This window comes from Dermacentor andersoni, chromosome 3, assembly GCF_023375885.2.
Source record: "Dermacentor andersoni chromosome 3, qqDerAnde1_hic_scaffold, whole genome shotgun sequence".
NCBI classification, from domain to species: domain Eukaryota; kingdom Metazoa; phylum Arthropoda; class Arachnida; order Ixodida; family Ixodidae; genus Dermacentor; species Dermacentor andersoni.
Genome location: NC_092816.1, coordinates 197,718,880 through 197,860,242, shown reverse-complemented (window position 1 = coordinate 197,860,242; position 141,363 = coordinate 197,718,880). Strand labels below are relative to the sequence as shown.

Sequence of the window (141,363 nt, the reverse complement as noted above, 5' to 3'; positions counted from 1 at the left end):
GCAACTCCAATTTTGTTTCTTCTATACTCATAGAACCTAAACACTGCGCTGTCGTGACAGCATTTGCCTAGCCCATTGCCACATTTCGCGACAAAAGCAATGATCACCCAGAGTTGCCTGTCCTAATATTACTCCAAGAATTCTTTAAACAGTTCATTTTTTAAGCCCGAAGCATGTCATGCCCAACTAGAACATTAACGAGGCAATAAGCTACTAGAAGTAGCGAAAAAATCGACAGTCTTCTGAAGTCAGCTTGATTTGCAGCTCCTAAAATTGGGTATTATTGAATTGGGGCACGGAAAGAATAGCTTGAATAAACATATGACTCATCAGAAAGTTGTAGTGGTGTGCTGCAGGCTAAGACAGTGAAAGGAAGCCGTTTTGGCATTGGGCTACCTCTGTCCCAAAATCAGGCACCACAGCCGAGGCGATTTCACTTGGCTTTGACATCTTCAAATTCGCTTTCCCAAGCACAGAATACTCAGTCGAGATGAGCTCAATGCACATCACCCACATTGGGGATGCAAAGACGTACGGCCAAGAGGATGCCACCTTGACGAAGAAGACACCACAGACCTCAAATTAACAAATGACACCAACTATCCCAACTGCCACACGCTCCGTTAAAACCAGAAGGGCAGTACACTTACCTAGCATGGCAACTGGGGCCTTCATCCAGAGTGTCAGTGCCACTCTGCCCCAAGAGGCAGCGACCATTATCCGATACAACACTTGATGTAGGGGTGAAAATGTGCCACATTCACAAAATGAGTGTTTCAGGCTGGGACCATTTCCGGGATGCACTTGAGTCTGCAGAATGTGAAGGCGTTGAAGAATCGCTAGCAACATGCATCCTTTACACACTGAAAAGAGCGGCATGCGAACTAGAGCTTACTGGGATAACGTCGAGCCCTGACAAGCACCTGCTGTAACTTTGGGGTGAGCAAGCCAAGCTGCATACTTAAATTGTGGCTGCATGCAACAAACTCTGATCAATGTTCTGCACAAGACTGAGCAGGCAAGATGTCATGCTAAGAAACTTGCCAGAGACTAGTGCATGGACCACTGCGCGTCATTTGAACGTATAGGTCTCAGTAAGCTGTGACACACTCTCTGCTATAAGAGGATGAACAGAATACTGTAATACTATTGAAAACACGTTGCTCGATCTTCAGTGCACATCTGAGAAATTTGAGGAACAAGCTGCAGATGCTTTCCCCGACCACCTCAGTGACTGACCGTCACCTGAGTTGTACGAACCTCTATGACCACTTGCCAAGGAAGGAATGGAAAGCCTCTTTACGATGGCAGAAGCTGTTGCTGCTCTCGAGCATGTCAAAACTTAAAGCGCAAGTGGAAACGATGGAGTCATTTTGCAGATGTTGAGGAACCTTGCCAAAACAAGGAAGCAAGCACTATTGCTTTTAATCAATGAAATATGGAATATTGGATTTCCCCACAGAGTGGAAACGCTTGGTCATGATGCCACTACCGAAACCAGGAGAGAAACCTGACACCATAGCCCACCTTTGCTCAGCCTCACTCGCATTGACAGCATGTAAATTCACTGAAGGAATGTGCCTCGCAAGGCTGAACCACCATCTGGGAAAGACAAGACTATTTCCACCTGTGCCAGATTGGTTTCTGCAACAATAGCCTCTTTCTGCATCAAAGCATCGCCAATACTAGCCACTTCGGAGGAAAGATATATGGGTTCTTAGTCACAGTCGAACCAAGAAGTATGTTGAGCACAGTCTGCAATGAGGAGATACTGGTGGCCTTTCGTGAAGCCTGCCCAGGCATAAGGGTTGCCAGTGTCGCCAAAGCCTCTTATGCAACCAAATGTTTGAAATATGAAGTCACAGTAAACAGCCAAAAACTTTTACCAGGTGGAAATGCAGGTAAAACCCAGACCAGCACACTTGATTTCAGGAGTGATTCGCTGATGAGGTAAGACGGTGACTTAACAGTTGGTGATAAGGTGTATCGAATGCATGTGCAGTATCTATATGTACTGTTAGGCCAAAACAGATGAATTTTCTCCAAAGCAATATAAAAAGCTCATTTTTTTAGGATGGCACTCATGTGCTTGAGGAAAGTGCGGACTGGGTTATATAAAGCTGCATGGGCAAAATGATACACCTAGGTACACCTGTTAAGCGTAATATTTTTTCTGGGATAAATTCTTGCTCCTTGAACTCATTCGAGATCATTAACTGTAGCAACAAAGTAGTGGACCCCTACCAGAACAAAGGCATGTAGAGTGCCCATCTCAATTTTTGTGCTTACGCCAGTCTTCTTTTTTACAGCAATAGCTGCTATGGGCTAAATCCCCTGGTTGCTCTGATGTCTACTGGTGTTGTCACTGGAATTCTCAAATTTCTTGCTAGAATATTGCAAATAAAGTTCTCGTTGTACAGCGAGGATTCAAACATACGATCAAAAGTTGGCAGTCCAAAATTCTACATTTCAGCCACTCTGCTGAAGGTGCTGTCGTGGTGAATACTGATTCTGGAGAGCACGATCTAGCCAACAGGTGCCATGATTGGCTAACACCTGCTCAATGTCTGCGTACTGAATATAGAGCTGGCGTCCACGCCTTCAAGTTCTGGCACATCATCTTCCCACTTGTGAAGGCAGTCCTATGTTAAATTTGCTTCTTACATGTAATGACAGTGATTAGGCGCATCTGCTTCATTAATCTTCTTCTAGTGCTTGGCTTCTCATATTTACTGGATGGGGCTGTTGGTGTCTTGTTTTCCTCAAGCAGCACGAGACCTAGCGATGGGTAGCCCAAATATATATTTGAGAAAACCAAAACGAATTCAGCTGTAAGTAGCTGAAGGGGTGTTTTGGTGGAGACCAGTGGCCAAGTCCGGATATGAAAGAGAAGGAAGGCACAACTCCCACAAATAAATACGACTCGTATTTATTTTACTTCTTTAAAGGAGATTACCTACTTGCATTGGCAAGTGTTCCCTTCAACAAACACCTTGAAGCAAGCTTCCTGTGCATATTGACACGTGTATTTATCTTTATCGGGCGATCACGTTTCGCCGCCAAACAAATGTAATCGCACAGCGCGGGACGTGCCTGCATGTATCCGAAGTTTCTGGAAAGTTATCGATGCTTCTACCCGGCTGTCTGTTGTCGCCGAACCTTGTGTTATCTGATTTCATCGCGTGACACGAATGGTGTAGAACTTTGTGGAAGGCACGCGGGTCCGAACGATTAGTCTGGAACATTCGACGACTGCTATATAAAAGCCGACGCGTTTGACCCGCTGATCAGATTTCCGACGATCGCCGACCGTGTTCGCCGCTATCATTGTGCTATAAGTGTATCCTGTTTTTGTGGGCACAGGTTCGCCCAATAAAAGCTAGTTTTGTATTCCACCGTATTGCTGCTTTCTTCAGCGTCACTACCACGTGACATCTGGTGGAGGTGCTGGGTAGTGACGGTGAAGAAAGCATCAGACACTCGATCACCTGGTATCGGAATGAGCCTGAAAGTAGAGGGTGTTTCACAGTACACTCTACTAATATGGCTATGCTCAGAAAGGGAGAGCAATAAAATAGTGTCGGGCGATCGTGGCGCCGGCATGAAAGAAGGGTAGCACGGGTAGAGGGCACGCTCCAGTGTGTTCATGGCAATCGTTTCCGGGTGGAGTACCGCACCGCGTAGCGCTTTCGTCTTGCTCCACGTTTCTCACGGTAAGCTTTACTGCCGTTTTCCTTTGCCTGTGAGATGAATTTTAACGCGACAGCGTTATGAGCACCATGCCGCAAAATATCCGCTGTTGGCGCCCGGTGTCGACGCCGCTGTCCGTGTGATAAAAAGTGATGGCGAACCACGAAGGCTCTGCGCGTGGCGCATAGGCGTCACAGAGCTAGCTGAATTTCTCATAGTAAAATGTGTCAGCAAATTCGTATAGTTCGTCAACTTTCACACAACCTACAGACATGATAGCGTCGGATTGTAATTTCAATACACGAGAAAACATATTTCCATTGCGCGGAAACTCAAACCCTTTTCAAACCCTTTTTAGCGGCCGTTTGCGGTCTCTCTTGGGGCCAATCGGCCAATCGTACGGGAGCGCACCGGGCTGCCATGGGGCGACGGTGATCAAGTGAAACGGCGCATTGGGGCGTCCGGGTGTGTAGAGTGTGATTCGCCGAATTCGCCATTAATGAGAAAGGTGCGCTCGCTTCCTTGCGATACCATCCCGATGGCGCTCGCATCCGTGACAGCGGCGGCGCCCGCCGTGTGGTGGAAAGACAAAAAAAAAAAAGAACCAGAAAGCCCGCCTTCGTGCATAGGGTTAGGCGCCGGCGCTTGCAGGTGAGCATTACGGTTATATAAGCGGCAGTTGCCAGGAAGCGTGAGAAGCAGTCGGGGATCTTTGAATGCTATCGTGTTCCACTATTAAAGACGAAGCGTCCTTCAAGCTTTTACAGTGAAAGCTCTATGTGACTCACCTTTCGTAGCTTTTTCGGCGTCCGGCAACAGAAAGTGACTTAGCGATTTCTTACAAACCTATACGGGTGCAGTACGGCGGTGCAGATGTCAAAATGTGGAACAGATTAGAATGGTCGCTGTGAACAATAGCGTGAGGTGAAGGTTATCGCAGTATATAAGCAGGAGAGGTACCGGCGCTATATATAGCTGCGTTATCGCTGGGGCGGACACATATACTGCGTACGCTTGTACGCTTCGTACACCCGAAGAACATGCGTACGAAAAGGTCGGCAGGGAACAGCAACGAGAGTGTAAACGGCACCGGCACGAAACGACCACCGGCGAAGAACATTCCCGCGATGCTGAACGAAAGCGACAATCGCGAGCCCGGGCACCTCCGAACGAGCAACGACGCCAGACTCGCAACGCGAAAAATGACAACGATTCCATTCTGTGAAGATGGAATGACAGTGAAAGCACTTTGCTTTTCGCTTGACAGCTTTGACTGTCGTCAGCTTTCGCTGCCATACCATCTTCACAGAATTGAAAGGTTGTCATTTTTTTTGTTCGTGTTTACATTCAATATTAATCTCGATACGTTCGCCCTCTGCAGCGATTCACTAGGAACTTGAGTCATAGAATAAATGCTTGAGTTTCCGGGGCCAACCAATTTCGTGTGCAAGTATGCAAGCATGATGTCGCTATTGATGTCGAGGGTCGACCATCACGTACTTCTTGCTACGACGGGTTGTGCAAAAATGGATTGCCGCCTTCGAATGTGAAAATGTATATGAAAATAAAACTGCAAATAAAAATGGCTGTGTTTGGCTACAATTTATCTTGCTCCTTTTTTTCTTTGGCTACATTTGGACTACAATTTCTCTAGCATTGGGCTATGCCGCCTTGTCCGAAATGGCAACACTGGCGTGCTCCCGTGCATTGCATCCGCTTGTCTACACCGCGCTTTTTAACGTTTTCAACGAATTCGGTCCGAGCGCGCATCGCCTGCTCCGTGTCTTTCTGCGTTGAAGGCGCATCTTCACTTGGGTAAGTGATCGTACTTTTACCTCGCTTGAAAGCTCCGTTGCACGATTTTAGTACCATGACTAACTTGGTTTATTGTTTAACATCAATAATGCATGTCAGTTATTGTCTGGAATTTCCTTGCGGTATGTCCGATGTCACGGAGGCAACTTAATGAACTGCTCTCGTTGAGATTACATTTTGGTTGGTTTAGGATAACTCGACGCTGTTAGTACCGATTCTCCGTGTTAAAATTGTTACATCGGGAACCGATTCTCGCAGAGTCTTCGCGTAGCTTTCTCACGGTCTAAGATTGCCCACTTTTTAAGCTGGTGCTGTAATTATACAAACGCGAGCTATATCGTTTATTGACATGTATGACTTCGTTGACCTTCTGAAAACTGCATCACGACGTGAATAACATATCCGCGTTTCTCCGACTAATTGTATTGACAGGTAAGCACTTACATTCACGGTGTCCACTGCGTTATTTTTTTATTGTCACTTTGATTTTCACATAACAGAAAACTTCGCAAAACTTCTTTGCCCCGCAGGGGCCTCTGCGGCAGCAGGCGTTTGGTGCGTTGCGACACCACGTACCCGAGCACACGAGGGTTGGACCCTCCCGCGTGTAGCCGTGCGCGGCTTAGCGGTGTCCGGGGAACGGGGGATCCTGGAGGTTGAGCCGATGCCGGGTGTTCGGCAACACACACCTTTGGCCTCGGCTTCACGTAGACGGCACTCCCGGACTGACCCACCTGGGGGAAATCGGTAGTTGCCTTTTCCTGTCTCTCTCTCCCTCCAACCTTCGTCCTTTTCTCACTTTCCATCTGTCCTATCTTCTCCTGGCTTCCCTTTACTTCCAATTTTCCAGGCAGCAAGGGTTAACCTCGTGTGAATAGCCAACCTGGGTTATTTCATATTTGGTTATAGTGATGACGTACAGCTGGCGTTTGCAGGACCTGGTTTACAGCTCCTGTAGTGTCCCCTTGCAGTGCTCCACAGTGGGTGGCTGGCGTTATTGCCGAAAACTACATTTTTCTATGGCAAGTTACTTTCCTCCACTTCCTGATCGCCCTCAGAAAAGAGGGCGCAACGAAGATGTGTTCCACTTCTTTGGACGTCAAAGGCTGAACTTTCCGCGATATCATGTCATTCACTCAGAAAAATCAGATAAGCAAGTACAAATATATCCCCTTTTCTAGTTTCCAAGACCTTAACTGATGTCCTTGGTCCAGGCTACAAGGCGTCAAGGATGACAAGTGGTGATCTCCTCTTAGAGCTGCATGATAAGAAAAAAATAAGAAAAGTTGCTCAGTCTAGTGTCATTTGGGGATGTTCCATTGACAGTAACTTCGCACCGCGCTCTGAACACCACCCATGGCGTTGTCTCTGATGATGATTTGCTCCAGCTGACAGAGGCTGAGCTCCTGGAGGGCTTCAGTGAGCAGAATGTTGTCAATGTCAAGAGAATTAAGATGAGGCGAGATGGCAAAGAAATTGAAACCAAGCACCTAATACTCACCTTTGGTTCAAGTGTCCTGCCCGAGTCTATTGAGGCCGGGTACATTAAGCTCCACGTTAGGCCATACGTACCAAATCCTCTGAGATGTTTCAAATGCCAACGTTTCTGCCACAATTCGCAGAGCTGCCGAGGCCACCAAACTTGTGCGAAATGTAGTGCCCGTGACCACACCTCTGAACCTTGCGAGAACTCTCTCCACTGTGTAAACTGTGATGGGGAGCACGCCGCATACTCGCGGTCGTTCCCATCCTGGAAAAAAGAAAAAAAGAAATTGTAACAGTTAAAGTAAAAGAAAATATAAGTTTCAAGCGGGCACGCAGGCTGGTATCCTACCTGCCCAAGAACACTGTTGCCGATGTGACGCGTCAGGGGCCAGCGACACAAAGGCTTCCGGCGGCTGTCCGACCCATACCCAGTGAGGCGGCAGTGACGCCATCCGCCCCTCCCCCCCCCGCCCCCCCGCCCCGGCGGCTGCAGCTAGCGCTGCTACGTCAACCCAGCAGGAGGGGCTATCTACCTCCGTGCAGGTGGCCTCAAAGGTCTCGTCCAACGTGCCGATGCCTTCATGTCAAACAAAGCACTCGGAAGAGCGCGTGTCCAGCGCCTCGCAAGAGGCGATGGACACAACGACCAGCCAGACGGCGCCACCAGCGCCTAAGGAGCGGCGAGGTTCTCTCGACCGCTCCAAAAAAGAGAAAACTCCCGTCACGGCGCCTCGTAAGGGCCCGTGAACTAATCTTAATCTCTTAAACACACAGCACCCAATACCTTTATCAAAATGGAAACACAAATACGACAGTGGAATGTACGAGGACTACTACATAACCTCGACGAGATTAGAGAACTAATACACAAACACAGTCCCAAGTTGCTGTGTGTTCAAGAGACACATCTGAAACCCACACAGACAAACTTCTTACGTCAGTACATAACCTACCGTAAAGACCGCAACGAGGCTAACGCCTCCGGCGGTGTTGCAATTGTTGCGGATAAATCTATAGCTTGTCAGCAGATTGCCCTCCAGATGCCCCTTGAGGCCGTGTCGGTTCGGGCAATCCTTTTTACCAAACTGGTGACTGTATGCTCTTCATACATACCGCCTAATTATCACCTGAAAAAAAAACGGATTTCCATAACCAAATTAATCAGCTTCCTGACCCTTACATAATCGTGGGTGATTTTAATGCCCACAACATGATGTGGAGAGATTCGCGATGCGACGCGAGAGGTCGATTAATTGAAAATTTTCTTTTGACCTCTAGTGCCTGCCTGTTTAATAACAAGGAGCCGACGTATTACAGTGTATTACAATTATTACAACACGACGTATTACAACACATATTCAGCAATAGATCTAGCAATCGGGTCTTCTTCTCTTCTACCTCACCTAGAAATGTCCGTGGTCACTAAATTGTATGGAAGCGACCACTTCGCTGTAATTTTAAGCCTGAAAACTCTGCATGAGAACCCTCCGCATATTCCTCGATGGAAATTAGCATCGGCGGATCGCGAGAATTTTAAAGAATCATCTTATTTACCACCAGATTTTATAAATAATTTTACTATAGATGATGCCGTTGCTTATTTTGCCGCTTTTATTATTGATTCAACCGAAAAGTTTATCCCGCAGATGAGTAGTGGTTCACTAAGAAGACGTGTTCCCTGGTTGAACGAAGACTGTAGAGAGGGGCGAAAGAAACAGATCAAGGCATGGGGCGTATTGCGCAGATCACCTAAAACCGAAAATCTAATTCAGTTTAAACAAATTAAATCACTGGGAAGGCGAACATGACGTCAGGCAAAGAGAGAAAGCTGGGTGAGGTTCCTCTCCGGCATTGATTCATACACGCAGGAGGCAAAAGTGTGGAATGGCTTGAGAGAGCTACAAGGGCAACAAATCCATCCGTTGCCTCTGGCGAACGACCAAGGGGATACCTTGCAAGACCAGGCAGACTCTCTTGGCAAACACTTTGAGCCTGTGTCGAGCTCAATACACTAGGTTGAATCTTTCCTTAAATACAAAGAAATAGAAGAACTTAAGCTATTGGTACGCAAATACAGACACGACGAAGTGTATAACCGGCCATTCAGTATTGCCGAGTTGAGAGCTGCTTTGATCTCATGCGAGAGCACTTCACCTAGGCCTGACCGAGTCATGTATGACATGATCAAAAACTTGCACACTGACACACAAGTTACACTACTCACACTTTTCAACACTATTTGGGCTGTCGGATACCTTCTACACACATGGAAAGAAGCAGTTGTGGTCCCTGTTTCGAAGCAGGGGAAGGACCCATCCCTGGCGGCAAGCTATCACCCGATAGTTCTTACAAGCTGCCTGTGTAAGCTTTTTGAAAAAATGATTAATCGCAGACTCATACATTTCCTTGAACACAACAATATACTTGATCCCTATCAGTGTGGCTTCAGAGAAGGCCGGTCTACAACAGATCATCTTGTACGCATTGAAGGATGTATTCGGGATGCGTTTGTACATAAACAATTTTTCTTATCAATATTCCTTGGCATGGAGAAGGCGTATGACACAACATGGCCTTACGGTATCTTGCGAGACTTGTCAGGAATGGGCATCTGTGGAAATACGCTGAAAATAATTGACAGCTATCTGTTGAATCGTATCTTCCGCGTGAAAATCGGCAACGTATTGTCGCGACCTTTCACACAAGAAACAGGTGTAACCCAGGGAGGCGTGCTTAGTTGTAAGCTCTTTATCGTGAAAATGAACCCGCTTCGTGCTTCACTACCACCTGCCGTTCTTTATTCCGTCTACGTGGACGACATTCAAATCGGCTTCAAATTCTGTAACCTCGCAGTATGCGAGAGACAGGTGCAGCAGAGCTTGAACGAGGTTTCCAAGTTGGCCGACAAAAACGGATTTAAAATCAACCCCCACAAAAGTTCTTGTGTTCTTTTTACTAGAATGAGAGACCTGGTTCCAGATCCTTGTGTTCGACTCTGTGGACATCAAATACCTATCAACAAATAACACAAATTTCTAGGTATTATACTTTACGCCAAGCTTACTTTTATTCAGCACATTAAATATCTTAAAGAAAAATGTCTAAGGACAATGGACTTAATTAAAATTCTATCCCACACAACATGGGGTAGCGACAGGAAGTGTCTGATGAATGTTTATAAGAGCCTAATTCGATCACATTGGACTATGGTGCCATCGTATATAACTCTGCTGCTCCGAGCGCACTAAAGATCCTAGATCCTGTCCACCATCTAGGTATCCGCGTAGCCACTGACGCTTTCAGGACAAGCCCTATTGAAAGCTTATATGCGGAATCAAACGAATGGTCACTCCATCTACAGAGAACTTACATCAGCCTTACATATTTCCTGAAAATTCACTCCAATCATCAACATCCATGTTTTAGCACTGTTAACGATATGACCTGTACTACACTTTTTCATAATCGTCCGTAAGACAGCCTTTGTCGCTTCGTGTGGGGGAGCTTGGTGATGAAATGCATGTACGACTCCTCGAGCTTCACCTAATGCATCCAACCAAGTTGTTACCACCTTGGGAGTGGTAGGTCAGAGAATGTGACATATCCTTTTTAAAAGTAACAAAACACGCACCAGAGATCGAAATCCGAACGCATTTCCCAGAACTCCAGCACAAGAACTTCTGCGCAGAGTTCTACACAGGCGCTTCGAAGTCAAATGCCGGGGTTTCCAATGCTGCCGTCGGCCCATCCTTCTCAGAATCCGATGTACTACATCCGGAAACAAGTATATTTACGGCCGAGGCCTATGCATTACTGTCTGCTGTGAAGCATATAAGAAAATCAAAACTTCAAAAATCACCGATATTACAGACTCACTAAGCGTCGTGAAGGCCTTGATGTCACTCTATACACACAAAAATCCAGTACTTAATGAACTCTATTCCGTCTTGTGTTAAGCGTACATATCTAACCAGCATATCATTGTATGCTGGGTGCCTGGCCATAGGAGCATCGAGAGTAACGTTCTGGCGGACGAGATGGCCGCGTCAATCTCATCGCAAGCTGTTAACCCTACCGCTGAGGTGCCTGTCACAGATCTGAGGCCTTTCTTGCGAAGGAGGCTGTGAGACCACTGGCAACGCATGTGGGACGCGGAAACGGATAATAAGCTCCACCTGATAAAGCCACAGTTAGGCTTGGCCCTCTACTACAAAATCGCGCCGAACAGATGTCCTATTCTGTCGTCTCAGAATAGGACACAGATTTGGCACCCATAATTTTCTACTCACCGGAAGTGAGCCTCCAACCTGTGGTAAATGCGGGGAGAGGCTGACCGTACTCCACGTCCTCCTGGAGTGTCGGGAAGCCGAATCTGAGAGAAAGAGACATTTTTTCTTAGCATACCGGCAGCACGTTCCTCTTCATCCTGCAATGTTTCTCGGCCCAGAACCGCTTTTTAATACAGACTCAGTCCTAGGTTTCCTCAGAGATGTGGTCTTACATGTTATTAGTCCCACACATTCGTAGCGCTTCCTCTCTTTAGAGAATGCCGCTGCGATAGTTGTACTGTATAGCACATGCCTCCAGACCCTTGTGTTTTAAGGACTCTGGTGAGGCAGTTGTGCTGTATCTAATTCTTGCATCTTACATGTTCTGCTCATCATATCATTCTTCCGCAATGCAGTGAAAGGCTCATAGTACTCATCATTAGTCATCGCCATAATCTTATTGCACGTAGAGTTTACGCACTTTGCAGCGACTATTTTTAGGCCCCTCTAGAGCCACGTCACATCAACTTCACAGAACTCATCATTCGACCGCGAAATCAATAACACTGTCTTGGCGCTCTTTGGCGATACCTGGCCCTTGCGCCACTAAACAACACACATTCATTCATTCATTCATTCATTGCAAAACTTGTTTGGTCCGATACAGGCTGGCTGGCTGGCTAGTAACTGGACCAATTGTTCGTCATACCTACATAATTCGGCAAGCGGTTACAACAGTGACAAAAGGAAAACAAAACTAAATGTAGATATTAGAAAGCGTAAAAGGAAAACAAAAAGCAACGTGGTGCACCACACCAAAATGTGACTTCGTGCGAACGCCGTTGTTGCCCGTTGTATAATATACGCTTTGATGCATTTTTTTTAGCCCGCATGGCCTTGGAACAGCAAAAGCTTGACACCCTGCCCAATACAAGCACTCCTCCGGATCAATGCTGCCCGGTGCAGTGAGGAAAGTGTTTTAGCGAAGAATACGAACCACAGTGATATATCCTCGAGCCAGGTCGCACCATTGATGAGACTAGTTCCCAAGAGCTTGGAACACCAAAATCGAACCTGCGCAGCTCTTTAGGAGCATAGTTATTCATCCTGAAGGTGCGTCTTGAGGTATGTTATTAGCTACCGTCTAAGCTGTCACTATGTTCATGACTCCTGTCTGTCTTTTGTAAAAGCTTTCAGACATTTGCGTACGTACTATTGAAAGACATGGGAAGACTGTAAGGCATCAAAATAAAAGGCTCCTAGCAGCTATCAGTGTTCCCAATGAAACTGGAATAATGGCAATGGCCGATTACAAGATGCCCTTCGAGAACTAGAATAATGTGACCACATTAGAATCCAGGTTGAGCTACGATCCTGCTTTTCGATGTCACCTTGTAAGCAAAAGCCTTATGAATTCACTATATGAGCACGTATTTATACTTGTGCTAGGTGTAACTAAAACATTACACCTGGCACGAGTTATAAAAGTTTGGTAGGCATGTTAAAGTGACTTCAATATTCTTTTAACGAGAAGAAAGGGAACTGAGGAGCCCAATTCAGTAATCATAAGAAGCCAACAAACAGACACCAAGGACAACAGAGGGAAAATTTCTTGTACTTACTAAATGTATGAAAGAAATGATAAATTAATGGAAATGAATATGAATGAAAAAACAACTGGCTGCTGGTGGCGAACGATCCCACGTCTTCGCAATACGTGTGCAACGCTTCTACTAACCGAGCTACCGCGGGACCGTTTGCCCATGCATTCCTAGGCTATTCATGTTTTACTATTAGAACTAACCCTGGGAGTGTTAGCCAGCGCCACCACTCGCAAGCCTTGGTGGCAGATGTGGAACATCCTTTCTGCCGCAGGCGTCATGAGTATGCGATCTTTTCGGGTGAAGGCAACTGCTCAACAAACCCACACATTCTACCTGAAGGCACTGACACTTTGTGGCTTCATGTTTTATAGTTGTTATATACACAGTAGGTACAGTTATAATTTTTTATGCTATGTACATCTTGCAGTTTCTGTGCGCAAATGTTGCCACAATAATAATTTTCTTCGAATGCACAATCATCGAGTGTCATTTGCTGTTCTGCCTTACCTTTTCTGGGGCTTTCATTCCTACCTTAATGCAGCCATTGTAATAGCCACATTGTGTATGTTAGTGTTTTTAGCTTTCAATTCCTTTTGCTGACATTTTTTTAATTGTTTTTCCCGACATGACAGCTCTCTCTTACGGGGCGCTGCGACTCAAGATGCTTTACTTCGGGCATCGTACCCAGTATTTTCAGACAGCTCGGGTGGAAACTTCAGCACTCAAGGCCAGTGGCAGAAAATGAGCCTCGGACCTGCATGTCTACAGTGTCATTACAGGTAACGTTAGAGGGCTGTTGTTGTACTAAGCATACGTGCATTAATCCTTACTTCCAAAATTAATGGTGTTCGGAATGAAACAAATATTGATGGGCACATTTTAAAGGGAATATTATCACGAACCTAGTGTAGCTACAGTTAGGTGGATGGAATTTTTTATATAAAACTCCCTCCTTCTCGCAGTCCCACAGAACTGAGTTTCCACAAATTTAATTTATTCATTGCAGAACTGTTCGTATGGGACAATACTTCGGATATCAGCCAAAACAGCTGACACTCTATGTTACTTGCATTGTTGGACTAGAAGGTTTGGTGTTCCAGAAGCTATTCGAAGCTATTCCACATGGAAAATTGTGACGACCCGTGCCATTTGCCAAGCAGCAGTCACCTGGTTGAAGAATTGCACTTTGCGAGCGGGTAAGAAGTTGGCATGTTATCTTATGCTTATTGAGTTAGTTTTTATTCAGAGATTTAAACTACATTAATGGTATTGACCATGTCAGCATTGTGTAGCATGTTAACGTTTCCACAAAATTGACTGTTGGCTCTACTTAAGAATTTTGTGCATGGTATATTAATAATATATTGTCTTAGGATTCTAAACTCTACGTATGTCAACTGTCACATGTGGTCTTCAAATACCTATTGACAATGGCCAGATAACGTCCAAAGATCATATATGGATGCTGTTGCGTGCTTTACTGTGGCCATACGGAAACTTGTATACATTATGTTATATATATTTTACTTTAGACATAGTAAATTAGCGAACACCAAGTAGTGTAAGACATCAGTTATTGCAGTTGTAATTGGTGTTCAGGGCCGCTTGCCAACAAGATGCAAAGTACAAGAAAGCTATAGCAACTTAACTTCCAAGCAGCAAAAGAACGTGGAGCGGCTTTGGGTGAACCTAAATGTACATTTTAAATTATGGAGTGAATTATACCGGTCTTCTGGCATTATGCAATGCCTTCGCTATTATATTTTTGTTACCTTAATTACGGTGCTTGTTTTTGTTGTATTTGTTTTGATGCCGTTCAGTCTTATGAGGACATCCACTGAAAAGCGAGGCTTAAAACAAGCAACTATGCATCTTGAGTATTAATGGAGGTCCTAAAATATGGTAATTTCATAACTAGCATAGAATCAGTGCTTGAAAAGGGTGTGTGCATTACAGAAATATAGGGTTATAAATATACACTTGACAGCTGTCAGTGGGGAGCAGTAGATCTTTTTGGATAGTGTCATTGCTATTTTTTAATATGCTGAGATTATTTCTTAATCATGTTTATGCTAAGCATTGAAATACAGAGTTTTAATTGTTCACTTGATAGCTGTCAAAAGGAAACAGTATCTTTTTGGATAGTGTCACCGCTACTTTGTTTTTAATATGTAGAGATTATTTCTTAATCGTGTTTATGTTAAGCATTCAACTCTTATTTGCTGGTTTTACCCTAAATGAGGGCTTTTTTTCTATTTTTCTTGGACTAGCGCAAATTCCAGAAGCCACTGGGCCTGCCACCAGCTGACATGCCTTTCTTCGTCCTCCTTGGTCCTGTGCCTTAGTCGTAGGATGCGGTCGCGGAGTACGTTTTTCTAGACATGCCATTCCTAACATATATATATTCTAGTCAGTCAATACAAAGCGTGGCATGTCATTCATTACCTATATATAAATTTAGTCAATCAACGCAAGGCAAGCGGAAGTACATAATTTGCAAGAATAAGAATTTGTTTTAACATCGCATCATAGCTTAACATCGCATCAGAAGGCCGTGCAAGCGCTACTGAGCTTCTTGAGATCGACTGGCCTGTGTGAAAGGCTTAATAGTGGTTAGAGCATCGCACGTGTAATGCGAAGACTTGGGATCATTCCCCACCTGCAGCAAGTTGCTTTTTCATCCACTTTCATTGCCATTAATTTATAATTTCTTTAATTCAATTAGTAAGTACTAGTAATTTCCCCTATGTCTTCCTTGGTGCGTTTGTTGGCTTCGCATGATATGAATAATAAAAATCGGGACCCTCGTTTAACCCCCTTCTCGGTCTTAAAAAACGAGGCTCTCGAATCCAGCAACATTGGTGCCTTCAAGTAGCATGTGTGGGTTTATTGACCAGTTGCCTTGTCTGTACCATGTGTCTAGGTCTTCGAGCAGTCATAGGCCGAACACACGGCCGTTCGTCCCGCGCTCAACGACATCTTGCTGAAGGAAGCTGAAACGACCAACACGGCTGGCGTCCTAATGATCGAATATCTTCCCCTGCGGCCTAAGTCGAACGCCTGTCGGCCTCTAGTGGGCCTGTAAGGCGCGCAAGAGACTGCAGGTTTCGGCTCAGACGCAGCTACTGTCCCTTGTTTCGATCGAACCACCTCCCGTGGCGCAACGACAGAGCTCTTGCATTTCGCCCACGACTCGGTGACAAGAAAACATCCTTTATTCTATCATCGAATATGGATGACTCGGCAGCACGCGGCATTTCGCCAAGTTCGGGTGGCTCGAGCGCATTGGCGAAGCTTGATTAATCCGCAGCAGTGCTGCAAAGACGCACCTGACGGCTGAGCAGACGGTTTCACCGGTTTCACTCTTTGAACGGCATGACAGCAGCAGCTCTTCAATGTCCAGGATCTTCTTGCTGCGCTTTCTCAACGGCGGCCTTGCGAAAACAGCCAAAGCCACCCGCCAGAGCCACTTTCGGCAACTTTAAGTTTCAAGTCGGAGCGTGGCTGAGTGTAATGAAATGAAATGGCACTTGGACGCTCGCACAGCTGCCGCTATAGGGGGAAGGAGGAATACAACGGGGCAGGGAAAGACAGGTGTTCTGGCGGACGGGCGGCACAATCTCTTTCTCTCTAGCTCTTTCATATATATATATATACAGAAAGGCAGAAACCATCTTTAAACAACGCGTGCAGGTTCGTGCGCCCTCCAAGAGGACAACGGCGTGTGGGTGAAAAAGACGAATACATAATGGCACGTGCATTCGCCGCACGCACTCGCATCGTAGGTGACCGTTGTTGGGGAAAACAAGAAGAAGAAGACGAGGTGAAGCGACGCTCGAGAGAGAAAGAGAAGAAGGCATTCCTATCTCCTGTTCGGAACGCGGCAGGCACCGTTTTCATTATTTCCCGGGCACAAGTTAGCCCTTAATAAATAGTTGTGTCTGAACTCCTTCAACTGTTCGTTACAACATATATATATATATATATATATACATACAGGTTTTCCCAAATAACTTGAGTCAAGCTTTTAAAAATGAAAGGCACTCCGGACGCGAGTGGAAACGAATGCACAATGTTGGCATTGGCCTAGAGTTGCTCAGCCTATATTTTTATTTCCCCCTTAACTAACGGATTAGTCATGTTCAATTAATCAACTTCTTAAGTATTGGCTGCAGACCACCAGTGTGATACGCAAAGTTGTAGAGCACCTTGAGAAACCTCTCAATAAATTGTCTACAAGACCATATATGTCACGTAGTCCTTTTTTCCGCGTTCCAAAGAAAGCCCGCGAAATATGAAAAAAACAACAACAACAACAACACGTGATCGGACGATTGCGCACTGTTATTGTGCTCAAGCATGCGATGGATAAACAAGGTCCGCTGCAGCGAGACTGGGCCGCGACAGGGCGTTATATGTCTGGTGCAGGTATCTGAGCATGCAGCTTTTATCGTCTGACGGCGCAAATGCATGCTGCTGACCGAGCGTTGCCGAAGCGATCAAGCGTCTAAGGAGACGAAAGAGAGCAAGAACATGGCTTTATTTTTTTTATGCTTGCAATGGGCAAGAGCTGGCAGGCTGCGGACGAAGTGTAATGGGGTAGGGTGAGGAGGCGGCGTTAGGGCCGGAATTATTTTCCACTCACCTTCAATCCAAAAAGCACCCTTTGATTAAAATGCATGATCGAGCAGGTAACCATGTGCTGCATGCACATTTGGCATCTCATCAGCACAATTTCCGAAGCGTTCTCGATCACGGTAACAGGGATGGAGTTGCAGACTTGTCTTAGTTTTTCTTTTAGGTTCTCTGATGTTGTGGTTGGTGTCCGGTATACTTGATCCGCGCCGTAGCGCCAGAGAAAGAAATGGAGGGGAAGTAAATCTGGTGACCGTACAGGCCAGGTGATGGGTCCATGCCGTCCAATCCATTGCTGCAAGAATACTTCATGCAGGCATTTGCAAGCGTTGCTGCTGCTCTGCGCGGGAGCACCATCATGCTGATACCAATATCCTGGATCCTAGGCAATGGAACTTCGCAAAGCAAAATCCTCAAGCGCCCAACCAAGAATGTCATTCACGTGTCTTTCGCCTATAAGCGCGTTATCAATAAACACGGAGCCAATGATAGTGCCACCGTAAATTCCACACCACACATTAACCTATCACTGATATTGGTGATGTGTCTTCAAAACCCAGTGACGGTTTTCATCTCTCCAATAGTGAGCGTTGTGGATGTTCCCTTGGGCACTACTTGAGAAGGTAGTTCCAACGGTCCACATTATTTTGTTGACAAAGCCTGGGTCCTATTCTGTCTTGATTATACTCCAGGTTGCAAAGTCTTTTCGATTTTGCCAACCGCGGGGCTCAAACATCTGGTGCTGCTGGACGTGGTGCGGTTGAAGTTGTCTCTTCTTAGGTAATCCACACGGAAGACTTTGACACCCCAGCTTCAGCACCCACACTACGAACACTTGCATGTAGTTCTGAAGAAAACTTTGACAGAATATCTGTCTCGACGTCCTCCTTGCCCAGGATTGAAGATTTATGTCATTTCTTCGTAAAAGTCCCAGTCTGTCTTAGCGTTTCATATGCACGCATTGAGCTCGGACGCGTACCTGGATGCCAGCATTGAAATAGCTCAACTGCGCGCCTTCTATATCCACTTGACGCACCTAGAGCCAACACCATCTCCGCTCTTTCCTCATTGGATTAAGCCATATTTGCTGCTCAACCAAATATTTGGCTGGTTTCAGCCAAATAGCCTTGTTGTGGAGAACATGCAGTGATACGGGTGCTGAGGGGCACTGGATATGTTGCAGTTCGCTGGGATTGGTTCAGACGAGCTACATAAGGTACGATCTACGTCCGGTAAACTGGAACAGCCTGCATGCGCACTCTCTCAGGGACTGACGCACCGGTCACGGTGCAGAAATGTGAAGCCAGACGCGACCACCCGATACCGCGACCACAAAGCGATGCGCACGTGCGGGGTGCGAGATCAAAAAAGAATGTCTGGTAGACAGTAAGTGGGAGAAGGAGAGCAGACAAGGCCAAGGCGAAAAGAGTCATCGTCTGAAGGAGACATGCGTAATCTTCCTTGAATATAGCCAAGGTTTTTTTTTTACCATTAGTTAGTTTTGCCCCCATGTGATTCATCCGCTGTTAAACCATTAGGGACCGCTTTTTTCTTGCTATTTTGAAATAAATATAATATATTAGCTTACCTTTATACTAATAATACACATGCAAGAGTTTATTACTCTTGCCTAATTAGTTTTTGAAATATAGCCCGTGACCACATGGTCACACTGGGCCCTTACGCTACAGCAAAATACGCGAAGTTAAAAACATTTATTTCAAGCCATGAAACATCACAAAAAACATACATAGCGAATAGTCGAGCACTTATTTAGTGGGATATGGTTTAAATCAAGGAATACACATGCCGACGTGATACTTTGTGCATTGTGTGTGCACTGCGCTGTTGCAATTATCTCATGCACACCTCCACCTCTTGCCATTAGGTATGGGTGCAACAAAGCGGGCCACTTGGTCCTACCGTGTACCATTCAGGACATCACGAGTCTTTGGGATTCTGCGTTGTCCAGGTCCTCTAGGCTTATTGTCCCATCGCATCAGGTAGCTTTGTGCAATTTGCCTGCGGAATTCCACCTGCGTGACGTTGAACCCTGTGCTACGAATTAGCGCCCAAGTGTTGCTGATAGATACATTACAAAGTCAAGTGAAAATCGGCCACCAACACTTTTTGCCACGGATTGCAATCCTATAGGCACCTACATTTGCATCCATCTGGTCCGTACCTCCTATAAAACTTGTACTGAGCAACAGTGTTTGGACGGGCCACCTTGATTCGCTTCTTCCCAACACGAGATTACCTGTCTGTCGATGACATTGGCTCTACGCCGTGAATGGCACTTACGATCGTTACTACAGAATTGTCCATCCAGCAGACAGCAATTATCCCATTATCGCTCAGCACGGGATCTTCGTGCCCGCGAGGTTGGCGCTTGACGAATTCTGGTCAAGCGATAGGGCACTCTTTGGGAACACGGTTCTGCTTCACTGTGCCCGTGCCTTCGTAGCCCTGTGCCTTGAGATGCCTGAGTAGCTTCATGCTTGTGAATAAATTATCAAAATAGAAAGAGAAAGGAAGGTCGTGCGTCTCTGCTTCGAGTTCCTCCACCATATGAAAAAGTGGCGCCGCTTCCCTTCCGAAGTCCTTTTCATATTTTTCTGATGTTCCGGGATTCCCTGCCTGCCTTGATACACTTTGAAGTTTACAAGGTATCTGTTCTTGGCATTTAGGCACCATACTTTATACCTGAAGCGGATAGGCTTTCTGCGTTTCTGCGCCGGCTCGTAGCTGCCACCTGCTAGATTGTCAATGAGCCCACCTGAGTCTTCATCGGCCGAGTCTTCACCCGAATAGGTGCTAGCCTCTGGCGGCTCGATATAAATCATTGACACGTCGTCATCTTCCTCTACGACTATCTTCGCTATTTCTTCCAACATCAAGCTATTCAGAGAATAAAATAAGGAATAACCACTGCAGGAACGCGCCAGCAGACATGCAAGAGATGAGAATGCAGTTAAAAAAATAAAAAGTTAGTTAGCCTAAAGGCCCAGCGTGACCATATGGCAACGCGCAAGATAACACGTTCGTTCATGAATAAATCAAACATTAATCTTTCACAAATGCTCATCGACGGTCACATATTTAAAGAGCAATACGGAGGTAAGGATATCTGACTATTGCTTAAGCAAGTAGTGAAAAAAAAAACACACCTACCCCTTGGAGCGATACATGGCAACGCTACTCACAGAGCAACACTTATTCCCGCCTTTGCGAGGGGCTCCTACAAAACGACTGACAGCTGCTGCCACTTAGTATCCATAAAGAGAAGTCTGTCAAACGACACGTCAAAGGCGATTTTGGTGCCGTTTTGTTAATCCTAATTAGTTGAAAGCCACTGTGCAGACTAACGTGACCATATGGTTACGCTGGTCTTTAATGGGTTTTAATCAAGCCCTAAGGTTTAAATTTGTAGCATCATCGTTCAATTCGAAAACTATAACAAGATCATTTCTGTACAAAGGCAAAATTGTAGCAGCCATCATCGCCTTCCATCATTCCCACGCGCTTCGCCCTTTGCTTCTTTCGAGCATAATTAAAATGCTGGCTTCGTCTTTTCTTTTTTGTGGCCTTAGACGCTTTATCACTTCGGCAACGCTCGGCCAGCAGCATGCATTTGCACCGTCATGCGATAAGAGCCGAATGCCCAGATACATGCACCAGTCATAACGCCCTGTGGCGGGCCAGTCTCGCTGCAGCCGACTTTGTTCATCCCAACGTTGGTTCATCCATCGCACGCTTGAGAGCAGCACAATAACAGGGCGCAAGCGCCCTGTCATGTGGTAGTTATTATATTTCGCGGACTTTATTTGGAACGTGGAAAAAAGGACCACGTGAAATATATCGAGCTGAAAACAATTTATTGAGAGGTTTCTGAAGGTGCTCTACAACTTTGCGTGTCACACTTGGAGTCTGCAGCCAATACTTAAAAAAGTTGATTATTTAAACATAACTAATCCTTTAGTTCAGGGGAAAATAAAAAAAAAAAGATAAGCCTGAGTAACTGTAGGCCACTGCCAACATTATGCATTCGATCGGTTCAACTTGCGTCCGGAGTACCTTTCATTTTTGAAACATTGGATCAAGTTATGTGGGAAAACCTGCATATATATGGTGAAAATTTGCCGAGATTAAACTACCGAGTGATAAAATAGCAGGAACCTGTGCTGCAGCTGATCTCACGTGGGACCATATAAACGCTGTTTAAAATTTATTCACGGGCGAAATATGCAGATAGCTCTGCACGTGTTCTGTGTGTAGACTATATTAACCATTTGACTGGCAAGATACGAAAAACCTGGCCTTGAATTTTTGTTCCTTTATTCCGTCTTCACGATGCACAAATACATTTTAAATGAAATATTTGAACGTTTCTAGAAAAAATAAGCGAGATGCATTACGTGAACAATATTGCTGAGCTGTAAATTAAATGTAAGTGCGTGTGTAGTCTAAGACGGGAGTTTTGTATCATGATTATGAAAGCGAGCAGCGTAACGTTTGTTACAGTTATACTAATGATGAAAAAGAAGAGAAAAGGTATTCGCGCTCATAAAACACAGAAGCACATTTCATTGAGAACATTTCAAACAGGCCCCTCTGTGCCAAAGATAACAGTGGTCTCTGCGCTAAATAAAGGCGGGAGGGAAACTGAAGGATTACGTTCCTGGCCGCAGCTGGGCCACCTGACACATCTTTTTCAGGCAATTCATTTAGGCCTGTTAAGGCATTATTGTTTGTAAAATTTTGCTTTGTTCCATGGCAGGGAGTTCTTTAACATAGAGGTGCTTTTCACCTTTGTCTTGCTCCATGCCTAGTCGTCAGTAACGGCGATCAAATAGAATACTTTAGTCTTCGGTGTCGTCTAAGAAGTTGTAGTTTGGTTAGCCTACGGTAATGAATATTAAGCATTGGAGTGGAACTGCCAACATATCAACCAAATGACATTTTTCTTGCCTGCTTAGTATTTCTAGTGTTTTGACGACGTGTGCAGACCATGCTGTACCGTCCGTGGCTAGGCGCTGCATTTACGAACTCATATGCTTTCCTTATGGAATGGCCGACATCCCCACGTGCGATACATGCATGCAGCAGCAATGAGACGCTCGCACACATTATCTGCGTCTGCCGGCAACATAGTGCCCGGAGAGACGTGATGTGCAGGGTGCTGGACCAATTGGACAATCGTCCACTATCAGAACTAAAAGCTTTTGGACAGTGCTCCCAAAGAATATCCGCGCTGAAGGCCTTACTAGGGTTACTAAGGTTCCCGTGGTCTACGGGGCTTCACGATAGACCACCGCCCCCTACCGCTCCATGGTGTACGCGGTTTGTTCCTGCTTGTCTCTACCTCTTTCTCCCGCTTCAACTCTCTTTCTCTTTTTATCCCTCTTAACCCTTGCCCCCGTGCAGGGTAGCCAGCCGGAACTACCTCTGGTTAACCTCCCTGTCTTTCTGTGCATTTCTCTCTCTCTCTTGACGTTTTAGGGTCTACGTTTTTATCAGCTGCGGTATCGCTATTTGAATTCAGCTCTGAGTGCCTCGGTACGAGTGGAATTTTCGCGCCATGCCTCGATGCTCTATCGCTATAGCGTATAATAGCACTTTCTAGGTAGATACAACATTATCGGAGTTACTAGAAGCTCACAGACCCACATTTTCATTGCAATGCATGTCCAAACCAATGCTGCCCACACCATTTTTCTCATTTCGAACAACACATCACTTGAAATGCGCGATTGGCGAACTCTGTTTCACGTGAATACTCACGAGTACTCACTAGTAAAGTTCTGCCTGCGATTCATAAAGGCCAGTGGTAGAAGCACGTATGGCGCACAGCAAGAAAAGCAAGCCTCAAACCTTTACTGTCAGCTCCACAACTTTCTTGAGTGTTATCGCGCATCGGCTACAGGATATCTAATAGTAAAAATACTTTGACAAGTTTAATGTGTGTTCTTTAGGTGCACTTCTGTGCAGATAAAAATAAGAGCTTGTTCAGTAAAGAAAACAATTTTCTCAGCGGCAAGAATTTGACTACCAAGTGCGCTAAGAATTACGAAGCATGCGGATTTTCCTCTCCGAACGTGTGGTTGTGTTCACTCACTATTTTTGTGAAGGCCAATCTCGAGCAGGTGCCTGTATAAGGGGAAATGTAAAAGCATAGGTTAATATTTAGCTTTGTCTTGTCTTTGCAGAAGTTTTCGTTAGGTAAACAATATTGTTCTGCTGATAGTTAAAGAGTTAGCGTGATCGCCACTAAGAAATATAGAAACACACGTGCGTAAAACGCTGCAGCAACCGAACAGACGTTGCGCAGATACTGGTGCGAGCTCCAAAAAGCCCATATTGAATCACCAAAGCTGCGATGACGACCGATAGGATTTTAATGCAAGTGCGAAAGAGCACGCATCTCAATACTGTCTTTTAGTGTTTGTTTTGCTGTGCCGAAACGACCCTTTCTAAGAGGGGGATTATGCTACTCGTGGGTTGTTTTAATTGGTTCTAGTGGTCTCTGTCCCGGCCCTGGCAGTGTTATTGTGTTATCGCTTGGGCTCGCGCTCCAGACACGCTTGCTGTATCGGGAATTTCGGCACGGCTGTCGCAACCTAAGTACGCGAGGGCTGTAATGCAGACTTGTTGGCATGTCTTCTTGGAAAATGAGTGTAGGACATATAGACGCGGCCAATAGAAAGCACAGGAACACAAAACGCCGTGCCTGTGTGTGAAATCCACGTGCCTACGTGCCTTCTATTGTCCGCGTCTGCATGCGCTACACAAGTATCGCAGAGCCACTTGAGTAGTGCGACATACCCGTCTAATCAGACTGTTCATGAGCGTCGCTTATACTGGAATCCATTATCGTATCTATGTGAGCGCCGCCGACAGCAGTGCATTGTCGTGTGGTTCGTCTGGAGACAGTGGACGTACTCGGAGATTGTCATTCACTCCGACGACTGCTAACTGTGCTCGCCGCTATCCGTTTGTCAAGTATTGCTTTAGTTCCTGGGCCCAACTTCGCCCTCCTACTACAAAAAAGAGGTAAATCTTTTATTTAGCCTCTCCTCTGTCCAGTGCAACGCCACTACCTCGTGAAAATATCGTCGTCCCCAGCTTATGTTGTCTTCATTGCGCGACGAAAGCCTCCCCCAGCGATCTTGCGCCAGATGACGCCATCTTATACCGGATAATTTCCTAATTTCATCACAACACCTAATTCCCTGCCAGTCTAGAGTGCGTTTCTGTTCTCTTGGCACCCGTTCTATAACTCCAACAGGCCACTATTCACCTAGAAAATTTCACCTAGAATATCGGCTACCCTCGTTTGCTCTTTAATCCAAACTGCTGTATTCCTGTCTCTTAAGGTTACACCTGTTTCGTTCAGTCGCTGTTCGCGCGGTTCTTAACTTCTTCACAAACTTCTTTGCTCCAAGTTTCTATTTAAGATGTGAGTACCGCTGGAATATAATGATTGTTCACTTTGCAAGGATACCGGCAAGGCTGCCGGTCATGAATATGTAATGCTGTCCGTATGCACTCCGACCTATTTTTATTTTTCTGTAGATCTTCTTCTCATGGTCTGCGTCCCTAGGTGAGTAATTAACTTAGATAAATGTACACTTGCACATACTTTAGAGGCTAACTACCAATTATCGATTCTCGTCCTATCGACAAGTGTTGTTGAACTGCGAACATAGCGTTCGGCGTTTCTAAAGGCATATTGAAGTATCGGCTTAAACTTGGCTCTCAGAGCCAGAAATTGTGATGTTACCAGCACGAATCAACGACGCTACATATAGGCCAAAACACATCTATGGAAGAGCTTGCTCACTCAGTTCTCCAAGTCCTTTCGTTCGAACGTGTTGTAAGAGGTGTGTGGTCGATATATTAATTCTAGTTTACATGAGGGAGATATAAAAAAATATGGCCAATGACTAGCGAACCATGTACATATTTATTTATTTATTTATTTATTTATTTACAGATACTGCCAGCCCTACAGAGGGCTATAGCAGCAGTGGAATACGAACATTTACAAATCAAGCATTTTGTACATGGAAAATTGTACATTGAAACCCAAAAAGGACAATAGATTAATATTACTAACAGAAGAGGTAACAGCATTAACCGCTGAAGATAACATAGATGCAAAGTAAAGTATATTACTTACAAACAGGGATATATTCAATGTGTTTTTTGAAGAAATGAGTTGATGAGGATGAAACGGCTTCTTCCGACAGGGAGTTCCATTCTTTGATAGCTCTTGGAAAAAAGCTATACTTGAAACAATCGGTATGAATAACAGGGGGACGAATAAACGTTGAATGACGATGTCTAGTGGATTCACCAGAAAGAATTTCAAAAAAGTCTGTATACCTAATATGAACATGATGATGAATTATTAGGTAAAGATATTTAAGTCTTTCATATTCCTTTCTAGCCTGTAATGTCAGTAGGTCTGCCTGTACACAAAGTTGAGAAGGTGAGTCCGTCTGCCGATATTTATTGAATATGAATCTGACTGCCAAACGCTGCATTCTTTCGATGTTTGATATATTTATAGCAGTGTGAGGGTCCCAGACAACCTTAGCATATTAAATATAGGTCTAATTAATGTTTTATAATCGGGACGTTTTGTTTCTTGAGTTGCGAATGGTAAATTACGCCTCAGACACCAGGGCGACTTGTTCGCCTTGGCCCACACAATCTATATGCTGGTTCCAGCGAAGATCACTTGTGAAAATCACGCCAAGATTCTTATGCTGCTCAAATCTTATAAGTTAATGGTTATTAATAAAATAAGAGTACTTTAAGTAATTTAACTTTCTAGAGACTGTCATAACTACAGTTTTTAACTGGCTTAGCACTATTTGCCATTCATCACACCATTTCTTTATCTTCTGTAAATTTTCGTGTAATTTATCCTGGTCTCCTACTGTATCAATTTTATTGTACAAAATCCAGTCATCTACAAAGAGCCTGATGGAAACGTCTATTTCATTCGGGAGGTCATTTATAAATAAGAGGAATAAAAGGGGGCAAAAACACTGCCTTTGGGAACTCCCGACTTAACACATGCAATCTGAGACCTTGTAACCCTAATTTCGACATACTGCTCGCGAGAAAGAAAATGGGATGAGAACCATTGTGTAATAGAAGCATTTTTGAACATAACATAAATTTTTCCTTATAGTTTACGGTGGGGCACTTTATCAAATGCCTTCGCAAAGTCCATCAAGATCATATCCGTCTGTCCCCGAGAGTTAATAGTTTCTCAAAGATCATGGGCTAATTCGATGAGCTGAGATGTTGTGGATAAGCCTTGACGAAAGCCATGTTGGTGGATAGATAAAAAGTTATATTAATTAGTATAATTTAACAGATGTTTAGAGATAACATGTTCGAGCATCTTTGAAGAGGTACTAGTAATTGATAAAGGGCGATAATTTGCTAAATTGTCAGCACCGCCACTATTGAGGATAGGAATCACGTTAGCTTGCTTCCATACCTTTGGTAAAAAACCGCTATGAAGTGAAGACAGAAAAATTAATGCAAGATATTTAGAATTACAATCGGCGTATCGATAAAAAAACTAGTTAGGGTTGGCATCGAGTCTCCCAGCGATGTTCAAATGAAGCAAAAGGTTGAGCACACCTTGTTCAGAAATTTCAACGTCAGCAATAGGCGGCCTGTCAGGTGGAGTTTCAATACTCGGCATAATACCGTTATCTTTTGTGAACACAGATGCAAAATAATCATTGAAACTCTCGGAAGAAGGGTGCTCCTTAGATTGTGTCGTTGAGCGAGCATTCGATGAAGGAATAATATATCTCCAAAATTTACCCGGAGCTTCTTTTGGAAATTTAGGGATTGTCATGCCAAAGAACCTTTGCTTGTATTATTTAACAAATATCTTAAGATTCTTTCCAAGACATCGAATGGTGGAAAGAGCCTGAGTGCTAGGATTCTTATAATTCTTACGTTTTAGTTTTAATTGTATCTTTAAGTGTATTATTTCTTTAGTTATCCAAGGGCTTCTATTGCTAGTTTTCTTTATACGCTTAGGTATATACAGCTTTATAGAAGACACGACCAAATTAGCAAAGTACTCCTAGTGACAATCAGGAGTGATTATGTATATAAAGTTCAGAGAATCTCTCATAAGAGTCCTCTAAGAGTTATAAGAGTCCTCATCAGCTCTAGCGAAGTTTAACTCGAAATTTTTGCGGGGATGGTTGACAGTGCTGGCGGAAAGGCTCAAAGACAGCATTACAAGTTCATGGTCCGAGATACCATCACTAGTCTCACAGTAGATTATTAAATGAAACAGGTGATTAGACACGAAAACAAGGTCAAGGATAGACGAAGAACGAGCACTGATTCTAGTATAGTCTGTCATTACTTGGTTTAAACCAAAACCAAAACAAGATCAAGAAGCTCATTGCAATTCGAAATTTCTGTATCTACACGAGAGTAAGCATTCCACTTTATTACAGGTAGTGAAATCACCCAAAAATATAATGTTATCTCCTTGTTGTATATTGCACTCTATAAAGTGCCGCAGACAAGAAAGAACAAGGACTGGTGAATTTGGTGGCCTATATATAGCGCCCATGCGGACGGAACGATTCTTAAAAATTATCTTAATCCAAGCTGCCTCAATATCAACGGGGACAGGAAGTATTAAAAAGTCAATATCATCGCGAATCATTACCGCAACTCCCCCCCCTCTACCATCCCGGTCTTTCCATACCATTACATAAGACTTGGGAGTTACCTCGCTATCTAATATATCTTTATGAAGCCATGTCTTAGTAATCATTGGAATATCCGGATCATGCTCTAAAATCATAGCTTCGATATCCTCGACATTATTTAGTATGCTTCTTGCATTCACATTCAATATCCTGTAGGAATCTCTTTCCAAAATTCAAGCGTAGTCATCTCGAGGGCGTGCTTATTGACACTCATAGCGCTCTTTAGTGATTTCATTCCACGCATAAAGGACATTGTTGACTTTGATTTTGTCATACAGAAGTTTAACCTTTGCTCCCTTTTACCTTTCCTCCTGTGCAGAAACCCATATACATTTACGTACCTCAACAAGCCTTTTCGAATAATACTCACTGATGCTTATATTCGTACCTTCAAGCATAGAGCAATGACGCAAAATTTTAGATTTGTCTCTGAAATCAGGTACCCTCAGGATGATGAGTCGGTCTCTACCTTCAATCTTTTTACCTTGGCGATGGATTCTTTCAATTGAATTTATTTTCAGCTTCCAAATGCCGTTAAACACATCACCGTTCACCTTTTTCAAAAAAAACATCATCACTTTCCCGTCCGTATTCTCCAGTTCCTCTTATTATCAAGTTATTTCACCTGGGCCTGTTTTCATGTTCATCAACCTTTCGGTTGAGAACGTCTAAATTCCGGTCCTGTACATGCAGACAGACCTCAACTTTAGATACTCTGCTGTTCACAATATCGAATTCCTTCAAACTTTCTTCTATGGAAGAAAGCCTCGTATTCATTTTAACCAACTTTGCTTCAGAAGAGGCCTGTTTTTCCTGAATTTCAGAAAGTTTACCCAAGATCACTTTCAGCGTATCAAGAAGTTCCTTGATCATTTCCGTGTTAGTAGGCCCAGGATATTTTTCAACATCCCCTAATAACGACAACAACATCCCTGCCAAAGAGAAACATTCGCCGATACAGCTCACAATAGTAAGTGGACACGGCAGCACGACCAGACAAAGGTAATCGCTAGGAAAAACATATTTGTTATCACTAACCATCATGTACAAAGGCACGTGAGCCAACATTGTCACGGCCATGCCGCCGAGTCCACTGAAGGCCGTCACTTCCGCAGCTTCTTTTATGCCCAAGAATCCGGTATGCCGATATCTTCTTAGTGACGTCAGGGTGCCCGAGGTGGGTGCGCGGTAGACAGTATCCACGTGCAGATTAAACCATGGCTTGCCAGAAACGGCACTTGCATTGTGAAGACAGCCTTGATCGACGATGGACGAAGGCAACATCAGCGGCGCTTTCGCGGAACGGTGCATTCCATCCGCCCGTCCCACAGATCCGCCACCAATGAAGCAGAACCCCTGCACAATCTGTACGTACGGTCAAATGGGAAGTAAGTACAGTACAGCCCGCTACAGATACAGCGTTCATGGACTCCGACAAGATGGTGGAAAGAAGTAGAGATACTTACAGTTATGCATGAGACATTGCATAGTCGAAGAAAGCAGGATTAACCCACTCGAATGCTTTAGATTCACTTCTCTGTGTTTGCTCGTAGGCAAAGAGGTCTCAGGTGAAAGACAGCAGTGTAAGAACAGCAGTAGCTTGATAAAGTCTGACTACTTCCTTGAGAAAGAATCTTAAGCGAGTAGATAAAAGCAGAGAGAAGCTGATATATCGTATTTGATATTATTACTCGAGACAACAAATTTCTATCTCCGGGTAAGAAATGAGGTTTCGGAACAGGAATGATGTTGCCTTTTTTTAAAAGACGGTGGTGTGACAACTTCAGCGACAACAGCAACATTTACAATGCCGTCAAATGTTCCCCGAGTATGCCATGAAAGTAAGGCCCAGACGCTGGTCCTTCGAGCAGACAGTACTGCGGGAATCTCATTTATGATTTCTGGACCGTAAAGTAAATTCACAGGGAGATCTTGGGGTGTGACAAACACACCGAATAGCACACAGGATGTGATTATTTCGATCCTGGGCGTTAAACACGGCTCGGGTAACGACAAAAATGAACTTAATATTTCTTGCGAATGATTACTGAGTTATGCGAACACTCGAACCCCTTGATAAAATAACCTGCTACGCCAAACTCGAACAATCCCATCGTGAATGGTCATCGTTAACTGTCTGAACTGCGTCTGTGTCCATTCTCATTAGCTCTGGATGGACTTACTTCCTTCTAAAATATTGTGGTAACCAAGGCACTGAGTTCCAAGAAATCCATTCAGGAAAAGAAAGCTACAACGTTCCCCGCATAATCATTATATTGCCGTGCATTTTTGCATTAGCCCTTGCCAGTGTTCGTTTCCACCGGATGTTTAGTGTTACCCAGCTGGTTGCTCGGTGCAGGACAAGTCTAGAGTATGAAAAATGTATTGAGCGTTGCCGTCAAATTTATAGTCAAGAAGCATGTCTAATTGAATTGGGCGCGCTTCAGAAACTGTTGTACAATGTCGAATGCATGCGAAAACCTACGATTACACTTACAGCTACGGTCAGACTGCCATAAAATGCAGGCGCACTTGACCGGTGAGATTAGATTCGGCGACCAACGACTGCGCTCGCCGCTGTCACTGATAAAATTGAGTATTGCATGTCTTTCTACGCACAAGTTCACCCAGTAGAGATTATTTATTGACACACTTGTCAGTGTTTCTGTAGTCCTTCGTAGTCACTGGAACGTGGCATTTGTTGGAGGTACTTCATTACGCACAGCACACTACCTAATTAGGCTCAACAATGCAACTAGGCACAGCAACACAACTAGGCGACATAATCATTATTCGATGCAGGAGTGCGTCGAATTCCTATCACTATAGGCTTCTACAGGCTTCATAAGTATTCCAATGTCTACTCTTTCTAGATAAATTAACACTGAGATCTTAACTACAGTCACCAGGAACTGTAAATTGTTTTGCTTCTCGAGTGTCAAATTTGCCATTTTCCTGGTGGCACAACCCTACACCTTTATTCGCTGCTGGCACCTGCAGCTTCCACACACCGAAGCTTCCAAGATGCTTAACGTCTTTCCCAAACAACAAATGAAAGGAACCTAACATATGAGTAAGGCATCAAGTGCAAGGTTAGAGACACTCGCTGTAATGCATGAGGCTAATTGAAAACAAGCATTACGGTTTATTTAAAACTTGTCAAGCTGTAAACCAGTAACTAAGGGCTGAAATTGAACTTTGCAGAAGTTGTGTATAATGAAGCGGACATGCGAAAATGAGCGCATTCGGTAAAACGTCATCAAAAAAAGTTCACTCTAATTCAACGAATAGAACATGAAATCTATGCAGGACAGTGTACCCTTCATCATAAAAAATAGCACTAACAACAAGCAAACATGCTACGCTTTGAACAGTTAGAATATTTGGCTAAAATGTTTTAAATCTTCTGAATATGTCTAAAAATATTTGTCAGAGGGAACAGTAAAACTCCCATTCAACATGATAGGGACATGCTACACCTTCAGTAGCTTAAAATACCTGTCGCTACCACTCAAGACAGCCCATCCTATTCTCATCATACAAAGCACAAACACTTTGCAAGCGTGTTACACTTAACAGCTGGGATCTTCGACAGATTCTGTCAGCTGGAAGGAGTTACCATACAACTTAACAGGAATATGTGGGAGGTTACTAGTAATATTTGAAGTGTCTGTCTGGGGATTACCATAGGCTCTCATACAATTTACTTGGACTATTAGGAACATATTGTGACTATATGAAAAGCTCTGTCCCAGAGAATAGTAATGTTCGCACAGAACTTAACCTGGCATTTTACGCCTTTATTAGCATAAAGTACTGGTGTGCCCTTCTCATAACATGCGCAGGGATGCTGCTTGTTGGCACAATCTCGTGCGTTATACTGCACTTTCCACCAAATTCAGGTTCTTAAAGCTCTGTCACTTACAGCTTGTCTCGTCAAAAAAGTAACTGGTCACATGTAATTGCTTGCTGAAAAAAATGTAATTGAACTACAGTGAGCGTTACCGAGTAAGCAAAGCAATCGTTACATGAGAATATAACCGGGAAATGTAACTCATTGCGAATAATTAGCTATAATTCATCACGAGTAATTCTGAACTTATCAGTGAAATTCGCGCATTGCAGATGACTATCACAGAAAGAGGAACAGGCAAGCAGGCTGTTTTTGGTGACACACAGAAATCTCCACATTGTAGTTCGTATAACTCAAAAAGAACCCGCCGCACTAGAAGGTAACGCGGAGGAGACAACGCCTGCAGTCTTTTCAGTGCATGCGCGGTGCTCCTTCAATTGTTCCTGCCCCTCGCGAAGCTCCAGATGACTTGCAATCTCCAACCAACTATAACAAGAAGGCACAATGTGCTCTAACCTATCGACTTGGTTCGTACAGTATGCATTCAGACATTTTCAGCAAAGACGTATGAGCAATTTTTTATTCCTTAGGGAAATGAACCGCACTCGCCGAGATATAACGACGCGTAATTTCCGTCAAGAGGTTAGCTAGCACTCACTCGACTCAGGAGCTGCTGGTCGGCATATGATAATATGCTAGGTTCTTGGATACAGAGGCATGGAGGGTAATATGCTTGACGACAAAATTTCCAACACTACTGCAGCTGCCCCTAGCTGCGGCAGTAGTAATGTTCTTGCTTAAAGAAAAAAAAAAAAAACATGCGAAGCCACTGACAACGATTGCGGCACGCTGAAACAATAAGCTTTACGCCATTAAGCCACAGTAACGATTTTGATCATGAGACATGCGCAGTTAAGGCCACGCTAGAAGAGGAGACGCGCGCTCCCCTGAAGAACGCCTATGGAAAAAGAGCAACGGAAACTGCGCCGTCATGCCTACATTATTCGCGCGCGAACACTTATACGAATGAGAAAATACTGACCCAAGTAATTGACTTTATCCTGTGACCGTGTTTTATCGCCTAACAAATGCTGAATGTTATCGCTCAGCTCAAGGCGCGCTTTTCTGTATTGGAAGTTTCTTTGTTATCGATGGTTGCAGCTGTTGTATAAGTTTTCGCCGAGTCTTGTGTAATCAGATTGTGTGCACAACGCGAATAGCGCGGTACATTCTAGAACTTACACGGGTACCAGCGATTACGCTGGAACGTTCAGGGAGTCATAGGTATGAGTAGGGCAACGTGTCTGAACCCCAAATAAGATTTCGAGGATCGCCAACTGTGCTCGCCGGCATTGTGGTGCTCTGAGTGTGACTTCTCTTTCTTGCCACAGGTTCGCCCAATTAAGACTTAGTTTCGCGTTTCACTTTCTTGCTACTGTGTTCATCTTCATTACAACGCAACAATACGCCATTAGCATAGCAACGTAGAATGGACGGCAACTTTCTGTGGCAGCGCGCCAAATCTACGGAGCCATAGCTGCGTCTGTAGACAAAGCACGGAGCTTACATAAAAACTTCTAGAGTGGCAGTCCCAGCTGCTGCGTTGGGGAGTGAGTGAAACCGGCGGCGGCCATATTGCTACAGGCAAAAGTACGCGGCTCCAGCATAGCCGGCCGTGGTATTCGCGCGGCGCTCCATGTGTTTACAGTTTACACCGCGGCGCTGCTATCTCGATCCGCGTAGGGTGTCTCGATGCGCGCGCCCTGAGAGGAGCACGCGCATCGAGGCACCCTAGATCCGTGTAGTGTCCCTGCACAACGCCAGTATGTTCCTGCTATGCAGTGAAACCACTCCTCGAGCGCGTAGGAGGCAAATGCCGCGCGGTGTTCCATTCGCTTTTTTGCCTGCTGGTCACGAGCTACATGCGCCAATTCGCAAACGCCGAGCGAGGGTCACTTTTTAATGTAGTCTACGCTTAAACCATTGGCGTAGCCGGAATGGGGCAGGGTTGCGACCTCCAAAAATTTTCTTCTTATGTATATATGTATATGTATATATATGTATATATGTATATGTATATGTATATACACACATATCCATACACACGCACGAACGTACATATAGAGAGTAGGACCTCCCTCGATCCCCCGAAATAAAATCCTGACTATGACCTTCGCCCGAACAGCTCAAAAGATCCCGTGCAAACGCGCTCTACTTTGCGACGAAAAGCGGTGCAATGTTTTCCAGCATTCGTATGAAGTTTTCTCACCAAGGCCGGAAGATATGTTTTAAAGGCTGTTTAAAGAAAACTTCCCCCACGTAAGGTGGATAATTATGTGAGCGCATTTTGGCTGCCGAAACCAGCTGAATAATGATTGTTGCCAAGAGAACTATGACTATTGTGCCTGCAGTTATGTCATCATCATCATCATCATCATCAGCCTAGTTACGCCCACTGCAGGGCAAAGGCCTCTCCCATACTTCTCCAACTACCCCGGTCATGTACTAATTGTGGCCATGTTGTCCCTGCAAACGTCTTAATGTCATCTGCCCACCTAACTCTCTGCCGCCCCCTGCTACGCTTCCCTTCTCTTGGAATCCAGTCCGTAGCTCTTAGTGACCATCGGTTATCTTCCCTCCTCATTATATGTCCGGCCCATGCCCATTTCTTTTTCTTGATTTCAACTAAGATGTCGTTTACCCGCGTTTGTTGCCTCACCCAATCTGCTCTTTTCTTATCCCTTAACGTTACACCCATCATTCTTCTTTCCATAGCTCGTTGCGTCGTTCTCAATTTCAGCAGAACCCTTTTCGTAAGCCTCCAGGTTTCTGCCCCATATGTGAGTACTGGTAACACACAGCTCTTGTACACTTTCCTTTTGAGGGATAGTGGCAACCTACTGTCAGGGACCGTTAAAGTGCGTCATTTATTACTAACCATCGTTCACAGCAGCTAGACGTTTTCGATATATGCGGTGCCGACACGTAGATTTAAACGCATTTCATACTTTCACATGCGCACATTGCAAGCGAAGGCCATTTTTACGATTCATCAATACCGCTGACTTAGTAGCTGCTTCGTAGAAGCAAATCTTCACGTGGAAAACGATCAAAGACGGACGAGCGTCTAGATGAAATTTATTTCGTACAAGGAAATGGATGACCATTGGATGCATGCCGGCAGAAGGGCAAGATTGCTGGTTCTTAGAGCCTTGAAGGGAAGATTTCAAAGCAACTGGAAAGGCAAAAAGCTATTAAGAGTAACAACAAGTTATTTTTATTGCACTAATCATGTCAAGATGGCAAACTTGCAAAGTAATTAGTCACATATTGCAAACTGTAGTATGACACATTTTACTTGATGTTTTCATGCTACTCGGGTCAATTTGCTATAACACAGCACTTATTAAACATACAGGAATATTTCACACTGCTTGCGTCGACTAAGGCCGATCCAACGAGCAAGATATTGCGGGCGATAAATGCTGAAGCAATCACAGCTGCCTCGTAAGCGGGAGCACGCGAACTTCTCGCTTACTAGAAACCAACAAACACTAGCACATCAATCAACGTTACATGAAAAATCAGAACGCCAACAAAAAATAAAAACAACGACAGGAGGGAAAAACCAGGGTGCAGCGGGCAAATTGTATCCGCTAGTACTTACTCTGTTTTGAAAACACTGTTCTAGAGCAGCATAGTCACATCAGTCGTACAAGCAAGACAGCGAATTGGGCTAGTTGGTAAGTTAACATTCTTGGCGTATATGTGCATCGCGACACAGACGTGTCGTTTTTGTCCGGCGTCTGTGTCGCGCTTCACATATGGGCCAAAAATCGTACAAGTGAAGAACCTTTCATGTCACCCGTACGCATCTCAGCGTTAACAGGGGTGTTACTCGAGATAAAGGTTGCTTTAGTGTAAAGAAGGCAAAACTCACCTCTGTAAACAAGGCGAACGCACCTCGCATATTCTGGTCCCTTTCGGAGCCGGCCGGTCTCGGCTGATACGCAGTAACCATACCGGTCGCCGGTGCACGTCTGCCCGTCCGCGCGGCACAGCGTAAAAAGCTTTGCCACGTTCCGTGCAGTTTGTGTAGTTTGGTGCGTTACAACCCGTCATACTGGAATGCAAGTGTCAATATGGTGTGTTTCGTATCACTTCACCAAGGTCCTTGATTTAATATCGTCGAATAACGTACCTATGGGGCTCTTGCATTGCCCAGGGGGCGCTGCGAAAATGTTGCTAAAAAGCGCCCTCTGTCCTGAACTGGGTAGTACCAAACTCGGTTGTCTGCTTCGGAAAGCACGTTAACAAGATGGACCCGCCACTTTCACTTTTGTTGTACCACGGCTTGCAGCGAATATCGGGCGCTGAAGATTTTCTCAGTGGTGGCACGCTGCGTAAAGGCAATAAATTATGCAACGCCGAATACGTGTACGCCGTTCAAGAAACAAGCGGCGAAGTTTTAGCGCGGTGTCAATCGCAAGTGAAGCGAGTAGCGTAGGAAGTTGGACTTCAGGGAAGGTTTGTACGCTGCTAGATTCAGGCACACAAACGCGAGGGAATGCTTACTATAAATGAATTCACAGCTGCGATATGCAGACATCATGTGTACGGAACTGCTCGAGCGCACGATCGTACGCGCCGCGACGGCAGCGGTCTTTCGACATGCCGCGAAACGGCGGGCCTCCTGCAATCTTTGTTGACTGCATGCCGCTAGACAAGTAGTTATGCCTGCACTTTAGTAGCGGCCATCTGTCCCTTTAGCAACTGATAAATAGCTGATGCAACGTATATGAGCTCGCAGTAACGTACGTGCGAATTGCGCTGCAGCGCGAGCTCGTGCGCTGCTCGTTTGATGTAGCTTTTAATGACAGCGCTCGGACATCGATGTGCTGCAATCAATAATACCTTGCTGCGCTGCCTCAACGTACTGTCTTGAGGTCAAGGATGAGCACATTTAATTCTCTAACCTGGGCGGCTCGTAGGGGGATAGTGAATTGTCACCGAATCAGCCCGACCATTTGTGGTCATTTGCACACAACTGATCGCTTCACCCCTTCGCACCAGTCGAATTGTTAATTGTCGCTGTGGCCGGGTCTCGAATCGTGAATCACCAGCCATGCCTGCTGCTATGTCGGTCTGTCGTCGGGACTGTAGATGCAAAAGACCGAATTTTAGGACGCACATAATCAATCAAGCTTAAAGAGAGGCGAAGCAGTCAGCATGGCACGAAGTTTCGCTTACCAAGCGCAACGAACTGCAGCTATCAGCGCGCCCGACGCTCCGCTTCGTGAGGCCTTCAAGGAAAACGGTAGACTCATATGTTGGGATTCAGGCCTTCTTGTTCGTGGCATCCCACGACGCGGAATTAACGACGTTGACGCCTTTTCGAGGCTGAGCTTGGTCTCTCCGGATCGGCGTCGCCGATTCCTTCTACTTCTAGCCCTACGTCTCACGGAGAGTCCGTTTTCGTTAACCTATAGGCTGCGACTAGCTCTCAGCGTGGTCGGCGTGGTCTGTGAGAAGTGACGAGCCTTTTTCGCACTCGCAACAGGGCAGAAAAAAGTGCGAATCGACGCAAAACTCGGGATAGAAACGTGTTTCGCCGCATCCAGGGCTCAATACTACCCAGGCTAGTACTACTCAGATAACGTTTCGCGCGCCGCCACCAGGCGCCGCTACTATACCTCAAACTCCAGCGCAAGACGCCCATGCGCCGAAGTCGGTGAATGAAACGCACTCACGACGGTCCGCTGATTGCAATGTCGATGGAACTGACGGAAACGACGAGTCGGCATCGCGCCCGTAAAGTTGGGTTTGCAGCGGCGCAGTTGAACATTTGACGTCATTTTGTGTCACCTGATAGCTCTCGGCGAATAGCGATGCGAGCGGCGCCGGAAGAGTTGTGCAGAACTCTGCTCCTAGCGAGAGCACAAAACGGAGCACTAGCTCCACGTAGGCTCCGCGCGCGGAGTCAGGCCTCTCTCACGCGGGGTCGGGCCCTGCGTGAGAGTGAGGGCGAAGTTTGGTGTCATTCGGGGTACTCTCGCCGTGAGCGCGCGGAGCTTACGCGGATATAATGCGGATGTAGTTTCTTTGGTATTTATGTATTCCTAGTAAAAAATCGGGCCCCTTGGTTAACCCCCTTTCTTCTCGTTTATTACATAACGAGGTCAGCATGTGTGGGTTTATTAGACAGCTTTAGTTACACGTGCGCAGAGACTTCACGCACTCAAACGTGAAAGCTCTACGTACGTACCATACGCGCCCTGCCCCTGAAGCGCTTTTAGCTACACGTACGCGACGTATGCGACGCATGCTAAAAGCGACCATGTGTCGCCATGTATCGCCAGGTATAAACACTGCTGTAGCCATTGACATCCAAGACAAATCAAAGCCAAGCCAGTCGAGTTGGATTGGCACGCAAAACACGTAAAAGTGTGTTCTTGTGCCGATCGGAGCTTAGCAATGCCTAGAAGTGCTTTACCGCATGTTGTCCTCGAAGGGGTTGCACTCCCTTATGTCTCGCAACAGATCCAAGTCGCTTTTAGAAAAACGAAGGCGCGGAGCTACCTTGTCGGCGTGTTTGGCTGCCATCTTGCAATGATGCTCTCGCTTGTTCGAGATCTCGCGAGACCGCCGCGCGGAGCTCTCTACGTGCGCAAGGAACGCACGCAAACTTTTGAGTCTCATGTACATCCGTGAGACGCACGCAAACCCTTTGCGTTCTGCGCAGGCGCACTGCTCACACGTAAGAGCCCTTACGTACGTGAAAGTAAAACTGTCTATTTTGACCGGTTTCCTTCACCCAAAAAGATGACGTTCTTGTGACGCCTGCGGCAGAAAAGTTGTTCCATATCCGCCGCCAAGGTCTGTGAGTGGCGACACTGGCTAACACTCCCAGGGTCCTACAAGGAAACATAAATACCCAAGAAAGTGGACGGGGAAACGGCGCCGCGGTAGCTCAATTGGTAGAGCATCGCACACAAAATGCGAAGGTTGTGGGATCGTTCCCCACTTGTGGCAAGTTGTTTTTTCATCCACTTTTATTTGCAATAATTTATGGTTTCTTTATTTCATTTGTTAAGCACAAGTAATTTCTCTTATGTTGTCCTTGGGGTCAGTGTCTGTTGGCTTCTTATATTACAGCAACTGCAGAGGTAATAAACGTGACTTCATGAGTACGGTGTGTCAATACATATCTAAAATGCTAATCGCATTACCATCGACAATCAGTGAGGCGAGTTCTACAGTTGTTTTAAAAGCGAAGCTTTTCTTTGGAAACCTCGGGTGCTATTCTCGACACGCATGGCGGCTGCACGGCCGCCATTATCCGCCATATTTACTCTCTGATTGGCTGTGGAGAGCTCACGCGCCTTAAAATTTGTGCCGGGAAACGGAAGTTTTGCGAAATGTCATTTTGCGTTTTCATCAAGATGACGAAACGTGACGTGGAGCTGCAAATTTTAGGGACTAATACATTTTTTTGGTCCTTGGCAGATATATTGTGATGTTAGCGCTTCAAAAAGAATGTGAGCGGTAGCGTGCAGAAGCCAGTGCAATGCATCTGCAATTGCGCGAATATGTGGTGGCGATCCAACATATGCGCCATGCCAGCTTGCTGATTGGCTGAAGGAATATCTCATGAGGAGCGTCACAGGAAGGGCTGTTTCGTAAACGTCATTTTGACGATGCGTGACGTTGCGCTGGGCCGCCATTGCTGAGATTTTCCGCCATAATTTTTGCTGCGACGAGCCGCGCGAATTATGCTAATGGGAAGACATATGCAATGGCAGCCGAGAGGAATGCGTATCGCCACATTTTCCCCGTCGTTTGGCACCACGAAAATCTTTTGTTCATAACGCGTGCTCATAGTATTAGCATCGCTCTCGGGTGGTGTTGGCATTTGTGTTTCGGGCCATCACTTTTTAAAAAAACGCGTTTATACGAAATAATATTGGTTGAACATAGCAAGCTTTCGGCAATGTTGTCCACTTTTCACTGCTGCATTTGTATTGTAATCAAGATTAATGCCTTTTCGTACAATCAAAAGTTATGACAACGGCCTCTTTCTAATTTATAAAAAGAAATGTACGCAAGGCGGCGCCTTGGAGTTTCCTCCCTCGGTGCGAGTAACCAGCGAAATGAACAAGAGATGGCAGCGCCGGCGCTTGCGTCGCTCTAGTGGATATCTCTGGCGCGCGCAACGCTATCGGTGATATTCGGCCGTTTCTCAGCCAGCCGAGTCGGGCTGAGTCACTTGCGTTTCACGAGATAGCGATAACGTAGCCTAGAACGTGCGCGCATCACCACTGGTAGGTCGCGTATGTTGTCTCAAGCAAGAAAACAAGCGCGTTGGCGCCAACATGCGATGACTCATTCCATTTTCCGGGGACACGCATCCTAGCTATTGAAGCAGACGATGGCTTGTACGCAGCAGACGACGGAAGCGAGAGGCGTTTTTGACGGAATAATCATACGCTTTGAGATAGCTGCTTTATTTTTACTGCAGAGGAAAACTGTTTTGATTTACCTAGAACCTTACGTTCAGTGCCTTCATTTCAATTTCTTAGGCGAAACGTCAAGTTGGCGTCACGTTACGTAAGCAAAACGGGGCCACCCGCGCCATTTTGTTTGCGTCGCGCCTACGTCATGCATCGAAGAAAATGGTGGAATGTCCAGAATAGCGCCCCTCGTTGGGTTTTCGCGACGTGGTGCTGCGTAGCTGTTGCCTAGCCGAACAGTCCAACCAGTCACAGCGGAGGACGTGCATGACATTGCAATCGCTGGGTTAGTTTACTACCACCAGATGACGCTCGGATCCGCGGCGGCGGTGGCCGTGCAGAGGAAAGAAAAAAAAAAGAACCAGAAAAGCTGAAACTCGTGTTTCAACGTTATATGCAGCGGAGGACGCGCGCGACGTCACCAACGCTGGGTTTCTTGTACCACCACCAGATTGCGCTCGCCGCCGCGAAGGCGAGCGCCTACGAAAAAAAAAAGAAACATACCGGAGCCTTAGGTAAAATATACCAGAGGAAATATTCACAAATAGATGAGGCATGTGTATGGTGCAGCGATAATCCGGAGACCACTCAGCGTATCCTAATGGAATGCGAAGGGATTCACCCAGTGAGACCTGCAGGTAACGTACACCACCCGGAAGCAGATAGATCTGAAATGGAAGGAAGCAACAACCGGTCAGTAATCGAGATAAGCGTGAGACTGCAGAAGAGTACGCATTTGGGCTGGTTGGTTCGTGATCACAAGCAATAAAAACAGCGCTAAACGACAGGACGAGTGAAGGGACACAGACAACAGCGCTGACTAACAACAAAAGCGTCTTTGTTCTTTCAGTCAGCATATATATGCTCCTCCGCTATCTCAAACCACAGAATCAACAGAATTGGGCGTGCGCAGGGGGATTGCAATTAATGCGATAGGAAGGCAATCTCCTTCGGAAGGAGAGAAATAGAGGGAAGGCTTACACATGCTTCGCCGCTAACGTGAATGTGGAAAGCTTCGGAAATAAGGCGTGCGCGGTCATCGCGGTATTTTGACAGGTAGGTCACATCTTCGAAACATGGCTTGCAGCCGCATTCAGTGCAATGCAGTGACAACTGACGATCTTTTGCTCGTTTTTGAAATTTCTTTGACTGCTCGCGCATGCGGTCATTGATGCACCGCCCCATTTGGCCGATATAGAAACGGTTGCATGAAAGGGGAATCTTATAAACCACATGGTTACAACAGTCACCAACAAACCTCTGTCTGTGCTGCTTTTTACAACTTTTTTGTTGTTCTTGGTTACCCGATTGACTTGATGGCACAGGCTACCTAACTTATTTTTGGCAGTGAACAGCAACCTGACGCCTGCCCTGCTGACAACCTTTCTGAGATTGTGCGCAACCTGGTGCACATATGGTATAACCGCAACCATTTGCCGTGAGCGATTCTCAGATTGAGCAGCTGCCGACTGTTTTCCTTTAAGGTTCGTTGCGAGGCTTTCAGTGATGCTGGTCAAAAGCGGTACCGGGAAACCTGCGAGCTTCAGCCTGGCTACTTGCTTTTCGAAGCTTACATCCACTTGGTGGTCACAAGACCGGATGAGGGCCGCCTTCATGCAGGATCTTGCTATAACGCGCTTGACTATTTTTGAGTGCGCGTATGCGTATGTTGGGGTTGCGCTCCTCGGTCTCATAAGAGCCTTCTCCCATTTTCGTACGAACGGGAATTCACAGCACGAAGGGGAATTCACTAGCCGCTGCTGCCGCTCTTCATCACGACAGCATTCTGACAGCGAGTGTCCGCGGTCATCGAGTGAGATGTATTCGTGTTTGCCTGTGATTCCTAACGTAGCTAAGACGCAAATGCTTGCATCAGTTTGTGCAGCTGAGGAAACTACTAACTTTGCTTCGTATAGCTGTCTAACAATTTGCTATCGCAAACAATACTTCGCATTCCGGGCGAAACTGCGGCTTTTTGCAACTTTTGAGCTTGAGTAACGCGCTAACGCAGCTGCAATTGTGCTTTGCGCTCTCTGCAGGTGTAGAGGTCAACGGGATTTCCTTCCTGAAGCCTTTCGTGAAGCTGCTCCACGCCAAGTACAGTGCGCGTCCTTGACACCGCGCAACGCGATAGCGCACGACAGGTCTCGAGTCCTACTGCCGCCAACACCGCTTTGAACGGAAGGGAGCTCATTGTCAGCGCCTGCCTAGTTGTGCCGTTCTCCAGAGTGTCGGCACTGGTGTGTTTTGTATCAGACATGCCATTAACAAACTGAGCAGACAGCAACGAGAGCGCAGCGACATGGGCATGGCAGAAGGACTGGCGTCGTCGCCGCCGACTCGGCATGACGACAATCGGTGAGTGAGACTGAGCACGCATAAGAAGTTGTAGGAGCAGCGACAGCACAAAAAAGACCTTAGGCCATTGATAGCGACGTCCACGTCGTCCATAAAACGGATCAGGCGAAGGTGCGATTTGCAATGAGGACAGGGCTGCATCGCAGAGCTTTATGAAAGACGGCGGACTAAGCTGCAAAATGGTTAGGTGATCACATTGGTAGATATTGACGTGAATACCTGAGGACAGTGGAGAAAACTTCTTATCCGCTCTTGCCGCGTTTTTTGGCGCTGCCCTCAAGTAATTACACCAAGCTTCTTGAACTTGGAATCTAGCAGAAAATAACTTGAGCCTTGAGTAGCTACTAAGCTATATAGGCAGTCACAGACTATAAATCATAAACAATGTTCTAGTTCTTCGTATTCCAGTATTCCTGTTGATCAACCTCTGCAACGTTATTCGCCTCTGAGACGTTACGTAGATAAAGAAATATACTAGAACTAAAGAAAACTAAACGTCTCTTGTCCCTTCGCGGGCTTCTGCGTGTCAAAAGGATCCGGGAGAACCCTTTCTATATGCTGTATGGCGACTAGCGCTAATCCACCTAAATTTGACCGAGTGTCACTGCAGAAGCTTTGATAAGAGGAGCGTGTAAAGCCCCTTGTTTTTCCTTTCCCCATGCGCCGCATCGTGATTTATAATAGACGGCATTAGTGAAAAACGTATTCTATCTGGTGCACACGCCAGTGGTCTGCTCGCCTCGCTGAAACTGCTCGCCTACTATAATGCTGCTGTTGAGGTGACTATACGCAGCCTATTCTCCCCACTGCCTACAGCCCCGGCACACCACGTCGCCACTCGCCGCTCCCTCAATTAGCGATCCGACAAGAACTTTGAGCAACCACTGTCCGGCGTTGCAGGGAAGTTGCGTCGTCTTTGCCTCGCTGAGACATGTGCAACATAGAGTCGTTATGAATGAAGGCTCGTACTAGCAAGGGTCACAGTGCACGCGACAATGTGCGCGATAATGTGCACTCACATTGCATGTGCTACACGTGTAAATTCACTCCACGGAAGAATAGTATTGTGTGCTACTGCGAGACTCTATTGCAAGTGATTGAGAACGAAATAATTTCTGCAAGCGCAGTATTCGGCTTGCTGTAAGTACGACTACTTGGCTGTTACGACGGCGAGAGTGCTATTTTCGTGTTTCGCGCAGTCGTATTTGCGTCCATATTTCTCGGAATGCTAATACGAACTTCAGATATAGTCTCAAAGGTCGTAACAGCATCGTCTCTATTTGAGGTCAAACGGAAATTAAGCATGAAACGGGAATGAAACCAACTGGTTTGCCTCTTTCCACGTAACAATTGACGTGTCACGTTTCAGACAATGCAGCATCGCTGGTACCCACCGGCCTTTCGGGGTTGTCCTGGTGACGGGCTCGAGCGGACTGCTGGGTCATCACGTGGTGCGTGAGCTGCAGAGTCACCCTGGCGTGCAAGAAGTGCGCCTCTTCGACAGCAGACCGTTCGAAAACGGAATGGGTAACGTGTCACTGTCATAACAAATTGCTTTGAAAATAACATTGCCATCCTTTAAGTGTAGGAGGCTAGGTCACAAGAACAGACGAAAAACGAGAAGAGAGAGGGTTAACCGAGGGGCCCGATTTTTATTAGTCATATCATAAGAAGCCAACAAACACTGACACCAAGGACAACATAGGGGAAATTATTTGTGCTTTATAAATGAAATAAAGAAACGATAAATTATTGGAAATTAAAGTGGATGAAAAAACAACTTGCCGCAGGTGGGAACCGAACCCACAACCTTCGCATTTCGCGTTGTTTTTTCATCCACTTTAACTTCCAATTTCTTTATTTCATTTATAAAGCACAAGTAATTTCCCCTATGTTGTCCTTGGTGTCAGTGTTTGTTGGCTTCTTATGATATGACTAATAAAAATCGGGCCCCTCGGTTAACCCCCTCTCTTCTCGTTTATTACATAACGAGGGCCTCGAATTCGGCTACATTGATGCCTTCAGGTAGCATATGTGGGTTTATTGACCAGTTGCCTTCACCCAAAATGATCACGTTCTCGTGACGCCTGCGGCAAAAAGGACGTTCCACGTCCGCCGCCAAGGTCTGTGAGTGCTGGCGCTGGCTAACACTCCCAGGGTTCTACAAGGACACATAAATACCCAAGAAAGTGGATGGGGAAACAGCACCGCGGTAGCTCAATTGGTAGAGCATCGCACGCGAAATGCGAAGGTTGTGGGTTCGGTTCCCACCTGCGGCAAGTTGTTTTTTCATCCACTTTAATCTCCAATAATTTATCGTTTCTTTATTTCATTTATAAAGCACAAGTAATTTCCCCTATGTTGTCCTTGGTGTCAGTGTTAGTTGGCTTCTTATGATAAGAACAGACAAAGGCATTCAAGCAGAAAGGCAAGCGGTTCGGACCGTCAACATTTTCCATTTGTTGCGCAGAGTCTCTGGCCTTGTTCTCTTGCCACATCACTATCTTCCTTCCTACCATGTACGCGTACTGATAGCAAAGTACAGCTAGCTATTGTGCTGGAGCGGATAGCCTTTTCCAGAAACATCCATATAAATCAATTTTGTGTCCACAGAACTCACACACAATGAGAAGCTGAGAAGCATTACTTCATGGTTATATTTGGCTTGTTTGCCCGGCAGTATCGGTCGGAAGACCGACGTTTTTCAAGGAATAAAGCAAAAAGGGATACGTATCTGACAAAGTACGTGTCACCCTTCTCCACTCAGGCTTCTGCTCTTGTTGTGAATGGGAACAAAGAGAGTACTATTTTATCCACAAATTTAGAACAATCACGCACGACATGCATGAACATATGGAAAACGAGTCCTTTCGTAGTCCATAAGACAGAGTATTAAGTAATAACTCAATCACCGCATATGCGAATAGAATACGTAGGTGATGATGAAAGAATGCCCACCACCCCATTGGGGGAGCGGACCCACCCGTTCACATTACTGTACCTTGTTTTTTTTTTTCAACCTTATTTCGCCACATTATTGTTATTATATCAAAGTTTTCTTTCTTTTTTTCTAAATTGCTTTTCCTGGCGTATTTCTTGTTTTTGTCTATTTCTTTTATGCCACGATCAGTTCTTAGTACTCCTCCGAACTCACTCTGCCCTCTGCCTCTTTTTTTTCTGTTTTTCTATTGTTCTATTCTAATCTTTTATTATTTTTACTGATACAAAATGAAGATTGCATTTCTTATTACTATTCTTTTACTCATTTTACTTTTTTGGCAATGCTTTTGCTCGATAAGGACACCGAGAAATGGCTTGCGTGTTCGCCAACCATGTAAAAGTACGCTAGTTCATTATCTGGCGCCTGTCACCCATTGACCACTCGACCCCCGTCCAGAGGAATGCGTCGAATAGCTGAACACTACGAATGATGATGTAAGCGACCCCAGGAATTCACCATGAATAATTCCGTTAAAACGATCATGCTCTTCAGTTCCCGGAGTTTTTGTTGTTGCACATTCTACTCAATTTGATCAGGACACACACAAAAAAATAAGTGGCTTGCCTGTTCATCTTCCATGTAAAAGTACGCGCAATGAATTCCTTTTCTGACGCCTCTCGTCTCCTGACCCGACCCCCGTTCTGCGGAATGAGTCAAATAACTGAAAACTATCAATGATAAGGTAAGTAACTCCAGGAAAACACCCCGAATAACCCCGTTACCAACGAGTAAGCTCTTTAGACCTCGGTTATTTGGTTGTTGCACATTCTAGTCAACCTGATCAGGACGCCAAAACTGGCTTGCGTGTTCGCCTACCATGTAAAAGTACGCTAACTAATTCATTATCTGATGCCTCTCACACCCTGACCACTCCACCCGCGTCCAGACGAATGCGTCAAATAGCTGAAAACTATCAATGATGAGGTAAGTGACTCCGGGTAAGCACCCCGAATAATCCTGTTACCAACGAGTAAGCTCTTTAGTCCTCGAATTTTTTGTTGTCGTACATTCTATTCAATTTAATCAAGACACCAAAACATGGCTAGCGTGTTCGTATACTACGTAAAAGCACGCGTAAGAATTCATTATCTGACGCCTCTCACGCCCTGACCACTCGACCTCCGTCCTGCGGAATTAGTCAAATATGTAAACACTACAAATGATGAGGTAATTGACGCCAGGAATGCACCGTGAGTAACCTCATTACCAGCGAGTAAGCTCTTTATTCCTTGGATATTTTTCTCTTTTTCTTTTGCACATTCTACACAATCTAATCAGGACACCAAAAATGGCTTACGTGTTCGTATACCATGTAACAACACGCATAACGGGGACCATGTCAACGACCTGTACACTGCTAATGATGAGGGTAGTGACGAATGCACCATGACTCACCCCGTTCCCTACGGGTAATCTCTTAGGGCCTCGGCTATGTCCCGCAGGCCTCTTACATTTTTTCTGTCTTCATTTCTCTCTCGCTCTCTCTCTCTCTGTCTCTTGTTTTTTTGGTTCCTTTTGCGTGTTGTTCTTTTTCTGCATGGCTGTTGCGAGAATTTACTGTGTCCATTGAAAAAGGTTGGTCCAACAACCGAAATTGTTGGGTAAATAAGCCAGAGATAACCGCGGAGCTATGCCCATTGAAACATCCTGTTCTCTCTCTCTCTCTCTCTCTCTCTCTCTATATATATATATATATATATATATATATATATATATATATGTGTGTGTGTGTGTGTGTGTGTGTGTGTGTGTGTGTGTGTGTGTGTGTGTGTGTGTACGTTTTATTGATATGTTGATGTTCCCAGATTAATTCAACGAGCCTCACGTTGCTGAAGTTTTGGAAAAACAGCAGGAAGTTTGTTAGCCGCCGCTTTAGCTCAGCGGATATGGTGCTGCGCTGCTAATCGCACACGAGGTTGTGGGATCAAAACCCGGCCGCGGTGGCCGCATTAGACGGTGTCGAAATCCAAAAACGCCCTTGCCCCATGTCTTGGTGGTGCGTTAGGTTGTCAGAATTAATCCGCAGTCTCCCTCTGCGGCGCGCCTCATAATCCAATTAGACGAGAGATAGGGAAAGCAAACATAACGGACTGGAAAGCGTTCAGAGAAGCATGTGGTGATACAATAAAAAGCATCGAATCTATAACAGACTGGGGGAACATGCTCAAAGAAACACAACGCAAATTCACCAAAGAAATTGAGCGTACGCCGCAGACGCCGGACGTGGACTCTAGACTTCTCATACTATGGGAAGCCAGAAGGCGGCTCACAAAAAGGTGGAAAAGACAGAAATACAACACAAAGCTCAAGCTAAAGATCGCGGAAATCACGAAAAAGGCAGAAGAGTACGCGGCGCAGCTAGCGAAGCAAAATTGGCAACAATTTAGTGACTCTCTAAACGGAATCTTGAGCACTGCAAAAACATGGCGCATACTCAAGGCACTCCTAGATCCGGCAAAATCAAAGACCGAAAACAACAGTCATATACCGACTGGTGCACCAGTACGAGGGAACAGACTCGGAACTATTGGACAAAGTACGCAAAAAGTGCTACGGCGACGGCGACCCAGCAGCCTACACAGAGCGCTACAAAGGAGAAGGAAATGGAAGGTTGGATAGACCCATCACCCGGGAAGAGGTGTACGCGGCGATAAGAAGCGCAACAAAGAACACAGCCGCAGGTGCGGACAAGATCAAAAACGCGCTCATCCGCAACCTCGGAGACTAGCTAGTCGCAAAGCTAACCGAATACCTCAATGGACACTGGCAAGCGGGAACAGTACCAGAAGAATGGAAACACGCGGAAGTCATCATGATCCCGAAACCGGGCAAGAAACTTCAAGTGGAAAACCTCGGACCAATCTCCGTTACATCATGCCTAGGCAAGATCTATGAGAGAGTGGTTATGAGGAGGCTACAAAATCATATGGAAGAAAACGAGCTGTACCCCCACAGCATGTTTGGTTTCAGAGCCAGGCTCTCGACCGAAGATGTACTCCTGCAAATCAGAGAAGAGGTACTGAGCAATATCCCGCTCAATGGAGAGCACATCATCATGGCACTGGACGTCAAAGGCGCCTTTGACAACGCAAGCCACGAAGCCATCCTGACAGGACTAGACAACCTAAATTGCGGCATGAAAATACACAGCTACGTCAAGGCATTTTTGTCCAACAGAACAGCAACAATCGGCCTGGGCGAGCTGAGATCCGAAAAGTTCAACACCCCAAACAAAGGCACACCGCAGGGATCGGTCATCTCACCCATCCTGTTCAATGTTGCCATGATTGGACTGGCCCAACAACTAGACCAAATCGACGGCGTACGCCACGCCATGTACGCCGACGATATCACTAAAGGCTCACTCAGGGAAAAGGAAGAAATATTACAAGAAGCTGCGACATGCATAGAGGAATCCACGCTGAGGACGTTGTTGAAGGGAAGGACTGCTTCTCATCGAGAACGAGGAATATGGGTTTATTTACAGTATCTACATCAGAATGTTGCAGTTCATCAGTCTAGCATGACTGCGAGAGAAAGTGCCCTGAGCTGCCGCACAACAGCGGTTTATAAACACTCGGTCCTCCCTCGATCCCAAGGTGAGGGAAACGGCCGACCACTCATCGTAAGCGAGTCGCCTCTCTGCGGGACGGCTTACACACACTCACACACACAATTCCTTGCGCGAGGTTCACGCTCCCCAACCGAGGCCAGACGGACTTCGTAGAACTCGGGGCTTGTGTCAGGCTGACCCCCGCAGCGCGACCGGGTGCCCATTGTCTTGCGTCTTGGACGGCGCGTGGGAAGGGGTGTTGAACTACGTTCGCTCGGGGACTCCCTCGTTCACAGCAGACCAGGTTAGCGGTGGCGGGTTCAGGCACAAAGACTGCTTCGTCGCACTCATCTTGGCTCCAGCGACGGAGACCTGAGGACGCGCGTATTGTTCTTCACACACAGTCGACTTAGTGACGCCGTGGCTAGAGGTTTGCGGTGGCGTTCCAGGAAAGTTGCCGCCGCTGTCGCAACAGGCTGGCAAAACTTGCACTTCAGCTAGCCGTCCTTAACAGCGCCTCCATGGACCGTGAAATCTCGACCGTCCAGCGCTGACAACCGCTGGGCAGGAAGAGAAGGGCTGGTGGCCAGGGGGTGATGGCTTGGCTCGCAGAGACCACTTGTGTAATCATGTCACTGCCCCAAAACATCCAACAAGGATAGGGCACTGCAAAACGAACCCCACAACACGGCTCTGCGCCGAGATGACGTACCTTGAATCTCACTTTAGACCCGCTAGGCTTCAAAGAAAACATAAGTGCAGAAACAAAAAATGCTGCATTTTGCTATGCCAATTCTTGAAGCAATTTCGCGCTGACAAATTCAGCAATCACGGAGGAAATCCTGTTAAATGAGAGGGGATCTTCTTGCCTTAACAAAATTAACAATAATAACTCTAATAGTTAGGCGGGACCCTTAAACGCAGAATTCAAATTAGCCTGCTCAAACGATCCGCATTGCTATGCAACTTTCCCTTCTTATATCTAACGGAGAAGTTGTACTCTTGGAGAGTGAGACTCCATTGGAGCAAGCGGCCATTTTAGTGTGACGTTTGATTGAGCCACGTCAGAGGACAGTGGTCGGTCTCGAAGATGAACCTCGCTCCGTACAAGTAAGACGACAACTTCTGGGCAGCCCAAACTAAACAAGCACATTCCTTCTTTGAAGCGCTGTAGGCTTCCTCTCTTACATTTAGTTTACGGCTGGCATAGAGGATAGGATGCTCCTCGTTACCGTCGCCGACCTGACTAAGTACCTCGCCCATACCATGTCGCTTGCGCCGCATTGAACTATGAATTCCTTTGTGTAGTTTGGCGCGCGAAGCACAGGACGAGAAACCAATAGCGTTTTCAAACTTTGGAAAGCGTTCTCTTTGTCCTTATCCCAGTGTACGTTACTCGGTGCTCCCTTACGGAGGGCGTCCGTTAATGGACCTACCATTTGCGAGTAATTCGGAATGTACCGTTGATAGTACCCCACAAGTCCGAAAAATGAACGAAGGTCTGTTTTCGTGCGCAGCTGAGAAAATTCTCCAATCGCAGCTATTTTCAGCTCGGCCAGCCGTCTCGTGCCCTGGCCGACAACATGGCCCAGATAAGTAACCTGTGAACAACCAAATCTACACTTTTCCGCTTTCATCGTTAAGCCGGCTTCCCTCAACCGTGAGAACACCTGTTTGAGGTGCGATACGTGTTGTTCCCAGCTGTCCATAAAAATTGCTACGTCATCCAGATATGGCAAGGCGAACTCCTGAAAGTCTTTTAGGACAATATCCATTAACTTATAAGAGCTAAACGGCGCGTTCTTCAGCCCGAAGCTGAGTGCGAGAGGGCGAAAAGTGCCTACAGGTAAGATGAATGTGGCATAGCGGCTGGCACTTTCTGAAAGTGGAACTTGCCAGTACCCCTGCACGAGATATATAGTTGAAATGTATTAAGCAGCGGTAACTCGTTCAATTCATTCCTCAATGCTGGTTATCGGGTAGAGCTTATCCCTAGTGATTGCATTTAACTTCCTGTAGTCAGCACACGGACGAGGGTCCTTGTTAGGGATTTCTACCAGTATTAGCGGTGACGTGCAGTCACTCTCAGCGGTCTCAGTAGCTCCCAACTGTAGCATGCGCTGTATGTCTGCCTCCATAATTTCTCTCTGTCTTGGAGACACTCTGTAAGGCTTTGATCTTACGGGTTCGGTCGATGTCAGCTCTATTTCATGCGTCATTAGTTCGGTTCTACCTGGCCGATCGCTGAATCTGTCGAGATACTCCCCTAAAACCCCTTTTAGCTCATTTAGCTGCTCGGGTCTAAGAGCGTGCGAGCTTAACGAATGTTTTACTACTTCTTCTAGGCCGATTTCAGAGTTGGAGGTCGCACTATACTCCTTAAACTTGGTACTAGTGCGATCCTACTCTTTGATGGTATAGTTAACGACTCCGCTCCGCTCTACATACGGCTTCATCAAATTGCAGTGATATATCCTCACCTCCTTCCTGCGACCGGGCATTTTCAGAGCATAGTTAGTATCTGAAAGTTTGTGCAACACTTTAACGGGCCCGTCCGAGTAAACTTCAAGCTTGTTCTTTCTTGAAGGTTTGAGGATCATTACCTGGTCTCTGGCGTTAAACGTACGAAGCCTCGCATTCTTGTCATAATAGAATTTGGCGTTCTTTTGCGCTACTCCCATGTTCTTTTCGACTAGTTCTTGGGTTGTGCTTAGCCGTTCCAGAATATTTAGCACGTATTCGAGCACTGTAGGACTCTCTCCTCTTTCTTCCGACATCTCTCTTAGCATTCTCAGTGGAGAACGGAGTGTCCTCCCATACACTAGTTCTGCAGGCGAGAACCCTGTAGCCTCATGTGGAACTGTTCGCAAAGCAAACAAAGTTGCCGGCAGACAGTTCTTCCAGTCCTCCTTGTGCTCGTAACAGAGCGCACGCGAAACTCGCTGAAGCACTGAATGCCACCTCTCTACACTGTTTGACTGAGGGTGATAGACGGAACTGTGTATTAACCTTACCCCGCACTTTTGCAAGAATGTGGAAGTCAGTGCGCTGGTGAATACTGACCCTTGATCCGCCTGAATTTCGGCTGGAAACCCAACTCGTGCAAACACTGTCAAAAGCGCGTCTACTACTTCGGTGGAGCTGAGCTCTTTCAGAGGGATTGCTTCTGGAAACTGTAGCCGGACACAGCATGGTGAACATGTACCTGTAACTCGATTTTGTTTTTGGTAGAGGCCCTACCGTGTCTATCGCAAGTCGTCTGAAAGGTTATGTTATTAAGGGCACTACATTTAGTGGAGCTTTCCATGTCTCTCCTGGTTTACCCGAGCGCTGGCAGGCGTCGCATGATCTTACAAGATTTTCTACGTCTTTGAAACAGCCAGGCCAATAGTATTCCATAAGCAATCTTTCCTTTGATTTGTTTATGCCTAGGTGGCCGGACCACCCATTTCCATGACAGAGACTCAAAAGGTCCTCGCTGAACTAAGTAGGTATGACTAACTGATCTAAAATCCTACCCTTTCGATCTCTGTTGTGCCGAATAAAATCCCTGGATAATTTGAAAGTAGCGACACTCTTTGAACTCTGCCGCCGCCGCGCGACCTCCTCGCCTCCTCCTCGCCTCCTCCTCGCCCCTTGCGCGTTCCCCCCGCGGTAACCAGTTTTGCCCCATTTTTCTGCACGACGATTGGTCTCCCTGCCGTTGCCATGGTAAACGCGCGGATCTTGAGTTTTGCTTGTGTTTTTATTTTTCGCTCGCGCCATTTTCCTCCTGAGCACGGCTGGCTCGGCGCTTTAGCTCGGCGTAGCAAACGTTGTACGCCGTGTTTCCTGCTCTATGTGCTGGCGCTATGCCGGGCTGTTGCGCATATAACTGCCACAAGAAGCCTGAAGATGGTTATGCCATTTTTATGATACCACAAGGAAAGCGTGACGGTTTGCGCAGGAAGCAGTGGCTGCATGACATTGGCCGAAAGAACTTTGTTCCGACAAAGAACAGCGTTGTTTGGGAGCTGAGGCGTCTTTCTTATAGCTCGTAGCAAAGCATCTAGTAATAGTGCATTCTTTTTCATTCTTCCGGCCTGCTCACCAGCGTTTTTGTTGCGGTTCTCAGTATACTTAATATTCCCCTCGCACGTCGCTAACTGTTGTTATTCAGTCGGAAGTGCAGCTTTATAGATTCTGCTTTGCGCCCTGAAAAAATTAGTGGCAAGTACACCCGTGTTATTGCAGGTGATGAGCGTTATAGCTAGTCAACATTGAGTATTTGTTAAGTTTTAAGGCGAAAGCCTTTAGATCTCTATGTTTCAAGGTCGCGTTGTAAACTGGAAGTATCACGTGACCCAAGGGAGGCCAGAGGTGACCGAAATCATGTCCACCCTTGTATAAGAGAATGATTACCCAAGTTAATAAATGAATCATTAGTGATTGACATAAGGTGGATTAGGGAGGATTAATGTTGATTCATCATCATCATCATCATCAGCCTAGTTACGCCCACTGCAGGGCAAAGGCCTCTCCCATACTTCTCCAACTGCCCCGGTCATGTACTAATTGTGGCCATGTTGTCCCTGCAAACGTCTTAATGTCATCTGCCCACCTAACTTTCTGCCGCCCCCTGCTACGCTTCCCTTCCCTTGGAATCCAGTCCGTAGCTCTTAGTGACCATCGGTTATCTTCCCTCCTCATTACATGTCCGGCCCATGCCCATTTCTTTTTCTTGATTTCAACTAAGATGTCGTTTACCCGCGTTTGTTGCCTCACCCAATCTGCTCTTTTCTTATCCCTTAGCGTTACACCCATCCTTCTTCTTTCCATAGCTCGTTGCGTCGTCCTCAATTTCAGCAGAACCCTTTTCGTAAGCCTCCAGGTTTCTGCCCCATATGTGAGTACTGGTAACACACAGCTGTTGTACACTTTCCTTTTGAGGGATAGTGGCAACCTATTGTTCATGATTTGAGAATGCCTGCCAAACGCACCCCAACCCATTCTTATTCTTCTGGTTATTTCAGTCACATGATCCGGATCCGTGGTCACTACCTGCCCTAAGTAGATGTATTCCCTTACCACTTCCAGTGTTTCGCTACCTATCGTAAACTGCTGTTCTCTTCCGAGACTGTTAAACAGTACTTTAGTTTTCTGCAGATTAATTTTCAGACCCACCCTTCTGCTTTGCCTCTCCAGGTCAGTGAGCATGCATTGCAATTGGTCTCCTGAGTTACTAAGCAAGGCAATATCATCAGCGAATCGCAAGTTGCTAAGGTATTCTCCATCAACTTTTATCCCCAATTCTTCCCACTCCAGGCCTCTGAATACCTCCTGTAAACATGCTGTGAATAGCATTGGAGATATCGTATCTCCCTGTCTGACGCCTTTCTTTATAGGGATTTTGTTGCTTTCTTTGTGGATGACTACGGTGGCTGTGGAGCCGCTATAGATATATTCCAGTATTTTTACATATGGCTCATCTACACCCTGATTTCGTAATGCCTCCATGACTGCTGAGGTTTCGACTGAATCAAACGCTTTCTCGTAATCAATGAAAGCTATATATAAGGGTTGGTTATATTCTGCACATTTCTCTATCACTTGATTGATAGTGTGAATGTGGCCTATTGTTGAGTAGCCTTTACGGAATCCTGCCTGGTCCTTTGGTTGACAGAAGTCTAAGGTGTTCCTGATCCTATTTGCGATTACCTTAGTAAATACTTTGTAGGCAACGGACAGTAAGCTGATCGGTCTATAATTTTTCAAGTCTTTGGCGTCCCCTTTCTTATGGATTAGGATTATGTTAGCGTTCTTCCAAGATTCCGGTACGCTCGAGGTTATGAGGCATTGCGTATACAGGGTGGCCAGTTTCTCTAGAACAATCTGACCACCATCCTTCAACAAATCTGCTGTTACCTGATCCTCCCCAGCTGCCTTCCCCCTTTGCATAGCTCCTAAGGCTTTCTTTACTTCTTCTGGCGTTACCTGTGGGATTTCGAATTCCTCTAGGCTATTTTCTCTTCCACTATCGTCGTGGGTGCCACTGGTACTGTATAAATCTCTATGGAACTCCTCAGCCACTTGAACTATCTCATCCATATTAGTAACGATATTGCCGGCTTTGTCTCTTAACGCACACATCTGATTCTTGCCTATTCCTAGTTTCTTCTTCACTGTTTTTAGGCTTCCTCCGTTCCTGAGAGCCTGTTCAATTCTATCCATATTATAGTTCCTGATGTCCGCTGTCTTACGCTTGTTGATTATCTTAGAAAGTTCTGCCAGTTCTATTCTAGCTGTAGGATTAGAGGCTTTCATACATTGGCGTTCCTTGATCTGATCTTTCGTCTCCTGCGATAGCTTACTTGTTTCCTGTCTAACGGCGTTACCACCGACTTCTATTGCGCACTCTTTAATGATGCCCATGAGGTTGTCGTTCATTGCTTCAACACTAAGGTCCTCTTCCTGAGTTAAAGCCGAATACCTGTTCTGTAGTTTGATCCGGAATTCCTCTAGTTTCCCTCTTACCGCTAACTCACTGATTGGCTTCTTGTGTACCAGTTTCTTTCGTTCCCTCCTCAAGTCTAGGCTAATTCGAGTTCTTACCATCCTGTGGTCACTGCAGCGTACCTTGCCGAGCACGTCTACATCTTGAATGATGCCAGGGTTCGCGCAGAGTATGAAGTCGATTTCATTTCTAGTCTCACCATTCGGGCTCCTCCACGTCCACTTTCGGCTAACCCGCTTGCGGAAAAAGGTATTCATTATCCGCATATTATTCTGTTCTGCAAACTCTACTAATAATTCTCCTCTGCTATTCCTAGAGCCCATGCCATATTCCCCCACTGACTTGTCTCCAGCCTGCTTCTTGCCTACCCTGGCATTGAAGTCGCCCATCAGTATAGTGTATTTTGTTTTGACTTTACTCATCGCCGATTCTACGTCTTCATAAAAGCTTTCGACTTCCTGGTCATCATGACTAGATGTAGGAGCGTAGACCTGTACAACCTTCATTTTGTACCTCTTATTAAGTTTCACAACAAGACATGCCACCCTCTCGTTAATGCTATAGAATTCCTGTATGTTACCAGCTATTTCCTTATTAATCAGGAATCCGACTCCTAGTTCTCGTCTCTCCGCTAAGCCCCGGTAACACAGTACATGCCCGCTTTTTAGCACTGTATATGCTTCTTTTGTCCTCCTAACCTCACTGAGCCCTATTATATCCCATTTACTACCCTCTAATTCCTCCAATAACACTGCTAGACTCGCCTCACTAGATAGCGTTCTAACGTTAAACGTTGCCAGGTTCAGATTCCAATGGCGGCCTGTCCGGAGCCAGGTATTCTTAGCACCCTCTGCAGCGTCACAGATCTGACCGCCGCCGTGGTCAGTTGCTTCGCGGCTGCTGGGGACTGAGGGCCGGGGTTCGGTTGTTGTATTCATATAGGAGGTTGTGGCCAAGTACTGCACCAGGGTGGCCAATCCTGCTCTGGTGAGAGAGTGCGTTACCGGTTCTGCTCACCGGGATCAGGCCGCACTCCAGGCCTGTTTGTGCGATTTTCTCAACACACGGTTTTTTTTTTGTATTTTCCGGTGGAGAATAGCGCGGCACCGGAATTTGAATCACGGTCCTCTTGCACTGGAGACGGATACTCTACCGTCCCCGTAGGAGTTAAATTAAAAATTAATTTATGGGGTTGTACGTGACAAAACCACTTTCTGATTATGCACGCCGTAGTGGAGGACTCCGAAAATTTCGACCACCTGGGATTCTTTAACGTGCACCTAATTCTAAGTACACGGGTGTTTTCGCATTTCGCCCCCATCGAAATGCGGCCGCCGTGGTCGGGGTCCGATCCCGCGACCTCGTGCTCAGCAGTCTAACACCATAACCACTGAGCAACCACGGCGGGTCCCGCAGGAGTTGTACGCCTCATTTAACCTACAGTGGTGCCCTATTTGGTCAGTCAAGGTGGACCAATCTGAGCTCGGTTATACCGCACGGGTGGCACTCGGCTAGAGAACCTGGTATTTATGACCTGCACATGTGAGGCCATACATATTTGAAGATATATATCTTTCTTTTTTTTATTTTAGGAGGGTTCCCGTACAGTGATAAAATAAAGGAAAAGACATTAAAAGAAAGAAAAAAAGAAAGAAAGAGGGGCGAAAGAAAAAGGAACATAACAGGTGATTTGAACTCGTGACCCTTCGATGTTGCCCGGAAAGATAGCTCAGTCGGTTGGTTCGTCAGGCCCCAGGCTACTTTCAAGCGCCACAGCTCCTGCTCCGAGCCTCACACATACGTGGAAAGAGACTCATGTTGGAAGACTCAGAGTTGGAAGGCATACTTTCTAGGAAAAATGGCCGCTCGAGGAGAAGACCGAACTCGAGCGGCTTTAGAGGCTAGGAAAACTGTCTTAAAATATTTAGACTTGAGGGAAAGCTTCGTTAACAAACTATAATATGGCAATCAGCACTCGAATACGACGAGAGAAATTACTGAGACGTGGAAAAATTCCCTTGAAAAAAAAAAGAAATCTGGTTTGCGAGACAGATGCTTGTATGTATTGAACCTCTTAAAAGATGAGGGGGGGAAATATGCGCTCACCGAGAGGGCATCGTCAGCACGAGACATCCACAAGGCACCTTACAGAGATGTGGAGAGCTTCGCGGCCGGAACGAAGCCTCCCTTCTCCGCCGGCCAAGAGGGGGAAACGCGCTTTCCGATCGCTCAAGGTTGCGCGGACAAAGCATAACTCTAGCGTCTAGGAAAAGCTTAACCAGGTGCGATGGCGGCACGCATAGCGTGGGAAGCTAGCCGCCAGAATAACTATACCAAGGACTGCTGCTGATGAGGGCGAAATACCTTCGTGTAATTATAATAACCCTAATAGGACTACTTTCGAAAAAAAAAGGAAACGGCCCAGAGGGCTATACTACGAGAGCTATGACTGATAGTTTTCTATATATATATATATTCATCTCATCTATGGGATCGCATGCGCGCGCTGTTGCTTTGTCTCTGCGTGTAGTATAGTTAAGAGAGCCAGTTTAAGGGCGGAGAAGAAGAAAGAAAAGAAAAGCAACAACTGCAGCGCCGTGGTTTTAAAGCGCACCCGTGGTAGAGAAACGGAATGCGATATAAGCGTGCGTAGCCATGATACGCACACGACAAACTGCCTTAAAATAGACTTGAGGGAAAGCTTCGGTAACAAACGATAGCACAGCAATCAGCACTCGAATATAATTATAACCCTAATACTAATTGTAAATATTCATCTCATCTATGGGATCTAATGCGCGCGCTGTTGCTTTGTTCTGTGTGTAGTAGTTAAGAGAGCCAGTTTAAGGGCGGAGAAGAAGGGAGGGAAGGAAAGTCTCTGAAGCAAAATTACAGCGCCGTGGTTTTAAAGCGCATCCCGTGGTAGAGAAACGGAAGGCGATATAAGCGTGCGTGGCCATGATACGCACACGACAAACTGCCTTAAAATATTTAGACTTGAGGGAAAGCTTCGTTAGCAAACGATAGCACGGCAATGAGCACTCGAATATAATTATAACCCTAATAATAATTGTAAATATTCATCTCATCTATGGGATCTAATGCGCGCGCTGTTGCTTTGCCTCTGCGTGTAGTAGTTGAGAGCGCCAGTTTAAGGGCGGAGAAGTGGGAAGGAAAGGATAGTCTCTGAAGCAAACTTGCAGCGTCGTGGTTTTAAAGCGCAACCGTGGTAGAGAAACGGAAGGCGATATAAGCGTGCGTGGTCATGACACGCACACGACAAACTGCCTTAAAATATTTAGACTTGAGGGAAAGCTTCGTTAGCAAACGATAGCACGGCAATCAGCACTCGAATATAATTATAACCCTAATAATAATTGTAAATATTCATCTCATCTATGGGATCTAATGCGCGCGCTGTTGCTTTGTCTCTGCGTGTAGTAGTTGAGAGAGCCAGTTTAAGGGCGGTGAAGTGGGAAGGAAAGGATAGTCTCTGAAGCAAACTTGCAGCGTCGTGGTTTTAAAGCGCAACCGTGGTAGAGAAACGGAAGGCGATATAAGCGTGCGTGGCCATGATACGCACACGACAAACTGCCTTAAAATATTTAGACTTGAGGGAAAGCTTCGTTAACAAACTATAACATGGCAATCAGCACTCGAATACGACGAGAGAAATGACTGAGACGTGGAAAAATTCCCTTGAAAAAAAAAATCTGGTTTGCGAGACAGATGCTTGTATGTATTGAACCTCTTAAAAGATGAGGGGGGGAAATATGCGCTCACCGAGACGGCATCGTCAGCACGAGACATCCACAAGGCACCTTACAGAGATGTGGAGAGCTTCGCGGCCGGAACGAAGCCTCCCTTCTCCTAGCGTGTATTAAAGAAGGTTAAGGTGGATTAGAGTGCCCTAAGAAGGATTAAGATGCATGAATAAAGATTAAGGTGGGTGGGGGAGGATTAAGGCGGATTATGGTGGATGAAGGTGAAGGGTCGATGAAAGGGTATTAAGACCGATTAGGGTGGATTAGGGTGCATGAACTAGGATTAGGGCGGATTAAGGTGGATAGAGTAAGATTAAGGCCAATTAACGTGGATTAAGGTGAATTAGGGTTGCTAAAGGTGGACTAACACCGATTAGGGTGGATCAGGTACCATGGAGCTGGATTAGGGTGTATTAAGGTAGATTGGGACTATTAAGTAGGATTAAGTTGGATTAAGGTGGATGAATAAGGATTAAGGTGGATGACGGAGGATTAAGGCGGATTATAATGGATTAGGGCTGATAAAGGTTGATTAAGGCCGTATATGGTAGGCTAAGGTGCATTAGGGGCGATGTAGGTTGATTAGGTTGTATTAAGGTGGATTGGGAGTATTAAGCTGGATTAAGGTGGATGAAGGAGCATTAAGGGGAATTAGGGTGGACTAATATGAATAAGGGTTGATTGAGTATTAAGACCGATTAGTCTACCATAATCCTCCTAATGCACATTAATCCACTGAATCCACATTCATCAACCTTAATCCTCCTTCATTCACTTTAATCCACCATAATCCACGAGCGTCCTCATTAATGCCCCCTAATCCACCTTCATCGACAATAATCTACTCTAACCCTCCTTAATGCACTTTAATCCTCCTTAATCAACCCTACTGCTTCCTCATTCACTTTAATCCACCCTAATCTACTATAATCGTCCTTAATTCCCCTTAATCCACATTCATCTACCTTAGTCCACCCTAGTCCTCCTTAATCCACCCTTATCCTCCTTCATTCACTTTAGCCCACCATAATCCTCCTTCATGCACCTTAATCCTTCTTAATCCACCTCATCCTTCTTCATGCACTTTAATCCGCCCTAATCCACTATAATCGTCCTTAATGCACCTCAACGCACCTTCATCCACCCTAATCCAGCTTCATCGAACTTAATCCAACCTTGTCCTCCTTTATGCACCTTAATCCACTTTCATCAACTTTAATACACCTTAACCCTCCTTAATACACCCGAATTCATCTTAATCCAATCCTAATCAATCATTACTTTGCTAATCATTAATCATGACCTATGCGCGGCTGCACATGCCTTGGTTCGCTTCCCGCCTTCCTTCGGTCACGTGATATTTTCTGTAGCCCACAACGGGACCTTGAAACAGAGGTCTAAGGCTTTCGCTTAATAAGCCACACACAAAGGGATGTGTCACAAGCAATACTACATCAGACGCACTAAGTAAAGCATCTGATCATGTGGCAGAAAAATTGTCTGGAGTATAGAACTCGCCCCAAAGCTCCCTTTACATCGTTGTACCCCGTTCATACGGCTTTAAGAAAAAACCAACCTCCTCATAAACGTTGCCTCCAGCATTACCGTTGCTGTTATTAGCATTTCTAAAAATTTTCAACTCCAGTGGGGCGCGCAACTGGCCCAAAATAACACGCCTCCATAGAATCTTGCGGCCCGTCCCCGGGAGCCCAGGAGGAAAAGTGCGTCGTGCGCAGCCGGCGGGCGAGGATAATCGAGGAGGAAAGCGCCGTGAGGAGGAGAGTGTCGCTACTTTCAAATTATCAAGGGGTTTTAGTGCCGATACAACAATCCTCCTCTCTCATGTATCGTCACGTTACGCCTAGCAGTGCCTTCTTTAGCTGTGTGATGTAATTTAGCTAAGCTGTCATCATTCTTTTGCTCGGCTGCCAGTGACTCTCTGTCCACACTAAAAGCTGATCAAAGTTCCTTGAGACCGGTGATAATAACGACCCTGTCTCGCTTGCGATTGCGTCCGCTTGCTCTTCCTGCAGGCTTGAACTTTGACACTCTAGTGATACGCTCTCATTGAGCTGGTCAGCTGGCAGGATCTCCTCAACTGTTTTTATGTCCCTCGGGCCTAGCTCGGATTCGGGTATTGAAGTTATCCCTTTTTCTGCTTCCACTGGAGCAGCTTGTGCATTTTCAGCCGAAAGCGACGCGATTTTACGAGCTTGGCCTCGGGTCAATGCTGTAGTATGCCCTCTTGCAGTTTAAGCCTTTTTCCCGCAGTAACCGATTTGAGCCATTCGAAAAAATGTAAGGGTACTGTAGTGACAAAAATTTGGAAACTGCAGCCTCGGCCACTAGCTCCCCGAATGGTCCACTGATTTTGACTTTAGCCATGGGCAGGCACACGCTGTGTTCTTCTAAAACCTGTTTGATCCATGCTACTTCTCCGTTGAAATCATCTACCGTCACGTAAGACGGATGGACAATGTCCATCGTGGCGGCACTGTCTCTTACACTCGGCATGGTTTGCCATTAACTTGTAGATCGTGAAGATATTTGCTTAAAAGTTCCATATTCTCGTCTTTTTCGTCCACGTAGGAGAAAACTACGCTAGGCATTCCGCAGTTCCCAGCGATATGTCCCAGTTTGTGGCACTTATAGCAGGGGATTGGTCTAAATGTTTAGAATTTTCTTTTCTGCTCTTTTTGTACAGTTTCGCCGTTAGGTTTCTCCTCGCTCTTTCCTGCGGGCTTTTCCTCCACGTCTAGAGGCTCCAGTCATCTAGTCTGCGAATCCTTTTTGAACGGAAATGGTTTCCGCGGTCCATTTCGGCCGTCCCAATTTCCGTCCTCGGTGTTCAACTTTCTACGCGTTGCGTACTCTTCGGCTAATTCAGCCGCCCTTGCCACAGTGTTTACATTTCCTTTGTCTTGCGCCCACAGTTTCACAGCTTGGGGGATGCTTTTGTGAAACTGCTCCAGACACATGCATTCAATGACCATGTCTCTGCCGTCGTACGCTTCCACGCTTTTCAGCCACTCGACTAGGTTGGCCTTTAAGCCGCATGCAAACTCCGGATATCCCTCGCTATCTTTCTTGCCTGTGCTCCTAAACCTTTGCCGAAAAGCTTCGGCTGAAAGGCGGTATTTCTTCAGGAGACTAACCTTAACTTTTGCATAATCATATGCATCCTGTGCACTCAGTCTGGCGATTACTTCCGCTGCCTCACACGGCAACATAGACAACAACCGTTGTGGCCATGTACTCGGACCGAAGTTCATCTTCTCGCAAGTCCTTTCAATATTGCTTAGGAACAAGCCTATGTCGGTCCCGACCTGAAATGGCTTTAATAGCCTGTCCAAGGGGTATGATTCTGCCTCACTTGATCGTCCCAGAGCCCCTTCACTTCCTTGAGACAACTCCAAACGTTTGCTTTCAAGTTCAAGTTGCATTTTTCTTAACTCGCGATCTTTATCGCGTTCCTCTCTCTCTTGTTCTTCTCTCTGTCCCGTTTCTCTCTTTTTTTTCAGAAGTTCCAACCCCATTTCAATTTCTTCCTCACTGGCCTGTTCGGATATTAGCTGCAATAATTCCGGTTTTAGCATTTCCTCGCGTAAATCTCGGCCCAGTTCCTCACCAACAATCAACAATTCGTCTCTCACTAGTGTTCTTAACTCCATGATTGCTGCTTTACTGCCATGGTCCTGCTCGCTAAATCTACCTAGGAAAACCGAACCTAGCTAACAATCAACAATCTAGCTTCCCTACAGTTCTAAACAGAACAACCACAAAATGAAGCCCAGAGAGTCAAAGCAAGAACCAAGCACTCACCGCAGACACAGCACCACGTCGCAAAGTCCATCTCACCGCTGTCTGCCAGTTGTTAGGATTGGGGTCGGGCATGAATTAGAAGGTAGCTGGCCCATGCCGTCATCCAACTTATCCACGCTGAGGACGTTGTTGAAGGGAAGGACTGCTTCTCATCGAGAACGAGGAATATGGGTTTATTTAGAGTATCTACATCAGGATGTTGCAGTTCATCAGTCTAGCACGACTGCGAGAGAAAGTGCCCTGAGCCGCCGCACAACAGCGGTTTATAAACATTCGGTCCTCCCTCGATCCCAAGGTGAGGGAAACGTTCGACCAGGCACCGTAGACGAGCCGCCTCTCTGCGGGAGGGACACACACACACTTCCGCACAGGTTCACGGTCCCCACCGACGTCAGACGGTCTTCGCAGAACTCGGGGCTTGTGTCAGGAAAGGTGCCTTTTATTCTCCGAGCTGACCCCCGCAGCGCGGCCGGGTGCCCATTGTCTTGCGTCTTGGACGGCGCGTGGGAAGGGGTCTTGAACTACGTTCGCTCGGGGACTCCCTCGTTCACAGCAGACCAGGTTGGCGGTGGCGGGTTCAGGCACAAAGACTGCTTCGTCGCACTCATCTTGGCTCCAGCGACGGAGACCTGAGGACGCGCGTATTGTTCTTCACACACAGTCGACTTAGTGACGCCGTGGCTAGCGGTTTGCGGTGGCGTTCCAGGAAAGTTGCCGCCGCTGTCGCAACAGGCTGGCAAAACTTGAACTTCGGCTAGCCGTCCTTAACAGCGCCTCCATGGACCGTGAAATCTCGACCGTCCAGCGCTGACAACCGCTGGGCAGGAAGAGAAGGGCTGGTGGCCAGGGGGTGATGGCTTGGCTCGCAGCGACCACTTGTGTAATCATGTCACTGCCCCAAAACACCCAACAAGGATAGGGTACTGCAAAACGAACCCCACAACACGGCTCTGCGCCGAGATGACGTACCTTGAATCTCACTTTAGACCCGCTAGGCTTCAAAGAAAACATAAGTGCAGAAACAAAAAATGCTGCATTTCGCTATGCCAATTTTTGAAGCAATTTCGCGCTGACAAATTCAGCAATCATGGAGGGAATCCTGTTAAATGAGAGGGAATCTTTTTGGCTTAACAAAATTAACCATAATAACCCTAATATGTAGGCGGGACCCTTAAACGCAGAATTCAAATTAGCCTGCTCAAACGATCCGCATTGCTATGCAACTTTACCTTCTTATATCTAACGGAGAAGTTGTACTCTTGGAGAGTGAGACTCCATCGGAGCAAGCGGCCATTTTTGTGTGACGTTTGATTGAGCCACGTCAGAGGACAGTGGTCGGTCTCGAAGATGAACCTCGCTCCGTACAAGTAAGACGACAACTTCTGGGCAGCCCAAACTAAACAAGCACATTCCTTCTTTGAAGCGCTGTAGGCTTCCTCTCTTACATTTAGTTTACGGCTGGCATAGAGGATAGGATGCTCCTCGTTATCGTCGCCGACCTGACTAAGTACCACGCCCATACCATGTCGCTTGCGTCGCATTGAACTATGAATTCGTTTGTGTAGTTTGGCGCGCGAAGCACAGGACGAGAAACCAATAGCGTTTTCAAACTCTGGAAAGCGTTCTCTTTGTCCTTATCCCCGTGTACGTTACTCGGTGCTCCCTTACGGAGGGCGTCCGTTAATGGACCTACCATTTGCGAGTAATTCGGAATGTACCGTTGATAGTACCCCACAAGTCCCAAAAATGAACGAAGGTCTGTTTTCGTGCGCAGCTGAGAAAATTCTCCAATCGCAGCTATTTTCAGCTCGGCCAGCCAGCCGGCCACCGTATTGTTCTTCACACACCTTCGACTTAGTGACGCAGTCTCTAGAGGTTTGCGGTGGCGTGCCAAGAAAGTTGTCGCCGCTGTCGCAACTGGCTGGCAAACCTTGCACTTCAGCTGGCCGTTCTTAACAACCGTAACATTATATATATATATATATATATATATATATATATATATATATATATATATATATATATATATATATATATATATATATATATTTATATATATATATATATATTAGCATATGTGCGCACTCATAGTGACGTAAGCCTGTAGAAATTTAGCTGCACAATGGCAAGGATACTAAACGTCAAATCTTAGTGGGGCCTCACTTCCCGCATATCCCAAGAAAGATAGCTCTGCATCTGACAAAGCTAAGGAATGCTTACTTAGGGCTCTTGTATCACTGCACTTTCTATAATCAAATTGGCCTGGTCACCACGTGCGCGTCTTCCGATTGCTGTTGTGTTATTCAAGAGTGGTAGTGCAAGCACATTTAGAACAGCGTAGTGCCAAAAAACACCATCCCTGCTCTTCTGAGCCTTTTGATTATGCCCTTGAACACTCACATTCTGACACCGACCAGTTTGCCCCACACACTTATGGCCACATAAGGGGGGTGGACGTTATGCACAACTTTATTAATGCAGTCGATGAACGAGTTCGTATGTTTGACATTGCAAATTTGTTGACAAACGCCTGCAAAGAGCGAGGGCCTCCTTAAAGTCCTTTTGGTAAATGGATGATCTGTGCTTCAACCACGGGTGATGGGTATATGTCACTGAAGGCAGGGGAGCAAAGTCGTTGCTTGGCCGGTGATGCTCACACATAAGTCTTCTGTAATATATTGTCGCGTGGTGGTGACGTTAGCAACACAGTAGCAATACTGTGAAAGGCAAAACTAGATTTTATTGGGCGAACCTGTGCCCACAAAACAGGCTACACTTATAGCACAACGAAAGCGGCGAACACAGTTGGCGATCGTCGATAAATCTGATCAGCGGGTCAAGCGCGTCGGCTTTTAAAGAACAGTCGTCGAATGTTCCAGACTAATCGTTCGGACCCGCGTGCCTTCCACAAAGTTCTACACCATTCGCGTCAGGTGATGAAATCAGATAACATAAGGTTCGGCGACAACAGACAGCGGATAGAAGCATCGATAACTTTCCAGGAACTTCGGATACATGCAGGCGCGTCCCACGCTGTGCGATTACATTTGTTAGGCGGCGAAGCGTGGTCGCCCGATAAAGATAAGTACACGTGTCAATACCCCCCTCTTAAAAAAGCATCGACCCGATGCTGTAAACAAACGAAAGTAATAAAAAAAAAGCACTCGTAGCAAAGAAAACAACAAAAATAAGGAAGTTCGTGAGCGTCCGTAAAAGGGTTTAAGGCGCACCACGTGGACCACTTCAGATCGTGCGCGGCGCCGCTGTGAATGCGAAATGCCGTCTGGCACGACCTCATAGTCCAGAGCGCCAATACGTCGGCTGACCTTGTAGGGTCCGAAATAGCGTCGCAGTAGCTTCTCACTGAGTCCTCGTCGGCGTATCAGGGTCCATACCGTCGTCGGAGGTTGTAGTGTCGGCTGTCGGTCCTCTGCTGGTTCTTGATTCGCAGGCGGGCGAGCTGTCGGGCTTCTTCGGCGCGCTGGAGATAGATAGCGACGTCAAGATTGTCCTCGTTAGTGACGTGCGGCAGCATGGCGTCGAGCGTCGTCGTCGGGTTCCTGCCGTAGACCAGCTTAAATGGCGTGATCTGTGTTGTTTCTTGCACCGCCGTGTTATAAGCGAAGGTTACATACGGCAGGACCGCGTCCCACGTCTTGTGCTCAACGTCGACGTACATCGCTAGCATGTCGGCGAGGGTCTTGTTCAGGCGCTCCGTGAGACCATTCGTTTGCGAATGGTAGGCAGTTGACCTCCTGTGGCTTGTCTGGCTATATTGCAGAATGGCTTGGGTGAGCTGTGCTGTAAAAGCCGTTCCTCTGTCGGTGATGAGGACTTCTGGGGCACCATGTCGCAGCAGGATGTTCTCGACGAAAAATTTCGCCACTTCGGCTGCGCTGCCTTTTGGTAGAGCTTTAGTTTCAGCGAAGCGGGTGAAATAGTCCGTCGCCACGACGATCCACTTATGCCCGGATGTTGACGTCGGAAACGGACCCAACAAATCCATCCCAATCTGCTCGAATGGTCGACGAGGAGGTTCGATCGGCTGTAGTAACCCTGCTGGCCTTGTCGGTGGTGTCTTGCGTCGTTGACAGTCTCGGCATGTCTTGACGTAACGGGCGACGTCGGCGGTCAGACGCGGCCAGTAATACCTTTCCTGTATCCTCGACAGCGTCCGGGAGAATCCGAGGTGCCCATCGGTTGGATCGTCGTGTAAGGCGTGCAGTACTTCTGGACGCAGCGCCGACGGAACAACAAGAAGGTAGTTGGCGCGGACTGGTGAGAAGTTTTTCTTCACGAGTAGGTTGTTTTGAAGCGTGAACGAAGATAATCCACGCTTAAATGCCCTAGGGACAACGTCGGTGTTCCCTTCCAAATATTCTACAAGGTCTTTTAGCTCCGGGTCTGCTCGTTGGTCTTTAGTGAAGTCTTCCGCTTTTATTATTCCAAGGAAGGCGTCATCGTCCTCGTCGTCTTGCGGCGGGGGATCAATGGGGGCGCGTGATAAGCAGTCGGCGTCAGAGTGTTTTCTCGCGGACTTGTATATTACCGGGACGTCATATTCTTGCAGTCTGAGGCTTCACCGCGCCAGCCGTCCTGAAGGGTCCTTTAAGTTAGCTAGCCAACACAACGCGTGATGGTCGCTGACCACTTTGAATGGCCTGCCGTATAGGTAAGGGCGAAATTTCGCTGTAGCCCAAACGATGGCGAGGCATTCCTTTTCCGTTGTAGAATAATTGCCTTCCGCTTTTGACAACGACCGGCTAGCGCAAACTATCACGTGTTCATGTCCATCTTTTCTCTGGACTAGGACGGCACCGAGGCCTAGGCTACTGGCGTCAGTGTGGATTTCGGTATCGGCGTGCTCGTCGAAGTGCGCAAGTACGGGCGGCGACTGCACGCGTCGCTTGAGCTCTTGAAATGCGTCGGCCTGCGCCGTTTCCCACTTGAACTCGACGTCACATTTGGTTAGCTGTGTCAGCGGCTCACCGATGCTTGAAAAGTGACAAATCGCTTGTAGCAAGAAATCTACGCACTGCCTTCTTGTCGGTGGGCTGCGGGAACTTTGCGATGGCAGCTGTCTTCTGCGGGTCGGGGCGGACTCCAGACTTGCTGATGACGTGGCCTAGGAACAGAAGCTCATCGTAGGCGAAGCGGCACTTTTCTGGCTTCAAAGTGAGCCCTGATGACTTGATGGCCTCGAGTACTATTGCAAGCCGCCTATGGTGATCGTCGAAAATTCCGGTGAAGACAACGACGTCATCCAAGTAGACGAGACAGGTCTGCCACTTCAATCCTGCTAAAACCGTGTCCATCACGCGCTGGAACGTTGCAGGCGCCGAGCACAGTCCAAATGGCATAACCTTGAACTCGTAGAGGCCGTCTGGGGTGATGAAGGCGGTCTTTTCCCGATCTTTTTTGTCAACTTCTATTTGCCAACAGCCAGACTTGAGGTCCATCGACAAGAAGTATTTAGCGTTGCAGAGCCGATCCAATGCGTCGTCTATCCGTGGGAGGGGGTATACGTCCTTCTTCGTGATCTTGTTCTGACGACGATAATCGACGCAGAAACGTAGGGTTCCGTCCTTTTTCTTTACCAGGACAACAGGGGATGCCCACAGGCTTTTCGACGGCTGGATGATGTCGCTGCGCAGCATTTCGTCCACTTGTTCTCTTATAGCTGCACGTTCTCGCGGCGAAACTCAGTAAGGGCTCTGGCGGAGTGGCCGAGCGCACTCCTCGGTGATGATGCGATGCTTGGCGACTGGTGTTTGTCGAATCCTCGATGACGGCGAAAAGCAGCCACTATATCGTCGGAGCAGACTTCTCAGCTGCTGTTGTTTAATCACGGGGAGACTTGGATTAATGTCGTAGTCTGGTTTGGGAACCATCGTCGTCGGGGTAGATGCGGCGGAATCCGAGAGGACAAACGCATTACTGGTTTCCAGAGTTTCCTCGATGTACGCGATTGTCGTGCCCTTGTTGATGTGCTTGAACTCCTGGCTGAAGTTTGTCAGCAACACTTCAGTTTTCCCTCCATGCAGTCGAGCGATCCCTCTTGCGACGCAAATTTCGCGGTCTAGCAGTAGACGTTGGTCGCCTTCGATGATGCCTTCTACGTCAGCGGGTGTTTCGGTGCCGACCGAAATAACAATGCTGGAGCGAGGCGGGATGCTCAATTGATCTTCGAGCACACTCAAGGCGTGGTGACTATGAGGGCTCTCCGGCAGTATCACTTTATCTTCCGACAGCATTATTGACTTCTACTTCAGGTCGATGATTGGGCCGTGTTGGTTCAGGAAGTCCATACCGAGAATGACGTCTCGTGAACACTGTTAGAGGATAACGAAGGTGGCAGGGTAAGTCCGGTCATGAATGCTTATTCTTGCCGTGCAGATTCCAGTCGGCGTGATGAGGTGTCCTCCAGCCGTCCGAATTTAAGGGCCTTCCCATGCGGTCTTAACTTTCTTCAACTGGGCGGCGATGTGTCCACTCATTACGGAGTAATCGGCCCCTGTGTCGACTAAGGCACTGAGTGCGTGGCCGTCGATAAGCACATCGAGGTCGGTGGTTCTTTGTCTGGCGTTGCAGTTGGGTCTTGGCGTCGGATCACGGCTGCGTCGTGTTGAACTGAAGCTTGAACGTCGCGTCGTCAAGTCGTCTTTCGTCGGTGTAGTCTTGGCTTCCTGACTTCGTCGGGACGTGTCGTCATCGCTTCTGGCTGGGGTTGCGATGATTGTGATTGTACCTCGGGAACTCCGAGCGGTCGCTGGACTTCTTCTTTAACAACTTCGGCGATTGAGGCCACTTGAGGTTGCGATGAAGGGAAGATCTTCTGAAGCTCCTCTCGTACGACTGCCCGGATGGTCTCGCGCAGGTCGTCGGTGGCCACTGATTGAACGCCGGCGTAGCTTGTTGGCTTAGTGCGTTGGTCGAATTGCCGGTCCCGTAATTCCAGTGTCTTCTCAATGTTCGTCGCCTCACGAAGAAACTCGTCGACAGTTTTGGGTGGGCTTCTTACCATTCCGACGAAAAGTTCCTCCTTTACACCACGCATCAGTAGGCGGACTTTCTTCTCCTCTGACATTTCGGGGTCGGCGTGGCGGAACAGACGGGTAATTTCCTCAGTGAAGATCGCGATCGTCTCATTCGGCAACTGCGCTCTGGTCTCCAGTAGAGCTTGGGCTCGCTCTTTTCGCACGACGCTTGTAAATGTTTGCAGGAAGCCGCTTCGGAACAGATCCCACGTCGTCAAGGTGGCTTCTCGATTCTCCAACCACGTCTTGGGGGCGTCCTCCAATGCGAAATAGACATGACGCAGTTTGTCGTCGCTGTTCCAGCTGTTAAATGCGGCGACCCTCTCATACGTCTCGAGCCAGGTTTCCGGGTCCACGAATGTTGAACCACGGAACGTCGGAGGCTCCCTGGGCTGCTGCAGCCCGATGGGGGACGCTGGGGCTGCCATTGGGGTTTCCTTGGCCACAATTTTCTTGGTCTTCTCAGGTAGAAGTCTGTGGTCCGGGGGCAGCTGTTGAAGACGGCGGCTTGCTCGATGTTCCGGGACGGCGCTGGTGTTGTCTTTGCGGTCCGGGCTTGGATTACGGCTTGTCGGGCGCGTCCGGTACATGAACGTAAAGCACCTCCACCAGATGTCACGTGGTGGTGTAGCAATACTGTGAAAGGCAAAACTAGATTTTATTGGGCGAACCTGTGCCCACAAAACAGGCTACACTTATAGCACAATGAAAGCGGCGAACACAGTCGGCGATCATCGATAAATCTGATCAGCGAGTCAAGCGCGTCGGCTTTTAAAGAACGGTCGTCGAATGTTCCAGACTAATCGTTCGGACCCGCGTCCCTTCCACAAAGTTCTACACCATTCGCGTCAGGTGATGAAATCAGATAACATAAGGTTCGGCGACAACAGACAGCGGATAGAAGCATCGATAACTTTCCAGAAACTTCGGATACATGCAGGCGTGTCCAACGCTGTGCGATTACATTTGTTAGGCGGCGAAGCGTGGTCGCCCGATAAAGATAAGTATTTACACGTGTCAATATCGTCACTTCTGGAAGAGCGCTAGAGCTACGATTGGGAAGCACTGCTGTGGAAGGGAACGCAGATCACGCACGGCCTTTCATATGTGATCAAGTGGCTTTTATAGTTCTAGTGACTGATAAAGCATTGTCCGGAGTTGGAATGCTATTATATTGATGCGTGATTGGATCTTTCTTTTTTACATTTAACTGGTTGTTCTAAAGTCTTGGATTGTCTGTGTGCTTGTATTGTTGTTCCACACGGCAGAGAAGCACTTTAAGTTGCTCCAACACGGTGTTCAAGTCCGGTACCTGGACAAACACATGCCACCATGCTATATTGGTGTCGCCTACTGCACACTTGACTGCTACCTCAAATCCAGAGGAATCGAACAAACATCTTTCCCTCCATATTTAAAAGTATTTCCCTCAAGCCGATGGACGGTGTTCTGTGATAAGAGCTGGGCATCGCTTTGACGATGCGCTGTTGGCCCTTTACGTGTAAATCTTGTGGGCGCTGCAACGTCTGATCACGTGGTGACACGTTAATTGCTTGCTTCAACTGCCTCCGTGTTGTATGGGTGTCTGCGGTGCCGGCGCGACTTAACAAACCTCTGTTTCGGGAGATATCGTACGCGGTGACTGGGTGGATGACACGAAAGTTTGGCCACAGTTTCAGAGAACAAACTGCGCCACAATCAGGGCCAATATATGTAAAAATGCGATCCCTCTCGAAAGTCACCATTACCGGTAAATAATTTCACATATTTGGAGTGTGTGTGGGAGACAAAAGTTAAATCACAACAGTCACCGTAATATGTCCCATACGTAGGAACGTCGGGCCGCCGTCATTCAAAAGTAAAGAATCTCGGTTGCATGCGAAAGATCCTAATGTTCGTTTTCCTGCACTTACCGTTCTCTTCAATATGCCATATCTTTAATATTAATGTCTCTATCTACCTGTGAAGTCAGACACATTGTGAAATATCTTTTATTGTTTTCAAATGAAACTTACCTTAAGGAATTATACGAATGCCTACAAGCGTAAATGTAATTTTTCTTTGATTTTGAGGTAACGCAATGAATGTGATTATACAGCAAGACTGGCTGGCGAACGTCTTGCGAAATGTGTTGTAAGCTTTACTAGGAGGCACCAGCAGCTGAAGAAAGTTCTGTAAGCTGTAAGTTCAAGCACAAATGAGTTACTTTCACAATTATGGGAACGTAGAAACAAGGGTAATTGACTTAAGATGTACGTGAACTGCAAACTATTCGCACTCGCCAAAGTCATAAGTTTACATCTCCAGCCCATCTAGTCGGTGACGTACGCTAAGTCCAAATATGAAAGCGCTAGCACTGACAGGAATTTTGCTGGATACATATTGTTGCAATACGCGTTTGTCGTAATGGCTATAGAAAAATAAGTAAAACATCATTTCTCGTTTTCCACATTGAGGTTTTAGGAAAGTGCCGCAAAATCACACGACTGAGGATTTTATGACTGCTATCTGGTCCTGACTTGTTCACTCCTGGATCTCCATGTGCAGGGCACCCGATCACCAAGACTATGAAACACGTGGTGGCGAATGTGTGTGACAAACAAGCCGTGCGGGAAGCCATGAAGGGCGTCGACGCGGTGATCCACTGTGCGTCACTAATTCCTACCACTCTCATCGAGGACGCAGTGGCGATGGAAAGAGTCAACGTGCAGGGTAGGAGTATTCGCTGTGACAAAGAGCGTGATTTAGGTCATTTACTATTAGATATCTATAGGAAAGGTGTGAGCAGCTGACATCATACACACCTACGCAAAATGTCTGCTCAAAAGGGTAGTGGTGTGTGGTCATGCGGTTGTGTGCATTTCACTGAAGTTAGCAGTGGAACCCCCAAAGAGGAGTTTGTGTTAGCAGGTGCTCCGTGGGTTGCGACACCAAGGACCCAAGCACATGGAGGTTGTACCCTCTCGCGTGTAGCCACGTGTGGCTTACCCGTGTCCATGGCAAAGTGGATCCTGGAGGCTGAGCCCATGCCGGGTGTTTGGACCTATATGGCCGCTCGGCTGCTGTAAAACACCTATTTGGCTTTCATTGCATGCAAACGGCACCTTCCGGCTGACTACACCAACGACAAAGCGGACGGTCGCCCTTTCCTATCTTGTCTCCTACCTTTCATCTTCCTGTCCTCCTTCTACAATCTCTCCTGTCTGCTCCATGTTTCACCATTTTCTTTATCTTCCTGGGCGGCCTGAGTTAACCTGGTGTGTGCTACCAACCTTGGTTATAACATAGATTGACAGATGTACTTGTTTATCGGGTGACCACGTTTCACCGTCTAACAAATGTTATCTCTCAGAGCAGGGCGCGCCTGCATGTATTGGAAGCTTCTAGAATTTTATCGATGGATCTATCTGCTGTCTCTTATAACAGAAACTTGTGTCATCTGATTGCACGTATGTGTGACGCGAATCCGCCTCTTGCGACGCCGAACTGGCATGCGTATCGCCTTAGCGGCTGAAGACCGAAGCTGTTTGGCAGGCGCACGGCCGGACTCGACTCTCTCCTCAGTATGAGTTGAATCCGGCCGTGGCAGGCGCTGCACTTGTCAGAGGAATAGGGCGCCAGCTCTTCCTCTTAGACTCTTAAAGACCGGCACATATCCGTGCCTTGCCGTTCTACACGAAGTTTACTCCGACGTATATCGTGACGATGCCTGCCCGTCCTACGGGCAGACCTCCACTCTAGCATAGATGCCCTGGGTGTGCGGGTCGAGATACTCCAAGTTCAGCAAGGAGGAGTGGGATTCGCTTCTGTGTAGCCCAGCTCTAGACAAACAAATCTTGGCTGTCCAGTTCACCCGTCCTCGCCGGACATTCAGTAAAGTTCTTTCACTCACTTGTGAGCCTTGCCATTCTCACTGCCGCGCGCACGGAACGCCTTTCGAACATTATTGCCATTGAAATTTGGCACGATGCCAATGTCGTGTGTCGCTTGCGGCTGCACCTCCCGTGACCATCCCAGCAGGGCAATGCGATGTTTCCGATTTCCGTCGGTAAACACGATCGACAGCACCGTGAAGCCGGGATTAGGGCTGTGAAGCGGCAAGGTGCGCAAGGGCGTCCATGGCAGCCGTCAGCAGCATCTAGACTGTGCCGGAAGCACTTTGTGACAGGTGTGTATTGGCATATGCAGTTTACCTCTCTGTTTTTGTCATTACTGACTCATACGAATAATCTCGCAAACGTATGTTTGAGCTAGCGAAACAAGCGATCTCTGAGTTCGGGCGACCTGGTTGAGTGAAACACGAAGTGTTTCTTTTTATCGCCGCTACGCGCCCGCCTCTAGAACGCCATCATTTCGCAACTTCACACCGTGCACACTTGCAGCTTTATAAACGCTCAACGAATGCTCGTGATGTCGGTGTAGTTATCTGTCGGATAAAAGCGCGCCTGAACGGCTGGGCTTACGTGAGAAACGGTGCGCATTGGGGAAGCAGCTGATGGCGCTAGTTAGCAATCGTTCCTAGTTGCCGTTTCGTTATTCTTGTCGGCACTAAGTAAAGTAATATTTATTTGCAGAAAGCTTTTATGTTTGATTAGCAAATCGGGATGTAGTACGGTATGTACTATAGGGCACATTTTCCCGTGCGGCGTTTTCTGGAGTCGAGTGGTGCGTCTGTGTCCGGCGCCTTCGCTGTCACTCAGACATCTGTACTTCATACCGACGCGGTTTGTGTACATGGACCAGTTGAAAAAAAAAAGGACGAGGTCGACTGCTGTGTTCGTACCGCGGCGCGTTCTAAGAGGAAGGCAGGCACCCCACAAACAGGAGGTGTAACCGATTTCGGACATTCTGATAATATTTTTCCCATTTTTGTAGATGTACATGCACTTTGTGTGGGTAAATAACGTATGCAAATTGGCATTCTGATGGCCATTCTGTTGGCCTGTGTATGTATGTATGGCTAGCACTATGGCTCACCATAAAGCAAGGCATGCAGTGGTTGAAACGTGATATTCGCCCTAAGAACTACACCTCATGCCGTATTCGAGTCATGTGGTTTTGTGCGTACTCATACTGTTTTATTACTTATTCAATTTACGCCACAGGTGCAGTGGCTTCAGGTCAAGGAGGAGCTTGTAAAGCGTTGCCGAAGCTCTTAACGCTGAAGAAACCTCCGGGTATAAAGCATTCACCAACAGGCTCCATGGCTAGCTGACGATGACAAAATATGACGGCGCGTACACGTTGTTTCGGTCTTGTCTCACACGCTGCTTCTTTGGTCGCGAGTCTCGTGTGGGGCGGCTGTCGCGGTGCGCAGCGGCTCCTGCCAAATTGTTTCTCGTGGCCACCACACGATGGCGCCACAATGCAGCGCTAAAGGACTCGATGGGAACCAAAGGTCAGTGGATCGCCTCGCATTGGGCGCTCACGGGAAGACTACAAATGAAGCTGTGCAGGGTGATATGGGCTGCACTAGTTTTGAAGTGAGGGAAGCTCGCAGTAAAATTGAGTATGAAGAACGACTGAGGAATATGGAAGAAAGTAAATGGGCTGGGAGAGTGTTGAGGTATCTGTACAGGAAAAACATTGATTCACAGTGGAGGAAGAGAACTAGGAAGCTTACCAGCAAGTATGCGGCCTGTAGGGTGGGCAACTCAGCAACAAAGAACGTCAAGCGGAAAGTCAGAGAGGCCGAAATAAACTCATGGGTGGCGGCAATGGAAAAGAAACCTGCCATGAATAATTACTTAAGAGGAAAAAACGAAATCAGGAAAGAAGCAATTTATGATAACTCAAAGGGAAGCTTATTACTTTTCGAAGCGAGATCAGGATGCCTTAGAACACGCTCCTATAAAGCGAGATAAGAAGAAAGAAGAAGCATGTGCTTGCTGCGGTAAAGCTAGGGAAACTATGGAGCATATTTTATTAGAATGTGAAGACGTCTACCCAGCGGTCGACTTAGGCACCACTGGCCTCCTTGAAGCCCTTGGATTCAGCAAGAGCAGTGGAAAAGGAAACATGTCCGCAATAGGGATTAGTAAGAAGCGATTGGAGGATTGGTGGATGAAAAGTAGGGAAACGACAAAAAAAAAATGGAGACGTACAAAAGCACAGTCCACAACAGGGGATCAGAAAATTTGGTTGTTGTGAGTTCATCGCATTTTTTTCGTTTTTTATAGTTTAACCTAGGTAACACATTAGGCAGTATAATAGCGAGAGTTTGGTGGCGCAACCCACCGCCCCGTTCCAAAGGGGACGCTCATAACATCCACCCACATCCATCCATACAAAGGTGGATTGCGTAGAACTTTCCTTAAGGGCGTTTTTCGCTGGTCGATTCCGAGCAGGAGTTCTTGCTCCGTGGCAACGAATCTGAATTTTACTGGTCGATCTGGAGCGGGTTCGCGCTTTCTGCTGGTCGTTTCGGATCAACTCGCTCCGCGCCGGATCGCTCTCACTTGCTCCGCCACCGAGGCGCGGATTCTGACGGAATAGCTCACGTCATTTCCGTCTACAAGCGAAATCGGTACCCTCTCGGTACGCAAAACTGCGCACAACATTGTGTTGCTTCGCAAAATGGCCGCGTTCTGTGCTGCTGTAGAGCTCGCGTTCAGAGATGAGAGCTCGGACGACAGCGATTACTAGGTGACGCAGGTGCTGTACGAAGCCTTCAATGCACGTTGTCCATGCACAATCCTTACGGGCGCGACATGGAAATGACGGACTCTGAGACTGCCGCGGCCAAATTACGCACGGGGAACGGCGACTTCGGTTGCCGTGGAAACAACGTACAGAGCGGAAGTCGGACATGGTTTCCGGAACCGGTTTGTGTGACGTGTACAGAGACTTCTTGTGTGATCCCCCGCGGAGCGTTCTTGCGCTCCGCTGGCCGAATCGGATTTGTGAAACTCGAGCACTCGCTCGAAGACTTCGGCGGCCGCTCCAGATCGACCAATGAAAAACGCCATAAGACACGCGGGCACCAGCGATTACTCTGGAACATTCGATGACTCAAGTATAAAAGCCGACGCTTTTGACACACTGATCAGATTTTCGACGACCACTGGCTGTGTTAGCCGCTGTTGTCGTTCTTTGAGTGTAGCCTGTTTTTGAGGGCACAGGTTCGCCCCGTAAAAAGTCAGTTTCATCACTCACAGTTTTTCGGCTTTCTTCACCGTCACTACTACGTGACAATATGGCTATAGTGACAATGTGCAGCAAGAATGGTAGGGCTTGCTTCGCCACATACCCTGTCGTGTCCCCTCGTTGGGCTGGGTGATTTGTGACTGGTATCGTCGCCGAATATAATGGAGATCTTTCATAGCCTTCCAAACCCTTCTCAATGGATCGTCTCTCAGAAAGGGGGCGCACCGACGCTACCTTAAAATTATTTGTAAAGAACATAGGGACGTCCCGAAATTCTATGTAATTCATAGCGAGAAAGCCGGCAAGTAAGCCACAATTATTTCACTCTTCCTTTTGTTGAAGTGCCTCATAGAGACCATTGGAAGTGGCTATAAAGCCGCCAAAGTGATCAGTGGAAATCTATTACTTGAGTATTGAGACAAAGCGTAGTACGACAAGCCAACGAACCCAGTGGCATATGGTAATATTGCTATCACCATAAATGCACGCCGAGCCATGAATACTACAAGAAACGTAATTTCAGAGGATGGCCTGATTTAAGCGATGAGGACCTCCTGGATGGATGAATGGACGAAATTGTAATCAATGTACAAAGGACCGAGATTAGACACTAACCTTTGACAATGCCTGATAATTTCGGAACAAGGTATATCAAGATCAGAGTACACCCATACATGCCAAACCAGCAACGCTGTTTCAAGTACCAGAGGTTTGGCCTTGCTGCCCACAGCTACCGAAGGCGGCTTACGTGCGCGAAGTGCTGAGCCAAAAATCTCTCTGCTGACGAATTTGATTCTGCGGCCCATTGCGTGCATTGGGTTGGTGGCCACCCAGATATTGTGGAATCCAGATCTTGTGGAACCCCTGGTCCACAAGATCTTGTGATCTTGTGGACCAGGGAGGAGAAGGAATAATTGCTATCAAAGTGAAAGAGAACATAACATTCAGAGGGGCACGCCAACGTCTTTCTCCATCATTTGCACAAGACTGATCCTTCGCCAAACTGGTGCATCGGGGGCCAGCATCACGACGGCCGTGGATGGTCGCCCACTTCACGCGCGGCACCGCAAGTTTGTCCTGATTTCCCTGCACTTCGCTATACCAGCGGCTAAGGCGAGCCCATCTATTTCCGGGCTGATGGGCTCCAAGGTCTCGTCTTGCGAGGCGAGGCGCTCAAGGAAAACACCGCCCGCAAGAGACGATAGACAAAACGCCCAGCCAGACCCAGAACCGAGAGCCGAAGGAGCGGCGCTATTAACGCGGCTGTTCCAAAAAACAAAATCGACGTGCTTTTCTGGTTTGATATACACAGCACAATTTTATTTTCAATATACGGACACACGAATAATACAATGGAGTGTCAAAGGTATCCTCCGCAACTTCGACGATCTTTAAAAACTCCTCCGTCAATTCTACCCAGAGGTGCTGTGTGTGCAGAAAGTCCATTTAAAAGCTAAGCATTCAAACATTCTCCGCCAGTAACTTATTAGTTGCAATGACCGCGACGAGGCTACCGCGTCGTCTGGCGGTGTTGTAACATCATCATCATCATCAGCCTAGTTACGCCCACTGCAGGGCAAAGGCCTCTCCCATACTTCTCCAACTACCCCGGTCATGTACTAATTGTGGCCATGTTGTCCCTGCAAACGTCTTAATGTCATCCGCCCACCTAACTTTCTGCCGCCCCCTACTACGCTTTCCTTCCCTTGGAATCCAGTCCGTAACCCTTAATGACCATCGGTTATCTTCCCTCCTCATTACATGTCCGGCCCATGCCCATTTCTTTTTCTTGATTTCAACTAAGATGTCATTTACCCGCGTTTGTTCCCTCACCCAATCTGCTCTTTTCTTATCCCTTAACGTTACACCTATCATTCTTCTTTCCATGGCTCGTTGCGTCGTCCTCAATTTCAGCAGAACCCTTTTCGTAAGCCTCCAGGTTTCTGCCCCGTAGGTGAGTACTGGTAAGACACAGCTGTTATACACTTTCCTCTTGAGGGATAGTGTCAACCTGCTGTTCATGATTTGAGAATGCCTGCCAAACGCACCCCAGCCCATTCTTATTCTTCTGGTTATTTCAGTCTCATGATCCGGATCCGTGGTCACTACCTACCCTAAGTAGATGTATTCCCTTACCACTTCCAGTGCCTCGCTACCTATCGTAAACTGCTGTTCTCTTCCGAGACTGTTAAACATTACTTTAGTTTTCTGTAGATTAATTTTCAGACCCACCCTTCTGCTTTGCCTCTCCAGGTCAGTGAGCATGCATTGCAATTGGTCTCCTGAGTTACTAATCAAGGCAATATCATCAGCGAATCGCAAGTTGCTAAGGTATTCTCCATCAACTTTTATCCCCAATTCTTCCCACTCCAGGTCTCTGAATACCTCCTGTAAACATGCTGTGAGTAGCATTGGAGATATCGTATCTCCCTGTCTGACGCCTTTCTTTATTGGGATTTTGTTGCTTTCTTTGTGGAGGATTACGGTGGCTGTGGAACCGCTATAGATAGCTTCCAGTATCTTTACACATGGTTCATCTACACCCTGATTCCGCAGTGCCTCCATGACTGCTGAGGTTTCGACTGAATCAAATGCTTTTTCGTAATCAATGAAGGCTATATATAAGGGTTGGTTATATTCCGCACATTTCTCTATCACCTGATTGATAGTGTGAATACGGTCTATTGTTGAGTAGCCTTTACGGAATCCTGCCTGGTCCTTTGGTTGACAGAAGTCTAAGGTATTCCTGATTCTATTTGCGATTACCTTAGTAAATACTTTGTAGGCAACGGACAGTAAGCTGATCGGTCTATAATTTTTCAAGTCTTTGGCGTCCCCTTTCTTATGGATTAGGATTATGTTAGCGTTCTTCCAAGATTCCGGTATGTTCGAGGTCATGAGGCATTGTGTATATAGGGCGGCCAACCTTTCTAGGACAGTGTTACCACCATCCTTCAACAAATCTGCTGTTACCTGATCCTCCCCAGCTGCCTTCCCCCTTTGCATAGCTCCCAAGGCGTTCTTTACCTCGTCCGGTGTTACTTGTGGGATTTCAAGTTCCTCTAGACTATTCTCTCGCACCTTATCGTCGTGGGTGTTACTGGTACTGTATAAATCTCTATAAAACTCTTAAGCCACTTGAACTATCTCATCCATATTAGTAACGATATTGCCGGCTTTGTCTCTTAACGCACACATCTGATTCCTGCCTATTCCTAGTTTCTTCTTTACTGCTTTTAGGCTTCCTCCGTTCCTGAGAGCCTGTTCAATTCTATCCATATTATAGTTCCTTATGTCCGCTGTCTTACGCTTGTTGATTAACTTAGAAAGTTCTGCCAGTTCTATTCTAGCTGTAGGGTTAGAGGCTTTCATACATTGGCGTTTCTTGATCAGATCTTTCGTCTCCTGCGATAGCTTACTGGTTTCCTGTTTAACGGCGTTACCACCGTCTTCTATTGCGCACTCCTTAATGATGATGCCCATAAGATTGTCGTTCATTGCTTCAACACTATGGTCCTCTTCCTGGGTTAAAGCCGAATACCTGTTCTGTAGCTTGATCCGGAATTCATCTAGTTTCCCTCTTACCGCTAACTCATTGATTGGTTTCTTATGTACCAGTTTCTTCCGTTCCCTGCTCAAGGCAAGGTTAATTCGAGTTCTTACCATCCTATGGTCACTGCAGCGCACCTTGCCGAGCACGTCTACATCTTGTATGATGCCAGGGTTCGCGCAGAGTATAAAGTCGATTTCATTTCTAGTCTCACCATTCGGGCTCCTCCACGTCCACTTTCGGCTAACCCGCTTGCGGAAAAGGGTATTCATTATCCGCATATTATTCTTTTCTGCAAACTCTACTAATAACTCTCCTCTGCTATTCCTAGAGCCTATGCCATATTCCCCCACTGACTTGTCTCCGGCCTGCTTCTTGCCTACCCTGGCATTGAAATCGCCCATCAGTATTCTGTATTTTGTTTTGACTTTACCCATCGCCGATTCCACGTCTTCATAGAAGCTTTCGACTTCCTGGTCATCATGACTAGATGTAGGGGCGTAGACCTGTACAACCTTCATTTTGTACCTCTTATTAAGTTTCACAACAAGACATGCCACCCTCTCGTTGATGCTATAGAATTCCTGTATGTTACCAGCTATATTCTTATTAATCCGGAATCCGACTCCTAGTTCTCGTCTCTCTGCTAAGCCCCGGTAACACAAGACGTGCCCGCTTTTTAGCACTGTATATGCTTCTTTTGGCCTCCTAACTTCACTGAGCCCTATTATATCCCTTTTACTGCCCTCTAATTCCTCCAATAGCACTGCTAGACTCGCCTCACTAGATAACGTTCTAGCGTTAAACGTTGCCAGGTTCATATTCCAATGGCGGCCTGTCCGGAGCCAGGCATTCTTAGCACCCTCTGCAGCGTCGCAGGTCTGACCGCCGCCGTGGTCAGTTGCTTCGCAGCTGCTGGGGACTGAGGGCCGGGGTTTGATTGTTGTGTTCATATAGGAGGTTGTGGCCAAGTACTGCACCAGGGTGGCCAATCCTGCTCTGGTGAGAGAGTGCGTTACCGGTTCTGGTCACCGGGATCAGGCCGCACTCCAGGCCTGTTTGTGCAATTTTCTCTACACACGGCTTTTTTTTTCTGGTATTTTCCGGTGAAGAATTGTGCGGCCCGGGATTTGAATCACGGTCCTCTTGCACGGGAGGCGGATACTGTACCGTCCCCGCAGGAGTTAAATTTAAAAATAAATTGTGGGATTTTACGTGACAGAACCACTTTCTGATTATGAGGCACGCCGTAGTGGAGGACTCCGGAAATTTCGACCACCTGGGGTTCTTTAACGTGCACCTAAATCTAAGTACACGGGTGTTTTCGCATTTCGCCCCCATCGAAATGCGGCCTCCGTGGCCGGGATCCGATCCCGCGACCTCGTGCTCAGCAGTCTAACACCATAGGCACTGAGTAACCACGGCGGGTCCCGCAGGAGTTGTACGCCTCATTTAACCTACAGTGGTGCCCTATTTGGTCAGTCAAGGTGGACCAATCTGAGCTCGGTTATACCGCACGGGTGGCACTCGGCTAGAGAACCTGGTATTAATGACCTGCACATGTGAGGACATACATATTTGAAGATATATATCTTTCTTTTTTTTATTTTAGGAGGGTTCCCGTACAGTGATAAAATAATGGAAAAGACATGAAAAGAAAGAAAAAAAGAAAAAGAAGGGGCAAAAAAAAAGGAACATAACAGGTGATTTGAACTCGTGACCCTTCGATGTTGCCCGGAAAGATAGCTCAGTCGGTTGGTTCGTCAGGCCCCAGGCTACTTTCAAGCGCCACAGCTCCTGCTCCGAGCCTCACACTTACGTGGAAAGGGACTCATGTTGTCCGCGATAGTCGGTGTACTTCTTGGGCATACTTTCTTGGAAAAATGGCTGCCCGAGGAGAAGAGCGAACTCGAGTGGCTTTAGAGACAAGGAAAACTGCCCTAAAATATTTAGACTTGAGGGAAAGCTTCGTTAACAAACTATAACACGGCACTCAGCACTCGAATACGACGAGATAAATTATTGAGACGTGGAAAATTTCCGTGAAATAAATATGGTTTGCGAGACAAATGCTTGTAAGTATTGAACCTCTTAAAAGATGAGGGGAAATTTGCGCTCACCGAGAGGGCATCGTCCGTACGAGACCACCACCAGGCACCTTACTGAGACATGGAGAGCTTTGCGGCCGGAACAAAGCCTCCCGTCCCCGCCGGCCAAGGGGGGGAAACGCGCTTTCCTATCGCTCAAGGTTGCGCGGGCATTGTATAACTCTAGCGTCTAGGAGAAGCTTAACCAGGTGCGATGGCGGCACGCATAGCGTGGGAAGCTAGCCGCCAGAATAACAATCTCAAGGACTGCTGCTGACGAGGGCGGAATACCTTCGTGTAAGTATAATAACCCTAATAGGACTAGTGTTGTAGTGTTGGAATAGTGTTGTAACAATACTTCATAAATGTATTGCATGCCGGCGCCTAGAACTTCCATGCAGTTGCAGTTCAAGCTGTACTGTTAAATAAACTTGTAAGAATATGCACACTCTACATTACCCCTAATTATCAGCTCAATATACAAGAATTTCTAGCCCTCATACATGAAATGCCTTAACGTATGTGGTTGTTGGAGATTCAAATGCACACAGCACTGCGTGAGAGGACTTCCACTGAAATGTAGGGGCGTAATAACGGAAAATTTTATTTTTCCTACAGTGGCATGTCTGATAAATAGTAAAGAGTCAACATTTTACAACATTGCGCAAAGAACATACTTATCCATAAATTTTGGACATGTCATCTCAGACACTTATGCACTATCTGTAGTGGAACCTGGTTGAAATTCCTATGGCAGGGACCACTTTGCCAGTGCACTTAACAAAAAAAAAAAAAAAAAACACCATATATGCCTGCCGCAGGCTCCTCGGTGCACTTTCGAGTCAAGCGAATGGTTTCAAAAAGACCGCCACGAAATATGGTGTTCAACTCGTCTTTTCAGCTAAAAACTCGTTAAACAAGATTTGCAATCGCGTCAATAGACCGAAGCAGGCGTCCAAGGCCATTTGCCACATCAAACACACGAGGCAGCTCGTGGCATACTCGGTGGGAGCGGTGTACGTTGTTCAACTTTCGTGCGGCAATAAGTACCTTGGGCAGACGAGACGCTGCCTTAACATGTACCTTAGGGAGCACCAAGGTACGAGGTGCAATCAGGAATTCAACAGGAAATAGCCTGCAAAAGGCTGTTGGTCTGCGCCCGTACAACCCACTACTTCTTGTACTTCGTCCAGGTTGCGCTGCCCACTACGGAGCCGCAACAGATCGATATCATGCAATGACTTGTTTCTTTCTTAAGTTCTTGCAAAGAATGATAAACAGGCGCTTCATTTATTCTTTAGAAAGGAATAACTTATTAGATCATTACCAGGGTGGTTATAGGTGAAGTAGGTGCGCAACAGACCACCTTGTCCGTATTGAATTCTCTGAGTACGTCGTTACTACCTACAGGATTTTACTCTGCGTACGTAGGCGAGCAGCAGTTTTGTTTTCAATCTTACAACTTCATCATTTGCGAGAGGCAGGTTCAGCTTGATTTGAGCCAAGTGTCAAAATGGGTAAATGAGAATGGATTTAAGCTGATTTCGTATAAAAGCTCCTGCGTTACGTCACAAGAAAAAGAGACCTTGTCCCAGGTCATAATGTAACGCTCTGTGCACGGCAGTTATCTCCCAATACAGAGCACAAATCTTTAGGCGTCATAATAAACTCGAAACTAACTTTCATTACGCACACAAACCACTTCAAACAGATACTTCTACAAACAATTAACCTTCTCAAAAATGTATCGCACACATGGGACAGTAATAGGAAATCTGTAATAAACCTGCACAAGAGCTTCATACGTACACGTATGGACTATGGTGCTGTAGTGTGTCAGTCTGCTACACCGGGTGCCTTTAAGGTGCTTGTCCCTGTTCACCGCCAAGGCACCCAGCTAGCCATGCCTGCCTTCAGTACAAGTTCGATAGGGAGCCTCCACGCAGAGCCGAATGAGTGGTTTCTGCACCTGCCGAGATCCTATTTCACTTCTTTATGCTTTCTGAAGGCATACAGGAATTCTGCACATCCTCTATATTCAGTCATAAACGATACCTCAAGTGCCTTGCTTTTTCAAAACCGACTTTCAGCACAGAACCCTTCTTACTGCGCTTGAGGTAACTAGGTGAAGAAATGTGTCTCCTACTTCTCGAATATAGTCTACTGGCTCCAGCGAAATTGTCACCGCCTGACCGTAGCAGCTCTTGGAATATGACACGTAGCTTGGTAAAGTACTAAGCGAGCTCCTGTGAAGCACATTCGAAAATAGTTTCGACTATGCCGGTTCTATGAAAGTTCGATTGTGGGCATCGTATAAGACAGTAACGAACCACATCAACGATTGGCATGCTGCGAGCATAATCGCGGCAGAGAAGCGCCGATCTTTAAGACTACTCTTAGAATTTTTACATATTCGAACGACTAGAAACACAATTCACCTGACACGGAGTAATCTCCCCGAGATCTACGTGAGTACCCTGCACCACCTGAGATAAATAATCGGCCCCTCATGCGCTCATTTTTATTGTGAGCGAGAAACCTATAGTTGTTTCGAAACGTCGTTTTATGTTTCATTTCTCTCCCCTGACGCCTGACGCCAACTCTCGCCTGAAGAGTTTTCATCGAACTTTGGATTATTCCTGCGGGAGATTTCAAGCCTTTAATTCGTAAAAAGTCGGGAGCTACTGAATATGTTTCCAGGATCCCTATGCTTATATTAAGCTACGCCTAATAAAACACTTTATACCTGTTAACTGATCTTGTATTACATGTTATCAGCCCAATAAATTCATAGCGCACCCTCTCTCCAGATTGTCCTGCTGTGAGAGTATCGTTTTGTATTTGATTGGGAAGAATTGGGGATAAAAGTTAATGGAGAATACCTTAGTAACTTGCGATTCGCTGATGATATTGCCTTGCTTCAGGGGACTCAGGGGACCAGTTGCAATGCATGCTCACTGACCTGGAGAGGCAAAGCAGAAGAGTGGGTCTAAAAATTAATCCGCAGAAAACTAAAGTAATGTCTAGCAGTCTCGGAAGAAAACAGCAATTTACAATAGGTAGCGAGGCACTGGAAGTGGTAAGGGAATACATCTACTTAGGGCAGGTAGTGACGGCAGATCCGTATCATGAGACGGAAGTAATCAGAAGAATAAGAATAGGCTGGGGTGCGTTTGGCAGGCATTCTCAGATGATGAACAGCAGGTTGCCATTATCCCTCAAGAGAAAAGTGTATAATAGCTGTGTCTTACCAGTACTCACCTACGGGGCAGAAACCTGGAGGCTTACGAAAAGGGTTCTACTCAAATTGAGGACGACGCAACGAGCTATGGAAAGAAGAATGATGGGTGTACCGTTAAGGGATAAGAAAAGAGCAGATTGGATGAGGGAACAAACGCGAGTTAATGACATCTTAGTTGAAATCAAGAAAAAGAAATGGGCATGGGCAGGACATGTAATGAGGAGGAAAGATAACCGATTGTCATTAAGGGTTACGGACTGGATTCCAAGGAAAAAGAAGCGTAGCAGGGGGCGGCAGAAAGTTAGGTGGGCGGATGAGTTTAAGAAGTTTGCAGGGAAGACATGGCCACAATTAGTACATGACCGGGGTTGTTGGAGAAGTATGGGAGAGGCCTTGGCCCTGCAGTGGGCGTAACCAGGCTGATGATGATGATGGACTATTTAGTTCGGCATGACTTTCGCAAAGGGAAGCGCAGAAGCGTTGCTGAAAAAGGAGACGTGCACAGGAAAGGCGGTCTTTCCTGTCCACGTCTCCTTTTTTGGCAAGGCCACTGCGCTCCCCTTTGCAAATGTCTTGTTCGGCACGTTGCGAACGGAGCGAAGTGTTGCAAAACAAATATACACTCAAGCACAGCGATAGCGGCGAGCAGAATCGGCGATCGCCGGAAGTCTGATTTGCGGATCAAGCGCGTCGGCTTTTATACATGCCTTGCCGAAGGTTCCAGAGTAATCGCTTGTGCCCGCGTGGCTTCCAGAATGCATTACGCAACTAGCGTTACCCGCCGTGGTTGCTCAGTGGCTATGGTGTTGGGCTGCTGAGCACGAGGTCGCGGGACCGAATCCCGGCCACGGCGGCCGCATTTCGATGGGGGCGAAATGCGAAAACACCTGTGTACTTAGATTTAGGTGCACGTTAAAGAACCCCAGCTGGTCGAAATTTCCGGAGTGCTCCACTACGGCGTGCCTCATAATCAGAAAGTAGTTTTGGCATGCAAAACCCCATAAGCATTTGGCCTGGCTAATTGATGGTTTTGGCAAGTTTGTTGGCACTATTGCAGTCACTATTCTCTTTTTTTTTCTCTCGCTCTCAGGCATTGCAGACCGGAGAGTAATTGTTAATTTTAGAATTTTAGCTAAAGGTTAGTTAAAGCACTCGGGGCATCATCATCATGTGCTTTGCATGACAGCAACAGAGAGACACTTGGCTGGCGAAAAAGAAGATCGTTTAAGGTGAGCCAGGATATTGTGTACAAGTGTGAAAACATCAGAAATCGCTCCAGAAAGCTGTTTGCAGTTGTCAGAGACTGGGTAAATAACTCAGAGCTCAAGTTTGTATGGTATAGAAACGGCAAAGTACTGGTCCCCAGGCCGTACGGTGATACGGCGGTTGTGATAAAGTGCGAGCAGGACCTTAAAAGCCACAATTCATAAACAATACCTTTTAGCTAGCCATTGGTTGTTTTCTGACAGCATGGTGCGCTTAGGCTACGTTGCTAAGGATGAATGGTTTGATTCTCTGCGCACAGGGAGAAAGGGATCAAATTGCTTGCGCATGAATGTACAGTCCGTAAACAATAAAATAGAAGAATTGGAAAGCATTTTTGATGATGTAAATGCATGCTGTAATGCCATGATGTTAAGCGTAACCTGGTACAATAATGATGTTGATATTTTGAGCTTCCTAAAAAGAAAACATTTTATTTCAATGGGTCAGGCTAACGTGGAGGAAGTGTGTCATTATTGATAGATGACTCTATGTCAGGTGGCCAGTTACCTGAATTTCCCTGCATTTGTATGACTGAAATCTTATGTGTTGATACCCATAGAATTCTTCTTGCTGTGTGCTGTCGTCCACCAGAAGGCACTATGATCATTTTGAACTTTCTTGGATCTTTTTCTCACTATGGTGAGCGAGAGGAGGCAAAGTGTTCTCATTGGTGGAGACTTCAACATCAATATTAGCCTGCAAAAGGCTATCAAAATGAGTTTTGAAGGAGTATTTGCTTCTGAAGAATGTGCTAATGCTATAGAATCAGTGACTAGAATTATTCAACATCTGAGACTATTCTTCACCTTTTTTCCGGACAAAGTATGACCTGTCATGTACTACAAGTTTTGTTTTAAGTAGTCCAATAGGTCATCATATGCCCATTTGTTTGTTTGTTAGCATCAGATGCCCGACTCGTGATTTAAAAGGAAAACAGGTATCACTTTCCAATCAATGACTCAACGTTCTTTAGAAATGTTCAACTCGGAACTTAAGCAGGTGTGCTGGAACAAAGTTTTTCTTGAAGCTTATGCTGAGGTAGCTTATAACGACTTAGAGAAATGCGTTGCAATATATAGAAATCAATTCGTTTCTCCAGAAACCATGTGCCACAAGAGCATTAGAAACCGTGGCTATCTAAACAATCATTAAGAAAAATTAAAAACCGAGAAAGGCTGTTTACCAGGCTCATCGAGATAAGATAACCTGTACACTAGATAGAATTTAAGGTTTTCCGTAATAAATTGTCAGAAGAATTAAACAGAACAAAGAAGTCATTCTATTTCAGCAAGTTCTATTCTGTGTAGGAGACAGTCATAAACTATGGAAGAAGATAAATGGGGCTATTGCTGGGTGGAAAGAAACCCCTGAGCAAATAGAAAAAAATTGCATAGATTGACATGTAAAAACTGGACAAGACATGGCAAATGCGTTTAATGTTTATGTCGTGCACAGAGGCCTTATGCAGTTATCAGAGCCACTGGAAAGTCCTTAGCCGTACAACCAAAACGCAATTTTGTCGCAGCCATTCAACAATGCAGAGATTTGTTAAATATTCCACGACCTTCGTAACACCTCCAGTTATGGCGCTAATGACTTCCACATACTTCCAATCAAGCATGTCATTCATGATAAAGCTCCTATTTTAGTCTATATTTACAATTTGCGTATTTCCACAGCAACATTTCCTTCTCGAATGAAGATTGCAGGGGCTGTCGCACTGCATAAGAAGGGCAATAAATGCACATTCGAAATTACCGACTGATTTCTATTCTCCCAATACTTTCCGAACGTTTATAAAAACTTCTTTCGAAAGAGTTGTCCTCGCTTACTTCGAAATGCCAACTCCCTTCAAAGGCTAAGTACGGTTTTAAAAAAAAAATCTGTCAATGGAGCTCGCGCTTCTTCACCGAAAAGACTTCATCCTCCGTAACTTTCCATTGAAACTTTTGTCCATTGGCCTATGTAGACTTTACCCAGACTTCCGATTTTATTAATCACGACGCATTATTTGAATATGTTGAAAGACACGGTATAAGAGGCTTCCCACTAGAATTTTTAAAGTCCTACCTCACAAGCAGTCAACAGTTTGTGTAAATACAAAAACTAAGGCTATAGATTTCACTAGATCTAGTAACACGAGGCTTACCCATTATTCTATGAACAGCATTAGTATTGCACATGCACACACAATGTTATACTTGGGAATTCATTTATCTTCAAACGTTTCCTGGAATCATCACATCGAAGCGATTACTAGCAGCGGCTACGTTAGGCTACGTTAGGCGTAAGCTTTACTCAGCAAATAAGTCCCCTAAATTATTAGCCTATGTGACACTGGTTCGTTCGAAAATGGAGGACGCGTCTTTTATTTGGAATTCGCGTCAGTCGTACCTCATAAATAAGCTCGAGTCAGTCCAAAACAAAGCAGCCCGCTTCATCACGAAAAATTACTCACGAACATCTAGCATCACTAACATTAACATATCTCTAAATCTCCCCTCGCTAGAAAATTGAAGGCTGATAGGACTTCTTTCCGATTTTCATAAGCTATATCACTGCGGGTCGTCTTTCAGCGCATGCCACATCAGGCCCGCCATCGTATCTTCCCGCACCTTGATCATCCCTTTAAAGTGCAGCCCGTTCTTGAACACAAACTTGTTGAGTCACTCGCCCCTCTTTCTCGCGAATTATCACTGGAATATGTTACCAAATGAAATTGTATCAGCTCTAAGCCATGATGATTTCCTAACAAAACTAAAACACTATTTTAACATACTAATGTAGTATGCTCTTGCTCATTCGTTATAGGCATCACTGTGTTATTGTGCTCTTTTTTCTTATTTTACTTTTCGTTCCTCACCATATTTTGATGTTCCTTGCGCAAATGGTGTTGTTCTAGGTTAGCACAGAGTTCCTTGTACTGAATAAAATGTTTTCTCGTTGTGCTTTTCATTGTTTCATGCTGTATCTGCTAACATGTTTACCTTTTTAGGAAGAATTTTCCTTATATGGAGTGACCAAGCTACGCTGACTTTGTGTAACACTCATTTTATTTCTATAGGTATCGTCAACGTTTAGGATGTGTCGCTGCATTGCTCTTACTGTTTTTTTCCTGTTTTCCCGCTTGTGTTTTTTTTATTTTAGCATGCATTATCTGTTTAGGTGCGTATACTGTATCTATCACTAATTTATTGTAACACCCCTATGTAATGCCCATATGGGCCTTTAGGGTACCTGAATAAAAAGAAACTAAAGTCACATTTGGAGGAAATAGTTTCAGACGTCCCTCAAGGGAGCATACTCGGCCCGTTGCTGTTCAACCTCTACGTCAATAATGTTGCACATATCCACGAAGAGGCAAAGTTCATTGTGTACGCTGACGACCTTAGCATATTTATATCCCCTGTCTTTCCCAACAAGTTAGTTCACCAAGCAAATGTATTTCTTCGAAAGCTGAGCACGTGGTCCATGTAGAAGTTCTTTCAAGTTAATGTCACCAGAATAAAAACCGTTATTATCGCACTAATTGTACACGTATTCTATAAGACTTAAGTGTAACACTCCATTCATTACGGATAAAAATAGTACTATTAAAGTTCGTGGTGTATATTTTCTTGCCATCTATTGTTCGATAACCTAGTTAACTTCGTCCCCTGCAAAGTTAGCCGCACTGTAGGCCTATTAAGTCGAAATAGATATACTTTTCCTGCGTCAGTAAAGCTCATAATATACAGTACTTTGTTCGCCTCCCACATACAGTTTTGCCACTTGGTACGGGGTTCGACAGCTGAACCGAACACTAAAAAATTGTTACTACTACAAAAAAAATCTTGCGCAATATTGAAAACTTACCATATAGAGCACATACGGGACCAGATTTTAAAAGTATAGTCTTCCTAATATTCAGCACATATATACCCAAAGGATATTATGGAAATTTTACCTCAGTCATCGCAGACATTAGAAGATATTCGCTGAAATACATAATTTAGTACAGTGTCAACATGCGCGACTTACTCGTCACACAGAAATATGGATAGTTCCTCGGTCCCGAACTAATTATGGCGATCAAATGCTTCTGTGTCGCCTACCAAAACTTATGACTAGATTATACGATCATCATCATCAGCAGCAGCATCATCATGCTGGCTACGCCCACTGCAGGGCAAATGCCTCTCCCACACTTCTCCAACTACCCCGGTCATGCGCTAATTGGGGCCATGTCGTCCCTGCGAAATTCTTAATCTCATCCGCCCACCTAACTTTCTGTCGCCCCCTGCTACGCTTCCATTCTCTTGAAATCCAGTCCGTAATCCTTAATGACCACCGGTTATCTTCCCTCCTCATAACATGCCCTGCCCATGCCCCATTTTTCTTTCTTGATTTCAACTAAGATGCCATTAACTTGCGTTTGTTCTCTCACCCAATCTGCTCTCTTCTTATCCCCCTTAACGTTACACCCATCATTATTCTTTCCATAGCTCGTTGTGTCGTCCTCAATTTAAGTAGAACCCTTTTCGTAAGCCTCCAGGTTTCTGCCCCTTAGGTGAATACTGGAAACGCACAGCTGTTTTACACTTTTCTTTTGAGGGATAATGGCAACCTGCTGTTCATGATCTCAGAATGCCTGCCAAACGAACTTCAGCCCATTCTTATTCTTCTGATTATTTCAGTCTCATGATCCGGATCCGCGGTCACTATCTGCGCTAAGCAGATGTATTCCCTTACCACTTCCAGCGCCTCGCTACCTATCGCAAACTGCTGTTCTTTTTCGAGACTGTTAAACATTACTTTAGTTTTCTGCAAATTAATTTTTAGACCAACCCTTCTGTTTTGCCAGTCCCGGTCCGTGAGCATGCATTGCAATTGGTCCCCTGAGTCACTAAGCAAGGCAATATCATCAGTGAATCGCAAGTTACTAAGGTATTCTTCATTATCTCTTATCTCCAATTCTTTCCAATCCAGGTCTCTGAATACCTTCTCTAACACGCTGTGGATAGCACAATAGAGGCACGTATTTTTACGATAAAGGCCTATAGATTGGCAACTTTACACCGTTAGAATTTTAACTGTTCATGAACCGTCAGGCCTAGTCAGGATGTTTCACAACTCGCTAACACTTTTTAACTCTGCATTAATCTTACCACATTATTTGACTTATTTCTGAAGTTTTTGATTTTGAAGCTACAGTATCATTTTGAAGTCGGCATTATAAACATTTGTTTTCAATGTATTGCAATCCATATTCATCTATTGTTCCGTGAAGATGCTCCAGAACTACTTCTGTATCATTTGATTTTGAAGCTATAGAATCATCTTGAAGTGTGCATTATATGCATTTATGCTCAGAACTACTTTTGTATCCTTTGATTTTGAAGCTATAAACTGATCTTGAAGTGTGCATTATATACATTTATGTTTTCTTTGCATTTTAATTCATATTCCAAATTTATGTGTTGCCCTGTTAAAATGCTTCAGAATTATGTGACCATGTGCATGTGCCTGTTATTGTTGCGGCTCGTGCGGGGGTCGGTGGCTCCTCGAGCATCTTGAATGAAGCATTTACTTCGACCTTCTCCATCCTAGAGAATGGAAAATAAAAAATAAAGAAATACGGCGTCACCGCGAAATATAAATAACACCTGAAGGAGTAAGCATCAGTTCACATTATTTGCTATTGTGCAATATTAGCTGATGCAGCATGAAAATTCCCAAAATATTAATGGCTCCAGAAGTTCCGATCCTTCTATGTATTATCACGATGGAATGAATCGCGAACAGCGGAGCGCGTGGTTTTCGGTAGATGCTGCATTGTCTAGCCGTGCCCATGGTAAACTCCTGCACATGCGCAGTTATCTTACGGGGTTTGTGCCTTCGCTCTCGGCTCACATATTCTCCTTTGTCGCTCGCCTTATGAGATTATCGGTATTGTGATATGAAGAGGAACAACAGTTCTTGCAGTCTAAAGGGAGAAAGGGTAATGCAGTTTGGGAAGTTTCTGAAATTTTCTGGTGCGAAAGAATGGTGCTTTGTTGCACAGACGGCAAAGTTCCTGAAGAAACACACGGTGGAGTTCACTTCTGCTCCATAGTTAGCAGCCGTTACCGGCCGTGGTGGCTTAGTGGGTATGGCGTTACGCTGCTAAGCCCGAGGGCGCAGCATCAAACCCTCGCCGTGCGGGCCACATTTAGATGGGTGCAAATGCGAAAACGCCCCTGTAGCGTGCAATATGTGCAGGTTAAAGAATCCCAGATGGTCGGAATTATTCCAGGGTCCCCCACTACGGCGTACCTGCCACGAGCTGAAGTAGAAGAAGACAAAAAAGACCCGCAGCGGGGAAGATACGGAAAAGCAGCGTAGACAGCAATGCCGTAAGCTTAAGAAGCAGAGAAAAGAGCGTGCGCATCCGGAGGGGAAAACTAAAATTTGTGTGATCATTTAGTTGTCGAGTACTTCGTTTTGAACGTTCGCCTTTACCCTTTGGGTAAGTTGTTGGGTGTACGTTTCATTACATCCAGTGTAGCCTCTCATGCGCTGGGAACCGTGACAGTGCCTGATAATTATACCGTGCTTTTGCCGCGTAATACCCCAGAATATTCCTCTGCATGCCCTTGAGTAAAAATATCTCGCGTTCTCCAGCCTAGGAATTCGCTGTTTGTAGTAGCACAAATAATTTACCATTTTGCCTATCTCAATGAATTTGGATTTCTTCAATAAGATATGTGGTGGTGTAGTACTGCATCTTAGCTCTTTTAATGGAGTGTACACTTTACCCCCTGCAACTGGGACGCAGCCGTTCGTTTTAGAACGCAGCCCTTAGGCACCATTCTTGGGTTGAGAAAAGCAACGCTTGGCACTTTCATTTTTGCGAATGTGCTCCGCATGGGCTGCCGAGTTTTTGTTTTTCCGAGCGACTATGTGCACTAGAAGACCGGGACCTCCTCTCAGAAGGTCAGAGAGAGTGCCTGGAGCTCCGCCGCTGTTTTTTGAGGCCCGAAAGACCCCCTTTTGCCCCTTAAGGGTCACTTTCATCCCCCGGCCGCATGTAGCCAAGCTGGGCCTACTTTAGGCCCAGCGCAACTAGGGGCGCTATAGGCGTCACCGACTGCCCCCCGAGGTCGTCAACAGCTTTGTCGCAATGGAGGACGCCGCACATGGAGAAGAAATTTCCTCGAAATAATTTGTAGACCGACGCCTATAAATCCAAGCTGCCATGAAAGCCCATAATCTTGCTCGCGCGAAGAATACAGCTAGATACCATATGATACAGCTATGACACCGACGAACGCCACCGGCAAGCCCAGCCAGATAAATGGGGAGGGCCCATCGATAATGTGCCACCACATAAAAAGAAACCACTCTCGCGTCTGCCACAACGGACGAGAGGCGGACTTCGACTTCGAGACCACACGTTTACTACGCTACTGTACGCCCTGTCCCAAGACATGAGAGTGAACTCTTGGGAAATCAAACAACATGGCCAAGTAAGGATCAACCATTTTAACAACTTCTTTATGATGAGTACCCCTTCGATGCAACGCGACGGAGAATACAAAGCATCTAAATACTAGACCAAGTCTAGTCAACGTGTGCCTACGTGGTGGCACCGGACAACAGCATCCAGGGGATGGCGTATCACTTTCTGGAAGACCAAAGACACTCCGAGATCATGGAAGACATGTTAGAGTCAACCCATAGGTAGACATTGTGAACGCAATAATGATGGAAAAATGATCAAAAACCCTGCTCATCACCTTCACCAACACCAAGAGAGTCCCCGACTCTATTCAGTTCGACGGAGGAATCCATAACTGCTACCTCTTCAGACCCAAATTAAACGCATGCTACAACTGTAGAAGACCGGGACATTCCTCAGACGTCTGTCTGGAAGAACGAAGAAACCTCTGCTACAGGTGCGGCGAACAGCACGCGATCGAAGGCATACCCACGTGCACACCGAGGTGCATCGTGTGCAAGGGAGAACATTTCACGGGATCCGACCAAAGTAAGATCAGATACGAGAGATCGCCCGCCAAGGGAAACAGGAAACGGAATGGCAAGCCTCAAACGCAATTTCAGCGATCGGAGGGACAAGCAGCTCAACATGCTCACCCGCAGCAGCAGCAGCAACGGCGAAAGGGAAGAAGATCGAGAAACTGAGCCCTGGGCAACGACCGAGGGAAAGCGAGACCGCTCTGGGTCTTACCCGGCGCTATTTTACAAATGGTGGGAAAGAGCGCCACAATCGGTGAGGAGGACGCTTAACCCTCCCACGGGAGTAAAAAAATTAAAGAAGTTGAAGTAATAATAAAAAACAGGAAAGAATCATTCAGGGAACAATGAAGGCAGTAACGCAACAGCAGCACGATAGTAAACTATATATTGACCAACAACCCGCGATATTAACACAGGAAGCGCGGAGGGCCTCCCTCCCCCCCGTTAAACGCATCCTCGAGGGCACCCTCGCCTGCAAGAGGGCCACCGGTATAAAAGAGGTTGATGGAAAACTGGGAGAATAAGAAAAAAACACAATCACGAAGGTATAACGAGCATATTAAGAACAGTGGCAACCAGACTAAAGAAATTGAACAAAGGCAAAACAATATTGAAGCAAACCGGAGCGCGCTTCACAGCTATCAGAAACGAGGCCAGGGAACAAAATGACTCTTTAGCAGAGAAAATAAGAGTATTTAGAAGCGTAGCAAAGCCAACCAACGAGCTAGTACGGAAGCATGACAAGCAACTGGTTAAGGTGATGGGCAAACTCTTTCCAGCAGCAGGACCAGTGGTCTCCACCACAGCGAAATGCGTCTCCCTCCCTGAAGCCAATCCTGGCGAAGGTCCAGATGGAGATAAGAATATGTCAATAGAACTGTAGGAACTTCCATGGAAAGCGGGAGGACCTAGAGCTCCACAGTCAAAACATCGAAAAAGAAAAAAAAAAACTCCCAGATGTCATAGTCCTACAAGAAACCAAGAAAAAAGTAAAAGTTCGGGATTATAAAACGTATGGAAGCGTCAAGGAAGAAAAAGCCGCCAAAGTCTTTTTGGTCTATAGAACACTAACGGCAACAGAGCCCGAAATTGAATCGCACGGAGCGGACTGCCTCCTGATAGACGTCATGGCGCTAAAAAGAAGCAAGACCCCGCGTTTTCATTCTAAACATATGTAGAACCCCCAAAGTGGAGTCGTCCCTTATAATGAACCTATGAAAGAAGCCAGAAAATCAGGAAAACGAATCCAGTAAAAGTAGCCGGAATAAAAACCCACAACTTATGGCAAGGTGTTAAGAAGAAATTTAAAAGATTTTAGCTTCTGGCAACATATTCAGGACGAAGGCGACATGCTCCTGACGGATTTACTGGCGCCTAATAGGATAGGAAACAGTGTACAAGCCAAGACATGCCCTTACTTGATCGTATCGAAAAAACAAAGTAGATGCACAATGGCGCAACACCAACGAAAACTTAGGGAGCGACCATTACATTATGGAGAACACTATACCCAGCAGCACACTCAAGAAGAAAAGAAGTGTGACATGAATGGTAGACTGGCATAACCTCAGAGAAAGGAGACAGGTCAACATTGATGGAAAGAAGGTTAAAAACCTAAATAAATGGATTGATATACGCTTGAAGGACGTGGAACACACCATCAAGACAATACAGATGAAAACCGAAAACAAAGCCGCTGATAGTAGGTTATTACATACTTGGCAGGCACATAACAGCTCACAAAAAAGGTTTATGTAACAGAAACACGACAAAGAAGGGGGTTAACCGAGGGGACCGATTTTTATTACTCATAACTTAAGAAGCCAAGAAATACTAACACCAAGGAAAACATAGAGGAAATTACCTGTGCTTAATAAATGAAATAAAGATATCATAAATTGATGGAAATGAAAGTGGACGAAAAAACAACTTGCCGCAGGTGGGGAACGATCCCACAACCTGCACATTTCGCGTGCGATGCTCTAACAATTGAGCTACCGAGGCGGCGTTTTGCCACGCACTTCCTTGTGTATTTATGTTTCCTAGTAGAGCCCTGGGAGTGTTAGTCAGCACTACCACTCACAGACCTTGGCGGTGAATGTGCAACATCCTTTCTGCCGCAGGCGTCACGAGAACGTGATCTTTTTGCGTGAAGGCAACTGGTCAATAAAACCACAAATGTTACCTGAAGGCACCGATGTTGCTGGATTCGAGACCCTCCTTTTGTAATAAACGAGAAGTAAGGGGGTTAACCGAGGGGCCTGATTTTCATTAGTCATATCATAAGAAGCGAACAAACACTGACACCAAGGACATCATAGGAGAAATTACTTGTGCTTAATGAATGAAATGAAGAAATGACAAATTAATGAAAATAAGAGTGGATGAAAAAACAACTTGCCGCAGGTGGGGAACTATCTCACAACATTCGCATTTCGCGCGCGATGTTGCACCAATCGAGATACCGCGGCGGCGTTTCCCCATCCACTTTCTTGGGTATTTATGTTTGCTAGTAGAACCCTGGGAGTGTTAGTCAGCGCCACCACTCAGATACCTTGGCGGCGGATGTGGAACATCCTTTCTGCCGCAGGCGTCATGAGAACGTGAACTTTTTTGGGGAAAGCAATCGGTCAATAAAACCCCACATGCAACCTGAAGACATCAATGTTGCCGGATTAGGGACCCTCGTTATGTAATAAACGAGAATGTTAGAACATCACGAGAACGTTCTCGTGACGCCTGCGCCAGAAAGGATGTTCCACGTCCGCCGTCAAGGTCTGTGAGTGGTGGCGCTGACTAATACTCCAAGGGTTCTATTAGGAAACATAAATACCCAAGAGAGTGTACGGGGAAACGGCACCGTGGCAACTCAATTGGTAGAGCATCGCACCCGAAATGCGAAGGTTGTGGGATCGTTTCCCACCTGCGGCAAGTTGTTTTTTCATCCACTTTCTTTTCCATTAATTTATCATTTCTTTATTTCATTTATTAAGCACAAGTAATTTTCCTTATGTTTCCCTTGGTGTCAGTGCTTGTTGGCTTCTTATGATATGAGAAACACGACAGAAAACTAAGGATTAGAATAGCCAAACTAGATTGAGAAATGGTAAGTCATTCTGAAAATTTAGTAAAACGACAATGCAGAAAAACATGTGATAATATGAGTGAAAAATTGGGGCGCAAAGACACATAGCTTCTTCTGCGACACCTTTTACACCTAGAAGAGAGTAGAGCAACTCACCGGAAGGATGTAGCACGAATATTACACGGAAGCCCACTTAATTACGAAGAAATGATAACAGAAATCTAAAACCGATACCAATGCACAACGAAAAGCCAGACACTTCCCAACTACAGTGGTAGCCCCAGCCTTGAACTTGAGGAAGACGTAACAGTAGCGGAGGTAAATGCGGTCATGCAGAAAATTAGAAACTCATTGGCTCTAGGAGCAGATTGGGTCACTAACAAAATGCTCTGAAATATGACGAGGACTATATTGAAGAGATCACGGAGTACTTTAATAATTGCTGGAAGTATGGATGGCTGCCAGAGGCGTGGGAGCACGCCAAGTTAACTCTCATACTTGATGCCGCTAATCAGCCTCAGACCCATATCCCTAACCTCATGCTTAGGGAAGCTTATGGAGCACATGGCACTATTTAGATTATAGGACCTGAGGGACAAGCACGACCTCTTTCTGCACAGGATGATAGGCTTCCGCTCAACCTATATACGCAAGATATAATGCTCAGGCTTTCGGAAGAGACAATAAACACACCGAATAGCACCAAGACTAAAGCAATAATGGCACTATACCTCACCAAAGCCTTCGATATCACCCACAATGCCGTCATGAATGCCCTCTCCAACTTAAACGTAGGAGAAAGAATACGTTCATACATCAAGGCTTTTCTAGCAGACTGAACAGCCGAAATGACGTTTGGAAGCATCAAGTCGGATACACCACAAATAAGAAGCCAGGGTACACCGCAAGAGTTTGGTGCTGTCGCCCTTTCCTTTCAACGTAACCCTCAAACTCATGGCCAAGCTTCCTGCCGCCATACCAAACCTCCCCTTGGCACTCTACACAAACGGCATCACCCTCTGGAAAGTCATGGGAAAGGAAAGTGATATCCAGAGCACCCTACCAACGGGAGCGGATTTGTTGACCTGATACGTCAGGAGAGTTGGACTCGCATGGTCCCCGCAAAAATCCGAACTCCTAATAATAAGACATGAACCAAAGAAATACATTCCGCCGGCACAATTCGATGTTACGGTTCATAGTAAAAATAACGTTCTCAGAAGTACAACCCTTGAGAATCCTGCAAATGTACATTTGAAACAACGGGATAAACACAACGACTGTAAACAAACCACTCGCCTGAGTTGGACAAACCAACAGTCTCATAAGACGAATTGCTAACAAATACCAGGGAACAAAAGAAACAGATTTGAGGAAGCTAGTACAGACTTTCGTGTTCAGCCGTATAATGTACTCCCTCCCCTATGTCAAACTTCGGGCAGCAGAAAAAAAAAACAAGGTTGAATGCCTCATAAGAGAATCATACAAAGCAGCCCTTCATCTCCCTCAATGTATCAATGGTCAGGCCGCTAATATTAGGCATACACAACACGCCTCCCGAGCTACTCGAGGCGTATAGAGTCGCATAGTATAACGACTAACAAAAAAAACCCTCGGGAAGACACATTGTAAGAACCTTGGATGTCAGGCAAGAATGTATGGGGATGGATGCGGCGCAAATGCTGAGAGCCATGCACAAGTATATATCCAATCCCGAAAAACGTGGATTCCGAGCACTACGCAGAAAGGAGGAACACGAGGGCCAAAGCCCTCCACAGGCAATATTCAAACAATAAGGAGGCAGTCTGCACGGACGTTGCACAGCTCCATAATTGCGACGCCTTTTCGGTAGACATCGTGGGCACTGACCTAAAACCGATCGCCGCCGCGTCTGTATGAAAAAGAAAAGGCATACGAGGTCGAAGAAGCGGCCATCAGCCTAGTCATTATAAGAACGAAAGCCAAAAAATTTTTAGCGACATTAAAACAGCCATTCTCAACATTGCAAAAGGTAGGGTCCACAAACCCGCCAAACAGATCCTAAAACAGCATAGTTTCAACGCCAGACCAATTAGAGTCATATGAGTTCCGGCCAACGCGTCACATCGTGGGGACGAGGCAGCCCACAACTTAGTCCGAGGTTTAGTCAACCGCCCAATGCGCGAAACGGTCCTGAGGTCAGGGAGAGAGACCTTGACCACCTACTGGAGCAATGCCTAATAAACCTCAAAAAGCGACATGACAGAAGCGACAAACACTTTCCCCAAACCCGATATATACTCCAAGGCCTACCCAGGGGTCTATACCCACGAATGTAAGTTCTGCGAGGACACAAAGGCAGGCTTAACGCACATTTTATTCGAATGCAACAATCTAAAACCGCCAAGGGAATGACAACTCTAAAACGAGCAAGAGAGGGAGAATGCGGTATGCAGTTCGGACCCGGTGGTTAAACAGCAGGCCGTCACCTGGGTTTTGGAAGACACCGAAAGACAGGACCTCACGACCATACCATGAGGCACCGGAGGAGCTGACCGGACGGCCACCTCACGCAGCCTGGAAGTCCACTAAAATCAACCAAATTTGTTCTTTTGACGAAATAAAGTTGTTACGACCACCACTTGGTTGAGCATCGGCTTCGGCGTAACCGAGCGAACGCGCTCGTGCCATTTCTCGCGTGTTCGTCGTCGTCTTCTTCAATAGCTGGCTCCGATGCTGGTCATTATGCCCGCGTTCCCGCACCGCCCCTCCCACGGCGAAGGCGCTGACGGCCATGGCACACTGCCAGTCGGTGCAGTAATTTCAGTCTATATATCACGAAATCAAAACACGTATAAAGCTGAACTCATAAGGGAGTATCGTAATCAACGGACTTTTCTTCTCGAATAAATAACCCCTCTCTGTAAAATCTCCACAGCCCGGATGATGTGTACAACGGAAACACAGAAGGAACGAAACTCTACCAGCCTTATTTCTACTTCGAGTGGAAAGCTTGTTTTCCCACCTCGCATCATGATGTTCTTGATGTAACTCATCATCGTTAGGTAGCCATCTTCATCCATTGTGCCCATGTCCCTGCGCATATACATGTGATAGTGACAATATAAAGCCGAGACGGAAAGTTATAAACACATACAAATAGGCAGGCATGTGTGAGCTGTTATCAGGAGGCTCTGTCGCTAACTTGTGGGGTACAAAGTCCCGTAGCTGTACGATAGGTTGGAGTATTGGAAGACTCTGGATTAATTTCGACACTGTGGTGTTCTTTAACACGCGCGCACTGTAAAGCACGTGAGTGCTTTTTCCCCCTCATTACTGTCATTCTTATCGTGCGCCAGGTGATCATATTTGCCTTTATTTATAATTTACAATATACTTAGTTGTCCTGAACTCAAGTTGTTAACAGCATTATATGTACCAAAATTGTAAAGAAGCTCCTTGTTACTGTACAGACTCGAGAAAATTTCTAATGTCACTATTTCTTTTTTAATTTGGGACATTTGATATTCGATTTGACATTTACTAATCGTTTCTGTCGAATATTTGAAGTTCGATTGAAAAATGCTGCGCAGTAACCTCTAACAAATTCATAAGTGAAATGCATGAATGTTTGAACTTTTGCACCAGTTGAGCTCGTGCTTCCAGTGCTCCATGTATATGATGTTGGGCCATATGATTGCCGTGGCCTTCGTGTGCAGCCTCTTAAGATATTGCGGTGTGCAGGTACACGGAATGTGGTCGATGCCTGCCTCGAAGAGAGTGTGCAGTACCTCGTCTACACGGGGAGCGTGGGCGTGATTCAGGATGGAGCCACACGTGGTCACGAGGGCCTGTACGCCGAGACGAAAGCACAGGCTGAAAAGCTCGTCTGCGACGCCAGCGGGAGCTGTCTAAAAGACGGTGAGGATTAGCTTCTAAGGCCGATTGCCGCAAATACATTAAACTACAATACATTAAAACGAGGTGCAACGATCAAGATGTCCAAGCCCAGGCCGTCCAGCAGATCTTGGCGGATTACGCACAGAGCGTCGAATTATGCACACAAGGTAACTTCGGCTTTCACCTGCACATCAAGCAACGTAGTCTACTGTCTAGAATGCGCCGCTTGTAGCAAACAATACAGAGGTGAAACTGGACAACAAGTTCACACAAGACTCAGCGGTCACCGCGCGGACACAAAGCACAATTTACCCAAAGCAGTAGCAGCCACTCACTTTAATGAACATGGTCATATATTTGACAAAGCGAGGCTCTATATACTACAAACAAGTTTCCGTTCCCCTCGCGAAAGGAAGTATACGGAATCATACCTCATACACAAGTTTAATTGCCTATACCCGACGGGAATTAATTTGGCACGCGGCCACTTAGAATCTTAAAAAGCGGTAACTTAAATATGAAATTCTCATATCATCAACCAAGACACAAAACACATTATGCCACCAGCTAACCTTAATTCTTAACCTCACCTACTCTTCCATTTGGAAAAATGTTTTTCCTGCCTACTACTCGATTTAATATACTCTTTCAGGTTTTTACGCCTATATCAACTGTACGAACCCCTTCTCCCATGTACACTTGCCCCCGCCCGCTTCTGCGCACGTCACCCTCCTGTTTGTTATTCCGGTTTCGGTCCCCCTCTCTTTTCCCTTCTTTTTTCTTTATATATTTTTTGAAACGCCCTCACCAACACATTCCGAAGTCAATATGCCTGTTTCGGCGCCTCAACCCAGGGTATCGCCATTTCTGGATGCCGCCGTAACGACATCTACGCTGAGCGACTGGGGCAATGCCCCTTGAAAGACCATGCCGCTGCCTTTCAGTCACCCCATACATTGCACCGCAGACTCCTCATCGCCATCTTAACTACTTCAACATTACTCGACGTATTGCTGCTATGCTACACAAGTCACTCGTTCAACTCATGTTTTTTTATTTTTCTTTTTTGTTACTCGCGCACTGACCACCTGACCGCCTGTTCTAATGCCACAAGCACATGCCGCCAACGATACCCCTAAATGCTTCCTAACCTCCAGCATTCCCGAACGCGCTCCCAGGCCCCCGTCTTTCTTTAAATTTTTTCCCTCTTTCTTGTTCTTTCTCTCCCTCTCTCCTTTTTTTCCCGTGTTGGTGTCGCCCTGGCTCCCCCCCCCCTTTTTTTTCCTCTTTTTTTCTCTCTGTCTTTCTTTCTTTTCTTTTCTCCCCACGCTCCCACTCTTCTGCTCTTGTCTCCGCGTCTTGGGAACGAAGCTCACAAACGTCCGACGACAGCGCTCGTTTCCTCTGAAGTCTCTCCCTTTAAAACCAGCCGCGAGCGACAACACCCGCACGTGACGTCACTGCACTAACCGCTTAAAACTAACATGCCGAGGATGACGAGGCCGCCTTTGACGAAGATGGGTCCTCCTATCGAAACGTTGGCCAGCCTTTTCTGAGGCACCTTATCGCTGTTTACAAGCTTTATACCACAGTGTGCTATTCCATCTGTCAGCCCTTTCTTGATTTTAGGAAGGAGCAGAGTTCGGAGGGTCGTGTGTCAAAGCCAAAAGCGTGTGGTCTACTGGAGTAACATAGCTGGCAGTAAGAGTATAGAAGAACAGACGAGGATTGTAGAGGATAAAGTTTCGATGGGCCTGGATGTTATTTTGATAAATTGGCAGTTATTGTGACTGGGTAGCCTTGCAAGCACTATAGGACGTGACACTGCTGTCCACAATGATACATGAGAGCGATATGCGGATATGAGAACTCCAGAGCGTATATGAAGAAACAACATGAGTGAATGGATGCTGATATAGGAAAGTTCGAGGCATATAATTGAATAGGCTGAGGCCAGGTCGCTGCAACTGGACATGAATGCGAGAGTCTTTGATTTTGCAGTTGAAATAACATTGACTAGTGACGAAGAATTTAGGTAGCATGATCAAGAGTAAGCTTGTTCTGTTTACAGGGCTGCGTCGGCTGCATACCATCGTCATCCGCCTGCCACTAATGTACGGAGAGCTAGATCATCGTTTTATTCCGTCATTGGTCACGTGGTCTAAGCGAACATTCAACGTCTATTTTAGATTGGGAACGGTGTTTCCGGTAAGTGGCATGCAGTTCTTTCGTACCCGTTCACGAATCAGTCAGCCATGGAGACAAAATCACTGTTTCTTTTTATTCACTGCATTCTTGCAAAAAGTACGCAAGATGCTACACTGGGAAACGTTAGGCTTATAGACGTGTGGTTTCAAAAGCATTCTAACTTGAGCAACGCAGGATACCACTAACAAGTTCGGAATGAGCAAATTTCTAAGAATGCCCTGATGATTAGCATGAAAAAAAGCCACTTGAGTGATTTCTCTAGTTCTGAAGACATTTTACTCTGACAGCAGCTGACACTGAGCACCGCCGTTTACTAAAGCACAAGTTCTCTTTCTCATTGCACATAATGCCGTACACGTCAGCAAGAATGTTGTCTGCAGCGGCTTTCCAAATATATGCATCGGCGTGGCCACTTTGAGAGTTCTTCCATGCAGTATCCCATTTACCAAACAACTAGGCTTAAAGTGAAAGTGAATGACTAGCTAAAACAAAACGTAAAGAGGAATGGAAGACGACGGCAGGGCATTGGACTAACAACTGCATGAAATAATATGGAACAGGCTATGGAAATTAACAAGTCGGCTACCTTACACCTTGCCTTTAATCCATGATCGAGGCAACAGCCTTGAAGACCAGACTAAAGCTTTTGGCCAACATTTACAGCTGGTGTGCCGTTCAGCAAACTACTGAGAAGTATTCCAAAAGCCGGATGCAACAGCACAAAATAAGGCATTGAACTGTAAAGTGTTCGCAATGAATCTAATAGCCAACCATTCAGTGCTGACGGGCAAACCTCTTTGAAGGATGTCTTTGAAGGACTTTCAGAAGTATGTACACGGCCTGTTAGTCATGTGCACAATGAATACACATCTTCACCGAGACCCACAGGTGACACTACCTTCCCTTTTCAACACCATATGGGCAACAGGATACATTACACTGTCATGGAAAGAAGCTGTTGTGCTGCTTATCTTGAAACAAGGAAAACATCCGTCCAGTGTGGAAAGATGCCAGTACATATCACTAACAAGCTGCCTCTGTAAGTTATACGAGTTATCGCCAACTATTACGTCTCCTTGAAACAAGCAATTCTCCTTGCCCATATCAATGTGGTTTTATCATTGTGGACCACTTCGCATGCACTGAGACATTTATTCGTGATGCTTTCGTTTACAAACAGTTCTTTCTATTCGTGTTTGTTGACATGGCAAACATATATGACCCAAACTAGCGCTACGGAATTCTGGAAGACCTCTCGGAAATGGGCATTCATGTTAACATACTTAATGTAACCGAAAGTTACTTATGGAAATGTTCATTCCGCGTAAGAGTTGGCGATGCTCTTTCAAGGCCATTTATTCAGGAAAATTAGGTACGGTAGGGTGGCGTACTAAGTTGCACTTTTTTATAGCAAAATTAATTCTCTCTACATATTGATGCTTACAAATATGAACGAAACCTCTGAACTGCAAAGGTTGCGGCAACACATTCATGCTCAGTCATGGTGTAATCACGCTCTGGCTTGCTTAGTGAGCAGCTGGCTTAAGAAAAAAAAACATGTTCTCGGCCACCGCAGCGTTGGGCCCGTACAGCGCCAGTGACTGTACCACTAGCATCTGTGTGAAGGTCTGTTGGCATGGAAGGTAAAAGTGTCGGAGAATATCTTGTGACGTCAAAAGAAACTTAAGCTGTCGAAAAGAGGCGTCACACTAAGCAGTCCAATCGAAATGTCCATCCTTTCGTAGAAGAAATGTCAATGAATAAGCAACATCAGCAAACCGATTAATTACGTGACGAAAGTAAGAACACAGTCCCAAGAAAAAAAGCAGCTCCTTCATACACCGTGGCGTGCTTCGACGGCTTCAGTCTTCTGTGGGTTAGGTCAAATCCCACCTTTACCCACCAGATCACTCAATTCCAATGCTTGTCACTCACCTAAATGACACTTCTTTGAGTTCAGAATTAGTCCAGCATTCTTGATACAGCGCACAGCTGGCCGCCCGGACTGAGATCACTGTATGCATCCACAGGACCGTGAGATGGGGCGTAATGCACCGAGAATAACCGATACCTGTGTTCGTACCATAACCACATGACAGTCATCGGTATTGGTGGGTGGAACGAGAGCAGGGTTGGTAGTGGAATCTCGCCGACAATGGTACCATTGCACGTGGAGATTCCGCGTAGTTGTCGACGTCCGCGGCATGCACTGATGTCCAGGTAGGAGCAGGTCATAAGAATGCGTTGTCCTGCGACGAACAGGTGCCCGTGAAACGTGGTGTCGAAGAAGTATCTTCGCGTTGGAACAGCTCTTCGCAAACGATTTGGCGTATCGTTGAGGCGTGTTCCGTTGACAAGCTCACGTGAACGCTCGCCACCTTCATTACTTTGGCCAACCGACCGAACGTGGTCATTATTCGGTGCACCTTCAATGTTTCGAAGGAGCGGCAATGTCGTATGACGTCACAAACCAAGTTCAAGTTATCCTTGCCATTGCGGAAACTCTAAACGGCCTCGGCGATTTCTTTGAGTGGAGGACCAACTTTGTGTTCTGCTGACATACGTGGGTTCACCTGCTAGCACAACCTCCGGATCTCCTCAATATATGTGGTGGAAGGCACGCCAACAAGTTGAGCCCTTCAGGTAGTGGGCAGGTCGGCACACATTTTCTTGGCAGTGGTGTCACCGAAACAGCTTTTCATTTTCTCGTACCAAGCGGACGCGGTATCAATTAAAGAGGAGACTACACTCTTAAGCTGCGCCTTCGAGTTCCATCTATTGCTCTTGCTAACCCTTTCGTAATGTGTTAGCCATTCTACGATGTCTTCCCGAGCTTTTCCTCCATGGGAAAGTGGCTCCCTATACAGCTGGTAAGGACCTGGAGGTGAGGATGTCGAAGCGCGTGCGTCGGTGGACATGTGGGGTGGCGATGGCGAACTGCCGGCAAAGCGATGACTATGGCGAAGACTTGGATGGAAAGGTTCCTTGGTCGGCCGTGGTACCAGCACCTGCAGCAGAAGTGTTACAAGGCGGGAGGCGTTTATTTAGAAGGCTGGGGGCTAAAGCACTGGACGGGCGAGGCCGCCAGACCAAAAACAAGGTCCGCCTCTTGCATTGCTCCTTCACTTCTTCGCGTGTACATACATGCCGCTACAAGATATTCCGCCAATTATGTTTCATTCTACATACGTTGACGACATACTGGCACAATTTAAATCCTGTAACCTCCCAGTCTGCGCGGGACAGGTTGAATTTTGGCTCAACGAAGTGTCAGTATGGGCAACAGAGAATGAACTCAAGGTAAAACCCCTTAAATGCTCAAAGCTCATGCCTCTTTTTCTCAGGAAAGAGAGGCTTTCTCCCAAATCCGATATTGAGCTACATGGACCGCGATTGCCAGTGAACAGACAACACAAATATTTACGCACCATTTTAAACAAAAGACCGTGCTTCATTTCACACCTAAAGTACCACAAGTACAAGAAGCATAAAACAATGAACGTCCTGAAAATGTGTCTCACGCAGCACGGGGTAGTGAAAAAGAAGTGACTCGTGAATCTATACAAACATCAGAAATAATGCTATGTTTCGGTGCATCAGTTATAGGTGTCAGCCACAGGGACGTCTTTGATGCAGTTTGCAGTTAGGTACAATCAACTAAACGAATAACTTTTTTAGTGTTCTTTCGTAATTTGTTCATTTTTGTATGGTTTCGCCTTTCTTTAATCGAATATGTAACACATCAAAAGGTTAAGTAAATGTTTCAGCGCACAATTCTTGGCCTATCCCCCCAGTGTGGGTATGAGCCAGAAGATGAGGCCATCATCATCATCTTTACAAGCGCCTTATAGGCACGCGCTTAGACTATGGGTCCATAGTGCATTAGTATGCTACTCCTAGCGTCCTAAAGAGCTTCGTCCCTGTTCGCCATTTAGTTATCCAACTGTCAAGTGGTTGCTTGAAGACAAGCCCCATAGAATGCATCTATACAGAATCAAATGAGTGGCCAGCCCATCAGCAGAGGTCTTACTGCAGTTTCTTCTATTGTTAGAACATACACTTAAAAAATGAACACCCATCCTATTCAACCGTAAACAATATGGTTAGTGCCGCCCTCTTTCATAACCGACCTGCAGTAAAAGTGCGCTTTTCACGGCGCGTACTGTGTCTAAGAAAACTCATTGACGAAGTGGGTGCTCCAACGAAGCTGTTTACCTCCGTGGAAATGACCGTTCGTTGGCATATCATTTGTTGACGTGACAAAACACACTCAGGACATTCACATACAAATGCACTTTCTAGCACTTCAGTCGAAGTACACCTGCTGCGAAGTTTACATACATGCATCAGTCAGATGCCTCTCCCGCAGGGACCACCTTTTTCAGAATTTGACGTCCTGCACCCCGAAACCAGTATTTTCACGAGAGAGGTGCATGGAGTACTGTCAGCTGTTAAACACATAAGGAAAGCAAAGCTCCAAAGATCCAATATATTGTGACGTGTTGGTGACGTTGAATAACACAGTAGCAATACTGTGAACGACAAAACAAACTTTTATTGGGCGAACTTGTGCCCACAAAACAGGCTACACTTATAGCACAACGATAGCGGCGAACACGCTCGGCGATCGTCGAAAATCTGATCAGCGGGTCCAGCGCGTCAGCTTTTATACAGCAGTCATCGAATGTTCCAGACTAATCGTTGGGACCCGCGTGCCTTCCACAAAGTTCTACACCATTCGCGTCACGCGATGAAATCAGATAACACAAGGTTCGGCGACAACATACAGCGGATAGAAGCATCGATAACTTTCCAGAAACTTCGGATACATGCAGGCGCGTCCCGCGCTGTGCGATAAGATTTGTTAGGCGGCGAAACGTGGTCGCCCGATAAATATAAGTACACGTGTCAATATTCACATATTTCTCAAAAGTCGTGAGAGCTTTAGAAAATAATATTATAAGGCATTACGTGTGAAAACCGCGATCTGGTTACGAGCCACGCCGTAGTGGGAGATTCCGAAAATTTGGACCACCTAGGATTCTTTACCGCGCACCTAAATCTAAGTACATGGGCCTTTTTGCATTTCGCCCCCATGGAAGTGCGGCCACCGTGTCCAGGATGTGAAAGTTTTGAAATAGATAAAAAACATTGAGCCACTTAAGCATAAATTACTTAATATTCTCGTTCGAATGCGTTGTTACTTCTTATTACTTGTGTTCTCTCACCAAAGGACGTGGGTACGGGTGCCTTAATTGACGACATTGTAAATACCTGTGCCTTAATTAACTTCGCCCTTATTAGCACCAGATGTCGTGGGTTGGACTCCCACCAAAAGTCGTGGGTTTGAGTGCCTTAATTACCTGCATATAAATTATCTGGGCCTATAACTTCGCCTCAACACGAAAGGTCGTGTGCTCGACTTCCACATAAGTTCGAGGGTTCAAATTCCACCGAAGGTCGTGGGTTCGAGTGCCTATATTAGCTCTATCTTAATTACCTTCGCATTTTTTTACATGAAGAGTGGCATCGGAGACAGCTGTGGAAGAAGACGATAACGAACGCACGAGCACATGACTTCACATGGGCAAGCTCACGTGACTTTCGGCACCACCTGCCGCATTTTTGAGACCTCCGAGGGGATGAGCCATTTAAGGTTATTGTTTACAACCTAGAAACCTTGTAATCAATGATCCCTAGTCACGGCTTTACCATACTTATGCTAATGAACAATTTGTATTATGCTGGGTGCATGGGGACTTGTTTTAGAGTGTAACGTGCTTGCAGATGAAAGGCTGACATCCACGGCAATGACACCTACCAATACGTCCATAGGGGTTCCTGCCACAGACCTCAAACAATCTATATGGAGAAAACTGAAGAACTATTCGCAACACTCGTGGGATGCGCATACATTAAATGGACACTTCGTAATTAGGCCACCCTTAGAGAATTGGCTATCATTAACAAAGTCACGACGATGCAATGTGTTCTTCCGCCGACTGAGAATAGGGCACACACATCTGGCACGCATTCGTACCTTTTGACTGACACTCAGCTTCCTGTCTGCGGTAGATCTGGTGAGAGGCTTACCATACTTCACTTCTTGCAAATACCTAGAGGCCCCTGCTATTATACAACTTTGGCCACTGCATCGGGGTATGCGGCGGGTAGGCGTGACCACGACAGCACAATGAACCAGAGCACAATAGGCAAGCAGGATCAAAATGGCTGAAGTAGGCAAACAATGCTAATCGCAATAAAAGCACTTTGCTACAGTTTACAAACTGTTCCCTTACATCCGGCATTGTTATTTGGCGCAGTACCGTTCTTTTAGACCAAAACAGTGCTGAAGTCGCTAAATGACGTTGTGTTACATGTTCTTTGCCCAAGAGATTCGTAGGACACCCTCTGTCTAGAGTGTATTCCTGCCATAGCTGTGTTTTGCAGAGCACATGCCTCCATGACCCTTGTGCTACGGTTGTGCTACTAGCAGCGGCATGTTTCATTGTATTATCCCTTTGCAGAGTATAGTGTATGGTCATGGCCTCCATCACTAGCCACTGGCATTAGTTTGTTACTTGTATATTAGCTCAGATGGTAGAGCGGCTGCCCCGGAAAGGCGGTGGTGCCGGGTTCGAGTCCCGGACCAGCACGAATTTTTCTTCAACTCTGAGGTTTTTTTCTTTCGAGGAACCCGTATGGGTTTCCTTTGTAGCAATTGCTACAAACAGGTGGATGTCTGATTTTACCTTTATTCATTACTTTTCTCCACCTTGTGGGTTTCCGCAGAACTATTACGTCATTACTTGTATATTTCACGTATATTACAACTACTGCCGTTAGGCCTCTGTATAACCACCTTAGAAAAAACACTTATCATGTACGGCGCCATTGACTTTATCATACTGTTTTGTGGCGTTCTTTGGCTATCCTGGCCTCTTGTGACAAAAGCCTCATGCATAATCAGCCTCATGAATAGCGCACTGGCTCGCGCGTCCGGGGCCGCGATATTTCGCGCTTTGTCGGTGGTCAGAGCTACGATCCGCCAACGTTATGTATTGGATCAGCCGGCTGTGTACAATGGACGGTAAGAGTGGCATAAGATCGATCAAAATACATTAATTATAGATTAAATCATTAGGTTTTACTTGCCAAAACCACGATCTGATTATGACGCACGCCTTAGTGGGGGACTCCGGAAATTCGAACAAACTGTTTTTTTTAACGAGCACCTAAATCTAAGTACACGGGTGTTTTCGCCCCATCGAAATGTGGCTTCCGTGGCCGGGATTCGATCCGCGACTTCGTGCTTAGCAGCCCGACACGACAAACAATAAGCAAACACGGCGGCTAAAAAATGTCGAGACAAAATCGCGGTCCACTCTCTAGCAATATGTTTTGGTGGGCTGGTTGATATGCAGACATGATAGAAAGCAGCGCAAAAAATAATGAGAAAAGAACGGCCGATAGCAGCGCACTGTACTTCTTTCTTTGTCGGATTTCTTGCGCTAATTTACATCATGTCACAGCGCTCTACTGAATATTTTCGCAGGGCTATAGTTTGAATCCAGTAGCGGCTGTGGACGTTGTTTTAAAACAGAACATTCCGAAGTAATCTCCCCAGTATTTGCTGTGTTGTTGAGCTTGTCGGGACGGATAGTTTCAACGATGTATTTGTCGCAAGCTGTTGGTCAAATTAAATATAACGCGCCCGATAATGGCGGTTGTGCCGAGGTCTCAAGGCCGAGGTTTCGTCATAGCTCAGTGCTCTACGCACTATGGATTGATATGGCACGCGTGAAAAATTTTCTTGCCCCATGAAAGAAAGTTTGGAAGGCAAATGGAGACGCTTTTCACGTGCGTCACAGTTCCTTTTTGCTTTCACCGCAATGTGTCGCAGAGCAGTTTTTTCATAAAGTATTTTTCTTTAATGTGGAACAATTTAGTAAAATTTGCGTTGATTTGCAAAGTCATGTCTCGGTGTGCCATATGTATAAACTGTCGCGACAAGAAAGCTCAGAACGCCGGAATTTGACCTCCGCCCTTCTCTCTTATTCTACAGATGATCTACGCGGGCAACGCGGCCTCCGTCCACGTTCACGCACTGGAAGCCATGTGTGAGGACTCGACGCTTTCCGGCCGCTGCATCGCGGCGGTCGATGACACGCCCGTCGACAGCGTCGCCTCTCTGTCGCCCCTGGTCGCGGGACACGGCATACATGTCTCCAGGCGACCAGTGCCCTATCCGTTGGCCATAGCTTTCGCTCTGTGCATCACAGGCATTGCCAGAGTGCTGGCGCCGCTCTTCCCAGGCGTTCGCGATGCCGTGTTGCCGAAGCCGGCGGATGTCCGATACATGTACAGAGGGACCTTCTTCGACCGGTCTGAAGCCAAGGAGGTACTCGCTTGGAGGCCCAAGTATCCGCCGCAGGAGGCTGTCCAAATGTCGCGCTCATTCTATGATGCGCTGTGACGATGGTCTGAACAGATAAAGTGCGGTTCTAGAGATTCGGCACTGGTCGCAATTTCGCGCGCCGTTCATGTCACCTGCAGAAAGCGGGCCGAAGAAGCGTACGGTGCCGATGCTCATCGCTGGAGCAAGCTACTGACACTGCGAGAGAGCCAATAGGGCACAAGTTGGTGGACGACGCTAGCGGCCCCTGAATTCTAATGGCGGTTCCATGGATATCAAAAGAAAAAAAATTAAATTTTGGGGTTTAATGTGCCAAAACCACTTTTTGATTATGAGGCATGCCGTAGTGGAGGACTCCGGAAATTTGGACCACCTGGGGTTCTTTAACGTGCACCTAAATCTAAGCACACGGGTGTTTTCACGTTTCGCCCTCATCGAAATGCGGCCGCTGTGGCCGGGATTCGATCCCGCGACCTCGTGCTCAGCAGCCCCACACCATAGCCACTGAGCAACCACGGCGGGTGATGTTAAAAGAATGTATGCAAGTAATGGTTAATGTTGTGTCATGACTTATACCTCAAATTTAGGAAAAATAGGTGAAATCTGCTATTAAGGAAGTTATTACTGGATATCAAGTTTCTTAAGTACCAAATTCTCAAGACAATTTGTGAATCGTCAGAATGGCGGCTGGAGTTCCTCACGGCAGATGATGCTGGGTGCTCCGGTTTGAATTCTTGAAGCGTTCTTTCCTCCTCTTGTCGTGATGTTTGTCCCGCAGGGCGTAATCAAGAAAGTAAAAAAGAAAGGCAGCGAGAATTTAAGAGACCTCTAGAATCCACGCGAGAGTAAGCTTACATAGGTGAAGAGGATATATTCAAAGGTATACTACTCTCACAGTACTGGCCACGTCCGCCACCTTGATTGTGGCGCAATTCCGAGGCTGGCTGTACGTTGTAAGGCTCGGCGATCATCGCCGTGCGGCAATTCAGGAATATGGCCTTCATCGCCCAGCAAATGATTATTTGCGAACTTTACTGTTCTACGACGAATGAACGAAGCGACGCCATGGGGTTTCTGCACCTATGCATTATGTCCAGGCAGCATTCACAGGAGGCGTATTGCGTTAAAACCGAAACTTATACATAGCCTCTCTTTCCGGTGGCATGCGCTTTGGACTTCAGCTAGGTGTCCTGAAAAATTGCTCATTTGCTGTAGAATGTTTTAGTTAAGAACTGCCTGGAATATTACTACAATGCCCAAGATTTGTGGCGCCCGGAAGAAAACGGGTCAGATGCGAAAAATCGAAGCTCCTGTCGTGCAGCGCTGTTAATCGAAGCTGACAATAAAGCTCCATGCGCGTAGCCTATAGGGCTGCCAATGGCTTCCAACTTAGCGGTACAGCCGTGCCTTTTGAGTAAATGTGCCGCGTTCCGACTAGACTGTGCCGGGACGCCCAAATGTTCGAATCACTGGGTGTGTCTGCCGATAGTCACCAGCTTCTCTCCCCCCTCCGCTCTCGCCCCCCCCCCCCCGTCCCGTCCCGTCCCAACTTCTGCTTGAGTGTTGGCAACCCAAGCGAAAAAAAGAGAACTGCGGTTGCTCTGTTCGCTTCGTGTTCTAGCTTCGAGCGTGTGAATTGGAATTGTGTGAATCGGGGTTTGACAGGGATGCCCGTGAAAATGGAAGTCAAGTTGCAATGGCAAGCTCCGGGTCGGGAGTTGATTCCTTCCGTGCACTTGTTTTCTGCAGTTCGCCGTCGCGAGTACCAAGTCTACGCACAATGAGCGAATTGTGCATGTTTGCTCTCACGAACTTTCTGTGCACTTCCTAATTCTCACACTGCTTTGTGCATATAAATTGATGGCTACAATGCGTACAGAAGCTATGGATGCAAGCACACCCCAATAACATGAGCAACCCTGCAAACACGTGGCTGCAGGACTAACGCGGCATTTAAATACTAGAGCCGAAACGAAACACAACAAGTGATTACATGGCAAAGTACGAAAAGAAGGGAAAACCAACGCACATGCGATTAAACAGCACACTGCGTGGTGAGCAGCGACAGCTTGGGAATAGAGCGCGCGGGCCTTCTTGATCTCTATACCGGTGCTGTCAATTTTATGCAGTGCACCGTATACAGAATTGTGCACTGTAAAATAATTTATATCCTTATTCAGTTCTAAGGGTCCACATTATTTTGCAGGGAACCGGCGTCAATATTTCATCTTTTTTCCTGCTTGCTAAAAGCTGCATCAATGAACTTTGCTAATCTTTCATAACTTTTATTTGAATAAATGGCAATGTTCCGTCTGAACGCTTTATACTCACGTGTGGAAACGCATTTTCTTTATTTTTTCGTACACACTAAATACAATTTCTGGGAAACCGCGCAGTCTTCTCGAAAGTGTTCCAACTTTTTTTTTGTCTGAGCAAAATATACAATCAAATGTGTGCCGTCATAGCGCGCCTTCACATAAAAAATGTCGCAATCGTATACTAAATATATACCTCTTAAGATAAACTTACATGCAGAAGCTAGAGCTGCTTTTCAGCGCGAACTTAAACGAAGCTACAAAAATATTTCTTTTTTTCTTGGAGCGAGGGAGGGCGCCGGATCTGTTGTACTAGTTTTAGAAAAGGCACAAGCAAGAGAAATGCTAGTAAGGTTAATGCTCAGTGCAGCACGTAGGCAATTGTTAAGCACGCGGATCTAATTTTATTTGCTCATTTACTTTCTCCTGCTGGTGAAAAAAATGAGGCCTAGGTTGTAATTGGCGTTGCCACGAATCCGTTGCTTCAGTTGTTGCAGCGCACAGCAATGGGACGGTACCACATACCACCGAATAACGGCGAAGACAGCAGCTGACAAGATGTGCATAACAAGTTGTGGACTCCCGGCGCCCGTTAACGAAGTCTTGTAATTGCGATTTTGCCGTCCGTGCCTCCAGCTATACTCCACCTCACAAGTTTGCAGCAATGCCGAAGGTGCAAGACATGCAGAAGCAATATCCTTGCACAGCGGAATGCAGTTCCGAGCGTAACAGTCTGATTAACGGTAGGATTAAAAAGTTTGGTTTTTCTTGGCATATGATTCGCTACAGCGATACTTGAAATGATAGAACCATTGCCCCCGGCACGCCGTATACCGCAAATTCAGAAGCCGCTGTGCAGACAACGGTACGGATGAACACATTTCGAGGGGCATTCGGCCTTTCTATTGGCTAACAAGAGTTGCAGCTTCCTTAGTGCTGCAAACGACTTGTGAGGTGAGTCATAGCCTGTCGATGTCTGCACTCCGAAGGAAATATTGATCTATAACGGGCAAAAAGAACGTGTACTGGTACACCAAAGAAAGCAGCACGCACAAATATGCAGCGCACACACACACAAAACAGCAGACTACGCATGCTTGTACTATAATTTACCGGGGACCACCCTTGGGCAGGGCAATCTTGGTCAGAGTACCAGTGGTCACCTGTTAGGGTGAGTATTGCTTTGAGTGAAAGGTAAAAATTGGAGTCACTTGCAGCTTCACTGCAAATGACTCGTAAGTGCGTAAATGTGGTCGTCCTACGTTATTACGGAGCATTAGGTAGGTAGGTAGTAAACTTTATTGAGGTCCGGAGGAATCTTCACCTCGTTTTCATAGGGACAAGATGGCGGTCCGCATCCTCGTTGAAACGGCAAGACGAAGCCTCACCACCACATCGTGGGCCTTCTGGACAGCCCGGAATTGATCAATTCAGTCGTGGCTATTGACCAAAGAATAAAATGTTTCCGCCATCAATCCGTGGTCTGTGTGGTGCTGTAAAGAGGCGCATTCCGAGAGGATGTGCTTAAGTTCACAAACCGCCCGCACTCAGGACACAGAGGGGAGACCTCTGGTTACTGACTGATGATGGAGTGTGGGATACGAGTTCGTTTGGATTAGCCTGAGGATCACGGCCCTAGGCCTCATGAGGATTCGATGTGGCAAGAGGAAAGTCCTGCGCCTCATCTCATGCTGGCTGGCTGTCTCGTTGACGGTGGAAAGAATGTCCCTGAAGTGGGGGGACCTGCCTCCGAAAAGGTCAGACTAAGCCCGCCGCCGGTACCACCCGGCACACCGGCCTCCCAGTGCCCGGCGCGGCCGGCAAGATCTCCCGCCTGGGCATGGGCCAACTCATTAACGTTGGCTAGCCCCCCTACTGAGGCGGCCGTGTGTGCCGGAAGCCATATAATAACGTGATCAGTAAGCACCTTACCCTCAAGTGCCCCAGCAACCGCCTCACAAAGAGCCCCAGTCGAAGAAGCTCGGAGGGGTGATCTCGAGCCCGTATAAATCTCTTTCCTGTGCGACCCAATGATCGCCCACGCCATGGCCAGCCGCTCTGCCTTGCAAGCCAACGACGTCCTGCTTGACGCGGCCTATAATATTCGGCCCTTCATGTCCACTACATTAGCAACAAAACGACTGCAGTCGCCTTCCTACTGGGCAGCGCCTACAAAACATGACGCTGCCTCGTGCGCATACGCGTTGTCCAGAAGCTCAGAGCCGTGAGGCGTCCTCTTGCAAGTGTTGAAAGTCGGATGTACGTTCCTCGGAGGGGGGGGGGAGACCTTAATAGTCTGTCTCACACTGTCTGAAAACCGAACGTTCCTATCCCTTAACGTCTTCGGATTGATTCCAACCTTAGATAGGATCCCCCTTCCCGCCGACAAAGACGAGAGTCAGGCAATACGTGCGGACTGCGGCGCTTCGATCTTTTCCTCTAATGTGTTGTGGACGCCTAGTCTTGCTAGGTTGCCTGTGTCTGTGCGCATTGAGAATCCTAGGACTCTTCCTGATGAGCGTATTCAACTTGTTCATTTCGTCTTTCTGCCATCTGTACATGGGAGTGACATAATTCACATGGCTCATCAGAAACGCGTGAAAACACCTGAGGAGATTATCATTCGGAAGCCTTCTTTGTCTGTTCGAAACCCTTTCAATGAGTATGATTACACCTTCAGCATGTCCTGTAAGCTTATACATAGTACGCGCGGGCTGACAGTTAGCTTCACTGATCATGCCTAGCACCCGGAGAGAACGAACCCTGGGGATCTCGCACCCGGACGGCGTTCGCACCCCAATATCAATCTCCGCAGGAGGCCTCCACCCTCAAGGATTGTGTCCTCTTCTAGTGGGATGACATAGAAGTAACTCTCATTTAGAAGGCGAGAGCCCGAGACCCATCCGAATTACATGTTTTTCCACGTGATACACATCTTCTTGCACTGCGTCCTCAACGTGGCCATCCGACCCCCCAGAGCACCAGAGGGCGATATCGTTCGCACAGACTGCGGAGCCAATATCCTCCATCTGCTCAAGCTCATTGGCCAAGCCGTACTTCGCTATGTTACGTAAGAGCGGCGAGATAACCAACCCCTGTGGCGTATCCCTTTGCCCGAGATCGTAATCCGCTGATCCCAAGTCACCCAATTTGATTGCGGCCCTCCTACCTCCAAGAAGGGACGGCACGAATCTGTAAAATCTCTCCCCCAAGTCAAGGCGGGAGATCGAATATAGAATATACCTATGCGACACGTTGTCGAAGGTCTTTTCCACATCGAGACCGAGAATGACCCTCTAGTCCCTGGTGTCTTTATCTAGTATAGCATGCTTGATTAGTATGACGTCTTACGTGCAGAGGTGAGGTCTCAAGCCTCTCATGTTGTTGGGAAGGAGACACCCGTCCTCAGTGTGCTTAGAGATTCGATCATTTATCACATGCTCCGCCACCTTCGCCAAACCAGACGTGAGAGACATGGGCCTGAGATTCTCAGCCCCGGGGATGCGCCCAGGCTTGGGAATGAGAACGAGGGACGCAACCTTCCACTCATGTGCAAATACACCCGATGCCCAAATGCGCTTCATCTCTGCCGTTATGACCTTAATCGACCTGTCATCTAAATTGTGCAGCATTATTGTAGTTACGCCATCCGGTCTCGGCGCTGACCTGCCAATGAGTTTCTGTAGTGTTTCGCGAACGTCCGCTTCCTGAAACAGCCGATCTAGGCCCTCGGCTGATTTGTTCTCACATCGTGGGCATTCCGGCCCCGAGTCCCAGCCTCTTCCTCCAGCCTCGACTTCCGTGCCAAGCGCGTGGCGATTTCGTCATCCCCATGCTACTGCCTTTCCGCATGGAGAATTTTATCCACCACCCTATTCTGATTGGTTTTGGTCTTGTTCTTGTGGAGCAGGTGCTTGAGTAGGTTCTATTTACCACCTATTCGCATCTGCCCATCCACGATGTTACAAGCCTCATGCCATTGCTGTCGCTCAAGCACTTGGCAATGTGCCATGATTGGCTTGTTTAGCTCGGCTAGCCTCTTTCTAAGCCTCCGATTGAGCTTTTGTGTTTTCCACCTTGCAAGAAGAGATTCCTCTATTAAGTGTGTTAATCTGCTATCCATTTTATCTACCTCTAGCTCTGTGCGTATAAACTTGGTCGCTTCTTCTACGTCCCTTTTGACTATACCAAACCATTCGTAGAAGTTCTCCGGAGAATCACCCCCTCTTTCCTCCTTGATCTTACGGAAATGGTCCAAGTTTGTTTCTTGATGTCCTAGGAGGCTCTCTGCCTATCTGGAGCATGGTGCTAACAATGTGATGATCGCTTCCCAATTACACTCCCAAGTTAATTAGCCCAGGAAAATTCCCCTGGTGACCCCTCGAATGTGAGGTCCGGAGTCGAATCCTGTGAAACGGAGTTGCCAATCCTGGTGGGGAACTCGAAAAAAGAACATTCGCCTATTTTACATTGGTGTCGTAAAGCGGCACACTGTGTTGACACTGTTACATTGTGGAAGCGAGGTTGGGCGCCCATCTTGCTTACAATTCGAATAAGGTTTCGTGTAATCTTGGCACTTTGGTCTAAGTGCCGATCAACTTTGTACAACGAAGTATTTCTACGCTGACGCCTTCTGCGGTTATGACTTCAAGCAGGACGCTGTACTGTTAGCACATCAATCTAATTAATTGCTGGGTTTTTATGTACCAGAACCTCTATCGATCTGACTATGACGAACGCCGTAGTAAGGGACTCCGGATTTATTTTGACCACTTAAAGCGCCGCAAATGTACGAGAAACAAGTGTTTTTGCATCAAAGTGCGGGGATCCGATCCCGTGACCTCGTGCTTAGCAGCACACCATAGCTGCTAAGCCATCACGGCCGGTGCATAAGAACCTTCTGCGGGATATTGTGAGCTTGAGTAAACTGACTTAATTATTTGTATAACTTAGTATTATCTTAGAAGTAATCATGAAAAATAAAATTTGTGGTCTATTTTAATAACATACAAACAATTTACAAGGACAGAAATCGTATTATTGAAAAACCACATATTACAAACGTCTAGGGAATTCTTTTTCTGAGTTAGGGGAAACTGTATTCGGAGGTTGCAAACACTGCGCTGCAGTGACATCGGGCGGGAAAGTGTTGGAACTTTTCCCCACTGTACGATGAAAAACTAAGACGTTTCGGCAAAAGTTCTTGGTACTTGTTAAATCGACTACAGCACCATCTCATCTTCATGGAAAAAAAGGAAACAAAAAGAAACATGATGCCTCTCCCCCGAGATATTTTGATAAAAATGTTTTCAAGTAGTAAAATGTTGAACCGCCTCAAAAACAACAAAAAATAAGAAAGCATAAGGTTTATCCAAACAGCTGTGAATAAAAAGTTCCACAAAGCTGTGCACTTTAACCAATCTACACTGCTTAGGCAGCGGCAGTCTGATAATGCTAAAATCTGTCCATGTAGTAGTTCCAAATACACAGCAAGCATTGCTATGTCATACGGAAAACAAGTTGCGTACACTAGAAATATGAAAAACAGGACTTATTGATGCAATCGACACTATTCTTTTTCTACTATCACACAATCATAATTACCTTTTAATTATTCTAACTGTAGCGAAGAGGAACACTATAGTAGGGGGACATCCACTTCAGCACCTCCTAGTGAGTCAGTGTCTAGCGCTGTTCACGGGGAACATCGCTCGTGCTGAGAGTCCGTGCCCTGCGCTGATGATCGGCCCAACGGCTGGTGGCTAGTAAAAGCCCTTACAAGCGGTGGAGGTTGCTTCGGCCTTCTATGTCAACGCTGGAACTTCGATCCCGTACCCTATGTGCAATGATGCCTGAACACGCATCCCAAGAAACGCCTCTTAATCCATCCCAGAAAGCGCCTCCTCAGTCTGTACTGTGCTCTGGTGTGCCTCGCCACAGGGACCGTGCTATTTAGCGGCGCGGACGATACCGGTGACGAGGACTGGCTGACGACATATGAAAATATAAGTGCACAGAACAAATGCGGCGATCCCACCAAACTGAGCAACGTGCTCTTCTATCTCGCGGGTGTCGTCAGCCTCTGGTCCAACAACCATGAAACGAACTTTTCGATGTGGTCCTTGTTCAAGACCTCTTTAGCGGCTGTGTTTGGTCGCCCTGCTGTGCGCAAGCTGCGAGCCGAATCGCGCTTGCGAGAACATGCACAGAAACCGGGTGTATCCTTTACCAGCTACAATGAAGATGTACTGTACTTGTGTGAGAAAGTCAATGCGGCGATGTTGAAGTCTGACAAAATCAGAAATGTCTTAAAAAGGATAGAAGACGACGCTTCAAACACGCCACTTGCAAGGAATCTTCAGTCCATGACAGACATCGTCACTCTATGCCAAAGCTACGAGGAGCTACGCCGGCAGCGCTCGTTGACACGTCGCCCTTCCTCTCACGAAGTCCTCATTGCTGGTTTGGATACCATTAATGCACCACTAAGTGGACGCACCACTAAGCTACGCTGACGTTGTTGCGCCGACCCGACAGGTCGCGGCGGCTGCACCACTCAGCTACGCTGAAGCCGTCTCGAGGACCTAGCCACTCTCTTCAAGTATGCCTCTCCGTTCTGCCGACTTCGTGCCTAGGCCCCAACGGCCATCAGCCGTGCAGTCACGTCAGCAGCCGCTCTGTGCAACGCGTCCTGTGACTTGGATGGGACCTGCCCCGGCGAGCCGGTGGCGTACTGCCGGAAACCAGCCAATATGCTTTGCGTGCGGCTACGCCGGTGATATCGCACGCTTTCGTAATTATGTGCAGCCGCCTAGTGCCGCACCACCCGTGACAAGCTAGTCCAGCCGTCCATATTATGGCTTCTAGTCGGCTACGTCGCCGACATTGCGCCTGACAGCAAGTACCCGCCGTTCAGCTTCTCCACGAAGTCGCTCACTGTTGCGGATGCGACCTCGCCCCGTAAGTGGGGACGCGCAACTAATCATCACAGTCCAAGAGGCAAAGCCGGCGAGAACGTCGAAATGTGAAAGTCCTTACTCCAGTAGCTCAAACGAGTGTTTCTTGACAGTGTTCCCGCATCTGCACTCATCGTAATAATTGCTAATAATTCAGCCTGAAATATAGGTGTAAAATCAGGAAGTCGAATACGACGAACATAGCGCCTCAGAAAATATGGCTACACCCGTTTCCCTTCCCACAATGATGCATCCTTCACTATTACATTATCGATTTTCAATGGCGGTAAATGATCTTGTTTAGCGGGATCTTGTTTAAATGAGTTTAGCATTGAAAGAAAATACGTCGTTCAATTCATTCTAATAGTATTTAAGTGTTTTTTTACGAAAATATTCTCGCCTATCTGAAATTTTAGAGGTTCCAGTTGTGCTCGCACAAAACGAACCTGCGGTTTATATAGACAGAACTTGTTTCTTCAAAGAACGCAGATATTCTTTTAATGAATATATACTGTGATCGTCTTGATGAAGATGCGTGAATTCTTAAGTAGGTTTTTACTGTAAGAATGCGGAATCTCCAAACAAGTGTTCATAATCGGGATTCTTCATATTGTACCTTATCAGCAACAAATTTTGGCCAACTAAAATAAATCCTGAGAGCCTCTCGCACATGGAGAACGAGGGGGGTTGATCTTGTATGCCGTCTACCACAGAATAAAACGCACCGAAATTCCCATATGGGTCGAACATACGTGCGATAATTCATAATGAGAGGTCCCCGTCCAGGGCGGCTGTAAGCCAGTTTGCGAATCATGCCGACAGCGCAAGCTGAGCCTTAGAGGTTATATGTTCGATGTGATTGCGACAGGTAAGTTTTGGATCGTATGTAATGCCTAGATACTTAATAAAGTCCCGTGAGCAATTATTTGTTGCCGTATTAGAGGGAGGCATCAACAGGTATATTTAAGAAAAATACAGGCAAGGAACTCTGACATTTAGTAACATACGAAGATCCTCACGACAATCTTCAAATGTTGATAAATATGATTATAATATTCTCTGCATGCAGTGAGTGAATTGATTGATTAATTGAAAACTTTATTATTCCACCGAGCTGGGGTGCCCATCCTCTTGACCTACACGTAGGTAGGGGGGGGGGGGGGGGGGGGGAGGACGAAGCAGCCCCCGCGCGTTGAGGACGGTGAGTCTTCACGGTCTCAACGGCGAGGCGGATTGCTTGACGCTGGTCGTCTTCAGCCTCGCTCTGGAGCAAGGCCTCGCAGGCTTCTCTACTGTCAATGTTTTCTTTGGCCCCTGGGGAGCCAGCTCACTCCCATATATGGTCTAGCGTACCTTTTTGCTTACAAATTTTACAGAGGGCGTCGTTATAGTCCTTCGTCTGTGTTAAGTAGATCCAATGTGGGGATGCATAATTGTTTTCCTGGAGGCGCCGCCAAATGCGAGCGTCCTCCAGAGAGAGAGACTGATGCGGAGGCGGAAATATTCTTCTTTCGGCTTTGCAATGATCTACAATTTCCCTGTACGTGATGATGCTATCTTTGATCCCTGTAACTGGCTGCTCTAGAGTTGACCGGTGGTAGAGTGCTCGGGCGAGCTCGTGAGCGGCTTCGTTGAATGGGACCTCTTCATGGGCCGGAACCCAAATAAATGTTCTGTCCCTCCTAGGAGGGTTTTTGAGTAGAATTTGGAGGGCTACTGCAACCTCCTCGGCTGCACAGGCGTCCCTAGTGCACATGGAGCACGCTGTCTTAACGCACCCGTCGCCATCAACCACCGTCGATGCCGCAGCCCCGGCTCTGCCGCAAGCGGCGTCCACGTACGCTACTTTATGCGCGGTGTGTTTTTAAGTTTATTTACTAGAGCCTTAGCCCTGTGAGCTCTCATCTCTTTGTTTTGTAATTGGATGCATATTTTTAGGTAGGGGGGCGATTCGGAAGCGTTTGCGCACGCCTAACGGAATGTCCTTCTTGTCAGTCGGGGCACCCCTGTCACATTGGATTCCTACCCATTCCATGATTTTTCTCCTTGTTTTAGACTGGCCTAATCTTTCCAGCTGAGACACTCGTACTGCCTCATTGAGCTCAGCTAGCGTGTTGTGAACCCCCATTTTGAGGAGGAGGTCTGTCGATGTCGAGTCTGGGAGCCCTAGGGCTCTCTTAACGCTCTTCCTAATGACCGCACTTATTTTCTCCTTTTCTTCTCGTTTAAACACAAGATACGGTGTGGCATACGCTATTCGACTGGTAATGAAGGCTTGCATTAGTCTGAGGAGGCTGTTCTCTTTGAGGCCCCTGCCTCTGAGTGCAACTCTCCTAAAGATCCCCGTGACCTGCGCCGCATATCCTTCTAACTTTTTGATCGTCGTGAGGTTGCATCCATTTCTCTGGATATACATGCCCAGAATTCTGATTTCCTCCGCCTTGGGAACCTCATTTTCGTTTACAAAAACATTGATGGGTCTGCTGCTCCCAGCGTGTCCCCTTTGATGTTTTGGCTCAATGATTAACAGCTCCGATTTCTGTGGCGAGCACGCCAAGCCTCTGCTAGCCTCATACTCTTCCACCATATTCGCCGCTATCTGTAGCTTAAGTCCGATGGATGCGTCACTCCCACTGTTAACCCAGATGTTGATATCATCCGCGTACATGCTGAATTTAATCAATTTAATCTTATTGTGTTCTGCCGAGACACCCCTCATCGCTATGTTGAATAGGAAGGGTGATAGCACCGACCTTTGCGGGGTACCCTTGCTCCCAAGTGTGATGGCAGGGAATTTTACATCCACAAATTTTGTATTCGCCTCCCTCTGTAACAGAAGACTTTGACGTATGCATATACTCTGTGTCCCACACATACCTCTTCGAGGCCTACCAAGATACCCTTATGGCTAACGTTGTCAAATGCCTTGGTGAGGTCGAGGCCTAGGATCGCCCTGGTGTCAATTGAGTCGTATCGGTCTAGGATATCATGCTTAAGTCTGAGCATGACATTTTGTGTACGGAGCCTTGGCCTGAATCCAACCATTTCATGCGGCCAGAGATCACTCTCCTCCATGTACCTGTTCAGCCTCGTTTGAACAACATGGTCCATCAATTTCCCTACACACGAGGTGAGGGAGATTGGTCGCATGTTGTTCAAGCCGAGTTGTTTGTCTGGCTTGGGAATGGAGACTACGTCCGCCTGTTTCCGTGTTTTTGGGTTTTGGGAGTTCTCCTTTCTCCCAAACCTGGTTCATGTATTTGGTTAACGCAATGATGGACTCATCGTCTAGATTCCTGAAAGCCGTGTTCGTTATACCGTCCGGACCGGGGGCCGATCTCTTTCTGAGATTATTAATCTCTACTCTAACCTCTGTCCTGGTAATGGGGGCATCGAGATCTGGGTTGGGAGGCCCCTCATATTCCTTAAACACCTCGCTCTCTGCTTTTCCAAGATATGTCTCTTGGAGCTCGCTAATGAGCTCGTCATCTGTGCTAACAAAGCCGTGCCTCGCTCTCACCTGGTTTGTACTAGCTTGCATTTTTGATTTACAAGGGTCGATGAGATGTCTGAGAAGGCTCCATGTTTTGGAGAGACTCATATTGGCTTCCGTCTCATCGCACTTGCTGTACCAGTTCCACTCGTTGAGCTTAATCGCATATGTTTCTATTATTCTAATGAGTTCAATTCCACTGTGGGACGATGTACAAGTGTATGTTTGCGCAGACGACGTTGCATTCTTCGCGTCAGCGAGTGATATTCACTCACTGCAAGAATATCTGGCGCGAACTTGCAGCGAGTGAATATCACTCGCTGACGCGAAGAATGCCACATCGTCTGCGCAAACGTACACTTGTACATCGTCCCACAGTGGAATTGAACTCATTAGAATAATAAACAAAATAGGAGAAACAACGGAACTATGTGAAACTTCTCTGGACTCGTCATATTCTGACGTCGAAACGCTGCCTTGACAGCAATAACATTTTCTATCCCTTAGGAATTCATAAATCCAATTTGTAATAAATGGAGGAAAATTTTTTTTATATTGAGGATAATTATATGCGCTACACTATCGTATGCCTTAGCTATATCAATAGCCACCAACGCTGCCTACTGACGTCTGTTTCGAGCAAGCTTAATGCGTTCCTCCAAATCAATGAGCGCGTACGAAATCGAGCAGCCCAGTATAAACACGATCTGACATGAGCTCAGTAATGTGTTATTAGCTATAAACCTCAATATGCGGACGTATAACATTCTATTAGTTTCATAATATTAGATGTCAATGCAATGGGCCTTAGGGCGTCCATATGCAGTCCCCCTCCTTGTTTCTTAAGCAAAGGGAGAGTTTTGGCAATCTTCCAACCTGGAGGAATCCAACTGTTCTTAAAAGAGTAGTTGACGACATTAGGTAGGTCCTGTGGAGATACGTCCAATAATATTTCAATAGCGGAGCTGTTCTTGGTCGACCGTGTGCCGTCGTTCTGCTTGGCGTCACACTGGTCAAGTGACCTGGGAGCGAGAGGGGTGAGGGTGAGACAGGAGTGCGCCGCGCCGAGAAGGGGGCGAGTGAGTCAGGCAGCCTGTGAGCGTTTGCGAAAAGTAGATAATGAGAGCCTCGGCGGGACATAAACAAAAGAAGTCAGTTCTTTCTCCCTATTCGTTCTTCGAGAATCGCCAAGACTGCTTATACTCCCGACGAAGAAGCCGCCCGACGTGAGCGTCAGCGAAAGCTTGCGCGGCAATGGGCCCGCCGTCGCATGCCACGCAAGAGTTGCTGTTGTAGTTGTCGGGAATTTCAACATCAATATTTTACTGAAGAGCTGGACTGCACAGCGAACGTGACTGCCCCGCAGCGGATAGGTGCACCGCTCGCGCTATACCACAGCGATCACAAAGCCGTGCCCATGAGGTGTAACCGGTGACAACGGTGTCAGGAACGCACGCAACACTCGGCAACACAAGCGGAAATGACGACGCAAGACCAAGCAACGCAAACGGAACGCCCGAATAACGAATGAGGTACAACGGAAATTTGAAAAGCTACGGCGAGTGTTCCACTCCGTGAAGACGCAAAGACCAGCTACGCTGTCCCAACAGTTTTCACAGAGTGGAACTAGCCTTAATTTTTTAGCATGCTCGTTGTGATACCATGTTAACCTGGAGCTGAGGCAGGCAACAGTCTCACAACGTGCGCAAGCTCTTCAATCGTTACATTTTTATAATTGTCCCCGGATAAAAGTCTGACAAAGTCCAGTTGTAACTTAGCTGTGAAACGCTTTTATAATGCTCTGGCAATTTTCTAACGATTCTGATAACACTTTAGGCGTTAGGATTACTGAATCAATATTTACGGGCAATGGCATAGCTTTGCCAAAACGAAAAACCTAAAACAGCGCTTTTTTATTGCCACTTTGTGATAAAGATAACGTTTTTCATTGCAATTATTTGTTCCTAACGAAAGTGTTCGTTTAAACAGGGGTGCAACATGTGTATAATTAGTTATCCCAGTTTGTGGGGCATTGATTAAGTTTCTTGTACGCAGCCTTTCGGCGTCTGTAATATCCAACACCGAGTACCACCAGAGATAGCAAGAATAACGTTTTGCTGTCGATACTACAAAGACAAATTTCTTTAGGGCACCCTTCAAAACCAAGCGAAGGCTCATAGCTTTAGTGTCTCTCTGTATACCTATCAAAGAAGACAACGTGGGCGGCAACGGTTCCTTGAATTTTCAATAGTCCACGAAAATATGTACTTCATTATCTAAAGAAATTAAAGGGAAGACAGCATCCATCATATACGATGGAGATGACTACTTGTGACGTCATCACTGACAGCCCAAGATGAGATCGATAAATCTGAGCTATCAAATAATAAGTCTAAGACAGAGCGCGGCTGAGATCGAACAAAAGTTGCAGCTGTGCAATTTAAACAAGCAAAATTTTTCGAAAAAGCCCAAATGAACAAACGTTTCCCAGATGCATCAGTGCGAAAATCCCGCGCCACATGATGTGAATTAGTCACCAGCGAACAACGTGTTCTTTTTGCCGTAGTCCACGGTGACCTCAAGTGTACGGACATCTTGTATTTCAGCAGGGAAGTAGGGATTAAGTATAGGGAGCGGTGCGCCGCCTGCGAGTGTTATTTCTGATGCTGAAATTCACATTCAGGAGATATATTCTGATATGAAATCTTCGTTATATGACAAATTTTAGATGAAACGAATGAAGCCATCCTCCCCCTCGGGAATGCCCATCCAATCAAAACAAGGACAGTATATTAAATGAATATCTTGACCAGCTGTCAAGCGAGTCTCTTTTGACAGTATAATATCGGGAGTATGTTGGGATATGAGATATAATGAATCCGTAGTAGAAGAAAGTTTTGACCGGCCATTCAATTGGAGTACCCTAAGGCAGCCTATATTGATGAAAGCCGAGCTGCAGCAACTGCTTGCTCCAAAAGACTTTCTTTCAAAAAGTCTGTCCTATTAAGGAAATCTTTCGCTCACTTTTTAGTTTTGGAGTTAGTAGGAGAACTAGGAGATTTGGTGCACTTGTCAGTCCGAGGGTCCATGTCTACCTTCTGATTGCATAGCGACACTGATTCCGAGTGAACATTTTGATTAAATTCTTGTGTAGTTGAAGCTTGCGCTAAATCTGTACTCGCAGAGAGTAGCAATTTCAACAATTGTGATTTAGGAGACTTAGCAAGAGAGGATGTCTGATTTTGGGCAGTATATTTTTGATATAACCTGAGATATCTCAGTGAGTTACGTAGACAGTAATTGAACCAGAGAGTCTGTCAGATTTACTAGAAGTGTTTCCATTGCTTTTTAAATAGCTTTCTCTATGAACATTGCGATCATCTGGGGTAAAGGTGAGTCCCCGCTGAGCGACTGGCTGACTGTAACTCCAGCATATCCTTGTGTTCTGCTCTGAATTTCTGGAAGAGCTCCACGACGAAAACAATGTCTTCTTTCAATTATTTCGACCACTTGAAACTGCTTTGATCTTGCAGGGCAGCTAGAATTATCAGCGGGATGATTTGCCTTACACAAACAGCATAATTTTTATTTAGATGTGCAATTATTTCGCTATGTTCACCCTCGCATTTACGGCATCAAGTTGTTGACCGGCAGCCGTTAGTGCTGTGCCCGAACCGACAACACTCGAGGCACTGTAGTGCTCGTGGGGCTAGGTGTTCGACTCTGTAAATCAATGGCCAGGTCTAAATGCCCTATGGGTGACCGTTCCTGTAAATGTTGCGATAACTGTTTCAGTAGGGATCTTCTTGTTATCGGTTACCTTTGGGCAGCGGCACACAGATACTACACCGGCTGGAAAAATAAATCCATGATTTCCGCTTGACTCAAGCTTACATCTACATCGTGGACTAGGCCTTTGCAGCAAGCTAAGTGACACGGGATGAAACAGTTCCCCGAGTGCGTGGCTTCATGTCCCATTGTTTACACTATAAATTGTGTTACGAAAGTTAGTATTACAAAGTCCCTGATCGCCTCGGCAAACCATCTCATAAAACACAATGCAGTTGTCATCAAATAAACGAATTTGCACTGGTTCAATAATACGTGAAGAATATCATTATTAAATATTTTGGATGTCACCTGATTTGGAGATTCGCAGACGCCTTGAAGCGAGAGGCAAAACGAAGCGCTCATTGCTCTCTGCCGGCGCTCTTCATGACGCCAGCGTTGCGACAGCGAGTGTATGCGGTGATCGAGCGAGATCTGTTCGTTTGCCAGTGTGCATGCGGAACCATTCTTGGTAATTATTAGTAAGCGAATACTTGCTGGAGTTTATACGGCTGATAAAACTACGAACTTTACTTCGTGTAGTTGTGTAATGCTTTGCTATCACTATCAATGCTTCCCCTACCGGGCGAAACTGCGCTTTTTTTGCATTCCTATAAAAGCTGCTCGGTAGTCACGCGTTTTTACATGTGGCATGGCTACATTTTCATCTTTAAAAATGTTAGGGGTCGTACGTGTTTTCTCGAATCCTCTCTTTTGGGACGCAAACTTTTTAGGTTGGCTTTATTACGTCTCGTTTATTTAGTTTCTCAATCTTCATAGACATCTGAAATTTTCACACTCTGGTTTTTACTATTGCATCTAAGGACCTGATGGCACTTGTATATCGTGCTGGTGCAGAACTTAAAAGCGTCGGCGTATGCGTATGCGCCATATCCCCATCAAAGAGACGAGTCCTCTCTGAAATTACAAATGTGATTGAACACAATGAAAACGCACGCAATGTGCGTTAAATCGGAATTTCCCTCTAAAGGTTGGTACAGTAGATGTATTGTCATGACGGTAACGTCCAACATCTATGAAACGTGATGAACAGGTTGCTTTGTATGAATTTTTTATCAAATTTATTGCGTAGCGAAGTGAAAAGAATAAGGAAACAAAATTTGTTGTCGCTGTTTTACTACGCTCCCAACAACTAAAGAATTATTGATTAGCGTAAGAATGACTCGACATATCGTTTGTCCCAAGATCCTAATTTTGGCGCCCACAAACGCTCTATATGATGTGCCCTACACTTAATTTTCCTGTACAGAATATATTGGTCGTGAAGTATAATTATTACAGATCCTGTCGGAAGAAAAAGGAACGGAAGCGCTTTTGAGGCAAAAACAAATACGAAAGGGGGGTCGGGGGAGAGCAGGATCGCAACACATGTCTGTCTCTTATCAGGATGCGTGACTCGTTGGTCGGCTTGTGAACGTCGTCATTGCGGACACCTATCACATGCGCTGGGCAAGCCGTCAGGCGACGACGGCTCGCGCATTGTCGTTGGCTGTCAGCGCTGCTGTCGACCCATCATTGGCGCCCCCGCGGCCAACGGGGTTAGTGTGGGCTGTCGCACGCATCCTCCCGAGCATGGTAAAAACATACAAGACTGTGTACACCAAGTAGCAGAATGCTGATAGAAGCAGTGCGTTGGTGGCTACAGTCACTAAGGCCACCACCCGGGAGAAGACAAAGTGCTTGCAAAGGACGCTGCCGGGGCCATGTTCCCGGTTATAGACCTGCGAAGACAGGACAGGCGTCAGCAACGATTGTTTAGTTGGACAAACGGATGTTTCACTCCTAAATATGAACTTCGGTAGTGAAATGCGACGCGATAAAGTGCTCTTGGCTAATTTGAACCACGTAGGGGGATTCGTTTATCGAGCACTGCGTCCTACATGTGCCTACCTTAAAGGGACACTAAAGCGAAACAATAAATCAGTTTAGACTGACGAAGAATTATTTGAGAACCCTGCAGGCAGTCATTTCAAAAAATAGTTTGATTATTAGATGAGAAAATGAAGGTCCAAGTATCAGTATTTGAATTTCGCGCCGAACCCCAGCGGCGATACGTCAGCGTGACGTCAGGGATTTCAAAGTATGTTTTCGCATTTGGGCCGCGTTGGCTGAGTAAAGGCTCCCGAAACTTGCCATGTTTAATATTTGGTTCCTTTAGAACACAATGTAGTCAATCTGTACCGCCATATATAATTAGTAGGCCCTAGAAGATGCCATCAAAATCCAAGACGTCGCAGCCCCCAGGTGCGGGAACTTAAGTAGGTGTCGCCACGCGTATTTCGTTCTTGCGCTTTTTCTGGCTTACCAAACGTCTTATCGTTGTAAGAGTGGTGATTTTGGTACTGTAGAAGGGCAATTTACTGATGCAGAAGAAATCATTTTTCCCTTTAGTGTCCCTTTAAGTGCCGATAACTAAACGGAACGAAACCTGTTCACGAAGGAAACATGTCGTCCAGGCTTTACGCTCCTTCTTTTCGCTTAATTAATACACCAACCGCTGTACTTTAGCACACCCCAAAATCCAATATAGTTCAATGAACACAATCTTTATATAACGCCTGATTCTCCATCGACTTTAAATGAAACGTCCTTATTTATCAATACACCGTTCAAAGCGGCCTTACTTGAAATCTTGCAGAGCACCTTTGGTACGCAAGGCAACTTGTTTGCAACAATTTATGGAACGTTAAAAGTCACTAAGCCGCATTTCGTGAACAAAAAATATATTAGAACAAGCACGAGTGAGTGCGATGGCATTCAGTTATTACTGTTGCGATGACAGGAGCTGATTTAAAGATGTTAGGATGAACAATGAAAGCGGAACACTTAGCTGGGGGAGCCGCTCAGGGTCCAAAACCAACCTCGTTCTCTTATTTCACCCCTCGGTCAATGTAACGTAGCGATTCCCTCCGAACGAGTCATTCGGATTCACGTTGGTGGTAACGCTTCGCCGGCGACCTAAACGACATCGCTCTCGCGAGAACGGTGACAAGTAGATGTGAGGAGGGCTAGCACGTAAGTGGCGTCACTTAAGCGCACGAGAACGACGAAATGGCCGGTGTAGTGGGCCAGAAAATTTTGGCACAAGCCACGCTTCCAATGTGGAGCCCACAGCCACACTGTGTCTCCTTATGTGTACGATATGTGCTGATGTCGCATATCATAGCGAGCCTGTGAGCAGTCTCGCGATGCAAAAGTGCAGAGACGTGCGATGCGTCGCGCATCCTCAGCGCTACAGAGTGTTCCAGCAGGAGAAGATTGATCCTGCTCGACAAACGGAAACATTGTGTCTAGAGTAGTGCGGGGTTGGCGCACGTGGAGAAGGTAAGAGTGGCTGAAACCGTTAATCTCATGTAGCGCAGTATTGCAAGCGTAGGCCATAAAATGTAAAATAACCTCTTAGTTTCTGTGCTTAGAGTCGACGTACAAAGAAAGCATGTTGAGTAGAGTCCTGTTAGTGCGTTCAGTGAGACCGTTCGTCTGTGCATGGTGGGGAGTGGTGTGACGAAACTGCGAAGCAGAAAGCCGGAGCAGCTCCTCGATTACATCGGCGACGAATTGGTGGCCACAATCACAGATTATGACACGAGGAGACCCATGCCTCAAGATTATAAACCGAAGCATAAAGTCCGAAACGCGAGCCGTCGTTGCTGTAGAGAACGCTGGCGTTTCGCAATTGACCAGTCAGATGGTCTGCACAGACATTAATCGAGCAATTGTCATTGGCTGATCGCGGAAAATGGTCTAAGATATCGACTCCGACAATCTCAAACGGAGAAATCGTAGGCGGAATGGGATGTAGAAGTCCCAGCGGGGCACTAGCGGGACGTTTGTAGCGTAAATTTTGCTCACAACTGGAGAAGCATGTAGCCGTAGGGTGACGCATTCTCGCCTCGTACAATCGTTCCTGAATACGGTGCAAGGTCCTAATAAAACGCGTATGACCGGTTGACGGGTCGTCATGTATGAATCGGAAGACGTCGTGCCGCAAAGCCCTCGCTAAGACCAGAAGTAGGTGGGTGCCTTCTCCAGAGAAATTCTGCACACAAAGTAAGTCCTGCTGAATAAGAAAGGGGAACTCATGCAACTTCCCGGCAACGGATATGAAGAAAAGAGCGAAAGTGCCGCCGTTACGTTGTTCTGCGCAGAAGGTACCAAGATCTGGAAACAGCGAGTAGAGTGGCCAGATATTCGTTGGAATTGTCGGCGTCGCATTACATTGTGGGACAGAGAAAATCTGATTGACACTCAGTGTCCGCGTGACGATGACCCATCTTGAGGCAGACCTCAAAGTCATATTGTCGTAAACATACGGTCGAGGGAGCAAGACGGCCGGAATTGTTGCGGAGACCCTTGAGTCAACAGAGCGAGTGGTGGATTGTGACGAGCGGGAATCTATATATGACCATAGATGTAAGGACGAAGCTTATGCATAGCAAAGACGACCGCAAGACACTCTTGCTCCGTTATGGTGTAGTTTCGTTTAGCTTTACTAATACGGCTGGCGTACGGGGCGATTCGCGAGAGATCTTGAAAAAGGACTCAGTAATAATGAAGTTATAAAAACGCAAGTCTACCTTTGCCGAAGTTTGATTCCTCTGAGGCCGGGAGGGAGAGGGGGGCGGCAACTTCTATTATTTTTTTTGCGAGGTGCACTTAAGGTAACCGAAAGGGACAAGGAGGCCGAGAGCGACGAAGCACCGGTGACAGGACGGGCTGGGCGGTGTTATCAACCGTAGTCGCTTTCCCGTTGACTGATAGATTGAGGTGTGTGCACTTGTACAAAAGTTTTTGCGCGAGAATGACTCATGGGTCGCTACAGATATTTGGACCTCGCCCGCTTCGCTTGTCTGTCATGCGGCGTTACTAAACCTCCAAAACTCATGTCATAGTGATTGATGCATACGCACTAAAGATAAAGTATTCCAAAGTGAATTCATTTTTTTATGTAGCCAGAGATTACTCCGTTCTTAAAGAAATAGAAGGTGGCCGCCTATCGGTGCTCTGGCGCTGGCTACTCGGAGCTGCGAGAACGTGCGAGAACGGATTTCTTTTCGCGTAATGTTATCTACGTGGCAGTATAACGTTGTCGAACACTTTCAGCACGTACAGGACGTCGCGCTGCCGACACTGCTTCATGGAGAATTCGCCTCAAAGGCATTTTAACTTCCCGTTGAACGCATCTTCACGATTTCCGACCAGCCACCACGAGCTAAGGAAGGGGAAGTGGTCCAATCGGACACGGCGGCACCACTCTCCTCTCCTCACCCTGTTATTTGTTTTCGCTGTGCTAGTTCGGCCTCACCGAAACTCTCTCATTGTCTGCACGCTCCTTGGGTGTTGTCATACAGTTAGGAGAACTTGTAAAGGTGCATGTCACGGCTTGTCACCCATTCACCGTCAGCGCGAAGTCGTCGACGGGGTATGCAAGCCGGTTGGTCACGCCCTACTCAAACGAACACAGCGAAGGAGTCAGAGTCGGGAGAAAAAGAGAAAAAAATATTTATATATTGACAGCGACACACAATTTAAACGAAACACAAAAAACACAAGAACACTAACACACATACACTTAATCTAGATCAGTGACGAAGAGAAAAGAAATATAACGAACAGTTAACAGTAAATATAGAAATTAACACTACACAAAACACACTTAATGGTGGTCAACCAAACAGCTTCAGAAGAAAACAAATGGTGGCACACGCATGACCGGACAGCAGCAGCAAGTTCATAAAGCGTGGAGTTGACGCCTGAGCTTTCCCGAAGAGCGCTGGCAAGCCGATCTCGTTGCGGTGGATGCGATTGCTGGGCTGGGTATTCTGGGAGTCTAGGTCGCACGTCTTCCCTCGAGCAGGTTGAGCTAACTTGAAGGAGACTACCACAAGCTTCGTTGCAGACGTTGATTTGTCCTCTCTTACGTCACCTATTAACTCGCAGTTAAGACGCGGCTAGTCGGCCCAGGCGATACTGGACGGCACTAGCTCCTTGGCGGTGCTCAGTTGATTGTAGGTTCAGCTTCTAGACTGCTTAGTCCGGTCTAAAACCTGCGTTTAAATAACTTATCCTTTCCCTATTTCCCTGGGTCGGAGAACGGCAGATATTGATGACGATCGGATCAAGTTCACCCAATTGTATCCCGGCTCCTCCCAAGGTCTTGGCCGCGCCCCTTTTAATTAGGGGCGAGGGAACGGGTGATTCCTCCCTGCTGTTAGAGGTAGCGCACTCTTATAGCACCCCACATGCACACCCTTGAGTCCGTGGCGGGCATCGATTGTCCGTTCACAGGAGAAACGACGGTGCCGTTGGCACAGATATACTGTCCACAATTCGTGGACACGGGAATGCACAGACACCACATATTTAGGGGTATTCGCATCCTTGCCATCTTAGCAAGCTTCTCAATGCACGCACGCGGCAGAGAATATCCACAGGGGTTCCCACAAAAAGCTGTCGGGGCGTCACGGTCGCGCCAACAACAAGAACAAGAATAATCTCTAAGCCTGCCTTCGACTTTTTTCGGCGGCTTGCGCGAGTGGCCGGCAATACCCGTCTTGCTCGCCGGTCCCTATTCCCACGACTGTTTTGGCGCCCGTTAATCGGTGCCTCGCCGAATTGAATAATGCCGCATCGTAACAGCGGGCAATGCTATCCGCTTTGAAGGCAAACAAAAGTGCCTTCCTCTAAGCAGCTAGATCGTTTTATTGACCTGGTCAAACATCATCGTGGGTCACACCCCCTGTGCCCGTGTCAGCAGTTACGTAAATTTGACGCCAGTAAATTGGAATATAATTAGGGGCCGATAACGTAAAGCTATTTCAATCTGCTAACGTCAAATTTATGTAACACTCAACGCAAGCATCGGGTGGTGAACCGCGGCGCTTTAATAACAGCCCAATCAAACACCCTCCTCGTTTATTCGCAAGGTACGTAGACTATCACGCCACCCGGCTGCCATCGGTGAACTTTTTTCAGAGTATCGGAGCAACCGCAGGCGGCACGGCGGTAGCGCATTTGCTTGCTTTCTGCGCAGCGGCCAGTAGACTCGATTATCTGTTTTTACGCATCATTTTTGCAAGATGACATTCAATAGCAATCGCATTTGCTGCGTACCGCAAAGCACCAACATAGTTGTGGCAAGTGAAGTGAGCCTCGATTCGTTTCCGAAAGATGCGGCAAAGAAAGAATGAGCTGTTAAGTTGCGAATTGGCAAGGCGGGCACACATTGATGGATTAAGCACTCTCCATACGTGGGCCGATTCCGAAGGTAACGCAATACCGACCCGACCCGCGGCGGAGGTGAAGTAGGCGTTATGCGCTCCCCATACACAGCCCGATCCCGAAGGTAGTGCAATACCGGCCCGATCCGCGGCGGAGGTGAAGCAGGCGTTAAGCGCTCCTCATACGTGGGCCGATCAGGAACATAGTCCATTGCCGAGCTGACCCGCTGTGGAGGTGAAGCAGGCGCTAAACAGTCCCCATACGTGCGCCGATCCCGAAGATAGTGCAATGCCGAGCCGACCACCTGTATAGGTGAAGCGGGCACGAAGCACTCCCCATTTGTGGGCCGATACCGAAGCTGGTGCAATACCGGCCCGATCCGAGGTGGTAGTGAAGCAGGCTTTGTGCGCTCCCCCATACGTGGGCAGATCCGGAAGATAGTGCAATGCCGAGGCAACCAGCGGCGTAGGTGAAGCGGGCGTTAAGTGCTCCCCATACGTGAGCCGATCCCCAAGATAGTGCAATGCCGAGCCATCCCGCGGCGGAGGTGAAGCAGGCTTAAGTGCTCCCCATACGTGAGTCGATCCCGAAGATAGTGCAATGCCGAGACAACCTGCGGCGGAGGTGAAGCAGGCGGTAAGTGCTCCCCATACATGAGCCGATCCCGAAGCTGGTGCAATGCCGAGCCAACCCGCGGCGGAGGTGAAGCAGGCGTTAAGTGCTCCCCATACGTGAGCCGATCCCGAAGATAGTGCAATGCCGAGCCGACCACCTGTATAGGTGAAGCGGGCACGAAGCACTCCCCATTTGTGGGCCGATACCGAAGCTGGTGCAATACCGGCCCGATCCGAGGTGGTAGTGAAGCAGGCTTTGTGCGCTCCCCCATAAGTGGACAGATCCGGAAGATAGTGCAATGGCGAGCCAACCCGCGGCGGAGGTGAAGCAGGCGTTAAGTGCTCCCCATACGTGAGCCGATCCCGAAGACAGTGCAATGCCGAGCCAACCCGCGGCGGAGGTGAAGCAGGCTTAAGTCCTCCCCATACGTGAGCCGATCCCGAAGCTGGTGCAATGCCGAGCCAACCCGCGGCGGAGGTGAAGCAGGCGTTAAGTGCTCCCCATACGTGAGCCGAACCCGAAGTAAGTGCAATGCGGAGCCGACCACCTGTGGAGGTGAAGCGGGCGCTAAGCACTCCCCATTCGTGGGCCGATACCGAAGATAGTGCAGTACCGGCCCGATCCGAGGCGGTCGTGAAACAGGCTTTGTGCGCTCGCCCATAAGTGGGCAGATCCGGAAGTTAGTGCAATGCCGAGCCAACCCGCGGCGGAGGTGAAGCAGGCGTTAAGTGCTCCCCATACGTGAGCCGATGCCGAAGAAAGTGCAATGCCAAGCCGACCACCTGTGGAGGTGTAGCGGGCGCTAAGCACTCCCTAATCGCGGAGCGATCCCTAAGATAGTGCAATACCGGCCCGATCCGCGGCGGTTGTGAAGCAGGCGTTATGTGCCCCCACATACATGGGCAGATTCAGAAGATAGTGCAATGCCGAGCCAACCCGCGGCAGAGGTGAAGTAGGCGTTAAGCGCTCCCCATACGTGGGCCGATCCCGAAGATAGTGAAATGCTGGGACGACCCACGGCGGAGGTGCAGTTCGTCATTAAGGGGCCCACATACAGAGCTTCACTGGTCATCCTTCTTCACAGAGTGGAAGGGCACTGAGGTTTTTCGTCAAGAAACACTTCTCATAGTGCGCAGTTGCGGAGAGGGAATACAGAATCCAACAAAGTCTAACGTAACTGGTATCCCTGAACCGTATTGCGGCGAAAATAATTTGGAGGGTGCTTAAGCTTCGCCTTTAAGAGTGGAACGCGATAACATTCAAAGACCCCTTACTGCTTTTCATGCTTCCCGGCTACTGCAGCTTATGTAACCGTAATGTTTACCGGGACACGCAGGCTGCGAACACTAAGCACGAAGGCGAGCTCTCTGGTAGAAACGCGGCCTCTTGCATGGGTCAATCTGCTGTTATTGTTTCGCACTCTTAATATTCCAGCCTGATGAGAACTAACATAAAGGAAATGCGCTGTGGTTTTTTTTACATTTGTTTGGTGGCTGCCGTTCTCATTGCGAGGAATGAATTAGTAAAGAATTAAAGACGAGGTATGAGCAACTTTGGTGGCAGATGCGTGGTTCGGAATTAGGTTCGAAATAATTTTTGCCGATGCGATGTCTGATGCCGGATTTCCTGCGACACGGGCTCCTTAACGCTGTCGCGTTAATAATTCAGGCTGTAGACAGTGGCTCCCATAAGCATCAAACCCACGACACAACAGCGAGATGCCGATTACCGCTGAGATATCATACAAGTTACTTAGCACTTATCATCCCATGTCGTGGCGATACAGCAACATTCGCAGTAATTGTGATTTCGAGAACCTATTATTCACACTGCAGCGATGTTAAAGCCTGGCGTTGTAAAAAGAGCACACATTGACATCGGTTTAATAGGCGCAGCCATGTGAACAAATATCGCGAAGTAAAGGCACGTACGGATGAAATATAATTCAAGCTTTCAAATATGGGTTTTCAATATATTTGTATTTACAGTAGAGAGGAAATTGTGGCAAATTACCGTAGAAGATAAAAGAAAATACATAACATTTCACAATTCAGCTGAACACGGCAGATTATAGCACTGCAGAGGCTCGGGCTCGAGCCGGTTGAGCAATTGCTAACTCGGGCCCGAAAAACCGGCCTCTGCAGTGCTCCACGGCAGATTTATCGCGGGCTGTTTAACCTCTGGCGATGATAACCAGCTCGTATTTTGTTTTCGTGCTAACGTGAATCCAGTTATAGCGAAAGAACTTCTTTAATGTTTCATTGTAAGGATCTAATGATAAAGACTTTCAGGGAAGGTGCAATACATATCGCATTTGTAAAGTGAGTGCTTTCAACAAACAGGTTAAAAGCAGCAGCTTGAATGCCAGTATATTTAAAAAAAAGCACTACCATGTTCAACTGCTAAAAAGGAAGTCGCAGGTTCGAGTGATCTAAGCAGCGGGCGCGTTTTGTCGACGGCAGACAAAAAAAAGAATACAATGGCATGCCGCGCTTTGAGCGCACGTTAAGGAAACCCATCGGGCATAAAAGCTAATGCACAGCATGTCTGCCATGCCACAGCCAGTTGCGTAGCGAGCAGTTTTTTGGGGGAAGGAGCGAAGCACCCACTTGACCATGATAAAAAAACGTGAGGGGACATAGGGAGTGCTAGGCAAGCCGTACAGTAGCACAGAAGCTTGGAGTAGGGGCGCCCGCACCCAGTGTGACCCTCCCTCTTCTGGCTACGCCATTGGCCCTATATAGTTACCGTTCCTCGTTCCCCACTATGTAGGTTCCGGACGTTAAGCCTCAACTATCTTTAGTGCACGGAGAATACAAGAAACACGATCGCCAACAGTGATTCCGTTTACCGTGAAAGAATCCCAGGGCTCGAGCAAGGTGAGGACGTTGGGCCCATAGCGACTACGGAGCCGCAGGCACTCCACTCTCTCCTTGGGGTAGATGACGCAGCGGGCCAAATTTCGCAGGCACCCCGTGTCGTTCATCGTCGGGAGCGACAAGTTGGTGTACACGCTCTGCAGCAAGCGCTGCTGGTCCTCCTCCAGGAGGCAGCAGCGGAGTAGCAGCTGCGGGGAGTCACGCAGAAGCCGATATGGCAAGAACGTCTCGTTATTCTAGTCAAGCATTTGATATGACAATGAGTGTATTAGCGCGGAACTAAAGGTCATAGCGAACGTTTCTTTACCACTGTAAAAAAAAAAAAAGCCCTCTCCCAGCCAAACTGGGTTTCGAATCCGGTTCCCCAAGCACAGAAGCCGTATACTCTTACAGCTAGGTCGCGGACGCATGCCTAAAGGAGGCGACGCAATCAATTTTACGAATTTCCCTCTTGCACGCCAGCGCTTTGAGACACTTGGCGCGTCTGTCCCGCCCAATAGGA

General features: G+C 46.6%; 1 protein-coding gene and 1 non-coding gene across 3 annotated transcripts; both read left to right on the top strand.

The window, feature by feature from the left end:
• The first annotated feature begins 39,078 nt into the window (after window positions 1-39,078).
• On the top strand, window positions 39,079-39,151 carry TRNAL-CAA (transfer RNA leucine (anticodon CAA)). The gene has a single exon. It is a non-coding gene; the product is annotated as a tRNA-Leu (tRNA).
• Window positions 39,152-42,628: 3,477 nt separating this feature from the next.
• On the top strand, window positions 42,629-115,870 carry LOC126524381 (sterol-4-alpha-carboxylate 3-dehydrogenase, decarboxylating-like). 2 transcript variants are annotated; one of them, XM_072287374.1, is made up of 6 exons: window positions 42,629-42,987; window positions 44,366-44,514; window positions 73,205-73,369; window positions 102,754-102,930; window positions 104,981-105,117; window positions 113,183-115,870. In XM_072287374.1, exons 1-6 carry the CDS (start codon window positions 42,932-42,934, stop codon window positions 113,591-113,593), a joined length of 1,095 nt encoding a protein of 364 aa, XP_072143475.1. In that variant the 5' UTR covers window positions 42,629-42,931; the 3' UTR covers window positions 113,594-115,870. The 2 variants fall into 2 exon arrangements, with proteins under 2 accessions (XP_072143475.1, XP_050028670.3); XM_050172713.3 differs by having other exon boundaries at window positions 44,357-44,514.
• Window positions 115,871-141,363: the final 25,493 nt, after the last annotated feature.

Coding starts and splice junctions, on each gene's coding strand:
- LOC126524381 (XM_050172713.3), top strand. CDS start 42,932: ATGGGCATGGCAGAAGGACTGGCGTCGTCGCCGCCGACTCGGCATGAC. Junction 44,515..73,204: donor ACCGTTCGAAAACGGAATGG/GTAACGTGTCAC, acceptor CTCCATGTGCAG/GGCACCCGATCACCAAGACT. Junction 73,370..102,753: donor GGAAAGAGTCAACGTGCAGG/GTAGGAGTATTC, acceptor TGCGGTGTGCAG/GTACACGGAATGTGGTCGAT.